We start from the raw sequence: 118,038 nt of genomic DNA, 5'->3' as shown, positions 1-118,038 counted from the left end.
ATTATTAACCTCTGTGGGTCTGAGAAGAAGGGAGCGCCCATCCTCATCCCCCATGAGGTCCTCACCACATTTCTCTAATTTAAACTCTCATTGGTGTGTTGAAATGACACATCGCAGTGAGGTTCAGAGGGCTACACTCAGCCCTTGGTGAGCTTCCTTGGGCATCCCTCCGCTCCCCTCCTCCTCCCTTAGGTGTCAGTGAGATGGGCAGTGGTACCTTCACGTAGGACATGGCGGGGTTTGAGCGGTTTCCTTCCTCAGGCCCCCTCCTCCCTCCCCACCTCCTCCCACAGTCCCCCTCGGTCCACTGCTCTCTCTCCTCAGTGATCTACAGGCCCCTGCGTTTATTTTCTCTCCAGCTTCTGGGAAAAGAGAGGATGTGACTTTCTGATGCCGGCTGGAATCACTTTACATAGTATTCTCGAATTCTATCCATTTCCCTCAAAATGACCCCGTTTTGTTCTTTCTGTCCGTGTATCTCCATGGTGTGCATCCACTATATTTTCTTATATCCGTCCATCTGTTGACAGACATCTGGATTGGTCCTACCGTTTGGCTCTGGTGCCTTGTGCCGTTATAACCATGGATCTGCATGCATCTCTATGTATCCATCTTGAATTCTTTTGGGGAGATATTGAGGAGTGGGATAGATGGGTTATACGGTGGTTTAAAGCCTTGTCTGTTTTGTTTTTTAAGTGCTAGAGATTGAGCCCAGGGCATTCTACCTCTGAGCTACACCCAGAGTCCTATTTTATTTTTTAAAAGTCTCACTGCATTGTGGAGCGCCTCACTAAATTGCTGAGGGTGGCCGTGAACCCACATCCTCCTGTGTCAGCCTCCCAAGTCAGTCCTAGGATCCCAAGGGCCCGCCATCACGCCCAGCCCCAGGCCTAATCTTCTGAGGAACCTCCATACCGACTGTGCCTATACTCCTATACAACCCCACAGTGCAGAACACGTCCCATATCCCTATGTCCTCGCCAGGGTTTGCTGTTTGTATTGGTGATTGCCTTTCTCACTGGTGTCAGATGACATCTCAGTGTAGTTTTTTTTTTGTGTGTGTGTGTGGTACTGGGGTTCCTGGAAGCCCTTCTACCTCTGGGATTCACTCCCACGGGCTACACTCCCAGACCTATTTTTTAACATTTTTATGTAGAATCAGAGTCTCTTAAGCCAGCGAGGCTGGCTCCGAATCAGCACGATTCTCCTGTCTCCGCCTCCCAAGCGCGGGGATTACAAGCGTGCGCCACCACACCTGGCTCTCAGTGTAGTTTTGATTCACGTTTCCCTGATTGCTAATGAATCTGAACATTTTTTTTATGTATTTGATGTATTTATTGGCCATCTGTTTTTCTTCTTTTGAGAAGTGTTTATTCGGTTCAATGCCCTTTTTTTTTAATTGGGTCTTTTTTTAGTGTTAAGTATTGAGTCCTTTGTATATTCTAGACCTGACCCTCTCTCTGAGGAGCAGCTGGCAAGGATTTCCTCACGTTCTGTAGACCCCTCCTCAGATCTTGCTTCCTCTGCTGCACAGGAGCTTTCCAATCAACGCCGTCCTGTCAATGGTTCTTAGTTTTATTTCCTGAGCTCTGGGGTCTGGCTGAGGACGTCTCCACCGGCACTGTACGCTGAAGACTTGCTCCAGTGTTTCCTCCTGGTAACTGCCCTACGGCGAAAGGCCTCTCACCACAGGGTCCCCTAAAGAACGCTGTGCGAGGCTGGCCCGCGAACCTTCAGCCTGCGATGCTTCCTTAGGCTCCAAATGAATCTCAGGATCATTGCTCGGGATCACCGAGGTGTTTTTGGAAAATATTTATTTTTTGTGGTGATGTGGATTGAATCCAGGGGCCCTCAATCTCCGATTTACACCCCAGCCCTATTTTTTTTTACATTATTTTTGAAATAGGGTCTCACTACATTGTCGAAACCGGCCTGGACCCTGTGGTCCTCTAGTCTCAGCCTCCTAAGTAATGAGATCACAGGCGTGGGCGCCACACCGGCTCACTGGGTCACCTTTGTGAGCCATTTTTAATCCTTATTTCCCAGCACCACCGCCTATAGAATATGAGTTCCCCATGGCCAGAATCAAGATCCTAGGGTGATTCTGGCGGATGGGAAATGCTGCGATGCCCTCTCTTCTGAGGCCCCGGAGGAGCAGCCAGAGGCCAGGGGGCAGTTGAGGATTTGATTCTATATCACTTTCTCCACCACTTTGCCCCACCCAGCCCGATGGGGCTCTGCAGCTGCTGGCTGCTGCAAGACAGAGGAGCCAGAGGCCTGCAGGAGCAGGGAGGCCGGCAGGGAGGCCGGCAGGGGAGCGTATTTGTGCTCTGAACACCCAAACCTGAAGGCATGGGCAATCCCATTGCGTGAAGAGCAGCTGGCAGGAAGGGAACGGGGTGGGCTCCCTAACCCTGAAATCGTATCTAAGTCTTTGTCTGCGTGTCCTCTCCCTGTCCTGCTCCTCCAGGTCCCAGCCGCAGCCCCTGGCTGGCCTTGCTCATCTGTGACCTTACTCATTAGCCGCCCTGGTCTCACCAAGTCGGCTCCGCCTCAGCTGCCATTTCTAATCTTTCAACATGATGTCCACCAGGTAAGCCCCGGTCAGAAATGAATAGCGCTTCCCCAGGGCCCCGAACCATCCTTTTGCAAGGCATGAGGTCCTTCAAAATATGGACCCTGCTGACCTTTCCCATTTGATGATGGGATTTATCGTGGCTGATTTATAAAAGTTGGTATCACCCCCCCCAAAAAAAAAAAAACTCTCGTGGATGTGGAGAATGGTAGGAAAACAATGCTTTATTTCATCTGTGAATACTGCAAAAGAATCAAGAGATTACATTGTGAATAAACATACTGTCCTGGGGTAGCCTGCTGGCAGCCGGGAACGCCTGTCTCTCAGAGATGCTGACTAACCGGGGAGCAGGAGGGCAGAATCGACACACCAAGTTGTGACCCCCCGAAGAGTTAGCAGATCTAGGTGCAAATACGGACACTCGGAACAGAGATCACCTGGAATTACATGCTTTTTCTCACCCTCAGACCTTTTAGTTTTTATTTTGAAACATGGTGTCTCTAAGTTGCCGAGGGGCTCAGGGGCTCCCTAAGTTGTTGAGCTCCTGGTTTGAGTGAAGGGCAACTCATTCACGTCCCTAGGCAGATTTTCCCGGCCACCTCTGTCCCGGTGAGGACATGGAGGCCCCGAGGAGCTGGGCAAAGCTGCCTGGCCGATGTCCCTCAGGACCAGGCCAGGATCCGGGAGGGCATCCTCACAGGGGAGCTGGCCAAGGGCCTGGCCTCTCCTCCTACTCTCTCTTAGCACTGTCCATCGAGGGCGGCAACAGCAACTAACAGTGCTACAAGACAGAACAACACTCACAGAATATACAACAAAATAACAACACAAGCACAACAACAACAACAAAGCCCCAAACCCAAACCAACAAATCCTACCCAAAGCCTCCCCACCGCCCAGCTGGTGCAGGAGACGCCCTCACAATGGCTCCTTGTGAGGGCAGAACCCTGGATGGCCAGGTGGCGGCTGGGCGTGGCCCTCTGTGGCCGTCTCCCCTTTGGGCCTCCGGGACCTTTTCCGGTTTATATATATATTTATTTATTTATTTATTTATTTATTTATTTATTTTGTGGTACTGGGGTGGAACCCAAGGTCTTTCTACCTCCAGGATATATTCCCAGACCTGGTTTACATTTTATTTGGAAACAGGGTCTCGCTAAGTTGCCGAGAGCCTCATTAAGTAGCTGAGGCTGGCTTCAAACCTATACAATCCTCCTGTCTCAGCCTCCCAGGTGCCGGGATTGCAAGCATGCGCCACCACGCCCAGCGTCTACAATGGTATGTACAGTCTTGTGCCTCACAATAAAGATAACTTCCCAGAATAAGGTAAGAAACTTCTGATAGTTTCCCTTAAAGAACTGAGTTGGCTGCCTACTAACCTCCTGTCTGGGCTTCTTCTGTAGGCTCCAAATGAGTCTCAGGATCAACCCTTAGGAGCCACTGGGGTCATTATGGGGTTTTTTGTTTGTTTGTTTGCTTGTTTTGTTTTATAGTGCTGGGATTGAATGCAAGGGCATCCTACCTCCGAGCTATACCCCCAGCCCTATTTCTTTTTTATTCTTTATTTTGATACATGTTCTGAGTTGCAGAGGACATCACTAAGTAGCGGAGGCTGTCCACGAACTGTGATCCTTTGGTCTCAGCCTCCCAAACCCTGGGATTATAGGTATGTGCAACCATGTCTGGCTACTGGAGAGAATATATACGCATATTCTCCAGTGTACACACACACACACACACACACACACACACACACACACAGAGTCATGGGGATTAAACCCAGGGGCCATCAACCTTCAGGTTAAACATCAGCCCTGGCCAGGCGTGGTGGCGCTCGCTTGTAATCCCCGCGCTTTGGAGGCGGAGACAGGAGGATCGTGCAGTTTCGAAGCCAGCCGCGCTGGCTTAAGAGACCCTGTTTCGCCGGGCGTGGTGGCGCACGCTTGTAATCCCCGCGCTTGGGAGGCAGAGACAGGAGGATCGCACAGGTTCGAAGCCAGCCGCGCGCACTGGCTTAGGAGACCCTGTTTCCAAATAAAAATGCAAAAATAGGTCTGGGAGTGTAGCCCGGAGGTAGAAGGGCTTCCAGGAACCCCAGTACCACCAAAAAAAAAAAAAAAAAAAAAAAAAAAAAGAGACCCTGTTTCCAAATAAAAAATATAAAATAGGTCTGGGAGTGTAGCCCAGAGGTAGAAGTGCTTCCAGAAACCCCAGTACCACAAAAATAAAATAAAATAAAATAAACATCAGCCCTATTTCTTATATTTTCATTTTGAAACATAGTCTGGCTAGTTGCTGAGACTGGCCTGGACCCTGTGATCCCCAGTCTCAGCCTCCCAAGTAATGGAATAAATGGTGGGTTCCATCACACCCAGCTCACTGGGGTCATTTTGAAGGCAGTTTTGCTCCTCGTTGGCCATCACCACCACCTTTATAATATGCTTCCCCCTTGCCCAGGCACCAGGACCCTAGGGTGTTTTGGCAGATGGGCCCACAGCAAGGCCCTCTCTTCTGAGGCCCAGAGGGGAGCAGCCCAGAGGTCATGGGGAGAGGGCGTTGCTGGGTGGTCACTGCGTCCACCGCCTCGCTACCTAAACCAGCCCCATGGAAGCTCCTCTGCCTCTGGCAGCTGAGACACAGTGAGCCCAGGAGGCCCACAGAGGAGGCTGGAGGTGGAGGGGTTATTTGTGATCTGAAACTGCCACTGCCTGCTGGCTGGAGAGTACCTGATGGGGGAGTGCAGGGAGAGCTTCCTAACCTGGAATTGTATCTAAGTCTTTCTCTGCGTGTCCTCTCCCCATTCTTCTCCTCCAGGTCCCAGCTGCAGCGCCTGGCCAGCCTTTCTCCTCTATGACCTTACTCATTACCCACCCTGGTCTCCCCTCGGCTGCCATTTCTAATCTTTCTACATGACGCTCAACAGGTAAGCCTCAGTCAGAAAGGAGTAGGCTCCCTAGAGCCACAAATGGCCCTTCCTCCAGGCTTTGAGGTCCTCCAGTGTCTGTACCTGGTGAACCTTCCCTACTTATCATGAGATTTGCAGTGGCTGCCTTATAGAAGTGTGGTATCACCCCCAAACAGCTCACGGACGTGGAGAGCGCTAGGGAACCCAACCATCATTTTTATAACTGTAAATAAGGTGAAGAGTTGACCATTATGTCTTGATTAAACATACTGTCCTCAGGGTCACCTAAGAGCAGCCTGAGGAACCTTCTCTACAGAGGACGCCAACTAAAGCCCATAGCAGAGATGGCAGGATCAAAACATCGCCCGGTGGTGCTGTAACCCCCAAGAATCAGCAGATCTAGGTAACAGATATGAGCACTGTGAACAGATAATCTGACCTGACATACATTTTTTTTGTGCTGGATATTGAACACAGGGGGATTCTACTTCAGAGCTATATACTTTCAGCTTTATTTTGAAACATGGTGTCTCTAAGTTGCCCAGGGTCTCAGGGGCTCCCTAAGTTGCTGAGGTCCTGGTGCCCCACAGTCCTGGCTGCATCTATTTGGATTGAACGAAGAGCAACTTATTCCCATCCCCAGGCAGGATTTTCCCGGCCACCTCTGTCCCGGTGAGGACATGGAGGCCCCGAGGTGCTGGGCAAAGCTGCCCTGGCCGATGTCCCTCAGGACCAGGCCAGGATCGGGGAGGGCATCCTCACAGGGGAGCTGGCCGAGGGCCTGGCCTCTCCTCCTACTCTCTCCTAGCACTGTCCATCAACAGAACAACAACACTCAAAGATATACAACAAAATAGCAAACCCAACACATCCACATACAACAACAAAGCCCAAAACCCAAACCAACAAATCCTATCCGAGACCTCCCCACCGCCCAGTGCTGTATCTGGCACAGGAGACGCCCTCACAATGGCTCCTTGTGAGGTCAGAACCCTGGGTGGCCAGGTGGCGGCTCGGCATGGCTGTCTCCTCTTTGGGCATCCGGGACCTTTCCCACTTTCATAATAAGAAAGGCTCTAGCAGCTTTCTTGCGTTAGTGGGTTATGGGGCTGATGTCTACTGCATTGCATTTAAAATTTGTAGGATGCTTCCTCTTTTATTCATTTTGAGTCTACGTTTTTTACGTTTAAAAATTTCATCCTATACACACTCAAGTTATTCAGTTTCTTTTCTACCAATGTGAAATGGTTGATGTCTAAAGAATGGTACTGGCCAGGCGTGGTGGCACAGGCGTGTAATCCCAGTATTTGGGGGCTGAGACAGGAAGCCCACCTCAACTTAGTGAGACCCTATATCAAAATAAAGAATAAAATAGGCTGGGAGTATAGCTCAGAGGTAGAGAGCCTGGGTTCAATCCCCAGTATCACACACACACACACACACACACACACACACACACACACACACACGGTAACATATAATGCACATCATAAAAACAAAACATTGTTCTCTAAGATACCAAAGGGCACTTCATTAACATCTAAGGGGCTGAGGGGAAGGGCGCTTTCATCCTAATGCCCCATAAGGTCCTCCTCACATGCATTGATTGTTAAACTTTATTGGTACATTGTAACTGTACATCAGAGTGAGGTTGGAAGTGCTACACAGCTCTTGGCGTGTTTCCCTGGGCATGCCTCCTGCTCCCTCTCCTCCTCCCTGTACATCAGTGAGATGGGCAGTGATACCTTCACGGAGGACATGGCACTATTTGAGCGGTTTCCTTCCTCACGCCGCCTCCTGCCCTCCCCACCTCTCCCCCACGTTCCCCACCGTCCACTGCTCTCTCCTGTGATCTAGAGTTCCCTGCGTTTCCTATTTTCTCTCTAGCTTCCACATGTGAGAGAAAAGAAAGGACCCCTCACTTTCTGTGACCGGATGATCTCAGCATAATATTCTCCAATTTCATCCATTTTCCTGAAAATGGCACGCTTTTGCTCTTCTGTATGGCTGAGTAAAGCTCCATCTAAGTAGACAATACATTTTCTTTATCCGTTCATCTGTTGATGGATACCTAGGTTGTTTCCATAATTTAGCAATTCTAAATTGTGCTGTTATCAACATGGGGTATGAGCTGGGCGTAGTGGTGCACACTTATAATACTGGTAGTTGGGAGGCTGAGACAGGAGGGTTGCGGGTTGGAGACCAGCCTCAGCAACTTAGTGAGACCCTGTTTCAAAATAAAAATAAAATTGGGTTGGAGGTGTATCTCAGAGATAGAAGCCCCAGAGTTCAATCCCTAGTATCACATAAGTAAAAAAAAATAATTAATTAAAACATGGGTATGCATATATCACTCTAGTGTTCTTCTTTTGGAAAGCTACCAAGGAGTGCTGGAGCTATGTCAGATGGTGGCTCCTTGCCTAGTCTTTCCATGCTGGTTGTGGTTGTACTAATTTACAGTCCCACCAAGAGTGTAGAGACTTCCCATTTCCCACATCCTTTACTCATTTGTTGTCTGTATTGATGATGGCCATCATATCTGGTATGAGATGGAGTCTCCGTATAGCCTTGATTTGCATTTTCCTGATTACTAATGAGATTGAGCATCTTTTCATACATTTTTTGGCCATTTGTTTTTCTTCTTTTGAGAAATATTTGTTCAGTTCAACTGCCTATTTTCTATTGGGTCATTTGTTTTTTTTTCTTAGTGTTATATTCTAGACATTGTTCCAGGGTCCCTCCTGGCCATACGCCGGGCATGGTCCAGTTGGTGGGTGTGGCTGAAAGCAATGCTTGGCCCGATGACCTTGGTGCCTGCATTTAAAATAGGTTCCTGGAGGTACTTGTCGCTGCTGTCCTCCACCCCTAGGTGGTGCGTGTTGTCCCGAGGGCTGAGCCTCCACCACCAGCCATAGAGCAGCTACCAGGGCTCAAACCTGCAAATCTGCCTTTTGGTGAAGTTGGAGTGTACGCTCCACCTCCGCCTGTTCCTCTCTGGAATTAAAGACTTAGCCAAATCTTGGATAGGGGTTTGAAAACCATCCTCAGCCTTTCTTATTTTGAATATCAGGGGCTGATTGCCTAATGAAATGGGTTGCCGACACCACAGATCATTTCTCTGTAGATGGATCTAAGCGGGTATAGAGGGTAAATGCGTCCTGAGTTGGTCCCTTAAGGGAGGAGGTGGTGTGGGGAAAGGAGCAGCTTAGAGTGGGAGGCTGTCCTGGGAGAGGTTGGTGGTCGGGGCAGTGAGGAAAGATCCTGTGGATCAGGGTCCTCAGAAAGCGACAACTGTAACCCAGCTGGGTCAGATGCTGGCAACCGCATGTCGCGACAAAATGGCTCCTGTGCCTATGACTCAGCAAAATCACAGGCTGGCGACTGTACCTGTAACTCAGAAAGACCACCAGATGGCGACTGCATGCCGCCACGAGGTGACCAAGATGGCAACTTGCAGTACTTGGGTGATAGACCAGGGGATGGGGGAGGGAAAGGCGGGAATACATAAAAAAGAAGGCCTGAATATAAAGTACTTCCGACCATTTACTGGACTGCTTACAAAAGTTGCTGAGATCCGTAAGGATACTGAAATCCAAAGGGCCACCGTTACCAATTATCCAACTTGTATTGAGGCCAGACCCCAGTGCAATAAAAATGTAGGTGCTTAGGGCATAAGTCCTCCGCTAGTGGCTTCCCATAATTGGTCCGTGGACAAAAACAAGGAAAAGCAAACAGGCCTCACTATTTCCTGATCAATCGTTCAGGAATGGGGGTTAAGAGATCGGAAAAGACATCTCAATCCCTTCTCAAAACCGGAGGACAACCTGGTTGTCTGGGGGTGACTTCAACGAAACTGCGCGTTTTGAGAATGTAGAAGCCGGAGGCAAGAAGCCACAAGGGGAGGGAGCTCACCCTGTCTGAAAGACCTCTGCAGGGTGAGCATCAGGGGGTGCGCCCCACCTGAACGAAGCGGTGGTGGTGGCAGGGCCCAAGCGGCACAGGAGCATGGAGTCGGATGGAGCAGTGGCTGCGGGGCTCGAGTGGCTGGTGGGTGCACCTGGTGGGTGCGTGCTGCCCAGTGAGCCTCGGGGACACACCTGGTCTAAAAGAAAGCAGTCAGTCCAATTGAGGGTTGGGTTGAAGAGTCGGGGCTGAAAAAGGGATTCAGCAACAACAAAAAAAAAGAGAGAGAGAAAGGGAAAAACTCTCCCAGGTTTCGTGCACCAGATGTAACATTGAAATTGAGTTGGGGGTCATGAAGGAGGTAAACATCAGCCAAGTTATTAAGGGTCTCTTCAATCAACCAGCACCTTTGGGCGAGATCTACCGACCATGGGGAAAGGAACCGATGATGAGCAGCAGAGCCACGCGGTCAGCAGAGTCACGCGGTCAGCAGAGTCACAGTCGGTCAGCAGTCACACGGTCAGAGAGAAAGTATGGATATTTATAACGGGGGGATGGGGGTGGAGCTAGCAAAGTGCAAATGCCAGTTCTCTCACGACATCCAGAGTCTCGTGGTACCTGAAGTCTGTCTCATGATGTCTGGAGTCTTGTGACACCTGGAGTCTTGTGACATCTCCACTTCTGGCTTCCGGCTCCTGTCCCCACTGCAGGGTCCCATTGGGGAAGGGAGGGACCCGACCTATCAATGAGTACCATCTAATATTCAGTTTGTGTTCATATATTCTCAAATTGTCCTCAGAATGATTCTTCAGGTTTTTCTTTATAAGTAGTTTCAATTTAAATGAATATAAGATTTTTTCTTTTTTTGTATTTTACATTTTTGTCTTTTTTTCTTAGAGTAAAAATTTTTTTTAAAAAATTTCTTTATTTTTGAAGCTGGGTTTCGCTGGGTTGCAAGGAGAATAAATAGCTGAAGCTGTCTGCTAACCGCGATCCTCTGGTCTCTGCCTCCCGAATGCTGGGATTACAAGCATGTGCCACTACACCCGGCTAGAGTGAAAATCTTCTTTCCTTGTCAGTATATTTATTTAGTTATTTGCATCCTTGAACCTATGTATTTGAAATAATATTTCCAATTATTTCCTTAATTCCTAGGAGCAGAGTCACTGAATCTAATGCTTTTGATGCAAATTTATAATCACATTAACCTCATAAAGGACTGTGTATGTTTCCAATTTCTCTGCTTCCCCTGCTAACCCCAGCCCCACATCTCTGCTAACTCCAGGGATCACCACTCTGATTCTCGACAGTTTTATGGATAAAGTGCATATTTATTGACACTTAATTTACTTTTCTGCCATTATAGGTGAGGAGTGAAGCTGAATCGCATGAATCTGCTGGTTATTTGTGGTTGTTCTATGAATAGTATTCAAATCTCTTGTCCTTTTTCTCTTGAGATGTGATTATGTTTCTATTTTAAGGACTTTCATATCTCAAAAATTTTAGTAATCCTTGGGTCTATTTCTCCACTTGTCCCTGATCTTGCTGGAGCCTTGCAGCAATCCCAGGAGAGAGACGAAGCAGGTAGAATTATCCCCACTTAACTGAGGGAAAACCAGGGCTCAGTGGGGAGCGCCTGCCAGGAAACCCCGCACGGGGGGACCTTGGCTTCCTTCCTCTGAGCTTTTTCTTATTTCCATATGGATCTGTAAACACTCCTTATTTATTGGGGTTAGTTGTGTGTGTGTGTGTGTGTGTGTGTTACTGGGGATTGAACCCAGGGACTTTCAACCTCTGTGCTATATCCCCAGCTCTTTATTTTATTATCGTATTATTTTATTTTGATCCAAGTCTCACTAAGTTACTGCTGCACTGGCTCGGAACCTGCAATCCTCCTGTCTCTGCCTCCCAAGTAACGGGACTGATTACAGGCGTGTAGCACTGTACCCAGCTGTGATCCTGACAGCTTCGATTAAAAATTTTTTAAATGGGGTGATAAAATAATGATTAGAAAATGGAACTTGCTTGAACAACCCTTCAAATTCCTTGATGGAAGCAAAGTTAATTAAGGAGCTTTCTGGTTGAGAGACGATTAATTATTTCTTTATTCTTTACTTTTTCCTGTCAAGGAAAAACGGGTAGGCTCAGCAATACTAGGAAGGAAATCAAGGTACATAAGAATTACTCAGGGCATCTTGCGACCGTCCACATTCTGAAGGAAGAGCTCCGCGTGGCGCCTGTGACTGGGCGTCCACTCCCAGTGGGCAAGGTCAGCGAGGAAGGAGCAGGATTCCCTTTGCCACAAACTAGCAGACGCATCCTACTTGGGCTCTTCCTCAGTTACAAAACAGGACGCCCCAGATGGCTGGGGACATGCCTGATTCTGTGCTGGCAGGACCCGCTCCAGGTTACCTTGTGACCCTGGGCTCTCCCCAGGAACCCTTCCTCCAGACTGGGAGGCTCTCGCCTGTGTCCTCTGAGCTCGGCCTCATACCCTCACCTTCAGGTCATTTTGAATGACTCCGGCCCCGCCCAGAAATACCGCAGATGGCCCAAGTGCAGGGAAGTGTGTCCCTGACCCACTCCACAAAAAAGGGACTCGCGGGCACAGTGCCGCCAGAGTGGCCCTGCAGTTTGACCACTGTTCACTGCAGCAGCCGAGTGGGCCTGCTCGATCCTTCAGTCTGTCCCTCCCTGCTGCGTGGCCTGGCTCCCTGGGGGCCCCCGAAGGCCTCAGAGCAGACTTTGCCGCCTGCCCCTCAGAGCCATGCCAGCAGCTGTCCTCCAGCATTTGGGTGGGGAGAGTAGGGGTTCCCTGGAGCTGTTGCCTTCCTGGACCTCCTGGGGGATGAGAAGGAAGACCTCCCCTGTACACAGGACATAGGCTTCACTCCCCAGCCCCTACTGCCCACATCACGCCCAGTCCCGCTTCTCTGCCAGTCCCGGTTTTGCTAAAGCTGGCTGAGTTCCACCTCCCTGCCCTCCTCCTCCAGGGCAGCCCTGGCGTCAGCCGGTGTCACTGCCCAAGCCACACAGGCTGCCGAGCGTTCCCCGTGGCGAGGGCACATCACTGACCTGTCGCCTTTTACAGGCGCTCTTCTTTCCCTCCACTTCTAGAGGCAGATTGTATACAGTGAGACCAAACATCTCAGTTGCTGACTGAAAATACTGTCCGTATGGAAGCCATCAGACAGATCTATCCAAGCACAACATGGCCATCATTCTGGAAATTTCTCTTATACCTCCCTCTTTTCTCCTCCCCTTCTTGTACTAGGGATTGAGCCCAGGAACATCCTACTTCTAAGACACATTCCCAGCCCTTTTATTTTGAAACAGAGTTGCTGAGGCTGGCCTGTGATCCACCTGTCAGCCTCCCCAGTACTGGGACTACAGGTGCCCACTCTTGTCCTCTGCAGTAACTGCTCATTTAAAGGCAATTTACATTGTCGGGCGTGGTGGCGCACGCTTGTAATCCCTGCACTTGGGAGGCAGAGACAGGAGGATCGCGCTGGTTCAGAGCCAGCCTCGCTGGCTTGAGACCCTGTTTGCAAATAAAAAAATATACATATATAAAATAGGTCTGAGAGTGTAGCCCGGAGGTAGAAGGGCTTCCGGGAACCCCACTACCACCAAAAAAATAAATAAAATAAATAAAGGCAATTTACACACACACAAACACACACACTTTAATTGTACTATATGTAAGAAAACAGCTTTTTGGGAGACTACGGTTAAGATTTTAGTTTTTGGGGGTTTTGTTTTTGCAGTACTGGGTTGAACCCAGGGGCATTCTACCTTCAAGCTACACCCCCAGCCCTATTTTTTTTATTCATTTTTGAAACAGGGTCTAAGTAGCCGAGGTTGGCCAGAACCTGCAATCTTCCTGTCTCAGCCTCCCATGTACTGGGATTACAAGTGTACATGTCCATGCCCAGCTTGATTTTAATTTTTTTTAAACCTTAAAAACACTGAGCTGGCCGGGAGTGGTGGTGCACGCTTGTAATCCCAGCATTTGGGAGGCTGAGACTGGAGCATCGCGGTTCGTAAACAGCCTCACCTACTTAGTGAGGCCCTCTGCAACTCAGTGAGACCCTGTTTCAAAATAAAGAATAAAAAATAAGGCAGGGGTGTAGCTCAAAGGTAGAATGCCAGCTGGGTATGGTGGCGCACGCCTGTAATCCCCACGCTTGGGAGGCTGAGACAAGAGGATCGCGCAGGTTCAAAGCCAGCCTCAGCTACTTAGTGAGGCTCTCAGCAACTTAGTGAGACCGTTTCAAAATAAATAAAAAATAGGACTAGGGGTGTAGCTCAAAGGTACAATGCCCCTGGACTCCATCCCCAGATCCGCAAAAAAAAAAACAACAAAAAAACAAAACACTGAGACATATTGAGGCATTTTATCCTGCTCCTATCTGCCTCCTGACATGCCCATGGGGGTGTTCCTGGCAAGGCCTCAGCGCTTACCTTCAGGCTGCCTCATGAACAGCCAGGCGGGTTAAGAACTTTCATGTCCATTTAATTGACCAGACAATCTTAAGCTTTCAAATAAACAACATACCTTAAAATATGAATTCCACTGAAAAGCTCCGTGAACTCACTCTAACCCCCTTGGATGATCTGGGAGACCCTGCTGGATGGCAGCCCTGACTCTGACTCCCCAAAATGCACAATGGAGAAGTTTCCTGTTGGCAAATGGGACCCCAGTTTGGATTGGATTCCTTTGGTGCCGTAGGCATGCCCAAGCGGCAGAACATGCAGGGACCAGAACAGACGCCGGACCCTAGTTTTACACCTCAGTATTTTTAACAGGAAGGTGCCTCATGAATCAAAAGATCATCTCCGAACCCCCTCCTCTACTCCTATCGCTCGGACTCCAAGCTTCAGGACTTGACAACCGGAATGAAGAGCAAGTCAAAGTTTTCTTCAAGCACTGCTGGTCCCTTTTGGGATCATTACACAACTCTAACCTGCGACAGCTGAGAATGAAGACCACGTTTATCTGAGCAAGCTTGCTGCAGAGCGATGCGCACAAGTGGCTGGTGGCTCAGAACAGACCACTCTTTTTAATGTTTGGTATTTCAGATGCTATCTTTTGTGTTACATGAGACTAATCCTTTAATAATTCCTCCTTTTCTGGATAAGGGTCCTGAGAAAGTCTGTCTAAACCAATACCCAGGAGGTGAAGTAATCCTTGCCACTCCTAATTAAGGAGTGGGCTGTTGCGTTGGCTTGCCAAGGTTGCCCAAAAATACCAGGCTGTGTGGTTTAAATATGAGACATTTCCCTGCTCACCACTCTGGAACTTGGAAGCCCAAGGTCAAGGCTCAGCTCAGTGGGTTCCTTCTGGAGACCCCTCCGAGCCTGCGCACACTGTCTTGCTTTCACGTGGTCTGTTCACTGTGACGTAACGAGGGCCTCGTTTTAATTTAGTGACCTCATTAAAGACTATCTCCAAATAGAGCAACAGTCTACAGTGCTGGGGTTAGGACTCTGAAGTACAAATGTTGGAGGGCACGACTCAGCTATAGTAGCTAGCTTTCTTATTTCATATACTTGGGTTTAACATAAATATTGAGAAGAGAATTTAAAAGCCAAAGAAATGGGCATCACATGCATGTAAAAGCATAACTGGTGTACAAAAAACCTGTTTTCTAATTAGGCATTATGCTTGTTGCATCTTAGACTTACAGAAAAGCTTGCAAGAGAATTTGGCCCTAAGGCGGCAGTTGCAAAGGGGAGACGGTGACAGCTAAGCCCAGGTATCAGGGAAACGACAGACACAAAAGGCAAGATCCGTCCCATCACTGAACAGTTACTTTCTCGTATCCACACCAAAGGATGGCTCAAATTACTTAATTATTTAATTAATTTATTTTGGTGGTACTGGGGATTGAACCCCGGGGCATTCTACCTCTGAGCCACACCCCAAGTCCTTTTTTATTTTTTGTTTTCAAACAGGGTCTTGCTAGGTTGCTGAGTTTGGTCTTGAACCTGTGATCCTTCTGTCTCAGCCTCCCAAGTACTGGGATCACAGTTGTGCACGACCACTCCGGGCTTCAAGATATTATTTTTCCATGAAACATCTTTTGAGGAACAGTCCCCAGATCCCCAGCCTGAGTCACCAAGGTGGTGTCGTGAATTGCATCCTACTCCACTCAGCGAGTCAGCTCTGGGCCAGGAATCTGCGTTCAGCGCCCACCTCCTCAGGAGCCTGGGTCTCTTCCCTGAGAGCTGTGTGCTAGCATCTCCACACTCTCTCTTTGCCCAGGAGAACAGCCATGCTTGTCCAAGCTGCAAAACTAAACATCTTTATTTTATGGGCAGTGCAACCTGGGACAACAGAAAAGCTGCCTTTATCACACAGATGATCTGTGGCTTCTGATTTCATTTGCTGTATCACTGAAAACCTGGTAAATTATTTAGCGCAAAAAAAAAAAATCACAAAAAAAGATGCGTAGAGGAAGAGAACTAAGGTTTATCCAAATGGCAGACCCCCCCCTCTTTAAGCGTCAGGTGACAGAAGAGGCGGCCACGCTTCTGCTTCCAGGTATGAAGACGAGCTCTGCGTGGCCAAGACACTACCAACCACCCAGAATCAAGGCGAGGAAGGCAGGGGAGACACTGTGCGCACCGCGCTTCTTCCTGTACAACGCAGCCCACAGTGGGCGAGTCCGCCATGCTGCGAGTCGGCTCTCTGTGGGCTTCTTTTGACTTGGTCCTCTGGACCCATGGCGCTGACTGGGGAGACTGGCTGGTTACGTTTCCAGCTCCCAGGCAGCACTCCACCTCGGACACACGCTCTCGTGTCTGAAGGCCATTCTGTGGGGCGTGGGTGTGCTTGTCTCGTGGCTCCCAGGGAGGCGAGGCTTCCTTCCTAGAATGGCGCATCCGGCGTGGCCGCTCCGGCTAGCTCTTTTTCAGGTGCGCCCTCATGTGCGCAGCAATGGAACCAGCTATTTCTATATTTTTCTTGTTCTGGCCAAAATAATCTAGAAACTCGCCATCTGGTCCAATCAAGTACATTATTATTGTATGATCCACCTGTAGAGAAGAAGGGCAGAGGGACTGTGACAAAAAGCTTAGCAAACAAACACTTATTTTACTAAAAAAATGCTGTAGGACAAGAGAACTTTATGTTAATGCTTAAATAGCCACTGCAGCCAACAGTATTTGTGGAAAGGGCTTAACCTTGTTATACACAGCCGGCTCACAGCCTCGGACTAACGCATATCCTTCCTGCCCAGGATCCTGCACTGGCTGCTGCTTACAACATCAACGAGAACTTGAAGTCCATTTGGTTCAATCCTTAACGCTGCCATCCACACCATCTCTGGGCAAAACCCACCTGGTAAGAAATGATTGCTGTGGCCTTCACAAGCTGTCTTGTGAAGGCCAATGTTTCTTTGGAAATAACTTACAATTTTGAGTAAAGTATCTCATCGAATCCCATAACCAGAGTGTAAGAGACGTCATGCAGAATGAGGTACTGGCAGAGTATGACTTCCCTTGGCAACTTCTTGTGTGTATTCCTTTATGGTTTAGGAAGAACTGGTTCTCAATCGTTACTGGCTAAATTCTACTTATATGAAAAGTCAGAAAACTACTATAAATAGTTAATACTGTAACCTATAAATCCTAACAGCATTTAGTCTTAATATCAGTAATTCATACAGAAACAGGAAGGCCTGTTTTCCTCCCCTCGGAAGAGTTCACATACCACACGAACAATCCTGTCTGAAAAAAAATCACCCAGAAAGCCCTTGGGGCCCTAACCACTACGCCCCAAGGAGTCTTCTCCAATCCACATCTACATTCCTGACAAAGTCCTGAAGATGTTTCCAGCTCCAACTTAAGTTTAGCCATCAATCTTTTTAGCTAGATGCTTCTACAAAATCCAATTTTAAAAACAAATCTGGCACTGTAAGTCCTTAAAATCACTGCAGCCGGGAAGAGAGACAGGAATTGCTCACACACATACCAAGCTGGAGACATCCTCAAATATACCCGACACACATTATCTGTCAGCGAGGTTATTTTTTGTATGCACACATTCACAAGGAGGCGGCAAGTGGAAAGGCCACCTGCCAACCCCATACGGAAAGAATGCTCAGCAGGGAGCGCGGCAGCCGCGAGCCGGGCTCTGGGAGGATCTGCTGCAGCGAGACGGGCCGATGCCACTCACACTTGACAAGAAAGCTCCCTGCAAACCTGACCCGCTTACCCCTCTTTCCCCATGCCTTCCTTTTTTCTATTTTCTTTTCTCTATTCTCTCTGACCCTTAAAAAACAAAATAGTAGTATGTTGGGCTTGTTCAGTGAGCGTTCCCAAAATATTTTCTGGCACAGAATGAAAACATTCTTGTGCCCATTTCTAGCACACCTGTGAGGTGTTATCCATCCCCATCACACCAGACTCCGCAAAACTCATTCGGGCTGCAGGCAGGGCAAAGCAACGCTGGTATTTAACAGACCTAGTTCTTCCTGGCTTGCCAAATCTGTATTAGTAGTTCCTGGCACAGAAGAATGAAATTAGCAATTACTGGCATGTTCTTTCAAATTCTGTCCCAATCCCCGGGACCAGCAGCCTCCATACCAACGGTAGTACCCAGGCTGCAGAGGGTGAGTTACAGGACCCGTGAGTGCCAACCCCGACTTAAAGCCCAGCGTGCGCCCGATTCCAAGGTCCACAACCCTTTCTTTTTGCACTACTGGGGATTGAATCCAGGGCCATTCTACCTCCAGGCTACACCTCCAGGCCCAAGTTTTAATGCTTTATTTTGAAAAGGGTCTTACTAAGTTGCAGAGGCTGACCTCGAACCTGTGACCCTCCTGTCTCAGCCTCCCAAATCCTGTGATTGGACACAGGCGCCACCACGCTCCACTTTATAACCTTATCGCCATGTTTCTATCATCTCTGATTCTACTGCAAACAGTGTATCGAAGTACTTCTAAATATCCATTTTTATTGTTTGAAGAGGTAAATACATGCACATAAAAAAATCCAGTAAATCTATAGAGTTTAAGTCTTCCTCTAATTCTAGGATCCCAAATCCCTCACTTCTCAGAAGGAATATGTACTCTTCCGGAAAATTCCTGCATGTACTACTCTGTGTGTATACATGTATACACACATACTATCACATATTTAACTTTAGGCAGAAACACGCTGCACTTGCTTTTTCATTTAATCATATACAAGTCACTGTCCTATGCCAGTACAGTGACAGCTTTTAAAAGAATGGCTGCTTGGTTTTCAGTCCTCTTTCTTTTGCAGTACTGGGATGGAGCCCAGGGGCGTTCTACCTCCGAGCCACACCCCCAGCCCTATTTTTTATTCTTTACTTTTGAACCAGAGTCTCACTGATTTGGGAGGGTTGTGCTCCTCCCGTCTCAGCCTCCCAAGCGCGGGGATTACAAGCGCGCACCACCACACCAAGCTCAGTCCTTTTTCTTTGCAAACAACGCTGTAGGATATATCTTTAGGATAAATCCCCAAAAGTAGAATTTCTAACCTAAAAATCATTTAACATTAAGCCGGGCATTGTGGCACATGACTGTAATTCAATAGTCTGGAGACTGAGATAGGAGGATTGCAGGTTGGAGACTACCCTCAGCAAACTATTGAGACCCTATTTCAAAACAAAAGATTAAAAAAAGAGAGAGAGAGAGAGAGAGAGAGAGAGAGAGAGAGAGAGACGGGGTTATCACATAGAGGTAAAAGGCCCCCGGGTTAAATCCATATCCCCCCCCCCAAAAAAAAATGGCATTTAACTTCTAGAGGTTGATAAATACTACCAAATCTCCTTCTCAGAAGTACACATCTGTTTTACTCCTATTAATAAAGCACAAAGTGCTTATGTTTCAAGTTCATTTCCTATTTTTCCAATTTTTGAACTCTCTGACCACTGCTTAATAGGTTAAAAAAAAAGGCATTTTATTTAAAAATTCACATTCTTTTTCATGAAATTGAGTATCTTTTCTTAGATTTGAAAGTCGTTTACAATCTCTTCCCCCCAATACTTTATACGTACTGTTTAATGACATGCAGACTTGACATTCTTGGGAACCCTGTGTTTAGCCTGCTGGCCACATATACTCTCAGTGTGAAGATTCCATTCAAAAGCCAGAGGTTTACCTTCTGTGGCTGTTTTATGAAGTTAGGGAAATCTCATCCCATTACTTCTCAAGGTTACTCTTTAGGGCACTACCCCACTCCTTGTGGGCCCTTAGATCTTTGTATTCTTTCCTGTGGTATGAGACTGAATTCAGAAGCGCTCCATCGCTGAGCTATACCCCCAGCCCTTTTTATTTTGAGACAGGGTTTTGCTACGTGGCCCAGGTTCCCTCAGATTTGCCATCCTCCTACCTCAGCCTCTCCAGAAGCTGGGATTAGGGCATGCATCACCACACCCTGCAAAGGCTCTTAATTTTTTGTGTGTATGTGTGGTGCCACTGGGGATTGAACCCAGGGGCATTCAACCTCTGAGCTACACCCCCAGACCTTTTTATTTTTTGTTTTGAAACAGAGTCTCACTAATTGCTGGGAGTCTTGCTTCACTGCCAAGGCTGTCCTCAAACTTGCAATCCTCCTGCCTCAGGGTCCCAAATACTGAGATTCCATGTGGTCACCACCATGCCCAACTGTCCTTAAATCCTAACAGAGGTTTCCCACACCATCTTGTGTATGAAAATCTGTGACCTCGACGCACAAGAGTCATATTAATGAAAACCCTAAGAAGCAGGACAGAGTCTCCCTCTACTGGCTGACTTAGCACACGTACAGCAAGAAACTTGCTGATTTTCTTTTGAAGGACGGTGGTACTAGAGATTGAACCTAGGGGCACTCCACATCTGGGCTACCCCCTTAGCCCTATTTTTATTTTTAAACAGAGTCCCCGTAAGTTGTCAAGGCTGGCCTGGAACCTGCTATCCTACTGTCTAAGCCTTCCAATACTGTGGATTACAGGCATGTACAACCAAGCCTATCAGAACTCACTAATTCTTATCAAAATTTCTTATGGCAGTCAACACTATCTCAAAATAGGATCTAGGATGTGTTCTAGAGGGCCAAGGACATCTCCATTAAGACTGAGCTATCTGCATTTAAATTTTATTATGAACCAGGCATGGTTGAAGTATTTTGGGGTTTTTGGGTGGTACCAAGAGGCAGGGGCATTTTACCTCTGAGCTACACGCCCCATCCCAGGCCTATTTTATTTTTTATTTTGAAAGAGGCTCTCATTAGGTTGATGAGAGTCTTACTACCTGCTGAGACTGTCCTCAAACCTGTGATCCTCCTGTCTCAGCCTCCCAAGTACTGGGATTACAGGTGTGCACCACCACACCTAGCTCTCAAAGTATTTTAAGTGGAAAATTGTCAAGGGGTAGGTGGTAATATAGTCTGACCCAAACTCCACTCCTATAGTGAGCACCACTTCGGTTTCAGCATGAAACCTTGCCATTTTAATTGAATGTTTCAAATTCAAGTTTCCTAAGTTGTTTGATTTTATTTGTAAAATTTCCTTTTGACTTTAGTTATAAATAATGAACACAAGACTAAAGAGAATCAGCTAGCTTAGGGCATTTAGGCAACTATTATTAATAAAACTCATTAAGTATACAAGTCAGTCTAATTAGCCCCGCCCTCTCCCATCATCAGCTAAACTCAAAACCAGTTAATATAACTATAAAAAAAGCAGAGAAACTTAAAAAGTCCTTTCCCACACCTCTCTGTTGGCCCGCTCCCCTCCGCTCCTCCTTCCTCTCACGCCACTTGTTAGCATGAGACCACGCAAGGTCCATCCGCCTGTCTTAAATGTGGTGCTTAAGGAGAATCCCTGATTTTTTTTATGACCTTTTCTTCCATGAACCCAAGAAGCTTCACCAGCCTTGCAAGGAACAATTGCTGTGTGGACTCATTAAGGCAGAAGGGTCAGAAGCTTACATTAATTTAGGCTACGGGGCGCACTCCAGGAACAGGCCAAGGGGACCCAGCAGACCAGTGGTCCAGGATCCTGGCCGCCTTTCTTTCCACAAAACCGCTCTGCAGCTAGAAAGTCTATTAAAATTATCTGCCAAATTAATCTTATGGAAAAAACAGTATGACAAAGAGAAAAAAAACGAAACCTGTAATAATGCTACAATTCAATGTCAGCTCTAATGTGAGGGAAAATCTCTGTACCGAGAGGCAAGCAATGTGCGTGGAGGGGTGTTCATGCCCTTTGTTCCTGCACCACCTTGAAACTGCTGAAAAAGGGCTGCGGGAGCCAGGCGCAGTGGCACACACCTGTAACCTGGGTTCCAGTAAAGTAGAATCAAGTGTAGTGGCACACATCTCCAAGCCCAGTACTTGGGAGGGTGGGACAGGAGGACTGCAGGCTCAAGACCAGCCTCAGAAACTTAGCAAGGCTTTCAGCAACCTAGCAAGACCTTGTTTCAAAACAAAAAATGAAAATAGGGCTGGGGAGTGTAGCTTGGAGACAGACTGTCCCTGGGTCCAATCCCAAACAAATAAGAGCTGGAGGTACAGCTCAGAGGCAGGATGCCCCGGTTCCAATCCCCAGTACCATAACAAAAATAAAAAATAAAGAAAAGAAAGGAAAGGGACACGGTAATTTGGGCATTAGCTAAAACATCTGCGAGCAGTGCCGATCAAAGTGAGGATCGCTCTTTAGAGAAAAGGCTATGGCAGTACAACTGCACAGAATTCCTGTTTCTCATCATTTAAAAGCATATATTAAAGAGCCGGGTGTGGTGGCACACGATTGTGATCCTAGTACTTGGGAGGCTGAGTACTTGGGAAGAGGACTGCAGGTTCTAGAGCGGCCTCAGCTACTTAGTGAGACCTTGTTTTTGTTTCAAAATAAAATGTAGGTCTGGGAGTGTAGCCCAGAGGTAGAAAGCCCCTGGGTTCCATCCCCAGTACCCCCCCCACACACACACCTGGGTTCCATCCCCAGTATCACACACACACACACACACACACACACACACACACACACACACACACACACACACTATATATATATATATATGTCAAAGTGTGTAATTATAAAGTTAATATACAAATAAACCTTACAAAAAGTCTCCTTCCATTGTGCGTGGTGGTGCACGTCTATAATCCCAGTCCTCGAGAGGCTACGCCAGGAGCATTGCAGACTGGAGGACAGCTTCAGCAACTTAGCAAGATCCCATTTCACAATAATAAATAAAATGAGCTGAGTAGCTGGTGAGCTTGAAGGTAGAACGCCCCTGGGTTTCCTCCCCAGGACCACACATGCAAACAAAGTTTACCTTCTGTTAACATTCACCTTTTACATTGCTTTCCAGATTCTCATACATGCTAACCCTGCAGTTCTCCACGGCCCAACACTGCCCCAGAAAGGAGCACATGTCTTACACCTCTCTACTCAGGACGCAGGGAGCAGCAATGCAGTTTCTAAAACTGAAACAAGCCTCGCCTCCACATGATGGTTCCTCTTTATTTCCAACAATGTACCCAGGTGTCTAACTGTACACTGCCTCATAATTGTATGTACCATTAGAAAAGAAAGCCAGGCAATTAAATTATGAGAACAGTGAATGTAGATGAAACGACCATCTTTTAAAACTATGCTTCTCTTCTTTCAAATACCACATTTCCCAAGCAATTTGCTAGAATCTGAGACTTTCTGCGACTCTGGAAGCCCGCCAGTCACTCGGCGCTGCCTGAGGGTCTGAGCGGGGCCGGCTGCAGGCTGGACGCTGAGCTTTTACTCACTATGTAGTCCTCGTCCTCATCCTTGGGGCCGGGGCTGTAATACACTCTGTACGCTCTGGCCACTTGATCGATCTCTTGTTTTGTGCCGGTCAGGCCAACCAATTTGGGAGAAAATTCTAAACAAAAAAATGAGAAACACAGCAGGAAATGAGAGGGAAGCAAAAAACCATCAATACTTCAAACAACGGTGTTGCCGCTTTTTCTCTTGAGTCTCCAAATAGCTCACGATTCAAAGGAAAATAAATTCACACAGAAGCCAGGCACTACGGTCGGTGCATGCCTATAATCCCAGTATTTGGGAGGCTGAGATAGGAGGATCGCAGGTTCAAGAAGGCCAGCCTCAGCTACTCAGTGATGCCTTGTATCAAAATAATAAAATGGGGCTGGAGTATGTGTAGCTCAGAGGTAGAGTGCCCCCGGGGTTCAGTCCCCAGTCCCACCAAAAAAAAAAAAAAAGAAAATTTACATACAAAATTCTCCTTTGAACTATATATATCAAATCTTTATGACTAGTAAGAGTCTAGAGAAATAAATCATATTTAAACATTTCTAGTTAATTTGGTTTAATTATAGAAAGTCAAAATACAATGAGATTTTGAACATCATGAATTAAGCACAATGGTTTTTCATTGTATCATATGAGAAAAGGTCGGCCCCCAAATTAAGATCACATCAAAATGTCAGCATCTCGTTGGGCTGGGCGGCACACACCTGTAACCTAGCAACTCAGAGGCTGAGGCGGGGGACTCACAGATTCAAGGACAGCATAGGAGCTGGTAAGACCCTGTCTTAAAGAGGCTGGTAATGGAAAGTTAAACGGCTGGCGATATAGCTCAGTGGCAGAGCACCTCTGGGTTCAATCCCTAGTACTGGAAAAGGAAAAGACATCTGCTTATTTTCCATCAATAATACATCAGGTTCGACTCTCCGATAAAGTGCTCAACAATGAACAACCCTCATTCCAAACAGGAACTGTACCACGGTGCAGAGCCTACGTTGCGCCATTTACAGCAGGTACGTGCTGTTCACCTGTAAGCGGGCTGGTGGGAGTCACCCGACGGGGCCATCACACTCCTGAGATGGCAGCCGCGTTTAACAGCAGCAGCTTCTTCCAAAGGTTATGGGCCCATCGCTGTTTGCTGGACTAATTCATTTTAAACTGGGGAAACTCAGCCCTGAAAGCGCAGATAGACTGTCTTTTTCCCACTCTCTGAGTAGAGAGTGGGAAAAGTAAGTAAAGCCTGAGTTATCTGGACAGAAAAACTTTCAGAAAATTCAACTGGTGAAACGGCAATATTTTTCTAAATACTAATTTATTCAACTCCTCCCCACAATGCAACTAGCAATGCGCGCATGAGCCACTAAAGAAAACTGCCAAAAGGTTTTGCCATTTCAGCTCGGGACAGCAATTCAGACGTCTGCTCCTTTGGGGATATTACGGTGTGGTTAGCATGTGATAGGAGCTGGCCATGGTGGTGCACGCCTGGAATCCAGTACTTGGCAGGAGAGACGGGAGGACCACGGGTTTGACCAGCCTCAGAAATACGCAAGCCTCATCAACCTCGCAGGACACTATTTCAAAACAAAAAATTAAAAAGACTGGGGTAGAATGCTCACAGGAAGAATGTCCCTGGGTTCAGTTTCCATGATAACACCCACAAAAAAGTGGTAAGAGTAACTGCCAGTATAACACATTTCAATTAGACAATGTGGCTGGGTACGGTGGCACATGCTTATGATCCCAGAACTTGGGAGGCTGAGACAGAAGGATCTCAGGTTCAAAGCCAGCCTCGGCAACTTAGCAAGGCTCTCAGCAACCCAGTGAGACTCTGCTTCCAAATAAACAAAATCAAAATCAGGCTGGGGGTGTAGCCTGGAGGCAGAATGCCTCTGGGTTCAATACCCAGTACAAAAAAAAAAATTAAACTAGAGACTGTGTATTGCCCAATGAATTAATTAATTTTTAAAAAACTGGATTTTATTGTTTTAAGAAAAGAACTAGCGGGCATGGTGGTGCATACCTGTAATCCCAGTACTTGGGAGGCTGAGAAAAGAGGAGCGCAGGTTCATGGCCAGCCTCACCAACTTAGTGAGGCCCTCTGAAACTCAGTGAGACCCTGTTTCCAAATTAAAAAAAAAAAAAAAATAGGGCCGAGGGTGTAACTCAAAAATAAAATGCCCCTAGGTTCAATCCCCAGTATCACACACACAAAATGGGACCACCTATATACTTTAATTATGCATGCTTTATTAGATGTCATTTATACCTCAAAAAGTATGTTAAAAATAAGAGGTATAACGGGTCCTTTACAAAATAAACTTTTAAATAACCTTGAAATTTTAGAAGATAAGCATCTGAAGACAGGTGTAATGGCACATGCCTGTATGTACTTGAGGGGCTGAAACAGGTTTAAGGACAGTCTCAACAAGTAATAAGACTTCCGTCAATCTAGTGAGGTACTATTTCAAAACAGAAAAAAAAGGTTGGGGATATAGCTCAGAAGGAGAACACTCCTGGGTTCAATCCCCATATCACACGCAAAAAATAAACTATATTAATAATAATAAATAAGCTATGCATATGGATATGTCATGTAGTATCATAAATGCACAACTACCTATAAGGATCTTCTGGCCAGTAATCAAATTCACAATACTTAAAAGTATAAATTCCTAAAATAATCTCATTAGTAAAGATTCTTCATGACTCTACCAAAAGTTGGTGTCTGTTTTTTTTTTTTGGGGGGAGGTGAGGAAGTGCTGGAGATTGAACTATGGTCCTCTGCCACTGAGCTATATTCCCGGCCCTTTTTATATTTACTTTACTTAATTATGATACTGGGTATTGAACCCAGGGGCTTTCCACCTCTGAGCTACACCCCCAGTCCTATTTTATTTTTATTTTGAAACAGGTCTCACTAGGTGATGAGATTCTTGTTACTCGCTGAGGCTGTCCTTGAATCTGAGAGCCTCCTGTCTCAGTCTCCCAAGTACTGAAATTAGAGGTGTGCCACCACACCTAGCCTTTTAAATTTTTGTCAGCCTTCTGGCCCAAACATGTACCACCAAGCCCAGCAACCTCAAGTCTCTTCTAAAAACTGGTGTATATGTGAAGGCCAAATTCAAATCCTCCACTATAATAGGGTTGTGCCAGGATTGAGAAATCTATTTCTCATTTATTTATTGACTAGCCACAGTTGTAACTCTGAGCATCTGTGTGTGTGTGTGTTGTGTGTGTGGTACTGGGGACTGAACCCAGCCTTCTACCTCTGAGACATACCCCCAGCCTCATTTTTAGAACTTATTTTGTGGTCCTGGGGATTGAGCCTGGGGCATTCTACCTTTAAGCTATACCTCCCAGGCCTATTTTTTATTTGATTTTTATTGTGAAACAAAGTCATACTTAAGTTGCTGAGGCTGGCTTCAAACCTGCAATCCTCCTATCTCAGCCTCACAAGTACTGGGATTAGAGGTATGTCCCACCATACCTGACCCCATATTATTTTTATTTTTATTTTTTTTTGGTGTGTGTGTGGTACTGGGGTTCCTGGAAGCCCTTCTACCTCCGGGCTACACTCCCATACCTATTTTTTTATATTTTTATTTGGAAATAGAGTCTCTTAAGCGAGCACGGCTGGCTTTGAACCTGCACGATCCTCCTGTCTCCGCCTCCCAAGCGCGGGGATTACAAGCGCGCGCCACCACGCCCGGCCCATATTATTTATTATTTTGAAACAGAGTCTCACTAAGTTGCTGAGGCTCGCCTCAAACCTGCAATCCTTCTGTATCAGCCTCCTAAGCCCTAGGATTATAAACACGTGCCACCACACCCAGGCGAGCTTCAGCCTTTTCTTTACCTGTAAAATTGGCATTAATATAATCTGTCCTATTTCACAAGGCACTGAAAGTTTCAAAGGAGTTGATATTTCAAAAACTGAAAGACCTCGTAGAAAAGTTACTATGAACAAATGCACCTTTCACGTAATGTGCGATGGCCTCTTTTGTGTCCCTCTCCGGGTCGATGGTGATGAAAAGTGGAGTCAGGTTTGGCAGAGATGGAATACCATCTGAAAGAAACCTCCAGTTAGCCTGTATCCACACGCGGGGAAAACCAGCAAGGACAGGGGAGGGTGGCAAGGGTCACAGCAGGTGCTGAGGAAACAGAGGGGCGTCTAGTGCTGAGTGCAGAGCACCGGGGAGGGGGAGGAAGGGCAGATCAACACTGCCTGTGGGGGGACCAGAGAAACATCGAGCAAATACGTGGGCTAGTATGTAAATGTTGTCACCTGGATACCTTATGTCCTAATCCAACCCAATATTTGCTATTTTGTCCCTGCTGTATCCAAAAGTAAGGTAAATATTAATAAAGGTAGAATATCCTGAAAGAATTCATTTCAAGAAACCAGGCGTGGTGGCGCACACCTGTAACCCCAGCATTCGGTAGGCTGAGACTGGAGGATCGCGGTTTGCGGACATCCTCAGCTACTTAGGCCCTCTGCAACTCAGTGAGACCCGGTTTCAAAATAAAGAAAAAAAATAGGGCAGGGGGTGCAGCTCAGGTCAAATGCCCCTAGGTTCCATCCCCAGACCCGCAAAAATAAATAAATAAATAAATAACAACAAAAAAAAAGAATTCATTTTAAGGAGGAGGCCCCTTTCAACTGCACTCACGTACAGTCCACTGATCTGACTACTGATCATTCCAGACTTCCTTAGCTAATCACCACGGGGGCACAGGCAGCTGGAGACTACGATGGGAGGTGGAACCCGGGAGCAGAGTGTGGGAGACTCGGCTGCTGACGCCCGAGTGATCTAACAGGCAGCATCAAAACCAAGTTCCCGAGGCAGAGAGTGAGGCGCAGGGATTAAAGCAAGAATCAAGGCGCAGGGCGAACAACTGCAGCACCCCACCCGACGTAACAGATGCAGCACACGGGAAGATGAAGCGAACGTCAGCGGCGCAGGGCTCGCGGCGGCTTTCTTACCTATTTCGTCCACGACTTGGATCATTTTTTCAAGTTCTTCTGGACAGATATCAGGGCAGTGAGTGAAGCCGAAATAAATCAACACCCACTGACCCAGGTAGTCCTTGTCCGTTTTGGGCTCTCCCGTATGAGTTGTGAGGGAAAACGGTCCCCCGAGTAAAGGCTTGCCGATGCTCCGGTGTCGTTCCTTCTCCAGCTCTTAAAGACAAAGACACACACACACACACACACACACACACCAAAAAGTCATTCTAACAGAATGAACTGAAATACTTTATATGTGGTCGACATTACATTAATTACTGGAAACAAAAAATTGAGGAAGTTTTCAAGAGGCTAAAAAAATCTTAAAACCAAATCAAACACTATGATAGTAAACACTGAAACAAAGTGGCAAAAATATTCCTTCCTCTTCTGAAGAATTCAGTCATCAGCCATTGGGACAAGCTGTTAGGTGCCAGGTGAGATGGCAGAGGGAGTCTGAAACTGAGTGGACCGAGAGGGCCCAGGGAGGGGAACCTTAGTGACACGCACGGACGGGAGGAATGATGCAGAAAGGCAGCCACACTATGGAAACGGAGAGCTTGAATGCACATTGCACTGGGACCAGAAGTACTGGTCTGAGCTTTAATAGATAGAGACTCTCCAGCTAGAAGGTAATAGTAAAAGCCTGGGAGGAATGGCTGGCATCGGAGTCGAGGCAAAGAAAGTCCAAGGTGAGCCTAGAAACTCTATGAAGGACGCTGGGTGTGAAACCTGAAGACTAAACGTGAGATTAAGATTGAACAGTAGTAGCCAGGCGTGGTGGTGCACGCTTGTAATCCCCGCGCTTGGGAGGCAGAGACAGGAGGATCGCGCAGGTTCGAAGCCAGCCGCGCACGCTGGCTTAGGAGACCCTGTTTCCAAATAAAAATGTAAAAATAAGTCTGGGAGTGTAGCCCGGAGGTAGAAGGGCTTCCAGGAACCCCAGTACCACCAAAAAAAAAAAAAAAGACTGAACAGTAATGATAATATGAATGTTCCTTTTCTGACTTTGATGGTTGTATTATTATTGTACTGGAGACAATTCTTGTTTGTAGGAAATACATAATAAAATATTTGAAAATGAGAAAGCATCATGTCAACAAACAGTCTCAAATAATTTAGCAACATTTTTAAGACTACCTCCTAATACATTTTCTAAATAAAACAAATGCTACTGTTATCAGTCCAAGCAGGCTCGCATCTTTTAGATCTGCATGTTTGGAATTGATCCTGTCAATTCTTCCCTAGTGTTTCAGTTTGCTTCTTTGGGTAAGTAAGAAAGCTTACTGTCAATTAAGATATGACTATTTTATCAATAAAAATACTGCATACTATACAAGAAAGTCACATGGATTAGCATCAGTACGGCACTTATATCTATATTAAGATTCTATATAGCCTATGAATTCTCACTCCCAGATTTAAGCATCAGTCTTTGCATAATGGAATCAAAAGATACTCCGAAGTTAAGGCCAATTTAGATTTAAGCAGTATTTTGAAGAACTACCTAAAACTTCCAAACCAAATCGTAAATGTCCTAGGATATGCACTAAAGTAGCAAGTTTTTCCTTCTCCCCAACATTTGGAGAAGCTGCTTCACCGCGTGCCTCTGGCCCGCTGGATCTGCTCACACTGCTCCCCACGCCGGAAGCCCTAGAAGCCTTCCACTTCCGAGGCTGGGCCTTTCCTGGGCCCGCACACCACTGAGTTTCAATCTGGCTGGGCAGAATCTCTCCTCGTGAAACCCCTTTACTCTGTGTCTGTTTCGGGTCATGCACCTCAAAGGTTGGGCTGCATTTTAGTGGACTATCTCTGTGTCCTTTGGACTTCACAATGCCCACGTTGAAATCTATTAGGGTAAGTCTTTGTGTGTGTGTGGGGGGGATGGTACTGGGGATTGAACCCAGGGGCGCCGCGCCTGAGGTACACCCCCAGCTTTTTTAAATGTTTGTTTTGCAAAATCGGGTGGCTGAGAGCCTCACTATATTGCTGAGGCTGGCCTTGAACCTGTAATCCTCCTGACAGTCTTAGTCTTCCGAGTACTGGGATTACAGGCGTTTGCCACCACGCCCAACTTATTACAGTACAGTCTTTAAATACTGTCAGACAGTGGTATCCTGGATTGGACCCTGGAAAATTAAGAATCTGATGGGATGTATGAAATCTGAAGAAACTCTGTGGTTTCAGTTAATTAGGCCACCTTTCTTAGTTTTGATATGTAAGATGTTCATATTAGGAGAACCTCCCACACCATCTTTGTAACACTTCTGTAAATCTAAGATTTCAATATAAAAGCCTAGAATCTACGATTTCAATATAAGAGCGTAAAGCCTTTTTAGAGTTAACAGCAAGAAGGACGCTAACCCACAACCAGGAAGGTCTGATTCAGACCTGAGCAGATACCATCTACTCACTCTCTGTCTTTTCTTTCTTAAAGTACTTCATTCCAGCCAACAAGGCTCCTCCAATCGCAAATGTGAACGCCAAAGACTTCCACGAAACAGGCTACTGGGGCAGAGATTTCAAAAATTAAAATATTAGTTAACATGCAACATTTAACTAAACTTATTACAGTTTTTTTTTTTTTCTTTTTTTTCTTTTTGGTGGTACTGGAGGTGGAAGCCAGAGGCTTTCTACCTCCGGGCTACACTCCCAGACCTATTTCATACTTTATTTGGAAACAGGGTCTCACTAAGCTGCTGAGAGCCTCACTAAGTAGCTGAGGCTGGCTTCGAACCCATGCGATCCTCCTGTCTCAGCCTCCCAAGCGTGGGGATTACAAGCGTGCGCCACCACGCCCGGCTTATTACAGTTTTTAATATACATATGCACAGGCCATGACCTTGTTAAATATGCAGCATGTTTCAGATTACTATGGGATAAGGAAATGCACTCATTTCCTGGAGAAAGCCCCCCAAGTCAGTTTCTTATTCTTGCAGAAAAAGGTAGTGGTGTACACTTGCAACCCCGGTACTTGAGAGACTGAGACACAAGATCATGTCTCAGGGTCAGCCTCAGCTACTTAGGCCCCTTGCAACTTAGTGAGAGCCTGTTTCAAAATAAAGAATAAAAAGTAGGGTTGGGAGTATAGCTTGGAGGTAAAATACCCCTGTGTTCCATTCCCAGTACTGCAACAAAACAAAACACCCAGAAAAACACAAGTTCAAGTAGCCTGTAACTACATATGACCCTGGCTCCAACTGTTGATTTAAAAAACAATTACCAGCTTGTGCTAATACTGAATGTAAAATAAACAAAATTGGAAAGTTAGCCTAACCTGGCTTCCAAAAGTTAGAGGCAATGTAGAAAAGACATCTAAAACCAGGGATTCTTGCAAACTGCACTGACTTCTTTGTCCTCTTTCAAGTCTCAGGAATACGTTGGTCTAACTCATTAACCTTTCCCCATCTCGGAAAACCCACACCTCTTACTAGAGGATGGTAGCTCTGAGTTCTTTTGAGGTCAGAACTACTGGCCTCAAAAAACTGAGGGGAAAGCTCATTCAGGAAAATGTATAGCACCTCACAACAAACACATTTTTGTTTCAATTTCAAGGTTCGTATGTAACTTCTGAAAGAATTCAAGCAACAAAAGTTATGAAAGTAATCTCTTTGGTGCTGTGTGTGTGGTGGGGGGTGGTTACTGGGATTGAGCCCCAAGGTATTCTATCCTCTGAGATAGACTTTAAGCTCCTTCTATTTTGTTTTATTATTAATTATTTATTATTATTATTATTTATTTATTATTATTATTATTATTTTGGTGGTACTGGGGTTCCTGGAAACCCTTCTACCTCCGGGCTACACTCCCAGACCTATCTTATACTTTTTATTTGGAAACAGGGTCTATTAAGACAGCATGGCTGGCTTCAATCCTGCGTGATCCTCCAGTCTCTGCCCCCCAAGCGCCGGGATTACAAGAGTGTGCCACCACACCCGGCCTAACTTCCTATTTTAATTTGAAGCAGGGTCTCACTAAGTTGCTAAGGCTGCCTTGAACCTGCAATCCTCCTATCTCATCCTTTCAAGTACTGGGATTGCAGGCTTGGACCACAGTGCTCAGCTTTGTCTGATTTGATTTTAACCATGGTAAACTTAAGGCTAAAATCCTTAAGGAAACCTGAAATGCGTTCATTTAAAACCCTGGCCCAAGCCAGGGTAGTGGTAATCCCAGCACATTTGTAATCCCAGCGCTTGGGAGGCTGAGACAGAGGGTTGCACAGGTTCAAAGCCAGCCCCAGCTACTTAATGAGGCTCTCAGCAACTTAGTGAGACCCTGTTTCCAAATAAATTATAAAAACTGGGCTGGGGATGTAGCCCGGAGGCAGAAAGCCCCTAGGTCCCATTCCCCAGTACCACAAAATAAGTAAATAAATAAATAAAACAGGCCCAAGCCGGGCGTGGTGGCCCACGCTTGTAATCCCAGCATTTGGTAGGCTTAGACAGGAGGATCACGGTTCGAAGAGAGCCTCAGCTAGTTGCCGAGGCCCTCTGCAACTCGGTGAGACCCTGCTTCAAAATGAATAATAAAAAATAAGGCTGGGGGTGTAGCTCGGAGGGAGAATGCCCTTGGGTTCCATCCCCAGTATCGCAAAATCAATCAATCAATCAATCAATCCATCCCAGGCCCGGGTATCTAACCACGTGAAGAGGGTGTTGGTTCCCAAGTCCTGCAGACCCGGGCTACCAGCAAACCGGGGGAGAGGTTAGGGCTAGGATTCCCCGACCCAGGTAAGCCGGCCGACTGGGGGACACTTTTAAGGCGGGGCCGAGGTCTGAGCCGGCGGGCCGGCCGGCCTCGGGGCTCGGGCCAGCAGGGCCCCGGGTGGACACTCACCCCGGGCTTGGAGGGGCGCGTGGGGTCCCCGCGGCCTTTGGCCTGGGGTCCCGGGGATCCGGGCGGCGGCGGCAGCGCGGAGCCGAAGCGCCGCACGCAGCACGGCCTCAGCCACACTGTCGCCGTCCCCTCGGCGCGGGCCCCCGGAGGGAGCAGGCGCCAAAGCTGGCCACCCGGAGGCCGCAGCAGGCGGCAGGAACCCAACACCAGCCTCGCCATCAGCGCGGGAGAGCGCGCCTCCTTGGCCCCGCCCCTCCACTTCCGGTGACACTTCCGCTTCCGCCGGAAGTCGGCGCGGCCGCTCTGTCCGCTCGGCTCGATGGTGGCGCCGTCGCCGGGCTGGTCGTCCGGGAACCCTGGCCTGGGAGCCGAGCCGGGTAAGTAGTTAGAGGCGGCGGCAGGAGGAGGGATGGGCGCGGAAGGGGACGGCCTCGGGGGCCAGGGCCTGGGCGATGGGGGCGCCCTGCTCTGGTGGGATCCTCGCCCCGGGCATCCCCAGTCAAGGCCGCCCCGCCAGCCTCGCCAGCTGCAGCTGCCCTCGGCACCTCCGCGGTGACAGCCGACCCGTTGGCGCTCGGAATAATCCTTGTCTGTAAAAAAATAAAAAAAGCCGGGCGTGGTGGCGCACGCTTGTAATCGCCGCGCTTGGGAGGCTGAGACAGGATGATCTCACGGGTTCGAAACCAGCCTCAGCTACTTAGTGAGGCTCTCAGCAACTTAGTGAGACCCTGTTTCCAAATAAAGTATAAAAGAAGTCTGGGAGTATAGCCTGGAGGTAGAAAGCTCCTGGGTTCCACCCCCAGTACCACCAAAATAAATAAATAAATAAATAAATAAATAAATAAATAAATAAATTGTTGGGGAGGGTACTGGGAATTGAACCTAAGAGCATTCTAACTCCGAGCTACACCCCCAGCCCTACTTTTTATCCTTTATTTCGAAACAGGGTCTCCCTAAGTTGCGGAGGGCCTAAGTAGTTGAGGCTGGCCGCGAACCTGCGATCCTCCTGTCTCAGCCTCCCAAGTACTGGGATGACAAGCGTGCGCCACCATCCCCGGCTTAAAGTTTTTATTATTATTTTTAGTTGCTGATAATAATTTGAGCAGTTTCGGTGGCAGAAGAGAGTTAAGTGTAACTAAAGTGCCCAGCAGTTCTCTTATTAGAATACAACGTGATTATAAAGCACAGCTCTGTGCAAAGTATGGCATAGCCCATCCTTAACTTTAGTCTCCTGGGGCCACAGATTCCTTCCTTCCTTCTTTCCTTCCTTTTTTCCTTTCTCTTTCTCTCTTCCCTTCTTCCATTTCTCTCTTTTTCTTTGTTTCCTTTTTCATCCATCCATTGGTACTGGGGACTGAACCCAGTGGGTCTCCACCTCTGAGCTACAACCCCAGCCCTATTTTAAGTTTTGAAACAGGGTCTTGCTAAGTTGTTGAACCTGCCCTGGAATTTGTGATCCTCTTGTCTCAGCCTCTCAAGTACTAGGATTACAGGAACAAGTCACCGTGTCCAGCCTCAGTTTCCTAAAAATGTCCTCACGACCTCCTGCTCCCTTCAATTTGCTGATTTAAGGTTTGTTTGGTGCTTATGTCATCTAGGGATGCTTCTGTTAGTGGGTTGGAAGGTGTAGTCTGGTGGTCTCAAGAAGTTTATGGTGATCTTGTCGTGGGGGAAGGACTGAGTTCTCAACTCAGAAGGGGTCTTTGGCGTAGGTAACGGGAAAGAATTTCAGCAAGCACCAGCCAGAGTTATTCATATTCTTTCAAGGAAGAATGCGGGCCACCCCAAAAGTGAGGGGGGCCCCTTTAGAAGTGCAGGGCTCTTATGGGGCCCTGGGGATAGACAGAGGAGGTATGTGAGGATGACCTTGGTACACTGGTCACAAGTTATCTTAGGGTGTTTTGATCTTTGTCCAGGCCATTGGCTCCTCGGTCTTATCAGCAGGTGTAACAGACTTTGCCACGGGCTTCATACAAAAGTTAGGTTTTCTTTGTTCTCTCTTTTCGTCTCCTTTCTATTTTTAATTTCCTCTACCCTCCCTCATAACCACCAGCATTTCCTGCCTGCACTTTCCTGTTATTGTAGTAGTATTTAACACAGCCAGGTTTCAAGAGTCTCTCCCTCTTCGTGTTTTCTAGATCTGCATGCAGAAGTGGGGTTCACTGGCCCCCTTCTTGAGATACTCTGGTGTAGGCTTTGAGCCTCTGTAATGATGTGTGTTGACCAAGTCTTCCTGACGTCCATCCTCCCGTGCCCCCCCCACCCTTCTCTTTTGCTTTGGCAATGGTGTGAGACTAACATTCTGTTCAGTGTAGGGTTGTTTCCTTTCACAAATTTCTTTTAGAAGCTCTGAGGACTTAGTACAATAAGCTTCATCCTTCTGCCAGTCTCACATATTACAGAAGTTTTTGTGTTTTGTTTTTCTTTCTTTTTTCTTGTGGTGCTGGAGATTGAACCCAGGGGCATTCTACCTCCAAGCTGCACCTCCTGCCCTACTTTATTTTTTATTTAGAAACAAGTTCTTTCTGAGTTGCTGACAGCCTCACTAAGTTGCTGAGGCAGGCTTTGAACCTATGATCCTCCTGTCTCAGTCTTCCAAGTACTGGCTGAAGTTTTTTTTTCTTTTTTTTTTTTCTTTTATTGGTGTCATTTTATAGCAGGTTTTCAGCAGGTAAACATATTTGGGTATTTCTTAGGTTTTTGAAAAATCCTTTATGCCCTGTTACTTTTTGCAAAATGCTGTCTGATCATCCTGCTTCACAACTTTTGCAGCCATTTTGAAAGAAAATAATATTTTCTACATTATTCTTGTCCTGATTCAGTTATCTTGAGGCTCACTAGGCAGATTTTTTTATCCCCGTGTTGTAGTGGGGATGGAACCCAGGGGCATTCTACCTCCGAGCTACACCCCCAGACTGATTTTTGATTCTTTATTTTGAAACAGGGTCTCATCAAGTTGCAAAGGGCTCATTAATAGCTGAAGCTGTCTGCGAACTGCTATTTTCCTGCCTAGCCTCCTGAGTGTGGGATTACAGTGTGCACCACCATGCCCAGCTCAGATATTTTTAGTTATATAAAAATCATTTTCTTACACCGGGCATGGTGGTGCACGCTTGTAATCCCCGCACTTGGGAGGCGGAGACGGGAGGATCGCGCAGGTTCGAAGCCAGCCTCGCTGGCTTAAGAGACCCTGTTTCCAAATTTTAAAAAATATATAAATGGGTCTGGGAGTGTAGCCCAGAGGTAGAAGGGTTTCCAGGAACCTCAGTACCACCAAAAATTTTATATATATATATATATATATATATATATATATATATATATACATACATACATACATATACATACACACACACACATATAATTTTCTTCTTGCATGTGGCTGGTGCTTTATGAGTCAGAGAGTTACAAAGCAGTTACAATACATTATAACATGGCTGAATCACTCAGCATCCTAAGGAGAGGTGCTGTTGCTATAGGGGAGGGGGAACCAGGACTGTACTTCAGTTCAAGGTCTTTCGTTTCAAAACCTTTATAAAAACTAATACAGGCACAACTTTCAGAACAAAATTTACTAAAAGCTTGCCATTCTCCTTTCCAGTCAAAAGCAAAATAGGGCCTTAATGTAACGGTTTGAGATGTCGCTGTGGGTTCTTGTTCTTATCTAGTTTAGAAAAAATAGCCAGAACTGCACTGCTGCAAGCTTAAGCAAAATTTTATTATTACAAAGATAGAAGAGACAGAAAAATCAAAGCACTGTGTCAGAGGGACACAGTGGAGTGCCTTGAAAAGTCAGACACTGAAGTCTCTGGACACGTAACTTTTTTTTTTTTTTTTTTTTTTTTTGGTGGTACTGGGGTTCCTGGAAACTCTTCTACCTCTGGGCTACACTCCCAGACCTATTTTATACTTTTTTATTTGGAAACAGGGTCTCTTAAGTCAGCGTGGCTGGCTTCAAACCTGCACGATCCTCCTGTCTCTGCCTCCCAAACGCCGGGATTTACAAGTGTGTGCCACCACGCCCGGCAACACGTAACATTTTTATAAGAATTTATTACCTCCCTTTCCCCCAGCCTGCATAGCCAATAGTCCTCTTTTCCTACCAAAAGCCAGGGTAGGCACACCAGTTATTTCTACCATGTAAGCCTTTTCTGTTAGATCACTGATCAAAATACGTTTCTTGGTTAACAGGGTCAGAGGCTACCCAGCCTATACCCAACTTTAAAGTTTAAGGCATATATTGTCCACCTGTGTCCTCGATGATTTCTCAGCCTTTCCCTATCTCTGTCTGCTAGAAGTTACTTATGTTGAAAACTTGTTTTATAATAAAAAAAAAAACAGACATAGGAATATAATTTTTTACAGTATGGAAGTTTGGGGCTATAACTATTTTGTGTAATTATTAATTAACATTGGGTTAATATAGCTTGCTTTTTTTCCCTTTAACTTTAGTCTACACTGTTGTGAGAGCCTCTATAATTCTTTTTCTAAGCGTAGGGGTCTGTGTTTTAACATTCAGTGTTGAGCTGGGTTAACAGCCAAATTTAGTTGACCAGGGTCAACCCCAGCTGCGGCCCTTGGCCGACAGCTTAGAGAAAGAGAAAGGGATTTTATTGTTTTGCTTAAATATAAAAATTTACTAGCAATTAATACAGCTCTTATAAATCAATACAGGCTCAATCCCCATCACTTATGTAATTCTTTTGGATTCTATGTCACTACATTTTAAAAGCTTTTTTAAAACTTGATATTATAGGTGTTTTAAAAACATACATAAAATACAGAGACTAAGCCTCCGGCACCCACTACTAGCTTCTTTATCCTCCTCTTCGCAGCCCTCCCTTTTTGGTCTTAGTATTGAGCCCAGGGGTATCCTGCCTCTGAGCTGTACCCCCAGCCCTTTCTATTTTTTATTTTGAAACAGAGTCTCTAAATTGCTGAGACTGGCCTCCAGTCTGGGATTACCAATGAGTGCTACCACACCCAGCTTTCACCCACTTTTCATATGTGTATTTAATTGGTATAAGAGAGGGGTATTTTAGAACACTTCTATGAAATTAGAATGTTTATTAACTTTAAATTTCCCCACTGGAGGTGACTTTTTTTTTTTTTTTTTTAATCTCTGTGTGCACCAGTCTTTCTTTCTTTTTTTTTCTTTTTTTTTTTTTTTTTTCCAGTACTGGGGATGGAACCCAGGGGCATTCTACCTCTGAGCTACACCCCCAGCCCGATTTTTTATTCTTTATTTGAAAGTCTTAACTGAGTTGCAAAGGGTCTCACTAAGTAGCTGAGACTGTCCTGGAACTGTAATCCTCCTGTCTCAGCCTCCCAAATACTGGGATTACAAGTATGCGCCACCACGCCCGGCGCACCATTTGTTCTGATTTCCTTGGCCTTTCCCTGAACCTTAAAACACTAAACTAGCCAGGAGTCATTTCTCTGCCTACTTGGCTGTTTTTTTGTTTCTTTGTTTGTTTGTTTTTGTACTAGAGATTAAACCCACGACATTCTGCCTCCAAGCTAATTTTGCACCCCTTTTTAAAATATTATTGTGTGTGTGTATGTGTGTGTGTGGTGCCAAGGATTGAACTCAGAGCCATTCTACCACCTAGCTACACCCTCCAGCCTCACTGACCTACCACTTAGCTACACCCCTACTCCTCCGGGTTTCACCAGGTTGCTTATGCTGGCCTTGAACCTGCAATCCTCCTTAATCACCCAATACTAGGATTATAAGTACGCACCACCATGCCTGACCTTTTTGTTATGTTTTTATTTTGAAAGGGTCTAGCTAGATTGCTGAGGATCCCACTAATATGCTGAGGCAAGCCTTTGATCCTCCTGTCTCAGCCTCCCAAATGCTGGGATTACAGGCCTGCGCCACCACGCCCTGCCCTTGGTTCATTTAATGAAAGCGTGTAGCCTCCTGACCCTTGACCCTCTTTTTAACATTGGTACGCACTCAGCATTTTGGTCTCTTGTAGCTCAGGTTATATTATCATTTCGCAGTGTGAGCCCTTTGCTGCTGCTTTCTACTTTGCTTGCCATCTTTTAAAAGGTTGGCAAATCTTAGTATAGCTTTTAGTTTCTGAAAATTGAAGCTGTAATTTCCAAGCATTTGGGTATTAAAATTAACAGCCTCGCAGAAGTAAGCGCAGTACCTTTGTATTACCCCAGCAAATGTCCCTGTCTGGTGCTTATTAATCCTGCCTGCAATATGTGCCTACCCCCAGCCGGTCAGGAGGAAAATGGGCTTTGATCAGCCAGGCTGGAGTCGTCTGCATGCCAGTCCCTTCTCCAGCCAGGGAGTAGTGGTCAAATAGCATGAACTGAGAACAGGGAATTAGGGAGATGCCTGTCTACTCAAGGAAAATTGGGGTGCTCTTGTCCAAAGAACAGAACATGATCGCTAGGTGGCAAAAATAACAGCTGTTTACTGGGGAGATCAAATTAGTCGGGATCTCTAAGGAGATCCACCGAAAATATTATCACCTTACAAGCTTTAAGTATAAATATAAAAACCAGTGTGCTCATTTAGCAGGGGATAAGAGCACTCCCAGAAAAAAACCCTCTTAAGCTCGAGTAATAATGTTCATGAATCATATTTTCTGAGTTGTCTTCTGGCGTGGTTCTCCTGGAATCGCGAATATTTGAAGCTAATAAGAGAAGAGATTTCCCCATGGCTTAGAGGAGTGAGTTTGGGATTGCTTGTAATTGTATCTGAGTCCTTCACCTTTCAAATCACATTCTCTCTTATTTATAGAAAGATAAATGGAGATCCCACCCTTGTCACCAGAGGAAGATTGACTCTTCAACTCAAGGTCAACAGAGGTCCTCGGCTTACGTGATGGAAAAGAATTTCAGCAGACGCCGGCAAGAGACATAGATTTACTTAGGAAAGTAAGGAGTGTTCATTCCTGGACGATGCAGGCCACCCTAAAGTTGAGAGGTGCCTTCGGGGACTGCAGGGCGCTTTTCTAGGAGTTTTGTGGGGGTGGGAAGACGTTATGTAAGGATGCTCTGGGTGTGGGAGTCACCTGATGTTGGCTCTTCAGGCATCTTCCAGGTCCTGCCCTCGCTGTCTTATCAGCTGCTGAGGCTGCCCTCAAACCTGTGATCCTCCCAAGTACTGGGGCTCCGGGTGTGCACGCCAGGTCACTGTCTTATCTATCAGAAGGTATCCATGTTGCTCGTGCCCCTGGGGTGACCTCTGTTGTCTGGTCAACAGCTTGGGCCCTGCGGATGTCAGCACTGCTCGGAGTGATGAGCAGATGCGTGGACACAGCCTTGCCCGGGCTTCATCTTAAAGTAACATTTCTCTGTTCTCCCTCTTTGTCTCCTTCCACCTTTCGCTTCGTTTCTTCCGTCCTCCTACCTCAGCTGCACGTACGTATTTGCCGAGTTGCTCTCTGGGGTTCTCAGATAGCGACTATAGGAAGAAATGAGCATATTAAGAGAGGGAAAAAAGGGCATGAGACCACTTAGCCATTTCTTCAGGATTTTTTTTTATAATGTGCTTTTATTGGTGTATTATAGTCTCATGTCATAGGTAAATCATGTTGACAGTGACATACAGGCACACAGCACTTGGTGCCCCCCCCCAGCCTCCCCACACTAAAAAAGAAAAATTAACCCAGTCAAGAAATGGGCAAATGACTTGAGTAGACACTTCACAGATGAAGAGATACAAATGGCCAATAGATACATGAAAAAGTGTTGTTCAACATCATTAGCAACAGGGAGATGCAAATCAAAACTACACTGAGATTCCATCTAACCCCAGTCAGAGTGGCAGTCATCAAGAAGTCAAATAACAAAAAGTGTTGGTGAGGATGTGGGGAAATAGGCACTCTTCCACATTGTTGGTGGGATTGCAAACCAGTTCAGCCCCTGTGGAGATGAGTGTGGAGATTCCTTAGAAAGCTGGGAATGGATCCACCATATGATCTTATGATCTGACCATACCACTCCTGCGTATCTTTCCAAAGGGGCCCAAACCAGAGAGCTACAGTAATATACGCACGTCCATGTTTATAGCAGCACAACTTACAATAGCCAAACTATGGAACCAACCCAGGTGTCCATCAACAGATGAATGAATCACAAAATTATGGGAAATGCACACAATGGAATTCTACTCAGCAATAAAGAATACCAAAATTTGACATTTGCAAGAAAATGAAGGACATGGAGAACATTATGTTAAGTGAGATTAGTCAGTCACAAAAAGTGAAGGGTCAGATGTTTTCTCTAATATGCACAAGCTAGGGGGTAACTGGGATCCCTGAGGGGCTCCCAGTAATGGAGGGGAAACCTCAGTGGAGCCAGGGAGGAGGTCTAGGGGAAGGAGAGGAGGAGGCTGAAGTTTTTCAGGATTTTCATTTTTTTTTTCTTTTCTGGGGCTGTCTTACCTGTTTTAAGGCTGCTCATACCCAATGAGGTTAAGGAAGAAAGGAAAGTAGCCTATGCTCCCAACTGGGTGCATTAGGTAGAGACTGTAGCATTAGTGACAACATATTTTATTTTTGATACTAGAGATTGAACCCAGAGGCATTCTACTTCTGAGCTCTACCTCCAGCCCTGTTTTATTTTTTATATTTTATTTTATTGTATTTTGGTGGTACTAAGGTTCCTGGAAACCCTCAACCTCTGGGCTACACTCCCAGACCTATTTTATCCTTTTTCTAAAATTTGGAAACAGTATCTCTTAAGGCAGTGCGGCTGGTTTCCAACCTGCACAATCCTCCTGTCTCTGCCTCCCAAGCACTGGGATTGATTACAAATGTGGGACACCACATCAGGCTGTATTTTGAAACAGTTTCTAGCTAAGTTGCAGAGGGTCTTGCTTAGTTGCTGAGACAGGCCTCCAACCTGTGACCCTCCTCTCTTAGCCTCCCAAGTCCTAGGATTACAGGCTTGCACCACCATACCTGACTGTGACAACACTTTTAGATAGAAAAAAAAAGCTAGGTGTGATGGCATACTCCTGTGATTGCAGTACTCCAGAGACTGTAACTGGAGGACAACAGGTTCAAGGCCAGCCTCTGCAACTTAGTGAGACCCTATTTCAAAATTAAAAATAAAACAGGGCTGGGGATATAGCTTGGAGATAGAATGCCCTTGAGCTCCATCTCCAGGACCATACACACACACACACACACACACACACACACACACTGAAGGAAGGGGAGCCCCTGAGTTCTCATAAGTAAGGCAAGGTAAAGTCACATCCCGATCTCTGTTAGCGCTCGCACAACTGGAATTCACGTGCCTGTAGAGGATTAAATAGGAAGCGTAGGTACGTTGGGTAAATGACTGGAGACCAGGAGTCTGAACATCAAATTAATTTTAGAAACAACTAGGTTCTAATAAACTCAGGCACCACCACAAGTTTATTACTGTCATCTTGATAACAAAAGTTGCTTGGCCGCTGATTTTTGTCTTAATCCTTAGTGTTCGTGGTTCTTTTAGAGATTATAAATTTAGATTGTAAACTGGTTCTCGATGGTGCCCACATCAGTGGCATAGTTTTTGTGCTAAATTCTTTTGCTATTGTTTAAAACTATTCCTCTTCTTTCATATCTTTACTGTTTTTCTCAGTTACATCAGATGAAAAATAAGCTTATTTCTGACCACCTACCCATCAACAAAGAGAAAAAAGAACCAGCCTGACACAAAATAACCCGTAGTGGAAATTTTATGTAAAAAGTACAAGGAATGTAATATATATCTTTCAAAAAGCCTTGGAGTTTTGTTGGAATTACTTGATGTCTATGGGAAAGAATCTAAGTTAATTCTGGCGTGGTGGCGCACGCTTGTAATCCCAGCATTCAGGAGGCTGAGACAGGAGGATCACGGTTTGCGGCCAGCCTCAGCTACTTAGTAAGGTCTCTGCAACTCAGAGAGACCCTGTTTCAAAATAAAGACTAACAATAGGGCAGGGGATGTAGCTCAGAGGTCGAATGCTCCTGGGTTCCATCCCCAGACCTGCAAAAAAAATAAATAGATAAAAGGAAAGAATCTAGGTTATGTATATTTTTTAAGTAAGTGCATATTTCTTATATATCAGAAATTATTCCACCTTTGAATTTAGATTTACTAGAATGAATAGAGTGCATTCTTCTGGGGATAGAAGTTATCTATTTGAGGTGAGAAGACTGAACCCATTTCAGCGGTTTAGTATTTTAGACCCAAGACCATCAAGTTCTAAAGCCCATGCACTTTTTCTGTGTCAAGCTGTCTAGGGAATTATTATGTTTAATATCCAATTTGTCATTTTCTGCGGTCCAAATAGAAAATTAAGATGTTTTTAACTAGTTATGTTTTTTACTTTTTTTAATTTAGAAACCCATCTAGAAGCCATGGCTGATAAACCCGGTCCTGGAACCCTAAGTGGCGATTCCCAGTGCCTCTTCTCCTTTGGACTTATAGCGGACATTCAGTATGCCGACTTGGAAGACGGATACAATTTCCAAAGAAGCAGGCGGCGGTTCTACAGACACAGTCTCCTTCACTTGCAGGGTGCCGTCGAAGACTGGAATCAAGACAGCAGCGCACCTTGCTGTGTCCTCCAGCTTGGAGATATCATCGATGGCTATAACGCGCAGTATAAATCATCAGAAAGGGCCCTAGAACTTGTTTTGAACGCCTTCAAAATGCTCAAAGTCCCAGCTCATCACACATGGGGAAATCATGAATTCTACAACTTCAGTAGAGACTTTTTATCAAACTCTCAACTTAACACAAAGTTCTTGGAAGACCGGATCCCGCAGCACCCTGAGACCATGCCCTCAGACAGTTACTATGCCTATCACTTTACGCCATTCCCTAAATTCCGGTTCATTTTACTCGATTCTTATGACCTGAGTGTCTTGGGCGTGGATCAGTCTTCTCCAAAATACCAGGAGTGTATGAAGATGCTGAAGGACCACAATCCAAATGTGGAATTGAATAGTCCTGAAGGTGAATTATTCCTTTGAGCTGAGAACATTGTCTTTAAATACATACATTGTCTTTAAATTCTTCAGCTACCTTTTATTCAGCAGGAAGATGGATGCTTAAGGTAAAAGTATATTGTCGCTGTTGTTCAGGGAAAGGATTTCTCACAGGCCTGGTATCGTGGATTGGTTTTCAATTGATTGAAGCTTTATTCACTAAATGGATATTTGAATTCCCATTCTAGACTGAGCACTTTATAATATCACTTTTTCTTTTATTATTGGCTGGAATGGAGGGAGCCAGAACAATAGGTAGGCAGGACAAATAATAGATGTATTCGTTTTTCGAGACTATGACAAAGTGCCTGAGATAATCAGCTTATCGGGAGGAAAGGTTCACTTGACTCCTGGTATCAGAGTGGTCAGCTCCGGGTTGCTTGGCCTTGTTGCCCTTGGGCCCGTGATGAGGCAGCACCTCGTGTTGAGAAGCATGTGATAGAGCAGGCTGGTCGCCTCGTGGCAGAAAGGAAGCAAAGAGAGAAAGAGGAAGGGCAGAGGTCCCAGTGTCCCCTCTGAGGCCACTCCCCCAATGGCCTAACTTCCTCCCATTATGCCCCACCTCCTAAAGGCTCCGCCACCTTCTAGGTGCTACAAGCTGGTGACCAAGCCTTTACCACGTGGACATGTCGAGGGTCATTTCATCTCCAAACTATAGCAATGATGAAACAGAAAAGATTATTTCCATCATATTATGTGCTACCAACAAAGTAAGGGTGGGATGTTACAGAAAAGGATCGTCAGAGAAAGCCAAATGTTTAAGCTGATACTTAGATGACAGGAAGGAGTTATGTTTAAGATTGTGGGTGGGGAGCTAGTGAACAGAGGGGGAAACTAATGCAGTGGACTAGATGGAAGCGACTCTGCCATCACTAATAACATGGCAAGGGCCAGCGAGGTAGAGCAGACGGTGTGGCTGTATGTAGTGAGGCAAAGTACGCAGGGTGCGGAGGCCGTAAAAGCCAGGCAGCAAGCGGGGGAATGCCGGGACGAGGAGCTGCTCCAGAGTCTTGTTTCCTCTTTGAAGTTGATTACGGCTAATCCAGTATTTCTAAAAAGAACAAGTGTCCTTGTAGTAACTAAACGTAAATGCCCAAGTAAGGGGGAAATGACATGTCATGGGTCTAACCTACTGAATTCATTCAGGACTTTCTGAGCCCCAGTTTGTCCAGTTTAACGGAGGATTCAGCCAAGAACAGCTGAAGTGGTTGAATGAAGTTCTTACCTTCTCCGACACAAACCAAGAAAAGGTGGTGATAGTGAGTAAGTATCTAAATTGTGTATTTACTTACATTTTAGAGGTTGGGAAAAGTTAGCCTTCAACGTGTGCTAATGACATTTATGTTTTGGTATCCTCTTTTTGTAAAATGGAGGCTTAGTTTAAAATTTTACCATTGATATACAACCTGAAACCAGGCGTGGTGGCACACGTTTGTAATCCCAGCATTTGGAAGGCTGACAGGAGAATCGAGGTAAGAGGACAGCCTCAGCTACTTAGTGAGGCCCTTTGCAACTCAGTGAGACCCTGTTTCAAAGTCAAGAATAAGAAAATAGGGCTGGGGGTGTAGCTCAGAAGTAGACTGCCCCAGGGTTCCATCCCCAGTACTACAAAAAAGAAAAAGAAATACAACCTGAAGCCTAATGTGGAATGTGGTGGTGCACACCCATAATCCCAGTACTGGGAAGACTGACACAGGGAAATTGCAGGTTCAAGGACAGGTGAGACTCTCACCAACACAGCGAGATCAATAAATAAAATAGGGCTGACAGTCTCCCTCCTCGGAGGTAGAATGACCCTGGCTTTAATCCCCAGTGCCACAAATAAACAAAAAAAAAGAAATACAACCTGACTCTAAGATTAACATTAAAGAATGAGTCAGGAACCGATTGTAAAATTACAAGAACAATGTGCCATAGATTAGAGCCTCCGGATTGCCCTTGTAGGTACTGAAGTAGAATTTCCCCAAGTGGGATTAATTTATGTAGTTTTAAAAATATTTATGAATTTATTTATTTTGGCGCCCCACTGTAGCCGTCTGTGTAGTAATTTTAAAATGAGAAATTCTGCTCAAGCCTCATTCCAAATCTCAGATTAGGCACCCTGGTCACCAGCAAGGAGTCCTCCAAGCAGGCCGCTGCCCCCAGAGAAAGCAGAGCACCGTGCGGGATGAAGCCGGCCGTGCCAGGCTGTTCACCACGGGCTCCAACAAGATCTGACTTGTTTTCATTTAGAGTCTTTTTGTATGTGTGATGCTGGGGATTGAACCATGGGGCATCCCACCTCAGTATACTCTGAGTAGAGCCATACCCCAGCTCTACTTTATATTTTATTTGGAAACAGGGTCTTGCTAATGTGATGTGAGCCTTGCTGAGATCCAACCCGTGATCCTCCTGTCTCAGCCTTTCAAGTCCTAGGATTGAAGGTGTGCGTCACCTCGCTGGGCATAGTCATTTTTGACAGGTCCACTGCCATCTAGAGATGACAGGAAATGGGAGGTGCTTAAGACCCCTACACAGGAGCCCGGTGTGGTGGCGCACACTTGTAATCACAGTACTTGGGAGGCTGAGACCCGGAGGATCGCAGGTTCAAAGCCAGCCTCAGCTACTTAGTGAGGCCTTCTGCAACTGAGTGAGACCTTTTTCAAAAATAAAGAATAAAAAATAGGGCTGGGGGTGTAGCCTGGAGGTAGAATGATCCTGAGTTCAATCCCTATCACTGCAAAAAATTTATTAAAAAAAAACTAAATTAGAATCAAATTTGGATTTGCAGTGTGGCTGGTGACTTGGTTTGTGGCTTGACATTGCAGCTCTTGTTTTTTTGGGTTTTTTTTTTGTTTTTTTTTTTTTTTGTTTTTGCGGATCTGGGGATAGAACCCAGAGGCATTTGACCTCCGAGCTACACCCCCTGCCCAATTTTTTTTTTTAATTTTTTATTTTAAAACTGGGTCTCACTGAGTTGCAGAGGGCCTCACTAAGTATCTGAGGCTGTCCGAGAACCGCAATCCTTCGGTCTCAGCCTCTGAATGCTGGGATTACAAGCGTGCGCCACCACGCCCGGCTTGCAGCCCTTGTTTTGAAATTGGTATCGTAACAGATAAGAAGGCTGGAAAGAGAGCCAGAGGACAGAGTGCCATGCTGGCTTCACTTACAGGAACTGTGTGGCCCTGGAAGAGGGGGATCTTACAAACCGTAGTTTTCTCAGTATTGCCCCAAATGAAATTATGCATTTGAAAATATTAGGCTATTCAAGTCAGGTGCGTGGTACACGCCTGTGATCCCAGGACTTGGGAGGCTGAGATGGGCAGATCACAGGTTGGAGCCAACTTCAGCAACTAAGTGAGGCTCTCAGCAACTTTGTATGACCCATTTCTCGATTAAAAAACAAAACAGGGGTGGTGGTGTAGCTCAAAAGTAGAATGCCCCTGAGTTCCATCCCCCACAGCACCAAAAAGAAAAAGAAAGGGAAAAAAATAGGCTACTCAGATAGTTGCTGTTGTGATAAAAATATGTGGTTGCAGCAGGAGTATTTCTGCTGCCATTTGACTACGTGGGTCAAAACTTGGAGAAGATAGATAAGGTGTCCTCAGGGGTTACTGGGCGTGACGTGACGTGACACCATGCAGCTCTCTAAGAAGTGCTCTCAGAAACTGGGGCACTTCTCTGTCTGCTCTTTTGCCTTTCCACTGCTTAGAGATCATGTAGCCAAACTATTTATTTATTTACTTACTTATTTATTTATTTGCGGTACCAGGGATGGAACCCAGGGGCATTCTACCTCCAAGCTATACCCCCAGCCCTATTTTTTTTTTCTTAATTTGGAAATAGGGTCTCACTAAGTTGCAGAGGGCCTCACTAAGCAGTTGAGGCTGGCTTTGAACCTGCACGATCCTTCTGTCTCAGCCGCCCAAGTACTGGGATTACAAACGTGCCGCTGTGCTCGGCCAAACCTTTTATCATTTTTTTGGTGGTGTTATTGGGGTTCCTGGAAGCCTTTCTACCTCTGGGCTACACTCCCACGGGCTACACTCCCAGACCTATTTTACACTTTTTTATGTAGAAACAGGGTCTCTTAAGCCAGCACGGCTGGCTTTGAACCTGCGCTCTCCTCCTGTCTCCGCCTCCCAAGCGCGGGGCGTGCGTCACCACGCCCGGCCAAACCTTTTAATTTAGAAGATAAACCAAGGCCCTGGAGATCCCGCGAGTCCCACGCTGCCGGCAGGTTGAGCCGGGGCCTCCGTCTTCTCCCCGGTCCATCTTGTACTGTTGCCCTGCCTCCCCTCCCCCGGGTTTCAGATGCCTGCTAGGGGTCACCTGCTCGTGTACGTTAGTGGGGACAGCAAGTGGGCAGTTCAGACATAAGAGGCTGAAACTCAGAGGTTTAAGCTAGAGGCACACCACGTGTAGGAGCTGAAAGCTCCAGCTTCAGAGATCACTAAGAGATCACTCAGGCATTAGGCGTAGGTCGAGAGGTCGGAAGCATCGGGCCTCCTGACAGGGATGCAGGAACTGGAGATGGCAGCGAAGGAGACCAAACGAGTGGCCGCGGAGCAAAGCTCGGGAGACCCCTCCAGGGCCGGCGTCCGGGAGCCACGCACCAGAGAAGGGAGCCGCCAGCCGCCTCGGTGGTCCCCCCTCCGCGCCGCCCCCTTGGGCTCTAGGCCGTACCACACCGGGGGGGGGGGGGGGGGGCTGCACAGAGGGATTTTTTCTTTTTTTCTGCTCTAGGGATCTGTTGCCCTCTCCTTTTTTACTTGTATTATAAACAAATTAGACATTAAACAAAAATGTGCCTAAATTTCATAATCAAAATGAATAGTCACAGAAGAAAGAAAAGCGACTTACTGGGAAGAAGCAGGGATCCGTGAGCCCGGTGCTTGGGCCTCAGATGGCAGCCGGCCTGCTGTGCGGGCAGGAGGATTCAGAATCCTCCCGGCTCGACTGCCCCGCGTAAGCTCCCTGCTGCGGTCGCTTTTCTGTCTGTCAAGTGACCTCACGGGAGTGTTTAAAGTTGCACGAGTCTGTTCCGTGGCGTTGAGTGTGTGTGTCAGTGACACAATCCATATGCAGTTCCTAAGCTGTTCTTTGACTCAGTACTCAGTACTCTATCCTTAGTACTCAGTACTCTATCTTTCTGTGTCTGTACCGCTCACACCTGAGGAAATGATGAGATCAGATTCCCTCATGGCACCTGCCTGGCCCCTGGCTCTTCGCAGACTGCCTTTACCGGGTGCCCTGGGCTTCCCGTGTTTGTGGAGCCTGAGACCCCTCCTGGGCCCCAGAGGTCCCAGGCTTTTGCCTCTGCAGTGGCTTCTCGCCCCCTTCCTACGCTCCCGAGACAGAGCTGCCAGTGGCCTCTCTCTTCCTGTATGTGGATTCTCTCTAGTCTCAGTCCATTTGGATAATGAGGTGTAGGAACACATTGTTTTCCTCTGAATACCAGCTTTTTGCAATTTATCTTGATGGAAAAGGAACATTTTTTAAAATCGGCTTCTTGAGCCGGGCGTGGTGGCGCAAGCTTGTAATCACAACATTTGGGAGGCTGGGACAGGAGGATCCAGGTTCGCAGACAGCCGCAGCTACTTAGTGAAGTTCTTTGCAACTCAGTGAGACCCTTTTACAAAGTAAAGAATAAAAACTAGGGCTGGGAAGTCGGGCGTGGTGGCGCATGCTTGTAATCCCTGTGCTTGGGAGGCTGATTCAGGAGGATCGCACAGGTTCAAGCCAGCCTCAGCTACTTAGTGAGGCTGTCAGCAACTTAGTGAGACCCTGTTTGCAAATAAAATATAAAATAGGTCTGGGAGTATAGCCCGGAGGTAGAAAGCCTTTGGGTTCCACACCCAGTACAACCAAAAAAAAAAAAAATAGGGCTGGGGGTATAGCTCAGAGATAGAATGCCCCTGGGTTCTAATCCCGGTACCACAAAATAATAATAATAATAATAATAATAATAATAATAATAATAATAAATAGGCCTTTATTTTCTTTAACAGGCCATCTTCCCATTTACCCAGAGGCTTCTGACAGCGTGTGCCTGGCCTGGAACTACACAGATGCCCTGGCAGTCATCTGGGCTCACAAGTGTGTGGTGTGCTTCTTTGCTGGGCACACCCACAACGGGGGCTACTCCCAGGACCCTTTTGGCGTGCACCACGTAAACATAGAAGGAGTGATTGAAACATCCCCGGACAGCCAAGCTTTTGCCACCGTTCATGTCCATGCTGACAAAATGGTGTTGAAAGGGAGGGGCAGAGTTCCAGACAGAATTTTGAGTTATATGAAGGAAGAAACTCAACTTTTACTCTGATTTGTCTCTGTAGAAAAAGAATGACTTTGCTCTATGCCTGTCCCCGCCATACAGGAAGGAAAGCAGAAATAAAACTCTCGATCTCATTGTCGAGCCATTTGCCTGCATAAAAAAATGAATTCAGTGCGTGATAAAATATTCAGAAATGACATTTTTATAATCTGTCTGGTGCTGAAACTTAGACACAGAATAAACCAGGGAGAGAAGGCCGGCGTGGTGGCGCACGCTTGTAATCCTAGCACCTGGGAAGCTGAGACCGAAGGATCATGGTTCGCGAACAGCCTCAGCTAGTGAGGCCCTTTGCAACTCAGTGAGACCCTGTTTCAAGATAAAGAATAAAAAATAGGGCTGGGGGTGTAGCTCGGAGGTAGAATACCCCTGGGTTCCATCCCTAGTACCAAAAAGAAGAAACTAGGGAGAGGAATGTGATGGGGTCCTATTACTCTGATAGGAACTTTATTTGGCCTTACCTGATTTTTTTTTTTTTTTGGCAAGAAGAATATAGTCCTATATTAGCTATATCTTAAAATTCATAATAAGTGAAGCTCAGGGAAGTTCATCTTGCGGTGCAAATGAGCATCTGATGGTTTCTGCTCAGAATATCCATATTTGGGCTTCATAGTTGTATTCCCATTTTGTAGGGGGAAAATTAGTAGTTATTTCACAGTTGACTGTATGGCACCCCATCTCTCTATGAGAATGGCCTCCATGGTCCATTCTCTGTGGTCCTCTTGTGGCTCTAACCAAAGTAGGACCGAGTGCCAGCACTGCTGTGTGCCTCCTGGCCTGGGCCGTGGGCCAGCAGCTAGTGCTATAGGAGACTGCACTAGATAAGTGGATTTTACCCTCGACTCTGTGTAGACAATCGGGACATGTTTAAATCAGCTCTAACACATGCCAAGGTATCTGCAGAAACGATAGATGGCAAATGGGGACTCTTCAAGTGGAGAGAAAGTTTGGTTCAGAGCCAAAAAGCAATAAAGGAAACCGGAAGGTGTGCCTGTGGAGTACCTAGGTGCCACGGGGATATAGTGTTATTCCCACACACTCGGTAGCTTACAACATCTACCTGTTCTCTGATCGTTCTGGACGTCAGAAGTCTGGAATCATTTTCATAGGCAGAAATCAAGGTGTTGTGCCAAGTGTGGCGGCACGCACTTGTAATCCCAGAATTTGGGAGATGGAGACCGGGGGATCACGGTTCACAGACAGACAGCCTCAGCTACTTAGCAAGATCCTGATTCAAAAATTAAAAGACTTAAAAATAGTGCTGGAGGTGTAGACCTTGGGTTCTGTGCCCGGTACTGCAAAAGAAAAATAAATAAAAGGAAATCAAAGTGTTAGCATGGCCACATGCCCGCGGGGCTCCAGCCAGAATCCCTCAACCTCTGGAGACACACGCTTTGGCATTTTGGTGCGTGGCCCCCTCCTGTATGTTCAAAGCCAGCAGTATTAAGTACCATCTTCAAATCTCTGTTATCACACTACCTATGTAGTCAGATCTCTTAGTAAGAACACTTGTGATACATTTAAGTCCCATCGAAGTAAGCGTCCCATCTCTTTTTTTTTTTTATCACCTTGACACAGTTTTGCAATAAGATAACGGGGCATGGTGGCACATGCTTATCATCCCAACACTTGGGAGGCTGAGACAGGAGGATCCCTGGTTCACAGCCAGCCTTAGCTACTTAGGTCCTCTGCAAATTAGTGAGACACTATAGCAAAATAAAGGGTGGAAAAATAGGGCCTTAGTGTAGATGGGAGGTAGAATGCCCCTGGATTCAATTCCTGGTACTTAAACAACAAAAATACTGCAGTAAGGAAGAGGTACCAGGGATTAGGACCTAGATATCTTTGAGGCCTGCTTTTGAGCTGTCACAGAGATGGTAATGATCTCTTGTATTCGCAGGCCTTGACCATGAGTGAAAAGGGCATCCAGAAATACAAATGTATGGAACTGGCTGTCTGGGAACGTGGAAGAGAAACCTCAGTTTTGCTCAAAGGAAATTAGACATGACACGAGTAAGGAAGAAAAGAGGTTTTAGATGCGTGGGGAACAGTTCACGTGTAAGAGAGCGAGCAGAGGTAGGAAAGGATCCGCTGAACCCACGTGAGGCCAGTGATGCTCTGCAGATCCACCCAGAGGTGCACAAGGACAGACGGCACCACAGCTGAAGAACCTTGAATGGTGAGTGGAACTCGCTGCAGGCTAGACTGAGGAACTCATAGGTCTCCGCACCGAGGAACACGCGCTTAGACCCGTGCCTGGGTAGCAGACGGCCGATGGCGAACAGGAGTCATGGGGAAAACAGATTGTGGGGTGGGGGAAACATATTGAAAGATGAAATATTAAATGTGTTAATAGCATTAAATTTAATAGGAAATGAAGTTTAAGAAGCTTTCATTAGTAAAGACTTCAGAAGACAGTACTCCACCAAAAGGTGGCGTGTACGTGTGTGTGCGCGTGTGTGTGTGACTGGGAGTTGAATCTAGGGCCATAGGCGTGCTAGACAAATGCTTTACCACTGAGCTAAACTCCTAGGGTTTTTGTGTTATTTTTCTGTTGTTTTTTGTTTCCATTTGATTTTGAGATGGTCTTTCTACATTGCCCATGCTGGCCTCAAACTTTTCATTCATCCTGGGGAAGAGAAATTAGTGTCTTTCATGCTGAACCTGGAGATGCAAAAGGTACCATGAATATTCACAGAATTCTTAGCGTGGTATGGGAGGTGCCAGTGCTATGAACGTCAGTCTAGCGCCGCTATCATTTAAGCACAGAGTCGAGCATACGTTGGAGAGCGGGGCCTACACAGATTTGCAAGTGGGCCCGTTCCTTTGAGTGTGTGACTTTAATATAGCCAACTAGGAAGGGAAGTCTAAACCCATAAATAACATGGAAGCAAAATGGACACTGCAGAACTCAAAATATTACATGTATTTTAAAGACCCTTAAATTTCACCTTAACTGCTTTAATATCAACTAGACTAATTTTTCCTCTATTGAGAATTTGTTTAGTGACCACTGAGTTAAAAACAAATATGCATACCTGCTTTACATAATGTTTATAGAATACCATTATATTTAAGGCTATAGAAATAGAGTAACAAATTTTCAGACTCATTTTTGTTCTCTTGGCCTGTGGTAGGTCCTAATATATATATATATATATATATATATATATATATATATATATATATATATGCTGAGGATGAACCCAGGGATATTATACCTCTGAGCTATACTTCCAGCCCTATTTTATTTTTTATTTGTTAACAAGGTCTCACTAAGTTGCTGAAGCTAGCTTTGAACTGCAATCCTCCTGTCTCAGCCTCCCAAGTACTGAGATTATGGGCATACACTACCACACCCTGCAACTAAATTTTTAAGGAAATTATTTCCTAAATCTCATGAAACTGAGTATCTGACTACTCACTCATCTGACTCTGTGCTAGCATAAGTAAAAACGCTGCCCTCCTGATGTTCTGAAAAGGATGTTCTGAAAGTTCATTTTAGTCCAATTGAAACGCAAGATGGCGCCACAAAAACATTCTGGCTGTCACATTTAGAAAACTAAATACAGCGAGGTGTGGTGATCAGAGACAGACATAGGAGGGTGTGGGAGACAGACATAGGAGGCTGCAGGTTCTCAAGACCAGCTTCGGCGGCAACAGAGTGAGATGACCCGCCACATACGTGAGACCCGATTTCAAAACCAAAAAGAAAGCCAGGGATGTAGCTCAGAGATAGAATGCCCCTGGGTTCAATCCCCAGTAGCCCCCCAACACACACACACACACACACACACACACACACACACACACACACTAAAACTAAATACATTTTATTATCTATATCTCAAAATACTATCTTTTCAACATGTTAGGATAAGCAGCCCAGTCATACCAAAGATGGCGGCTCTCCCGCTTCTCTTCCGGATTGTGCTGATGACCTCATAGCCAGCCAAAGGGGGCACGGGATGCCCAACAGCCAGTCCCCTGATAACACACCCACTGGGGTATGAACCACCCAATCAGTAAACGCCTCATACTTCCTGTGATCTTGCACTGTGAGCGAAAGCCCCCACCTTTCAAAAAATCTCCAGCTGCCTGATATAAAAGGGAGCTGGGCTGTCTTAATAAATGTTTTGCTTGCTTGCTTATCTCTGATGACTGGCCTTGGGTTTTTTTCTGCGCCGGACGTCCACTTTCACAACATATGGTCAATATAGAAATATTTTACATTCTTTTTGCATAGTATCTTTAAAATCTGGTGTGTATTTTACACTCACAGCCCACCCATTTGGACAGTAAATTTTTGTTAGAAATGCTTGATCTGTATTTGATCTGTATTTAGATACAGAAACTTGCCAGTGAAAAAGCTTTGCAAGCCCAAGTTGTCCCAGACACAGAAGTTTTAAGCTAAAATGGAAATGGAGTGCCGGGCGTGGTGGCGCACACTTGTAATCCCCGCGCTTGGGAGGCAGAGACAGGAGGATCGCGCACGTTCAAAGCCAGCCACGCTGGCTTAAGAGACCCTGTTTCCAAATAAAAAAAGTATAAAAATAGGTCTGGGAGTGTAGCCCAGAGGTAGAAGGGTTTCCAGGAATCCCAGTACCACCACCAAAAAAAAAAGAAAGAAACGGAAATTTACTTTCTTGGTTGTATTAGCCACAGTCCATACTCAGTAGCAGTTGTGGCTTGTGGCTGCCGTGCTGGGGAGTGCGGCTCTACACTGCTTCTGTCCTCTTTTAAAAAATGTGTAGAAGGCCCGGCATGGTGGCGCACGCTTGTAATCCCCGCGCTTGGGAGGCTGAGACAGGATCGCACGAGTTCAAAGCCAGCCTCCGCTACCTAGTGAGGCTTTCAGCAACTCAGTGAGACCCTGTTTCCAAATAAAATATTAAAAAGGTCTGGGAGTATAGCCTGGAGGTAAAAAGCTTCTGGGTTCCACCCCCAGTACCACCAAAAAAAAAAAAATAAAAAAAAATAAATAAATAAATAAATAAATAGTGTAGAGCCAGGCATGGTGGTGTACACTTGTAATCCCAGCATTTGGGAGGCTGAGACAGGAGGATCGTAGTTCACGGACAGCCTCAGCTACTCAGTGAGACCCTGTTTCAAAATAAAGAATAAAAAATAGGGCTGGGGGTGTAGCTCGGAGGTCAAATGCCCCTGGGTTCCATCACCAGTACCACAAAAAATAATAAAATAAAAATAAATGTGTAGAGATTTGGGGCTTTTTTTTCTCATTTAGAATGGAAAGTCAATTGTGAATAATTAATATTCCGTTCCCCTATTCTTGATTGTCCCAATTCCTTTTTTTTTCTTCTTTTCTTTTTTTTGGGTGGTACTGGGGGTGGAACCCAGGGGCTCTTCTACCTCTAGGCTACACTCCCAGACCTATTTTTATATTTTATTAGAAACAGAGTCTCAATAAATTGCCGAGAGCCTCACTCAGTGGCTGAGGCTGGCTTTGAACCCGTGCCATCCTCCTGTCTCAGCCTCCCAAGCGCGGGGATTACAAGCATGCGCCACCACGCCCGGCTCCTAACTTCCTAAGATACGCCTGTTCTTTGGGCTCATCTAGAGTCCTAATTAGTTAATAACACTGCACCTGTTCACGTAATGCAGTCAGTCCAGAGCTACTGGCCTCTCTTGGACCTACTTCTGTTTCACTGTGTTCCAAATTGTGCTTCCTGCCCTTTTACCCAGGTACCGCCCTTTATAATCTGCAAGTACCTTCTATCTTCAGAGTTACCTAGCTTGGTAATAGCAACTGTATATGGCCTGATATTCTATTTCATTACTGTGGAAATATATAGATAGGCAAATATATCATGAGGCAGTTGATACGTTTGCCCAAGTCACATAGGTAGTGAATTTTATTATTATTGTTCTTTGGATGTGGGGTCTTGCTGTGTTGCCCAGCCCGGCCTCAAGCAATCTTCTTGACTCAATTTTCTGAATAGATGGGGCTACAGGCATGTTCCGCCGTGTCTGGCCAAACTCAGATTTTTTTTTTTTTACTTTTATTTGAGTGCCTTTTTACTGTGACACAGTACCCATCCGAAGAGATGGCCACAGAATATCAGACCCCATTCTTACTTTCCCCATCCAATCTTAGATTATATTGTAGGCCATTTTTAAAAGTTCTTAAGACTTTTTTTAAAAAAAAAAAAAAACATCATCTCTAGTATTAGCTCAGATTGACTGGAATAAACTGGGAGACTGTCCTTTGATCCCAATGTTTAAGTTCTGGAGCCAAGTGTGGTGGCTTTAAGAAAACCCGATTCTTGAATTCTTGACTTCATTTCAATGTTTAAATCATTGTCTTGCAGTGAGGGGGCCAGGAAGACCGCGTCTCTTTGTCCATGTATATGTAGACCCAGGAGACAAATGGGAAAAGAGCGATTATGACGGCAAGGACCAGTTGAATTCTTCCACCAGCAGGATTCCTGTATAAAGTTATTATAGATGAAAATTCAGTAAAATTATCGATTGCTTGAAAACAAGTATAAAGATTGATTGGTAAAGCACGTAATTACATTTTAATGATTTCTCCATTTTTTTAAATTAAAATATAATTCATTGATGTGTAAAAATTCTTCATGCACACTGAATACAAGTCCTTATCGCTTACCTGGGTTGCAGGGATCTCGTCCCACTCAGTGATTTCTTTTGAGAAACATGAGCTAATTAGGCAATGTTAAAAAATTGATTTTTTGGGATGTACTCATTTCGAGTCACCCCTCCATGCCAGTCTGGTATGGAGCTGTATTTCTATTTTCTGTATTTCTATCTTTCTAATAAACTTCTTTAAATCTTAAAAAAAAAAATTGATTTTTTTTTCCTAAAGGACTTTTGTACCTTGTTTACGAAATCTATCCCTTCCCAAGGTCTTTTAACTTCCTGTATTGATCTTTGGTGCTGAGGTTGAACCCAGGGTCTCAGGCACGCTAGGCAAGCGCTCTGCCACCGAACCCGTATCCTCAGCCCCCCTCCCCAAGATCTTTAAGAGACTATTACCTTCTACAGAAAACAAATTCTTATTTAACTATTTTTTGTACTGGGGATTGAGCCTAGGGATGGTCTACCTCTGAGCTACACCCCCAGCCCTTTTGAAATTTTATTTTTTTTCTTTTGTTTTTCTTTTGTTTTCTTTGTTTGTTTGGTGGTACTGGGGTTCCTGGAAGCCCTTCTACCTCCGGGCTACACTCCCAGACCTATTTTATATTTTTATTTGGAAACAGGGTCTCCTAAGCCAGCGCGGCTGGCTTTGAACCTGCGCGATCCTCCTGCCTCCGCCTCCCAAGCGCGGGGATTACAAGCGTGGGCCACCACGCCCGGCGGAAGTTGATTATCTTGATGTTATAATAACCTTTTGATTTTCCTACTTTCTGTTTCTTGCTGATAGAAATGGAGTTTATTTTTGCATATTGACCTGGCAACCAGCCATCATGCTATGCTTATTAATTCTAGGAATTTCTTAGATTGTTTTTGGTTTTCTATATATGCAATTATGTCGCCAACAAATAATGAAAAATGTCTCTCCCTCTTTCCAGTTCTTGGCCTTCATTTGCTTGTCTTGCCTCACTGTACTGACTATAATACCTAGAGTTGTAGGTGGCAATAATAACCAACCTCATCTCACTCCTGATCAGGAGTCTTGACTCCAGTAACTATCATGTGTCAGTATAGATACCCTTTATCAAGCTAAATTCCCTTCCAAACATATATATTTAAGTATAATATAGTCACATTAATATAAAAAATATTTGTATGCTATGTTAATATATTATGATATAAAATGAATGATACATATTTTTTGGTGCCAGGGACTAAACCCAGGACCATTCTATCCCAGAGTTACATCCCAGCCCTTTTTATTTTTCAATTTTTTAAATTAAATTTTTTTATAGTATTGGGGGTGAAACCCAGGGGCTTTTCTACCTCCGGACTACACTCCCAGACCTTTTTTTATATTTTATTTGGAAACAGGGTCTCACTAAGTTGCTGAGAGCCTCACTAAGTAGCCGAGGCTGGCTTCGAACCTGCGCCATCCTCCTGTCTCAGCCTCCCAAGCGCGGGGATTACAAGCGTGCGCCACCACGCCAGCTTTTTATTTTTCATTTTTGAAACAAGGTCTCACTATGTTGCTGAGGCTAGCCTCAAATCTGCTGTTCTCCAGTCTCAGCCTCCCAAGTACTAGGATTATACCCATGTGCTACCATGCCCAGCTAGCTTCCCTTTGGAAAAGGAGAGATTTTTTTTTTAAATCCTGTTTTTATTGATCTGTCCAAAGTTTCATTTATTTATTACCTAATCTTATCAACCTTGGGGACATCTGGCTTTAACTAATGGGTTGAAAACTTACTTTGATGAAGTGTGACATAGGCTCATCCATGCTGTGACAATCAGCAGACCAGACAGCTCCCTATAAAACAGCAGACACTTTAAACTGGGGTGGGGGGTGCAGGTTAGAAACATCGCCCATCCTCGCCGGGCATGGTGGCGCACGCTTGTAATCCCAGCATTCGGGAGGCTGAGTCCTGAGAATCACAGCTCACGGCCAGCCTCAGCTACTTAGGCCCTTCGCAACTCAGTGAGACCCGGTTTCAAAATAAAGAATAAAAAATAGGGCAGGGGGTGTAGCTCGGAGGTCGAATGCCTCTGGGTTCCATCCCCAGACCTGCAAAAAAAAAAAAAAAAAAAAGAAAAAAGAAAAGAAAAGAAACATCACCCTCCTCTTGACCATGGGTGGTGCGTTCTGACTGGGTGACTTTCCCCGAGGTATATAACATCAATAGAACATTTTTGAGTCTGGTCATAATGAGTAATAAATTACTTTTTCAGACAATTTAAGGCCTTGTATGAAAATAAGCTAAAGAGGCAGACATTAAATCCATGACTGTTTCTCAAATCGTAAGTGGACCCACCCAAAACTAAATAAGTATTTAAAAAACAGAGACACATTGCTTACTTAAGGCCACTTAAAGGACGGTAAAACCAAGAAAACCATCTCAGACTTGATCACTCGCTCTTTGTTTATTTTATAGAGCTTTCCATGTAAGGCAGGATGGGCTCAAGTCCGGGCAAAATTGGAACACAATGTAGGAGAGTGGGGTGAAAAATAGTTTATAGTACGCATCAGACTAGTCGTTTCAGGGTGGGTATACGTTATCAGCACATATATTTCACATAGAATAAAAACTAACCATTCAGCCACTCTGTGCTTGAAGCCCCACCTCGAGCTCACCGTGTCTCCTGGGCTTCGATTTGAAGCTGACGCAACCCATTTGGTTACAGACCCAGCTGGATTGACCCCGTTTCCCCGAGCAAAACAGCACCTTATCGGAGATGCTGACTGACAGGTCTCTGAAACGGTGTTGGCGCTTGCCAACAGGGCGTGGAAAAGGTGGCAAAGGGGCCCTCGGTAAGACCAGGAGTCGCCAAGCATGATGTCACACACCTATAGTCCTAGTACTTGGGTGGCTGAGACAGGAAGATTGCAGGTTTGAGGCCAGCCTCGGCAAATTAGCGAGACCCTGATTCAAAATAAACTGTGTGAGCCGGGCGTGGTGGCGCACGCTTGTCATCCCCGCGCTTGGGAGGCGGAGACAGGAGGGTCGCGCAGGTTCAAAGCCAGTCGCGTGTGCTGACTTAGGAGACCGTTTCCAAATAAAAATATAAAATAGGTCTGGAAGTGGAGCCCGGAGGTAGAAGGGCTTCCGGGAACCCCAGTACCACCAAAAAAAAAAAAAAAAAAAATGTGTGTGTGTGTGTGTGTGTGGTACTGGAGGTAGAACCCAGGGGCTTTTCTACCTCTGGGTTGTACTGCCAGGCCTATTTTTTTATACTTTATTTGTAAACAGGGTCTCTCTAGGTTGCTGAGAACCTCAGTAAGTAGCTGAGGCTGGCTTCAAAACGGTGTGATCCTCCCGTCTCAGCCTCCCAAGCGCCAGGATTACAAGCGTGCGCCACCATGCCCGGCAGAATAAACCATTTTTAAAAAGGGCTGAGGGGCCCGGCGTAGTGGCGCACGCTTGTAATCCCCGCACTTGGTAGGCTGAGACAGGAGGATCACACAGGTTCAAAGGCAGCCTCAGCTACTTAGTGAGGCTCTCAGCAACTTAGTGAGACCCTGTTTCCAAAAATAGGTCTGGGAGTATAGCCCGGAGGTAGAAAGCCTCTGGGTTCCACCCCCAGTACCACAAAAAAATAAAAAATAAAAAGGGTTGAGGGTGTAGGTCAGAGGCAGAATGCCAGGGGTTCAATCTTGAGTACCAAAATTAATTAATTAAGGTCACTGATTAAGCTTAGCCTCGTTTCAAATACTGGCCTTGAGGTAGCTGATCATGGTTATAGATAGATACCAGGGACATTCAACCTCTGAGCTACTCCCCCCAGCCCTATTTTATTTTCTGAGCTACTCCCCCCCAGCCCTATTTTATTTTCTGAGCTACTCCCCACCAGCCCTATTTAATTCTTTAATTTTGTTGTTTGTTTGTTTGTTTGTTTTGGTGGTACTGGGGTTCCTGGAAGCCCTCCTACCTCCGGGCTACACTCCCAGACCTATTTTTACAACTTTATTTGGAAACAGGGTCTCCTAAGCCAGCGCGCACAGCTGGCTTCGAACCTGCGCAATTCTCCTGTCTCTGCCTCCCAAGCGCGGGGATGACAAGCGTGCGCCACCACGCCCAGCAGCCCGGCTTATTCTTTAATTTTGAAACCAGGGTCTCAGAAGCTGAGTTGCAGAGGACCTCACTAAGTCATTGAGACTGGCCATGATCCTGCGATCCTCCTGCCTCAGCCTCTCAAGTACCGGGGTTACAGTCGTGCACCACCACACCCGGCCTGTAGATGCGGTTTTGTCTTAACCAGAGCTGAATCGTCACAGCCTTACTAGATTAGACTACTGCCGTATAGTAAGTGCCCTTGCTAGTTAGGCCTAGGTCCGACTGCCAGTGGTAGTGGTAATGGCGTCTGGCAGGCAGGCCTGGGTTAGCATCCTGGCACCGTCGTTTCTTCAGTCTCGTTAGCACGCGGAGGATGTGACGTTTTCCCGCTGCTGACGGTAGGGCTGGGGGAATTAGATCATCATCGTGCACAGATCAGGTGGTGTTGTAAAGGAATAAAAGATTTCTCAATTCCGCCCCACCCCTCCAAAGAGCAAAAGTCACCTCCTTCCTCCGCTCACCTGACCTCCTCCTCCTGTAGGAAGTCCTGTTGTGTGTAAAACAAGAAGTGGTAGACCAAGCCGGCAGCCCACGCCATGCAAAGCATGCTGTGCATCCTGGAGACGGTCTTCCAAATCAGGTTACCTAAAAGCACGCATCCCCGAGATCTCTTTACACTCGCTTTGTTTTAAGACGCTTTGAGAAAGGGTATTCAGAAAAAAGCACTTTTTTTTTTTCTCTTTTTGATGCCGGAGGATTGAACCCAGGAGCATTCTACCTCTGAGCTCACACCCGACCTTTTTATCTTTGGTGTTGAAGCAGAGTCTCGCTAGGTTGCTGGGAGTCGCATTATGTTGCTGAGGCTGGCCACGAACCTACGATCCTCCTGCCTCAGCCTCACAAGTCCTGGGATCACAGGGGTGCACCAACATGCCCAGCTCACTTTTTCCCCTTAAGGGACAGTACAGAGGTCAGAGCGCTAATTATAAGCTTCAGTGAACGTGTCTTGCTTGGCTGCCTACCCTCTCCCCTGCCTACGATGACTGCACTTATTTTCTTGGGGAGCCACCTTTTCCACAACCCTAGTCCATGTGTGCCGGTGAACTGGACTTTGCTAGGTACTTACTCCCTTAGCCAGAGTGCTCAGGCTCAGTATAGACATATGGCAAATCACGGCCAATAGCTTGATTGTGAAACTGGGACAGAGTAAAGGGTCTCTGTCCTGTGGGACGTGGTGTCATGAAGATGTGAACTGGGAGCTACGGGTTACCAAGCAGAGCCCAGGGACAAAGTCGGGGCTGCGGGTGGCAGAACCGAGGGATGAGAGAAGCTTACGTTTTGAGTTCACTTGTGTGCGAGGCCAGCACCACCCACCCAGCAAACTCAACCAATACACTTTTTTCTTAATTTATGAGTATTTTTCTGGCTTGTAACTAAAGGAGTCCTAACTGGTCCACCCTAAAGACAGAAACAGATCTTAGGGGGATGTTTAAGGAGCCTGGGCACCAAGGAACTAGAATTTCTCCAATATGGAGATCATTCATTAGTCTTTGTTCTAAAGCTCCTGAGAATTTACCAGCCCCGCTAGTAGAAGCTGTTTTAAAGAAAATAAGAATCTGTCAGGATTAATAGTCTCTATTAATAAGAAAACATTAGTAACCAAAATAAAATATATTTTTCTGTCATAAGACACTGTTTTATAACATAAAACTGTCCAACTTAAAGTCTGTTGAGGCGTGCACACGCGCGTGCGTGCGTGTGTGTGTGTGTGTGTGTGTGTGTGTACATGGGACTGAACCCAGGGGCTTTCTACTTCTGAGCTACCCCCCAGCCCCACTTTATTTTTTACTTTGAAACAGGATCTCCCTAAGTTGTGGAGAGCCTCTCTCGGTTCCTTAGGGCCTCACTCAGTTACCGAGGCTGGCTGCACACCTGCAATCCTCCCGTCTCAGTACTCCCAAGTACTGCGATTACAGGCTTATGCCATCAGATCTGGCTTGTTGAGAGATATTTAAGGCCACAGAATGTGAAACAGCTACTTCTCACATAGCATTAACTTAGGGAGCCTGTAGGCAAATAATACAAACTAGTTATATTTGATGGTTTTTCATGTACAGACCCACAGGTAAGGAGGAAAGAAGCAGGTTACAGAATCAATATATGATAAAGTTCCTGTTCTTCAGGGATTCATTCATTCAACAGCAAGCGTCAGGTACCTTCCACATGCCTGGCCATACTCCTGTGGACGGAATGCTTGCATCTCCCACAGACTCCTACGCTGGAATCCTAACCCCATGAACAGCACCCAGAGGTGGGGCCTTCGAGAGGGAATCAACTCAGGAGCGTGGCACTTCATAATGGACCAGTGCCCTTATAGACTGTAGAGCGGTGGCTCACACCTCTAATCCCAGGATTTGCTAGGCTGAGACAGGAGGATCACAGGTTCAAGGCCTGCAGCAAGCAGTAACTTAGTGAGACTTTGTTTCAAAATAAAAATAAAACAGGGCTGGGGGGGGTGGGTAGCTCAGTGGTAGAATAGCCCTAGGTTCAACCCCCCAATACCAAACACACACACACACACACACACACACACACACACACACACACACACATCAGATGTGTTAAGAGACGTTACAATTTGTTTATAAGTGGCACTTTATATATGCAGATTTGATTCAATTCAAAGTAAGAAAAGTGGTTTCGGAAGTTTGCGCCTTCTCTGGGTTCTCCCCTGGGTCACTACGACTTCACTTAGGGTGCTCTGGATCTTGAGTCTGTGCTATCTCGGTCGAGAGTTAGGGAGAATTGGGTCATAGGAGGAACTCTAGATGAAAAAGGAAATCCTATAGAGGAGCAAACAAGACAACCTAAAGGAGGAGAAAGGAGGGGTGAAGAGGAAATTCTCTAAAACACACAATGTACTTAAACATATCGAAGTCAACCACTAAGCCGAGCAAGGGAAGGAGGGATGGGGAGGTAATGGGGTGGGAATTGGGTAGGAGTTAAATCGGTGATGTGCACATGTATGTACACACAAGTTCTTTACCCCAATATGATGTATGAATATAATGTACCAATAAAAATAAAAAAAAGTAAGAAAACAATGAAAGGGTCTAGTGTTACCCTAAGAACTTTTAAAAATAATGAGTTATGCCGGGCGTGGTGGTGCACGCTTGTAATCCCCACGCTTGGGAGGCGGAGACAGGAGGATCGCGCAGGTTCAAAGCCAGCCGCGCGCACTGGCTTAGGAGACCCTGTTTCCAAATAAAAATGTAAAAATAGGTCTGGGAGTGTAGCCCGGTGGTAGAAGGGCTTCCAGGAACCCCAGTACCACCAAAAAAAAAAAAATAATAATAATAATGAGTTTACAACTGGGTCATAAATAATAAATAGTTAATAGGTATTGATTGCCTCTCAGTATGAGAACACAAGATTCGCACTTAGATTGTTACAGATTCTATAGTAGTTTAGAGTGAGGTAACTGGACCCCTTCTCTCTTCTGGGTTAAACGATCTAACAACTGTTCCATACCAGCCTGAGAAACTGTGGGTCCGAGAAGACAGAGAGTGGATCAGTATGTCAAGTCCTTGTGAAGTTGTCCCCAAAGAAGGAGAAGGATGCTCTGGATCAGAATTAGCCCATCTTCACAACTGAATAAGTTGTATGAACAGGGATTTTAATATTAGGGGGTGAGCTAAAATCCCTAGTAGTCAATGGATAATGCAGAACAGAGGACTGATTTTGAAAAATTGCCTAAAATGTAGATTTTTCTTGAGTCAATTTCGATCAACAACGCATATATCTTTTAGTTAAAAATTATTTTTCTTTCCGTTCACCCCACCCCTAAACCAGACTAAGAGTACAACTCACATGGACACAAAGGAGTTTTCATACCCGACTGCTATTCAAGCAAACCTTTCTGTTCTAAGATTTTCACCCGGAAACAAACTTTGTTATGGTGCTGTTGTGAGATTTAATTTGAAGAATTCTGTCATTAAACTCTTTTTCATGTTAAAAGCAAAAGAATCAGCCCTGATTAATTAATGCTAATTAATTCTGAATTCTCATTCAGAAATGCTAAGAAATGCAGAAAGCGAGATATGACAGGTAGACTCTCATAAGAAAAAATCTGATTTGCTGAATCTCCATTCAGAATCCAGGGTTCATACCTGTGACGAGAGGGTTAACCCCCACAAGCAGGGTCAGGATTGCAGGTATAGTATACACCACCTGTTAGCAAACAAAGGAAATATATGCGTTAAGAAGTACGTCCAACTGGGCCTGAAGGCACAGGCCTGTAATCCCAGTGCTTGGAAGGCTGAGACAGGAAGATCTCCGGTTCCAGGACGGCCTCAGCAACTTAGCAAGACGCTCGGTAACTCAGAGAGACCTTGTTTCAAAAAATAAAAAATAAAATAGGGCTGGGGGTATAACTTGGAGGTTATACCCCTTGATTCAGCCTCCAGTATCAAAACCAAAACAACAAAAAGATGTCCAACAGATGAGATGCCCAGAGTCTTCAGGAAGTAAAAGATGAACTGGTGGCCATTCACCCCTGGGCCTCGGTTACCGCCGGGGAAGTGGTAGCCTCTGCGTGTATAACCTGATGACCACGTAGGGTTGTAATTTTACCTTCTTCTTAGACTGTCAGCGCTTCCAGATAGGGGCATCATCTTTGAGGCCTAGCATGGAGCAGAGAGTTTGGGCCTTAAAACACACTGACTTCTCAGTGTCTTCTAAGAAACTTCTATGCTCCAATGGCCTTCCTCACTTAAAAAAAAAAAAAAAAAGACAGTATTCTTTGAAAAGGGCAGGAGCGGTTGTAGTTAGCTAGAGAGCCCTGCTGGGTTTGACCCAATGCACTGTACAAACTAAGATTCCATAAGATTCCATTTCTGTAAAGGAAACCACAGAGTTTTATAACAGTGTCTGGACCACGTGTGTCCAAGACTAAGACTGAGCTCTTTTTTTGTTTTGTTTTTATTTTTATTTTTGGTGGTACTGGGTCTAGAACTCTTCTACCTCTGGGCTACACTCCCAGACCTATTTTATATTTTTATTTGGAAACAGGGTCTCCTAAGCCAGCACGGCTGGCTTCGAACCTGCGCGATCCTCCTGTCTCCGCCTCCCAAGTGCGGGGATGACAAGCGTGCGCCACCACGCCCGGCCTGAGCTCTTCATTTTAATAGACTGCTAAGTTGGTTTAGAAGTTGGGAGACTGGCCCAAAGAGACCCTATTCTCAAGCCTCATTTATAGGAAGCTGACTCTGGCCAGACTTATTGTGTATGTGTGTCTCAGGCAGAAGGCAAGAAGGGGAAGCCAGGCATGGTGGCACATGCCTGTGATCCCAGCATTCGGGAGGCTGAGACGGGAGGATCGCGGTTCATGGACAGCGTCAGCTACTTAGTGAGGCCCTTCGCAACTCAGTGAGACCCTGCTTCAAATAATAAAAAGACTAAAATAATAGGGCTTGTGTGTAGCTTGGAAGTCCAAAGCCCTTGGGTTCCATTCCCAGACCCACAAAACATAAAAAAATTTTAAAAAATTTTAAAAAGGGTAAAGTAGGTTTATAAGCATGGGAGCAGGGCATGGTGACACTCACCGATAATCCCCGTACTTGGGAGGCTGAGACAGGAGGATCACAGGTTTGAGGCCAGCCTTAGAAACTTAGGCCCTCAGCATGGTAGAAAGATCCTGTTTCAAAATAAAAAATAACATAGGGCTGGGGTATTGCTCAGAGGTAGAATGTCCCTGGGTTCAATCACTAGTACCTAACAAATAAACAAAACCAAATCAAATAGTCTCCATCAGCAAGGTATAGTAGAGACCACAGAAATGAGCTGGGAGCAGTTCCAGCTTCAAAGGTGCAATTACCTGGTATTCACCTGTGCATTTATGTAAGTATGTATGTAAGTATGTATGCATGTATGTATGTATTTTTTATTTTTTGGTACCAGAGATTGAACCCAGAGGCAGTCTACCCCCAAACTATACCCTCAAACCGATTTTATTTTTTATTTTGAAACAGGGGCTTGCTAAGTTGCTGAGGCTAGCCTCAAACCTGTGATCCTCCTGTCTCAGCCTCCCAAATACAGGCATACACCAACACTATCACTCGAGTGTGCCTTAGAAAGCTTGGAATTCACACACACACACACACACACACACACACACACACACACACACACACACTACATTATCACACTGATTCTCTCCCCTCCAAAAAAAAGTTAGGAAAAACAGCTTTTAAAAAGGTTTTGATTTGTAAGTTTTTAAGTAAATGAAGTAGGGAAACCAGGCAAGTAGATCATAAACCAGGTGTTTTGCGCACGCAGCTCTGCAGCAGGCGTGGAGGGAAAGTTTGAGAGCAGCAGACACTCACCACCCACAGCTCTGCGTCTGGGTCATTGACCTGGAATGCCAAGACATGGCGGGTTAGCAGGTGGACGGCCCGACCCACCCGGCTCTGGGCCGCTGCTTTATTAATTATATTCTTTCACTAAGAGCCAGAGACCCAGATGCCACAACCGGTCAGAAGGTACAAAATATGAGTAAGAGCATCCAGGAGGTCAGGGTGGCTGCTGGGACGAGCGGTCACACAACAGGTGTTCCTGACACACTGCCACCCATTTGGGGGAGGGAGGGTGTTACTGGGGGTTGCACTCAGGGCCATTCTACTTCTCAACCACACCCCCAGCTCTTTTCAATTTTTATATTGATTGATTGTAGTACTGGGGGTTGAACCCATGGGCATTCTACCTCCGAGTTACATCCCCGCCCCTATTTTTTATTATTATTATTTTATTTTTTTATTTTATTTTATTTTTTGGTACTGGGGTTCCTGGAAGCCCTTCTACCTCCGGGCTACTCTCCCAGACCTTTTTTTTTTTTTAAATATTTTTTTAATTTGGAAACAGGGTCTCTTAAGGCAGCGCGGCTGGCTTCGAACCTGCGCGATCCTCCTGTCTCCGCCTCCCGAGCGCGGGGATGACAAGCGTGCGCCACCACGCCCGGCTTTAATATTATTTTTGAAACAGGGTCTCGCCAGGTTAGTGAGAATCTCACTACTTGCTGAGGCTGTCCTCCAACCTGCGATCCTCCTGTTTCAGCCTCCCAAGTACTGGGATTATCCCCGCCTCCTTTTTAGTTTTTATTATGAAACAGGGTCTCGCTGAATTGCTGAGGCTGGCCTCAAACATCCATCCTGCCATTTCAGCCTCCCAAATACTGAGATTGCAGGCATGCGCCACCAGGCGTTACTTTAAAGGAACTGCAGGCGAGCGCTGCAGAGGAAGCCCAAGCCTTAGAAATGGGCGCTGGGACCCTCGGGCTCAGACCCCAGGGCGTCTTCGCAGGGGTCTGTCCCGCGCTCCTCCCGGCCCTGGCCCCTGCTCAGCCTCCCAGGCCGCGCCCTCGGGCCCAGCGCCTGCCAGCCTCCACCTGCCAGCCTCCACCCTGCCAGCCGGCCAGGTGAGCCCCAGGTGCGCGGCCTGCCTGTGTGAGCACACCTGCGTCTTTGGCGGGGCGATCCTGGGGCCCCCAAACTCCATCTCGGCGCCTGTCCTCCCATAAACCCAGCACCCCGCCTCTCTGCCGGCCGATCCGTCTACACTGCCCGGCGGGTCCCGCTCCCGGCCGCCCTGGGTCCCCCTGACCTGCACGACGGCCGCCAGCGCGAAGAAGACGGCCATCAGCCCATTGCAGGCCCTCCACACCGCGGGCCCGCAGGCAGCCGGCGCCATGCTCCGGAGCGCGAAAGGCGAGGCCCCGCCCTCTCCCCGCCTGGCCCCGCCCCGCCCCGCCCCGCTGGGCCACGCCCTCTCCTGCCTCTGCCGGGCCGCGCCTTCTCCCCGCCTGGCAACGCCCCGCACCGCTGGACCACGCCCTCTTCCCTCCCAGCCACGCCCTGCCTCCGCTGGGCCACACCCCTACCCGCCTGGCCACGCCCTGCCTCCGCTGGGCCACACCCCTACCCGCCTGGCCACGCCCTGCCTCCGCTGGGCCACGCCCTCTGCCGCCCCTGATTGGCTCCACCTTCCCCGCTGACCGCGTCCATCGCCTCCTGGCCCCGCCCTCGTCCTGCCTGGCCCCGCCCCTTGTCTCCAGGCAGGGAGGGGCGGGCTTAGCTGCGGAGCGCTTCCCACTCTGGCCTTACTCTTGGCCGGGCATCGCACATGGGGCAGCGTGAGCTCCAAAGACCCCGGGGACCCTCCAGGTCGCGCTGCTCCGGGGCGGTGGAAGGAAGCCCTACTGGAACAGGATAAAGAAAAGCCAGGCGTGGGAGTGCACGCCTGTAATTCCAGTATTTGGGAGGCTGAGACAGGAAGGCCGCAGGTTCGAGGACAGCCTTAGCGATGTAGTGGGACTCGCCAAAATAGGGGTACGGCTGAGAGGCAGAATGCCCCCGGGTTCCACCCCCAGTACCATGAAAAGAAAGAAAGAAAATGAAAATGAAAAAGGGAAAGACATAAAGGAAAAAGCTAGGCGTGGTGGCTCACACCAGTAATCCCAGTACTTGGGAGGTTGAGACAGGAGGACCTCAGTTTTGAGGACAGCCTCAGCAACTTAGACTCTGTTTCAAAATAAAAATAAAAACTAAAAAAGGGGTGGAAGTATAGCAAAGAGGTAGAAAGCCCTTGGGTTCAGTCCCCAGTAACACACACACACACACACACACACACACACACACACACACAACGTGCTTTCTGGTATTTAATCATTTCTTTCCAAAGCGCAGGCACCTTGAATGCGCTGTAAGCATTATGGTAATTTCTAGAGTGACAAGAGTTCTATTAACACCCTCTGCAGTGCACAGATTCACTTGCAGACAGCCTCGTTTATCTTCATGGGCTTTTATCATAAAAGATATTTACATATTATACATATTTACAATTCTCCCACCACCACCATGAATTTCTCCCGCAGGAAAGACATTGAAATCTCCCCGTATTCCCTCCTCACGCCTCAGTCTTTTTCTGTTTCGTCATTTATCCTTCTGATGAGTTCTTCCCGGGCTCATTTACATCCCTAGGCCTCATCACTGGGAGGTTCTAAAGGATCTTTATACCCTTTTCTTTTAGAAACTGTTTGGAAAGCTTTTTATTTATTTACTTTCTTGTTTATTCATTTTTTTTCCTTCTCGGTTTCATTCCTTTCAAAAACGGCTTCATTTCCAGCCCTGCTGTCTGCCGGGCGTCTGGCTCTGCGTGGGGTGCTGGGACTGGGATTTGCTGCCAGCTCTTCAGGAGGGGACAGGAAGAGACAGACGGTGGGACTCGCGTTAGCACAGCAGGGACAGGGATGACCTCTGCTTGGCTCCCGCAGCCTCTTAACCGAGTCCCTGTCCTGCTTCTTCCAGGAAAAGAATAAAAAGAGACCGTTAAACCTGGCGTGGTCGCGCATACCTGTTATCCCAGTTCCTGGGAGGCTGCTGAGACTGGAGGACTGCAGGTTCGAGGCCAGCCTCAGCAACTTGCGAGCCCCCTCGGCGACTTAGTGAGACGCTGTTTCAAAATTAAAAATAAAATCAGGCCGGGAGCGGGGGTAGCTCAGAGGTAGAACGCTCCTCGCTTTAAGCCCCAGCGCCACGGTGCCTGGCTGCGACTCTTCAGTTTTAGGGACTGAAAAAGCCTTTCTGTCCACAAGTCCCTGTGAACTGGGGTTTTGCCGATAGCTTCTTTGTTAAGACCAGAATGATTCACAAAGTCAAGGGCCAACGAGGTATCTGCTAATGAAAGGCCCCATTTAGAAGAAAAATCGCAAGCCCTAGCAGCCAGCTAATAGTTAAAACAGCCAGCTAATAGTTAAAAAGAAAAAGTGTATATTACTGCAGCTTGCAGCTTAAGAAGCATAGCGTAAGAATGAAAAATATGCAATAAACCCACCCTGTTCCAGGAACGTACCTAGCATCTTATCTATACTGACCGGGTCAGCGCGCCCTGTGCCGGGAACCTGCTGAGACTACACCTAGTGTCTTATCTAACACTTGACAACAGAATGTACTTTTTCAAATGATTTTGTAATATTTTGTAAACGCATGTAACTTGGCCCAAACCCCCCTAACTGATGGTCTTTTCCCTATAAATATCCACACTTTCAGTTGCTCGAGGTCGAACTCCTTTACGAGTCGGCCCCAGTGCACTGGCTCCTTAATAAACTCTTGCCTTTTGCTTTTGCATCAAGGGTTAAAATTTCTCGTGTGTTCTTGCTGTCCTTGCTTATCCCGAGGCTGATTGAGGGTCTCCCCTCTGCGGGGGTCTTACACTACCCTTTCATAAAGATCAGTACCCTCCTCTCATACTCTCGGGAATTCTTAGCTTCTTACTATATAGCATTTATGATGCAAACCTGTTTTTAGAATGTGAAAGCCCTAGGTCCCAACTCTCTATCCACTTGCTAATTACATTGTGGGTTTTTTTTTGTTTTTTGTTTTTTTGGTTTTTTTTTTTGGTGGTACTGGGGTTCCTGGAAGCCCTTCTACCTCCGGGCTACACTCCCAGACCTATTTTATATTTTTGAAACAGGGTCCCTTACACCAGCGCGCCTGGCTTTGAACCTGCGCGATCCTCCTGTCTCTGCCTCCCAAGCATGGGGATGACAAGCGTGCACCACCACGCCCGGCTAAAATTTTTACTTTTTAATTGATACAACCCCCCCACAAACTGTATCTATTAGCACTGGGTGTTTTGACACAGGTATCCTTCCTTCCTTCCTTCCTTTCTTTTTTTCTTCCTTTTCTTTCTTCTTCTTCTTCTTCTTCTTCTTCTTCTTCTTCTTCTTCTTCTTCTTCTTCTTCTTCTTCTTCTTCTTCTTCTTCTTCTTCTTCTTCTTCTTCTTTTTTTTTAGCAGTCCTGGGGTTGGAACTTAGGGTGTTAGGTCCGAGAGACGCCCTCACCCCGACAACAGAGAACTCACCAGAGGGTGTAAATCGCAGGCAGGGTTTATTGCTGGCATGCCAGGGTCAAATCCCCTTAACCAGCACACAGGCCAGTCAGAGAAGAGACCCCGACCACATCTCAAGGTCTACATTTATAGTCGCAGGAGGGGTATTCACGTGGGGCTCATATCTATTCAAGAAAGCTTGGGACGGGATGTTAGGATGTTACCTCCCTTGTACCGGGTGCGAGCCCAGCCTTGAGGCTTCACTGTGGGTAAGGGAGTGGCACAGGCCGGCTTTCAGTTTACTTCTACTTTTAAACTTAAAAGAAACAGCTCTTTTAACATGTCCTAGTAACCATGGAATAAGCAAACAGTTCTACAGAAGCAGGAACTCGTCAAAAACAACTTTTTGTTTTAACACTTAATAGCAAAGAACTCCCCTGCCCATCACTCCTCAAGCTGTTTATCATGCCAATAAGTCTCCTGAGAGATGTCTAAGTGGGGAAGGACCTCCAGCGAGAGGACCTCGAAGGCCATTTGGCAAGACCCATAGCTCCCCGATTAGAGGAAGTGTGCTCGCCTCCCAGCCCGGCATCCCAAGCTGCTTCTCAGGAGCCAGGGTTGCTTCCTTTAACCCTTTAAGCAGAAGCCTGCATCTCAGTACTCCCATAACGTATGATTACAATTCACCAATTAAAAGGGGAGGGGGCTGGTTCTCACAGACAGCACTCTTACAAGGGGCATCCTACCTCCAAGCTATGCCCCAGCCCTATTTTTTATTCTTTATTTTGATACAGGTTCTCACTGAGTTGCAGAGGGCCTCACTCAGTAGCTGAGGCTGGCCAGGAACCTGCATTCTCCTGTCTCAGCCTCCCAAGTACTGGGATCACAAGCGTGCGCCACCAAGCCTGGCTCCCGGATTATTTTTTATCTGCGCTCTTGATTTATTTTTCTGGCACTGGGGATTGAACCCAGGGGGGTATTGTGTCTTTGAGGAGCATCCCCAGCCCTTTTGATGTTTTATTTTGAAACAGGGTCTCACTAAGCTGCTGGGCTGCCCTCAAACCTGTGATCCTGTTGTAGGATAGAAGAAATGAGTAGGTAGAAAGGAGACAGACAGGAAGGAAAAGTAAAAATATAACTTTGATATAAGAACCTGGAGCTGAAGTGCTTCAGCCTCTAGTGCACAAACCAGTTCTCTTTTCCAGGCCTGACTCTACCATAAATTCTTGGGAAATCTGTATATCCTAGAGTTAACAATATTTCCAAGAAAACCTATAATTTAGGATATTCCAGCTTATCTGTCAATCAGCTAATGAGGACCCCAATCAACCCAAGATCATCCACCCTAAAGCTGACCAGACCACAGACCATCAGGAAGCGCCTCGGGACGACAGGACTGAGCTCATCCACCCTGGGGCTGCCAGACCACCTGCCCACCATAAACCGCCTTGGGACTACCGGACTGAGCCCATCCTCACATACCTTCTCTAGCCCACCCCTCACGAAAGTCCCCTATAAGAAGAGAACCCTGAACTCCCCAAAATGCCTTCCTCATCTTGAGGGGCCGCATTCTCTCCTGAATGTGTATTTCCTCCCCTTTTCCCCAATAAACCTCTGTCCATGTCTCTGACTGGCGCGTGCTCAAATTCTTTTCCGTCACGTTAGCCAAGGACCCCGCAGACCCCGAGTTCCTGAGCCGAGAACCCACTCCAACATCTTTGGTACCCCAACGATCCTCCTATCTCAGCCTCCCACACTTCCAAATCTGGGATTACAGGTCTGTGCCACCAGCCCTGTCTGCCACTGTTTTGGTGGTGTTGGTGTTGTTGGTGTGAAGAGTTCGAGATTCGCCCACCTACCCAAAGAACGAAGGACACACAAGAGATGTAATACCAAGCAGGGTTTATTGTGCTGCAGCTCTTTCCTGACTAGTCAGGGTCCGGGAACCTGACATCACTCACCAGTCGAGGGAGTTCAGTCGAAGGTCCCGGCCCCTTGCCTCCAGCTCACTCTGACTTTATAGCCGGAATAGGGAGCGGGCACTCATGTCAGAGCCCGCCAAAGAGAAGCCCGCGAAAGATACATCCAATCAAATAAACTGGTAAACAGGTCCAACCAATTATTTTAAAGCAATCACACGTACATTTGAATGACAGCAAATGGTTTCGCAGAGCTGCCTCCCCACGTCATTGCCCGCCAAGGGTCTCCTTTGTCTTCCCTATGGGGGATGTGTGCCCGTGCTTCAGGAGCCGCCCCTAGCTGGCAAATGTTTCCCGACAGATAAACTTTTACAGCTCCCAACATTCTCTACATACCACCCCTATCTAAGACAAACGGCTATCTCTAGACACTATCTCCATCTCTAGACACTATCTCCGGTGCCTAAGCCAGGATTTTAAGCAGATTATAACAAAGTAAGAAGTTTTCCCATTTACTTAATTCATTGCTTACACAAACTGCTACATTCTTATCCTAATCTTATATGCTGACATCCTATATTATGTTTTATTTTTATATAATATTCCCTTAACTCTAATATTGGAAAGGGCTTCCTTAACTAAAACCTCAGGCTGGGGAAGACTTTTCTTCCTGCATTCCTACAGGTGGTATTGGTGTTGGTGTTGGTGGTGTTGATGTTGGTGGTGTTGGTGGTGTTGGTGTTGATGGTGTTGGTGGTGTTGGTGTTGGTGGTGTTGATGTTGGTGTTGTTGGTGTTGGTCGTGTTGGTGTTGGTGTTGGTGGTGTTGGTGGTGTTGGTGTTGATGGTGTTGTTGTTGTTGTTGGTGGTGGTGGTGTTGATGGTGTTGTTGTTGTTGGTGGTGGTGGTGGTGTTGATGGTGGTGTTGGTGGTGTTGGTGTTGTTGGTGTTGGTGTTGGTGTTGGTGGTGTTGATGTTGGTGTTGTTGGTGTTGTTGGTGTTGGTGTTGGTGTTGTTGGTGTTGGTTGGTGTTGGTGTTGGTGGTGTTGGTGTTGTTGTTGTTGGTGTTGTTGGTGTTGTTGGTGTTGGTGTTGGTGGTGTTGGTGGTGTTAGTGGTGGTGGTGTTGTGTGTGTGTGTGTTTTAAGAACCAATTAGATGATGCTGTGTTCGGAGGCAGAAAAAAAATTAAGTGACTTTTTTAAGCCAATATCTCTCCAATCTTGACTTGCTGTTTTAAGGCCTGGCTGTTGGAATCATGTGTGTCCACAAGATGGCAGACTTCTGCTGTGGATCCAGCCGGGGGAGAAAGGCCAGAAGAGGGAAAAGTGGACTTCTTTGTAATGCAGACTTTGGAATCTAGACTTTTGGGGTGGATATGAAGTTGTTATTAGCCCTGAAGGGAAGAAGCACAAATAAAACTCTGTCCCAGGAGATCCTTTGCGTGCAAACAGAGGTGTTGCAGAGAACAGCTCTGAGCTTTGGTGTTGGCAGAATTTAGGACTTGGTTGCTGTCCCAGGATTCCCGGGAAAATCAGACATGTTTGTAAACTGAGTACTCATCATAAGCGCAGCTACTGCCCTTTATCTATTTGACATCCTGTTACATTTCTTTTTTATTTCCACTTTATATTTATTGGTGTATGTAATTATGCAAATAACGGGCTTTATTTTGACATATTTGTAATGTACATAACATAATTTGAGGCTGTGTGGATGTGCTACTAAGAATTGAACTCAGGGGTGTTCTGCCTCTGAGCTGCACCTCCAGCCATATTTTTATTTATTTATTTTTGTATTTGTTTGTTTACTTATTTATTTTTTGCGGGTCTAGGGATGGAACCCAGGGGCATTCGACCTCTGAGGTACACCCCCTGCCCTATATTTTAATTTTTTTTATTTTGAAATAGGATCTCACTAAGATACTGAGGGCCTCACTAAGTAGGTGAGGCTGTCCGTGAACCACAATCCTCTGGTCTCAGCCTCCCAAATGCTGGGATTACAAGCGTGCGCCACCACGCCTGGCTATTTTTATTTTTATTTTGGAGGTACTGGGGATGAAACTTAGGGGCATTTTATCTCCAAGCCCTATTTTTTATTCTTTATTTTGAAACAGGCCTCACTGAGTTGCAAAGGGCCTCACTATTGAGGCTGTCTGCAAACCATGATCCTCCTGTCTCAGCCTCCCAAATGCTGGGAGTACAAGCACACAGCTTTATTTATTTATTTATTTATTTATTTATATCTTTATTTATTTATTTATTTATTTATTTATTTATTTATTTATTTTGTGGGTCTGGGGATGGAACCCAGGGGCATTTGACCTCCGAGCTACACACCAGCCCTATTTTTTTTTTAATTCTTTATTTTGAAACAGGGTCTTAATGAGTTGAAAAAAACCTCATTAAGTAGCTGAGGCTGTCCACAAACTGCCAGCCTCCTGTCTTAGCCTCCCAAATGCTGGAATTACAAGTGTGTACCACCACACCTGGCTTCCAGTTTTATTTATTATTTGGAAACAGGGTCTCGGTAGATTGATAAGAGTCTCACTACTTGCTTAGGCTGCCCTTAAACTCGCGATCCTCCTTTCTCAGCTTCCCAAGTACTGTGATTACAGGCGTGCGCCACCACATCTGGTTGAAGAAAATTATTTTAAGTGTCTAGCAAGCTGGGTGCAGCAGTGTACATGTGTTATCTTAGTACTTAGGAGGCTGAGACAGGAGGACTGAAGGTCCGAGGCCAGCCTCAGAAACTTAGTGAGCCCCTGAGTAACTTAGCAAGCCCCATTTCAAGATAAACAAATAAACAAACAAATGTAGCCAGCATTCTGACGATGTTTAATTTATAAGCAAGGCACCGTAAGAGAGTAACAACTAATAATTAAAAAGAACACATCCGGGCGTGGCGGCACACATCTGTAATCCCAGTACTTGGAGGGCGGAGACAGAAAGATCACGGCCTTTGAGACCAGCCTTAACAAGACCCTATTTCAAAATGAAAAAGGGAGCCGGGCGCGGTGGGCACGCTTGTAATCCCCGCACTTGGGAGGCAGAGACAGGAGGATCGCGCAGGTTCGAAGCCAGCCTCAGCTGGCTTTTAAGAGACCCTGTTTCCAAATAAAATATAAATAAAATAGATCTGGGAGTGTAGCCCAGAGGTAGAAGGCTCCTGGGTTCCATCCCCAGTATCACACACAAAAAAAAAAAGGAAGAAAAAAGAAAGACCAAATCAAAAAGGGTCGCATGCCAGGTGCAGTGGCGCACGCCTGTAATCCCAGCATTTGGGAGGCTGAGACCGGAGGATAGTGGTTCACAGACAGCCTCGGCTACTTAGTGAGGCCCTCTGCAACTCAGTGAGACCCTGTTTCAAAAAAAAGGCTGAAGCTGTAGCTCAGAGTGTACTGGTATTGGGAAGAGAGTTTAAAAAGTATTAATGTATCAGTCCTGGGAAAGATGTCCAACCTTGAAACATATCGTCTTTACTAAGAAAGCCAGGGTTAGCCAACATGTCCTTGCATTCCTAAGAACAATTTAACACATTGTGGGGGAAAAGACGAAATGTAAAAGCCTGTGTTTGAAGACAGAGATGCCTCCCCCTCCGGCCATAAATCTGGGTCTGTGTTTGAAGATAGAGATGTTTCCCCGTTTCAGGCCATAAACCCAGCTGGAGAGATAACAGAAGCAGAGCCGGGGCTGGCGATAAGGTGTAACATGATCTCCAAAAATCAAAGGGACCTGCTGGACTTAGACAGGATAAAAATTCAGGAAACTGGAGTTCGTTGGCATTTTCGTTCGAATTGCCCCCCTGTGCCCCTCTCTGGCACAGGGCTGTAACTATCTCTATATTTCTATCTTTTTAATAAACTTCTTTAAATCTGCAGCAGCTGTCCAAGCGATGAATACTTATTCTTAGCTTAGGACAAGAATCCACAGTTTTTCTGTTTGTCTCCGTGTGTCTGGTGGTGGTGGGGGGGATTATTTCACCTCACACACCTTTCCCCCCCCACCTATCCCCTGCAACACAGAGGTAGAATGCTCCTGGGTTCTATCCCCAGTAGCACACACACAAAAAAATAAATTAATAAGATATATATATATATATATATATATATATATATATATATATATATGTATGTATGTATGTATTGTGCTGGGGGTGTAGCTCAGAGGTAGCATGGCCCTGGGTTCCATCCCCAGGAGCACACATACAAAAAGACAACAGTGTGGTTTAATGCCAGGCTTCTGTTCTGAACAGAACCAGGCTGCTCTTAGAAGGAATCTGTCTTGACATTTCTCACTGGGCGGGGTCATCAGGCCCGGGCCCTTGGGGCCTGTGGCAGTGACCTGCCCACCAGGCCTGGGTGTGGTACTTTGATGGTGGGTATTGCCAGGACCTTTCATCCACACCTTGTCCCCATACTCTCTGGTTACGTGGCCCTGGGCACAGCTCTGATCCTCTCCCAGCCTCAGCTTTCTTATCTGCAAAATGGAGACAATCCTAGTTAGCCAGTGGAGTTAGTATCAGGATTATAGGTTATGACTGTATCCTGCTGACTGTGTCTTATCAAACCCAAGGTCTACTGCTGGCCCATTTACCAGTGACTTTGGACATGACTTATCTGCCTTTCCACCTTAAAATAATAAGTGGCCCTCCCTGTCCACGGGATCTTTATCTGCTTATTCAATCAAGTGTAAATCAGAATTATTATTATTATTATTATTATTATTATTATTATTAGTGGTGGTAATGGGGATGGAACCCTTCTACCTCCGGGCTACACTCCCAGACCTATTTTTTAAATATATATTTTATTTGGAAACAGGGTCTCTTAAGCCAGTGAGGCTGGCTTCGAACCTGCGCGATCCTCCTGTCTCCACCTCCCAAGCGCGGGGATTACAAGCGTGCACTACCTACCACGCCCGGCTAAATCAGAATTATTTTTCAAAACGTGCATCTAGCTAGGTGTAGTGGTGTACATCTGTAATCCCGGTACTTAGGAGGCTGAGATAGGAGGATCAAAATTTTGTGGCCAGCCTCAGCAACCTCCTGATGCCCACTGCAACTTAGTGAGACACTGTTTAAAAAATAAAGTAAAATATGAAGCCGGGCGTGGTGGTGCATACTCGTAATCCCAGCATTCAGGAGGCTGAGACTGGAGGATCGTGGTTCGCGGACAGCCTCAGCTACTTAGTGAAGCTCTCTGCAACTCAGTGACACTCTTTCAAAATAAAGAATGCAAAGCCGGGCGCGGTGGCGCACGTTTGTAATCCCAGCATTTGGGAGGCTGAGACCAGAGGATCGCGGTTTCGTGGACAGCCTCAGCTGCTTAGTGAGGCCCTCCACAACTTAGTGAGACCCTGTCTCAAAATAAAGAATAAAAATAAAATAGGGCAGGAGGTGTAGCTCGGAGGTCGAATGCCCCTGGGTTCCATCCCCAGACCCGCAAAAAAAAAAAAAAAAAAAAAAAAGAATGCAGAAAAATGGGGCAGGGGTGTAGTTTGAAGGTCAAATGCCCCTGGGTTCCATCTCCAGACCCGAAAACACACACACACACACACAAAAAAAAAAAAAAAAAAAAAAAAACAAAAAAAACCAGCCAGGTGTGGTGGCACACGCTTGTAATCCTAGTACTTGGGAGGCTGAGACCGTAGGATTATAGGTTTGTGGACAGCCTCAGCTACTTAGTGAAGCCCTCTGAAACTTAGTGAGACTTGTTTCAAAATAAAGAATAAAAGCCGGGTGTGGTGGCGCACGCTTGTAATCCCAGCATTTTGGAGGCTGAGACTGGAGGATCACAGTTTGCAACCAGCCTCAGCTAATTAGTGAGGCCTGTTGTAACTCAGTGAGACCCTGTTTCAAAATATAGAATAAAAAATAGGGCTGGGGGTATCACTCAGAGGTAAAATGCCCCTGGGTTCCATCTCCAGTAACAATCAATCAATCAATCAATCAATAATACAAACAGGGATAAGGATATAGCTTGGAAGTAGAATGCCCCAGGCTTTTGTTTTGTTTTGTTTTGTTTTTGGTGGTACTGGGGATGGGACCCAGGGGCCTTCTACCTCTGGGCTACACTCCCAGAACTACTTTATATTTTATTTGGAAACAGGGTCTCTTAAGCCAGCTGAGGCTGGCTTCGAACCTGCGCGGTCCTCCTGTCTCCACCTCCCAAGCACAGGGATTACAGGTGTGCGCCACCATGCCCGGCGTCTGGCCCAGGTTTTTTTTTTTTTTTTTTTTTTTTTTTGGTGGTACTGGGGTTCCTGGAAGCCCTTCTACCTCCGGGCTACACTCCCAGACCTATTTTTATATTTTTATTTAGAAACAGGGTCTCCTAAGCCAGCGCGCGCGGCTGGCTTCGAACCTGCGCGATCCTCCTGTCTCTGCCTCCCAAGCGCGGGGATTATAAGCGTGCGCCACCACGCCTGGCTTAACTTTCTTTTTGTATGTGTGCTCCTGGGGATGGAACCCAGGGCCATGCTACCTCTGAGCTACACCCCCAGCACAATACATATATATACATATATATATCTTTTATTAATTTATTTTTGTGTGTGTGTGCTACTGGGGATGGAACCCAGGAGCATTCTACCTCTGAGCTACAGCTTCAGCCTTTATTTTGAAACAGGGTCTCACCAAGTTGCAAAGGGCCTCACTAAGTAGCCGAGGCTGTCTGCGAACCTAGCTCCATGCCTGGCTAGACAATGCACCCACAAACTGATTATGATTACCATAATAATAGTCCATTATGGAGAAAATGGAGCGAATTATTGGAATGGGCCTGCACCGTCTGGTAGGAAGGTTGGATCCTGAGTGGACAACATAATCTGCAGGCAGTTCCAGCCTGGGTGTGACTCACAGGCTGCTTATTCTCCCCACTTGCTGGTCAATAGTTCTGTTTTTCTGCCTAAACCCTTCTCCCTCTGCCTTCTGATTCCCTGTTTCTCTCTGCGGTGCATTTCTTCTTAATGGCCCTAAGTGGGCCACCACCCAAGCTGCGTTCCCTCAGAACAGACAAGACAGCTTTCTGGTGTTTGCAAGACAGCGCTCTGGGTATTTCAACAGAGTCCTGGAAAGGCCTTTTCCGGAAGTGGGCTGGGCGCCCGCGCAGTTAGTTCTGCTGGGGTATTGGCCCTTCTTATCTCTGCAGACAGGTAGATGCTGTCCGGTGAACCATTGACGGGTCTTTGATCTCTGTAGGGAGCCCTGTTTTATAGCCCTTAAAAAAATCGAATTACACTCTGTGTGGGTTTATTTTTAAAAACATCATCGTCTAAGGAAAGAAGCAGGATTCCTTTATCAGGAGACGGTACTTTCTCCAATTAATACAGGAAATACTGAGGGCCTGCTTGGCTGATAATGGAGTGACTTTATTTGAAAAGTTTAAGCATCTGATAGAAAGGAGTGAGTCAGAGAAGGAAAAAGAGCTCTGTGTGGCTGTGCATTTCTCACACTACTTACTGAAACTGTCCTCAAACCACAAACCACAGTCCTCCCAGTCTCAGCCTCCCAAGGACTGGGATTACAAGTGTGTGCCACCACAACTGGATAAGGTTCTTTGTTTTTTTTTTTTTTTGCGGTACTGAGGCTGGAACCCAGGGGCATTCTACCTCCGAGCTACACCCCTGCCCTATTTTTAATCCTTTATTTTGAAACAGGGTCTCACCAAGTTGCAAAGGGCCTCACTAAGTAGCCGAGGCTGTCTGCGAACCGCGATCCTACTGTCTCAGCCTCCCAAATGCTGGGATTACAAGCATACGCCACCACGCCTGGCTTTGGACTCCATTAAAAACAAAAACAAAAAACAAAAAACTATATTTAGTAGGGCATGGTGGCACACACCTGTAATCCCAGTACTTGGGAGGCTGAGACTGGAATATGGCAGATTCAAGGACAGCCTCAGCAAGTAGTGAGACTCTCATCTACCTAGTGAGATTCTGTTTCAAAATAAAAATAAAAGAGGCCTGGGGTATAGCTCAGAGGTACAGGTCCATTCCAATAATTCGCTCCATTTTCCCCATAATGGACTATTATTATGGTAATCATAATTATTTTGTGGGTGCATTGTCTAGGCCAGGCATGGAGCTAGGTTCCTTCCTTCCTTCCTTCCTTCCTTCCTTCCTTCCTTCCTTCCTTCCTTCCTTCCTTCCTCCCTCCCTCCCTCTCCCTTCTCTTCCTCCTCTTCTTTTTCTCCTCCTCCTCCTTCTTCTTTTCTTCTATAGCCCCCCCCCCCCACACACACACACATACACACACCCCGGTACCTATGTATCTTTAAGCGTACCTATGCAAAGGAAAATGTCAGGGAGCTGTGACCTCTGGGTGCCATTTCAATAGAATTCCTTCCTTCCTTTACACCTTACATCATTTCTGTAATGAACCTTAATGACTCTAAGGATCCAGAGGGAAAATGCTATTAAAACCAAAATGATAAGTACAATAAGTGCCCGAGGTACCCGATGCCCTTAGGAGCATCTGGAGGGCTGGGCGTGGGGGAGGAGGTTCCCGAGGCTCTGGGCATGCAGACCTCCGGGCCTCCACCTCCACAGCCCACTCCTGGAAGGCCCGGGGCCATGAGCAAGCAGGTCAGGGAGGCCAGCACGCACAGGGCAGGTGTGCCAGCCCTGTGAGCCCCTTCCCCGAACGGCGTGGGCACACGCTCCCTGACCCAGCGAGCGGTGAGATGCCCTTCCGGAGCTCGTTGGCGGGGAGCTGCTTACCGGAATCACAGGCCCTCTTCCTGAACATTAAGAAACCATCGCAAATAGTGTAATTGCTCAGAAGGAGCATTAACATCCTATTAAGAGGAGGCTGCTGCTGCGGCTGTAACCTCTAATTCAGCAGGCGTTTCCTGAGGAGCATGTTAATGGGATTTGAGCTCATTCCCGCCTAGCTGCCCGCAGGCCCAGAACAGAACCTGCCCTCCCTGCAGAGGCTGGAGACTCCGCTCTCCCTGCCTGGGGTGGGGCAGGGAGGGCGGCGCCATCAATCAAGCAGCAACCTGCTGCTGATTGGCCAGTCTCAGCCTGGGGGCGGGTTAATCTCAGAGACTTATTAAATCTAAGTGTCTTCGAGACAGTTGGCATTTGTCTGAGATGTCAAGACAATTGTGGCTGAGAAATGGAAGAATTGGATCAGCAGCATACAGAATGTCCTCTTCACTAATCACTAATGTATTTCTTTGGGAGATTGGGGCCGTGAGACAGCTCTGGTCTCCACCAGGATACTCAGATTGTGTGTGTGTGTGTGTGTGTGTGTGTGTGTGTGTGTGTGTGTGTGTGTGTGTTACTAGGGATTGAACTGGGGGCATTCTCTCTCCGAGCTATACCTCCATCCCTATTTTATTTTTATTTTAATTAATTTATTTATTTGCGGGTTTGGGGATGGAACCCAGGGGCATTCAACCTCCGAGATACAACCCCTGCCCTATTTTTTATTCTTTATTTTCAAACCGGGTCCCACTGAGTTGCAGAGGGCCTCACTAAGTAGCTAAGGCTGTCCGCGAACCACGATCCTTCAGTCTCAGCCTCCCCAATGCTGGGATTACAAGCGTGTGCCACCACGCCCGGCTCCTATTTTATTTTTATTTTATTTATTTATTTATTTATTTTTATTTTTTATTTTTTATTTTTTATTTTTTGGTGGTACTGGGGTTCCTGGAAGCCCTTCTACCTCTGGGCTACACTCCCAGACCTATTTTATACTTTGTATTTGGAAACAGGGTCTCTTAAGCCAGCGCGTCTGGCTTCGAACCTGTGCGATCCTCCTGTCTCAACCTCCCAAGCACGGGGATTACAAGTGTGCGCCACCACGCCCGGCTTATTTTATTTATTTATTTATTTATTTATTTATTTATTTATTTTGTGGTACTGGGGGTGAAACCCAGAGGCTTTCTACCTCTAGGCTATACGCCCAGACCTATTTTTGGAAATAGGGTCTCATTAAGTTACCGAGAGCCTCACTAAGTAGCTGAGGCTGACTTCGAACCTGTGTGATCCTCCTGTCTCATCCTCCCAAGTGCGGGGATTACAAGCGTGCGCCACCACGCCCGGCTTTATTTTTATTTTGAAACGGGGTCTCGCTAGGTTGATGAGAGTCTCACTACATGTAGAGGCTGTCCTCAACCCTGCGATCTTCCTGTCTCAGCCTCCTAAGTACTGGGATTATAAGCGTGCGCGCCACCAAGCCTGGCTGAATTTTTCTCATTCTTCTCGTAAGTATGCCGCTCCCTGAGTCTTGAGTTTCTGTGCTTCCTAATAAATTCATACTTTCCTCTGAGAGCAAAGGACAGAGGAATCGCGGAGGATTCAGGACACAGTTCCAGTTCTCAGGAGTGGCCGTGGTGTCTCTGATATGTTTTCTGATGAGTAGTAGGTGCACGACAAATATTCCTTCTCCCTCTCCAGCTGGTCCTCATCGCTGCCCCATAGCTGCGGTGTGATTTGTGTGTGTGCTGTGTGCACAGATAAAAAGATTCAGAGATACGGAATGATGCAAACGTTACAGACGTGTGCTTCTTTGTGTGTCCTGGGGCGTTAGCCGCGGGCACACACCTGTCCACCCTGGCCTTTTGGACTGGGTAACTGTGTGTGGTGTGTTGGGGGTTAGTGCCCTGTGCACCATAGGCTGTTCGAGCAGCGTCCCTGGTCTCTACTCGGTAGATGCAGGTAAGACAGTCCCTCCTCCTCCAGTCATGCCAATCAAGAATGTCTCCAGATGTGGCCAAATGTCCCCCAGGACCGAGGGAGCTGGGCACCACTGATTTCCGGGGTTCTGAAAAGAGAGATGGGAAGAGCTTTTCTCCACCTCTCTTGCCTAGTATATACCGAGGCAGAACCACCACCCACACCTCCTGGCTCCTCTGAGGCTGCAGCCACACCCGTATCACCACCACCATCCTTCCTCACTAGACAGGTCCAGACAGAGCACCCAGTGCGCTCTATCCTCAGAGGGAAGGGAGTGGCCACCATTGTTTCTTTCCAGGGGAGTCCTGGGCGGCCAGCTTCGAGTGATCCATAAACTGGACAGGGCTCAGGAGAAAATCCTCAGTTAATACATGAGCCAACCCTGGGAGGTCTTATCTAGCCCCCTTACCAATCTCAGCAGCCAGGAGCAGGCTAGGGCTCCTGACCTTGGTGACCACAGCTCTTTCTCCTGGGATGTTCCAGGAGGTGGTTGCCTAGCAACAGCACAGGCAGCCCCAGGGAGCCTGAACTGTGGACAAAGGGCAGAGGAAACACAGGCCCGTGTCCAGCTGCCCAGGCCTCTGCTGGCTCCTCCAAAGCCATTACCCAGAGCTCTGGGCCACAGCCTTGAGAAAGGACCCTGGGGGCCAGGCATCCTGAGCACTCTTCAGCAAGTGCTTTGAGGAGGCCACGTTCATTCATTCATTCATTCATTCATTCATTCATTTTCCCACTTACCCACTCATCCTATAGATACCTTTTTTAATTTTTAATTTTTTACTTTTTGTACTGGTTTATTGAAATTATACATCATAGTAAGGTTCAGTGACAGAAACATAACCTAGTATGTTTCCCTCCAGGTCCCACCTTCTCCCCTCCCCATAGATATAATTTGTATTGATCTAGATAACATATATATGAACAAAAGATTATTTTAAAAAAATTTTTATTGGTACACTGTACTCATACATCATAATGGGATAAAAACTTGTGTAGACATACAGGCACACATCGCCCAGTCAGCCCCTACCCAATCCCCGCACCTTTTATTCTCTTACTAGGTCTTTTTTTTTTTAATGGCCAAGTTCTCTGAACATTTAACTATGGGGATTTTAAAACCATGACCTTGACCTCCAGGTGTTTGATTGATTTATTTATTTTTGGTATTAACTTAGTTAGGGAAACCATACACTCACTGGAAAGCTAACAGATAATATAAATATCCCAGGAAGTACATTGCACCGGGGAAATGGCCAGGCCTCTGTGTTGGAGGAGCCAAAGCACTCGGGGTGGGGGAGCCCTTAGCAGGGGTAATGCTTATTTATTTATTTATTTATTTATTTATGTGGTACTGGGGATGGAACCCAGGGGCTTTTCTACCTCCGGGCTATACTCCCCCAGACCTATTTTATACTTTACTTGGAAACAGGGTCTCACTGAGTTGCTGAGCGCCTCACTCAGTAGCCGAGGCTGGCTTCGAACCTGTGCGAGCCTCCTGTCTCAGCCTCCCGAGCGAGCGCGGGGATTACAAGCGTGCGCCACCACGAGAACTGAAACTGTGTCCCGGATCCTCTGCAATTCCTCTGTCATTTGCTCTCAAAGGAAGGTATGAATTAATTAGAAAGCACAGAAATTCAAGCTTTAATGCTCCCATTTTAAAGATGAGGAATGTGGAGTACAGAGAAGTAAAAAATGTGCCCATATGTATTTCTACTGCTGAAGGCAAAGAGGGCTTGATGGATCAAGAACCTGGAACCCTCTTCTCCTCTCCCTCCTCCTCCTCCTCCTCCTCCTCCTCCTCCTCCTCCTTCTCCTCCTCCTCCTTCTCCTCCTCCTCCTTCTCCTCTTCCTCCTCTACCTCCTCCTTCTTTTTGTGGTACTGGGGATAGAACCTAAGGGCATTCAACCCCAAGGCCTTTTTGACACAAGCTTTCACTAAGTTGCCGAAGGTCTGGCTAAGTGCCTAAGGCTGGCCTTGTAGCTGAGATCCTTCTATCTTACCCTTTCAAGTACTGGGATTACAGATGTAACGTCAGGGTGTCAGGGTGCCCTGCTTCCTTCCTTCCTTCCTTCCTTCCTTCCTTCCTTCCTTCCTTCCTTCCTTCCTTTCTGTGTGGTGCTGGTGATTGAACCCAGGAGCATCCAACCTCCGCGCTACACTCCAGCCCCATTTTATTTTTTTGTACCAGTATTGGGAACAGGCTTCAAAATGTATAAATGTACCAGTGTTAGGAAATGGCCTAAAAAGATTTGAAAACGGAGTTTTGGTTATTAATATTTATCAAAAATCGATCTATAGAAAATGTAGTTCAGATCTGTTAAAAAGAAAAAGAAAAGAAAAGAAAAGCAGTTAGGGCCCGGTTACAGCCAGGCACTCAAGTAGCTGTTATAATACAAAGTACCCTCACTAAAAGTAATTAGCAAGTGGATAGAAGAGTTGGGACCTAGGACTTTCACATTCTAAAAACAGGTTTGCCTAATAAATGACATCTAGCAAGGAGCTAAGGATTCCCCAAGAGCATGGGAGGAGGGGACTGACCTTTGTGAAAGGGGAGCAGATGCCATGTGTAAATCATTCTGGTCTTAACAAAGAAATGTGCAGTTAGGCAGGAAGGTTTTTGCCAGGCCAGAAATCCCCATAAGTATAACAAAAGAGGTCTGCAAGGAGTTAAGGGGAGGATTTACACTTAGGTCATAGGGTTACCTTGTAGAGCAAGATGGGGGACTTTGTATCCATAAAAAGCTGTTTTATATTTTGAGCTCCAGTGACTTCATTTCGGGTCATCCCACGATGTCACTTTGTGGCTAGTGCTTTACTCTAAGCACTATCTTTCCCTCTTTCTAATGGCGCCGTAACAGTTACAACCTGTATTTCTATCTTCGTAATAATAAACTCATTTAAGTCTTCAGCAAGAGTTCGGACTAGTGTTATATCTATCCTAGGTCTGGACAAGAACCCGCGTTTACTGGGAACAGTTTCTGGGAACCTAACAGAGGGCCCCGGGAACAGCTCCCCCAAAACCATAACATTTACAAACAATTTTTATATTGAAACACACTCTTGCTAGGTTGATGAGAATCTCGCTACTTGCTGAGGCTGTCCTCGAACCTGCGACCCTCGGCTTTCCAAGTACTGAGATTGCAGGCGTGCACTCCATGCGTGGCTCTTGTTCCCCTTTTGTCCAAATACTCTGACGCAGGCCTCTCATGTTGGAGGTTCAGGAATCAAGTCCGAAGTGATCACTGTATTTGAACTTGGGGCTGAGAAGAACTGCTAGAGAGACAAATGGTGCCGCAGGCCCTTGGTGAATTCAGCCCCAAGGAGGGGCGTTGAACTGACATAGTTTGGCCAGTGGGGGGCGCTGGCGGCCACACTCTGCTCCACCCGGTTGGGCTGGGCTGCCTGGAGAGGGAGCCTTTAAAAGTCTGGGAATCCTTTCCCAGCTCCGGGAAAAGGCGTGACTGGTGCTGGAGCTTGTCTTTGTTAATCGGCTGAGCAAACACATTTTAATTAAATCACAAAGATTAAAAAAAAAAACCTTTGGTTTCCTCTCGAAATCAAATAGAAAGTTTGTCAGGGAGGCATATTTACACAGGACGAAAAATGGAGGTAAGAAGCAGTTTCTAGATCGGAATATCTGGGGAGCCAGGTAGGGAGAGGAAAGGGAGAAATTGTATATATATAATATATATATATAGTTATATATATATATTTTTTTTTCTTTTTCTTTTTCTTTATTTATATATTTTGTTGGTAGTACTGGGGGTGGAACCCAGAGGCTTTCTACCTCCAGGCCATACTCCAGACCTTTTTTATATTTTATTTAGAAACAGGGTCTCACTAAGTTGCTGAGAGCCTCACTAAGTAGCTGAGGCTGGCTTCCAACCTGTGCGATCCTCCTGTCTCAGCCTCCCAAGCGCGGGGATTACAAGCGTGCACCACCATGCCCGGCTATATATTTTTCTTTTTAAAAACTTGGGGGGTAGCCAAGTGTTGTGGCGCACGTTTGTAATCCCTGCTCTTCCGAGATGGAGACAGGAGGATCGCGCAGGTTCGAAGCCAGCCGCGCTGGCTTAAGAGAACCTGTTTCCAAATAAAAATATAAAATAGGTCTGGGAGTGTAGCCCGGAGGTAGAAGGGTTCCCAGGAAGCGCAGTACTACCTGCTTGTAATTTCAGTACTTGGGAAGCAGAGACAGGAGGATCACAGGTTCAAGGACAGCCTCATCAACCTAGGGAGACCCTGTTTCAAAAATAATAATAATTAAAAATAGAGCAAGAGGTGTAGCTGGAAGGTAGAATGGCCCTGGGCTCAATCCCCTGTAACACACACACACACACACACACACACACACATTCTCAAAATTGGGGATTGAATCCAGAGCCATCCTACCTTTGAGCTACACCCTAGGCCTTTGCAGGTTCAAAATCAACCTGAATAACTTACTAAGATCTTGTTTCAGAATTAAAATAAAACAGAGCTGGGAGTATAGCTCAGAGGTAGAATAGCCGTGGGTTCAATCCCCAGTACCATAAAAAATTAATTTTTAATTTTTCTGGGAATGGTAATTGAACCTAGGGGTATTCTACCTCTGAGCTACACCCCTAGTCCTTTTTTTTTTTTTTTTTTTTTTTTGGTGGTACTGGGGTTCCTGGAAGCCCTTCTACCTCTGGGCTACACTCCCAGACCTATTTTTATATTTTTGAAACAGAGTCTCTTACGCCAGCGCGGCTGGCTTCGAACCTGCACGATCCTCCTGTCTTCGCCTCCCAAGCGCGGGGATTAAAAGCGTGCGCCACCTCGCCCGGCCCCCCCTAGACCTTTTTAATTTTTTATTTGGAATCAGGGTTTTGCTAAGTTGCTGAGGGTCGCGCTAAATTGCTGAGTCTGGCTTTGAACCTGTGATCCTCCTACCTTAGCCTTCCAAGTACTGAAACTACAGGCCATGCCTAACACTTTAATTCTTTTGAAAAGATTGTAGGGAGTTATATAGCTGGATCATATGATAGTTGGTTTCATTTCTATAACTATGGAGGCCAGTATGAAGATTCCTCAGAAGACTAGAAATACCAGGTCCAGAAGCATATGCCTGTAATCCCAGTACTTGGGAGGCTGAGACAGGAAGATTGCAGGTTCGAGGACAGCCTCTGCAAGCAGTGAGACTCTCATCAACCTAGAGATATCCTGCTTCAAAATAAAAATAAAATGGGGCTAGGGGTGTAGTTTCGAAGTAGAATATTCCTGGTACCAAAACCCAGACCCAAACCAAACCAAGACAAAACACGCCCCCAAAACAAAACAAAACAAAACAAAACAAAACAAAAATACCTGAAACTGAAAGACCAATTCTTAGAAAGTGTCTCTTCAATTGCCAGCCATGGTGGCACATGATTGTAATCCTTGTACTTGGGAGGCTGAGACAGGAGGACTGTGGGTCTCAGCCTCCCGAATGCTGGGATTACAAGCATGCGCCACCATGCCCAGGTAAAATGCAACTTTAAACTGCAAGCCTCGTGCTAAATTTCCTCAAATTCCCCAAACCATTCTTCCTTCCTAGGCCCGTCACTCCCAAATTTCTGGGAAATTGACAAACCTTCCCTCATCATCTTGATGTTACTGGAAATTCAGTCACTTATGAAAATTGCCCTGGATGCCGTTAATTAGCCCGCTAATACATGTATTTTTAGAATAGATTGAGCAAAGAGAGATAAGAACCCTATAATATAGTGTAACTTCCCAGAAACCTCTGAATCAGAGTACTTTTCCAATATTACCTATTGATCAGATAATGGAGAAGACGTCAGCTTAAGGGTCCTGAGGATGATCAGACCACCATAAACCATCCTGTGATCGCCAGACTGAAATCATTTCATATCCCTTCCCAAACCTTTCCAAGAAGAGTCTCTTTCAAAGAAGAGTCCAAGACCCCCAAAAGTGTTCCTTACTCTCGAGATACCACTTATCCCCCCTTGAATGTGAACTCCTGCTTTCCTAAACAAATCCCCGTGCCTTAATATGTGATGCATGTTGAACTTTTCCCAGCATATGTCAAGGACCCTGTCATTCTGAATTGAGGTCCCCCTCTCGGGGACCTCCTGAATCTCCTCCAGTAACATTTGGCGGTGACAAATCTATATTTTTATTTAAACGCCGCAGCTGACTCTTTGGCACACAAACATTAATAGTTGGGCACGACTGGTCTTGAGACTTACCAGTTTCTCCAAGCCATGGTCTGTGTTATTCTGGCATGCAGACCCTGCTATAGCGGCTGTCTAGCATCTCAACCCCATCCTAGGTTTCTGGAATCCCCTGCCATACATCACAATGGGAGACAAAACCTTTCTCCACCCATAAGCTGAAAGATCAGGTATTGGTTTCTTAGACTCCTGGCTCTGGGCATGGGCATGTGACCTTGGGTCAGTCAAACAATTTGATATATCTAGGACTGTGTGTGTGTGTGTGTGTGTGTGTGTGTGTGTGTGTGTGAGAGAGAGAGAGAGAGAGAGAGAGAGAGAGAGAGAGAGAGAGAGAGAGATATTGGGGATTGAACCCAGAGGCATTCTCTATCTGTCAGGCATGGTGGTGCACATCTGTAATCTCAGTACTTGGGAAGCTGAGAAGGGAGGATCACAAGATTGAAGCCAGCCTCAGCAACTCAGTGAGGCCCTCCACAACTTAGTGAGACCCTGTTCCACCTAGGACTTTGAATCAGGAGTTAGTAACAAAAAATAAACAAACAACCCCCCCCCCCAAAAAAAAAAACAGCAGAAGCCAGGCATGCTGGCATATGCTTATAACCCCAGTACCTGGGAGGCTCTCGTTTGAGGCCAGCCTTGGTGATTTGGTGAGCCCCTCAGTGACTTAGCGAGACCCTGTTTCCAAATAAAATGGGGTGAGGGTGTAGTGCAGAGGTAGAACACCCCTGGGCTCAAACCCCAGTACCAAAAGCAAAACCAAAGGAAAAGCCAGGGCTGGGGGAGTCCTCGGCAGCAATGTCTGCAAAACATTGCTGGGTACTCGGGATCCATGTGGCAAGATCCTTGGCGTGGCTTCCTCAGTCCAATGTCAGCTTCCAGTTTTCACAAAGGGGCCGACTCAATACCTCTCCCCATTCATGACTTTTCTCCTTAAACCTACCAGAGTCAACTTCCTTTGCCGCTTGCAAGTGCAAACCCTCCCAAATATACCGGCACTTTGCAAAGAGTAAAGATCTGCTGACACGGTGGATCAATCTTTCTGAGACTCCAAACAGCTTCCAGCTTTTATCTTAGTCACCGTTAAGTTAGACCTCACCCCTCACTCCGCCCCACGCATCTACCAGCCAGCCGCTGACCTTGGGCATCTTTGCAGCCAGAGACCTGATATGGGAAGAGACAGGGCTGGCATTTCTTCCTTAGGGAGACAGTTGGTCCCCGCCGGCCACTCACAGTGATGGTGCGGTTAAGGGTAGGACATGGAGGGGGATGGTGGGGGAGGATGGCTCTCACTGGGCAGGAGAGAGCGATCCTGGCTTTCAGGAGGATTAAGGCTTTCTCAATACAAAATTACAATGTTCTCTGGCTTTGGCTGGCTAAAGACATGTGTCCCATTGTACACACAATGGGAAAGTCTTCCTTCCTTCCTTCCTTCCTTCCTCCCTTCCTTCCTTCCTTCCTTCCTCCCTCCCTCCCTTCCTTCCTTCTTTCCTTCATACAGAGGATTGAACCCAGGGGTATTCTATCTCTGAGCTACTCCCAACCCTTTTATTTATTTATTTACTTACTTTTTTATTTATTTTGTGGTACTAGCGATGGAACCCAGGGGATCCTACCTCCAAGCGACACCCCCAGCCCTGTTTTTTATTCTTTCTTTTTTTCTTTTTCTTTTTTTTTTTTTTTTTTTGCAGGTCTGGGGATGGAACCCAGGGGCATTTGACCTCTGAGCTACACCCCTTGCCCTATTTTTTATTCTTTATTTTGAAACAGGGTCTCACTGAGTTGCAGAGGGCCTCACTAAGTAGCTGAGGCTGTCCAAGAACCGCGATCCTCCAGTCTCAGCCTCCCGAATGTGGGATTACAAGCGTGCGCCACCACACCCGGCTTATTCTTTATCTTGAAACAGGGTCTTGCTAAGTTGAGGGTCTTGCTAAGTTTCCAAGGCTGGCCTTGAACCTAAGATCCTCCTGTCTCAGCCTCCCAAGGACTGGAATCACTGGTGTTTGGCACTGTACCTGGCTTTGAGCAGAAATTCTTATGGGGAAAACACATTTGCTTCTCAATGCTGATCAGCTTTCCACTTTTTTTTTTTCTTCTTTTGTGGTCCTGGGGGTGGAACCCAGGGGCTTTCTATCTCCAGGCTAAACTCCCAGACCTATTTTATATTTTATTTGAAAACAGTGTGCCACTAAGTTGCTGAGAGCCTCACTAAGTAGCTGAGGCTGGCTTCGAACCTGTGTGATCCTCCTGTCTCAGCCTCCCAAGGGCTGGGATTACAAGAGTGCACCACCACGCCCAGCTTTTTAGCTTTCCACTTCTAAAAGCCCCAGGCTAACCAGGTGAGTTCAGTGAATACAACTGAGGGATCTATCAAAAGAAGAGAGCCAAGCCAGGCGTGGTGGCTCACAACCCTGTAATCCCAGTACTTGGGAGGCTGAGACAGGAGGATCATGGGTTCAAGGACAGCTTCGGCAAGTAGTGAGATTCTCATCAATCTAGTGACATCCTTTTTCAAAATAAAAAATAAAATAAAATAAAATAGGAGTAGGGGTGTAGTTTGGAGGCAGAATGCCCCTGGGTTCAATCTCGAGAAGAAAGAAAGAAAGAGCAAGCCAATATACCCAAGAGAAACCTTTGAGGCTCATGCCCCCCTCCCCTGCTGTTTGGGTGCCGGTGAGGATGGGGATGGTGGTGGTCCGATACTGTGAATAAAAGCATGTGGCGCACACCTGTAATCCCAGTACTTGGGAGGCTGAGACAGGAGAATCGCAGGTTCAGGGCCAGCCTCAGCAATTTAGTGAGACCCTTAGCAACTTTAGTGAGACTCCGTTTTAATATAATAAGAAAAAAAGAAAGGTCTAGGGGTGTAGCATGGAGGCAGAATGCCCCAGGGTTCTTTTCCTAGTACCCAAACCAAAAACCAAAACCCAAACAAGCCTAAAGCAAGGTGAAAGCCGGGCGTGGTGGCACACACTTGTAATCCCAGCATTCCTGAGGCTGAGGCAGGAGGAATGCGGTTTGGGGACAGCCTCAGCTACTTAGTGAGATGGCCCTTTGCAACTCAGAGACCCTGTTTCAAAATATATCAGTTTGTATAAAATGGAGTGCGGACCTGTAAAAAGGAAGGGTTTGTAGGGTGTGAGTACTGCCAGGAGTCAGGTAGCTATTATAATGCAAAAGTAATTAGCAAGTAGATAGTGGAGTGTGGGACTTCAGACTTTCACATTCTAAAGACAGGTTTGCATAATAAAGGGTATCTAACTAAGGATGGAAGGAAGGGATTGGCCTTCAAGAAAGGGGAGCAGATACCTCAGGGTCCTTGACCTGGTGAATCATTCTGGTTTAAACAAAGAAACCTAGGTGTAGACTAACAGTTAAGTGGGAAATTAAGGGAGGGACTTAGACCTAAGTCATAGAATTACGTAGGAGAGCAAGAGGGAGGACTTCATATCTATAAAAGCTGTTGCGTATTTTGTATTCTGGTGACTTCATTTCGGTTCACCCCCTTTATTATTCTGAAATAATATAGGGTTGTACCTGTATTCTTTATTTCTTTTTTTTTTTTTATCAATAAACATCTCTTCTTTATTGCTTTTTAATAGAATAGTTGTAAAAACATCTTATACACAGTATAATTTTTTTTTTATATATAACAATTTTTTTATTGAACATAAATAGTATACATTTACACTATATTTGGTGCCCTCCCCCCCCCCGCCCACATTTCCCCCCACACACACCAATGGTTGTCCAGGTTAACCATGTCTTATTCATAATTTTACACATGTTCAAGTGTAGACCCTTATTAATCAAGACCGGCCTTCCTCCTCTCCTATCTTACCATCCAAACTTAGCTAGTATTTCCCCTTCAATATCTGGAGTCCCTCTGGTATTCTTTGTGTTTCCTAGTTTGGGCATATTAGAGGAAACATATGTATCTTCTTCTTCTGTGCTTGGCTGATCTCACTTAACATAATGTTCTCCAGGGCTTTCCATCTTCTTTCAAATGATATAATTTTGTTCTTCTTTATGGCTGAATAGAATTCCATTGTGTGTATTTCCCATAGTTTTGCTATCCATTCATCTGTTGATGGTGATCTGGGTTGGTTCCATATTTTGGCTATTACAAATTGTGCTGCTATGAACATAGGTATGCATATGTTGCTGTAGTTCTCTGAATTCAACTCCTTTGGAAAGATACCCAGGAGTGGTATAGCTGGGTCATATGGTGGATCTATTCCCACCTTTCTTAGGAATCTCCACACAGATCTCCATAGTGGTTGAACTAGTTTGCATTCCCACCAACAGTGTAAAAGAGTTCCTCTTTCCCCACATCCTCGCCAGCATTTGTTGTTATTTGATTTCTTTATGCTTGCTACTCTGACTGGGGTTAGATGGAATCTCAGTGTAGTTTTGATTTGCATCTCCCTGATGGCCAGTGATGAAGAACATCTTTTCATGTATCTATTAGCCCTTTGTGTCTCTTCTTTTGTGAAGTGTCTATTTAGTTCATTTGCCCATTTCTTGATTGGGTTGTTTGTTTTGCTAGTGTAGAGTCTTTTGAGCTCTTTGTATACTCTGGATATTAGCCCCCTATCAGAATGGTGGCTGGTAAAGATCCTTTCCCATTCTGTAGGCTTCCTCTTTAGGTTATTGATAGTTTCCTTTGATGAGAAGAAACTTTTTAGTTTGATGTTATCCCACTTGTTTATTCTTGCTTTAATTTCCTGAGCTTTGGAGGTTTTGTTGAGAAAGTTACTGCCTGTGCCAATATGTTGTAGTGTTGAACCTATGCTTTCCTCTACTAGCTTCACAGTCTCAGGTCTAATTTCTAAGTCTTTGATCCATCTTGAGTTGATTCCTGTGTTTGGTGAGATATAGGGGTTTAGATTCATCTTTTTACAAATGGTTAGCCAGTTCTCCCAGCACCACTTGTTGAAAAGGCTGTCTTTTCTCCAGCGTATGTGTTTGGCCCCTTTGTCAAAGATTAATTGACTAAAGATGTGTGGGTTTGTTTCTGTATCTTCTATTCTAATCCACTGGTCAGTATATCTGTTTTTGTGCCAGTACCATGCTGTTTTTACTACTATTGCTCTATAGTATAGTTTGAAGTCTGGGATTGTAATGCCTCCTGCGTGTTTCTTGTTATTGAGAATTGCTTTGGCTATTCTAGGTCTTTTCTTTCTCCATATGAAATTCATGATTGATTTTTCTAGGTCTCTGAAGAATGTCACTGGTATTTTAATGGGAATTGCATTGAACCTATAGATCAGTTTTGGCAGAATGGCCATTTTGATGATATTTATTCTGCCTATCCATGAGCACGGGAGATCTTTCCATCTTCCAAGGTCTTCTTCAATTTCTTTCTTTAATGTTTTATAGTTTTTGTTGTAGAGGTCTTTTACATCTTGGGTTAGGTTTATTCCTAGGTATTTTATTGGTTTTGAGGTTATAGTGAATGGAATTGTTGTTTTTATTTCTTTCATTGTGGATTTGTTGTTGGCATAAAGAAAAGCCACTGATTTCTTTAGGTTGATTTTGTAACCTGCGACTTTGCTGAATTTGTCAATCAGGTCCAGAAGTCTTTTGGTTGAGTTCTTTGGGTCTTCCAGATAAAGGATCATGTCATCTGCGAATAAGGATAATTTTAATTCCTCTCTTCCTATGTGAATTCCTTTGATTTCCTTCTCTTGTCTGATTGCTGCAGCAAGAGTCTCAAGGACTATATTGAAAAGGAGTGGTGATAGTGGGCATCCTTGTCTTGTTCCTGACTGTAGCGGAAATTCTTGCAGTTTTTCCCCATTCAATATAATGTTGGCTTTGGGTTTGCAGTATATTGCCTTAATGATGTTGAAGTACTTTCCTTCTATCCCAATTTTTTGCAGTGTTTTTAACATAAATGGGTGTTGGATTTTGTCGAATGCTTTTTCAGCATCTATTGCTATGATGATGTGGTTTTTGTTCTTGGTTCTATTTATGTGGTGAATAACATGTATTGATTTGCGTATGTTGAACCAGCCTTGTTTTTCTGGGATGAAACCGACTTGGTCATGATGTATTATTTTCTTGATATAGTTTTGAATGCGTATAGCTAGTATTTTGTTTAGAATTTTTGCGTCTATGTTCATTAAGGATATTGGTCTGTAGTTTTCCTTTCTTGAGGTATCTTTATTTGGTTTGGGGATTAATGTGATACTGGCCTCATAGAAGGAATTTGGAAGAGTTCCATCTCTTTCAATTTCCCGGAACATGTTATGCAGTATTGGTATTAGTTGTTCACTGAAGGTTTTGTAGAATTCAGCTGGGAACCCATCTGGGCCTGGGCTTTTCTTTGGTGGAAGAATTTTTATTGCCATTTCTATTTCTTTGGTTGTTATTGGTTGGTTTAAGCTTGCTATGTCCTCTTGGCTAAGTGTAGGAAGGTTAACTGTGCTTAGAAATCTATCAATTTCTTCCAGGTTTTCAAGTCTATTGGAGTATAAATTTTTAAAGTAGTTTCTAATAATATTTTGAATTTCTTCACTATCTGTGGTGATATCTCCTTTTTCATTTCTAATTTTGATAATTTGAGTTGATTCTCTTTTTCTTTTGGTTAGGTTGGCCAGGGGTTTATCAATTCTATTAATCTTTTCAAAGAACCAACTTTTTGTTTTATTGATTCTCTGAATTTTTTTTTGTTCTCTATTTCATTTATTTCTGCTCTAATTTTGATGATTTCTTGCCTTCTGCTGGCTTTGGGAATAGACTGTTGCAGAATTTCTAGATCCTTGAGCTGTGTCATTAGGATCTTTACTTGGTGGTTCTCCGTCCTTTTTATGTGGGCACTCAATGCAATAAACTTTCCTCTTAGTACTGCCTTCATGGTGTCCCATAGGTTTTGGTAGGTTGTGTCTCTGTTTTCGTTTGTTTCCATAAATTTCTTTATTTCTTCCCTAATTTCTGCTCTTACCCATTCGTCATTCAATAGTGTATCATTCATTCTCCATGAATTTGAATACTTTCTTTCGAGTTTCCTGTTGTTGATTTCTACTTTTATTCCGTTGTGGTCTGAAAAGATGCAAGGAATTATATTACATTTTTTGAATTTGCTGGTATTTTCTTTGTGTCCCAGGATGTGATCAATTTTGGAGAAGGTTCCATGGGCTGCTGAGAAGAAAGTGTATTCTGTAGTTCCTGGTTGAAATACTCTGAAAATGTCTATTAGGTCCATTTGGTTTATGGTTTCCCTTAGTTCTAAAACGTCTTTACTCATCTTTTGCCTTGAAGATCGATCCAGTGGTGTGAGAGGCGTATTAAAGTCTCCCAGAATTATTGTATTTGGGTCTACTTGGGATCTTATGTCCAGAAGGGTTTGTTTTACAAATGTGGTTGCACCCATATTTGGGGCATAAATATTTACTATCATTATATCTTCTTGGTATAGTGTTCCTTTTAGTAAAAGGAGGTGCCCTGATTTGTCTCTTTTGATGTGTTTTAGTTTAAAGTCTGTTTTGTCGGATATTAGGGTTGCTACCCCTGCTCTTTTTTGGTCACTGGTGGCATGGTATATCTTTTTCCATCCTTTCACCTTCAGCCTGTGAATGTCTTTGGCTGTGAGGTGTGTTTCTTGCAGACAGCATATATTTGGATTATGTTTCCTAATCCACATTGCCAATCTATGTCTTTTGATTGGTGAGTTAAGTCCTTTGACATTAAGAGATATTATTGATATATGATTTTTGTTTTCTGCCATTTTGTGTTCTGTCTACTCTTGGGTGGTGTGATCATTCTTCTTTACTTAAGTGGCCCACTTATTAACTTCCTCTCTTCTCTGATTCTGAAGTCTGCTTCTTTTTTCTTCCTTATGGTTTATTTCTTTAAGAATTTTCTCTAGTGTTGGCTTTGAATTCATGAATTTTTTGAGATTCTGTTTATCGTGAAAGACTTTGGATTCACCATTGATCTTGAATAGTAGTTTTGCTGGGTAGATGAGCCTTGGTTGGAAGTTATTTTCTTCCAGGGTCTGAATCACATCATACCAGTCTCTCCTAGCATTCATGACCTGGGTTGTATAGTCTGGGGTGATTCTTATTGTTTTGCCTCTATATGTCACCCGTCCTTTTGTTCTCGCTGCTTTTAAGATTCCTTCCTTGGCCTCTATATTGGTCATTTTGGTTATTATGTGGCGTGGAGTGGTCTTTCTTTGGTCCTGTCTCAGTGGAGTTCTGTATGCCTCCTGGACTTGAAGATCGAAGTCTCTTTCCAAATTTGGAAAATTCTCTGAGATTATTTCCTTGAAGATATTACAGATGCCCTTGGTCTGTACCTCTATCCCTTCCTCAATGCCTATTATCCGTAGATTAGGGCGCTTCATATTATCCCATAATTGCTGGATGTTTAGGTTTTGTTGCTGTAAAGATTTCTGTATATCGCTGACTGTGTTTTCGGTTTGGGATGTACTGTCTTCTAATATTGATATTCTGTTTTCCATTTCATCTAATCTTCCAGAGTTTCTTTCAATTGCTGTCTTCATTTCACTTATTGCCTCTTTCATTTCATTCCAGACCTCTTTCTGATTCTTTTTTAGTGTTTCTAATTCACCTTTAACCTCCTCTATACTTGTTTTGAATCCTTTCATCATATTGAACAACAAGATTCTGAACTCCCCTTCTTGCATTTCTAGTAGGTCAGTATTCGTGATTTCTGCTGTCTCTTCGTAATTCCTGGTTCTCATATTTGTAGAGTTCTCTGTCCTGTTTTTCTGGTTTCTACCCATCGTTCGTGAGTATTATGCTTAGTCAAATCTTAATATTAGGAGTTGGGGTATCGGCTAGTCAGCAGAGCCTTTCCAGTGTTGAGGGTGGGTGATGTGGGAGGAGCTGGGGTGATTAGTAAAGGAGTCAGATTAGGTAGAGGATATGTTTAGGTTGAGAAAGACTTTGAGTATCGTAAGGTGAAATCTTGCTAGGAATGAGAGAGAGTTAACTACTAGGACTCTTGTCGTTCGTGGAGTAATTATGAATGTAAGAGATACTTAGAGTATTAGACCAGGAGGTATATTATGTGGAAAAGTTTTGGGGGGGAAAAGTATGTAGGGTTAGTGTGGGAAGGTTTGTAAATAGGGGTGATGGAAGGAGCAGACAGACACAAAAAAAGAATAGAAAAAAAATCCACACAAGATACCAAGACTATTATGTAATCCTAGAAAAAGGGAGGAAGACCAATCAAAGGAGGAGAATGAAAATAAAGGAAGGAAAGAGGAAGAAAGAGGACAAAAGAACAAGAATAAAATAAAAGGAGCTAGCAGCTGTGTGAAATAAAAAAATAAGGCAAACTATCCAATATATATATATATAAAAAAACAACATGTGAAAGTAAGAGAAGTATGGGGTGAAAGAAAAAAAAAATAACACAGCAATAACCATACCAAAACAAAAGCACTGTAAAAGCAATATAAAACAAAACATCCACATTAAAAGTAAAATAAACAGTCCTCCTTATTTACGCATATGGGGTCAGGCCTATATAATATGTGCGTATGTGATTGCTTTAGTAACTTTCAGAATACCATCCAATGTCTCTTAGTTTTCTTTGTACTCTATTTTTTTATCTTCTTAGGTCACTCTGGGTGTTTGGACACCTTCTCTCCTTTAGCTGCTTTAGGTTTATGTGTCCGGATGTCTGGTTTCACTGTTATTTGATTCTATACAATTCACAGGTTCTGCGAAATTCTAACCTGTGGTCAGTACCTCTGCACTCACCACCCTAGACTCCAGCCTGTGCTTCCCTACGACACGGGTGGAGCATGACCAAGGTATAATTAGAACCTCCCCCTGAGGTCCTGTGCAGATATTGTGGCCCGATGGATTTTCCTGTGTCTCTGGAAATTCCAGCTGGGTTAGCCGGTGTGGTCCCAAGATGTACCCTGGGCAAATGGGTGCTGGTTCCTGGGTGCCCACGCTTGCTGCCAGAGCTCTGCCTATTCCAAGGGTGCAGGCTGGGTGTGCTGCTTTTACTGGAACCAGGAGTGAGTGGATGCAGCTGTCTGTTGCTGCTGGTATGCTCTTCCAAGGTGTATTGAGCTGAGTTCTCGTTCTCGCTTAGAATTAAGCCTCTGGCTAGCAGGAGGGTGGGAACACCCAGCGGTGGGCCAGGAGTGCAGGATAGGTGCTCAAGGATCCAGTGCGTGGTGCCCAGTAAAGGCCTCTGCCTCCCGCGGGACGTAGAAACTGGGGGTGCCCCAAGGAGATTTCCAGTTTACACAGGGCTTTCGCAGCCTTGAAGGCAGTCTCTGGCAAGGTGGCGGGGGGGGGGGAGCTAGACACCCAGGTAGGCTCCAATTTAGTGGAGAGAGTTGGACAGGCAATGACTGCTAGCAGGGAACCGGGGCGCCGACAAGGTGCGCAGAGGGGAGTGCTCGGGTCTGAGGCTTGGGCGTGCTGGGGGGTTGGAGTGCAGCGCACGCTAGGGTCCGCACTTCCCATTGCCCACAGGTACCTGTCTTTCTTGGTCCAGGATTCGTGGGAGTCTCTATGCTGTTGTGATCCAGTCGCTGGTGGGCACACAAAATTCTGACGTGGGAGCTGCTCGCTGTTTTCTGTCCCGGATTATCTTGCTGCGGGACTATCGGGGCTATCGGGCAGGCAGCTCCGCGGGCCCGCGAAAGCAGCCCGCGGCCGCCGATCAGCGTTTGCAGCTGGTCCGGTGTCCGGGTCTATGTTCTTCTTCTTCTTCAAGTTCAGAGTTCCCCTGAGGTACCAGGATTTGTTTTGGTTCCTGGTATGTATTTTTTTTTTTGTTGATTAAGACACAGCTTTCTAAGTATCTGAAGTTTTATTTGCTTCAGCTACTGAGGAGTACTGTGTCCCTCAGTCGCCATTTTGAAAAAAAAAAAAAAACTGTATTCTTTATTTCTATCTTTGTACTAATAAACTCATTTAAATCTTCAGCAAGAGTCCAGGCTATTGCATATTTATCCTTAGTCTGGACAAGGACCCGCGGTTACCGGAATAATCTCCGGAAACCTGACCGGGGTCCCCGGGGACAGTTCCCCAAACCATAACAGATCAAACTGTAACACAGACCAGCTGTGGTGGTGCACAGCTACATTCCCAGTACTTGGGAGACTCAGGTAGGAGGAATGCAGGTTCAATGACATCCTCAACAATTTAGCAAGACTCTTAGCAATCCAGTGAGACCCTGTTTCAAAACAAAAAATAAAAAATAAAAAAAAAGATGGAATATAGCGTCGTGGCAGAATGCTTCTGGGTCCATCCCCAGTACCATAAATAAATAAATTAAAATTAAAATTAAATAAAAAAAAAGAAAAGACAGCCAAGCATGGTGGTGCACGCTTGTAATCCCAGCATTTGGGAGGCTAAGACAGGAAGATCGCAGTTCATTTCAGCTACTTAGTGAGGCCCTCTGCAACTCAGTGAGACCCTGTTTCCAAACAAAGAATAAAAAATAGGGATGGGAGTGTAGATTAGAGGTAGTATGCCTACTCTAAGTACTGCAAAAAAAAAAAAAAAGAAAGAAAGATTAAAAGAAAAGAAAGCGCCAGCATGGTGGCACAAGCTTGTGATCCCAGTACTTGAGAGGCTGAGACAGCAGGATCGCAGGTTCAAAGCCAGTCTCAGCTAGTGAGACCCTCTGCAACTTAGTGAGATCCTTTAAAAAAAAAAAGAAATTAAAAAAAAAATAGGGCTAGGGTGTAGCACAGAGGTAGAATGCCACCAGAAAGAAAACAAAGCCAGGCATAAATAGCATATCTAATCTTTCTCCTGTCTTGAGGCAGGAGGAGGAGTGAGCCCTTCTTTAGCTAAGCTCCTATAGATTCTTGCTGGGAACTCAAAACCACCATCATTTAAAGGCAAAAATTCAAGCCAGGAAGCCCTGGGTTCAAATTCAACCTTGTCACTCACGGACTGTACCCATGACACCCTGGTTGAGGTCCTCACCTCCCAAGTCACTGAATCCCCACGTCACCGGACCCTGGATGACCCTGGATGTCATAAAGTACACACCAGACTCCAGACGTACAGTCGGCCCTCGGTATCCACCGGCTCTGCAGTTGTGAATCCAGCCCACAGCCGACCAGAAATATTCAAACAGCAAAGTGTATGAACACGCTCAGCCGGTTTCCGCTGGGGACCATTCATTTCCTAGACAATGCAGGATAACCACCATTTGCATTTTAGTGGACAGTCTAAGTCATCTCGAGATGCTGCAAAGCGTTTGGGGGGATGTGCACCGGTTATTTGCAAAGGCCACCACGTCTTGTGGTAGGGACTATAGCATCCATGGGTATCGGTGTTTGTAAGAAGTTCTGGAACCCAACCCCCATGGCTTCCGAGGAAGGATGGTCAGTACGTAGCTTAGTACAGGAATGCAGTAGGTCCTTATGACATCTGCCCCTGCAGATGCTGTTTTCTGTCTTTTTTCTCTTTTCTTTCTTTCTTTCTTTCTTTTTTTTTATGGCACTGAGGATTGAACTCAGGGGCATTTTATCTCTGAGCTATACCACCAGCCCTATTTTATTTATTTATTTATTTATTTATTTATTTGGGTGGTACTGGGAATGGAACCTTCTCCAGGCTATAGTCCCAGACCTAATATATATATATATATATGTGTGTGTGTGTGTGTGTATATATATATATATATATATATATATAAAACATATATATGTATATATATGTATATGTATATATATATGTATATATATGTATGTATGTATATATGTATATATGTATGTATATATGTATATATGTATATATGTCTATGTCTGTCTATGTATGTATATATGTATATATGTATATATGTCTATGTCTATATGTCTATATGTCTATATGTATATATACACATACATACATATATGACATATATATAATATTATATATAGTGTGTGTGTGTGTGTGTGTGTGTGTGTGTGTGTGTATGTGTGTTTGCAGGTCTGGGGATGGAACCCAGGGGCATTCTTCTACCTCCGAGTTACACTCCCTGCCCTATTTTTTATTCTTTATTTTGAAACCGGGACTCACTGAGTTGCCGAGGGCCTCACTAAGTAGCTGAGGCTGTCCGTGAACTGCGATCCTCAGGTCTCAGCCTCCCGAATGCTGGGATTACAAGCGTGCACCACCATAACCGGTTTATTTTATATTTTTTATTTGGAAACAGGGTCTCTTAAGCCAGAGAGTCTGGCTGCGAACCTGCGCGATCCTCCTGTCTCCGCCTCCCAAGCGCGGGGATTACAAGCGTGCGCCACCACGCCCGGCTTTATATTTATTTTAAAATAGTCTCGATGAGCCAGACGTGGTGGCACATGCTTGTAATCCCAGCATTTGGGAGGTTGAGACAGGAGGATCACAGTTTGTGGACAGCCTCAGCTACTTAATGAGGCCCTTTGCAAGTCAGTAAGACCCTGTTTCAAAATAAAGAATTAAAAAATAGGGCAGGGGAGGGGTTAGGCCGGTGCTGGGGCCAGTGAGGCCGGCATCGGAGCCTGCCTTGAGGCAAGGCCGGTACTGGGGCCTCCGAGGCCAGGATAAGAACCTGCCGAGGGGTTAGGCCGGTGCTGGGGCCAGCGAGGCTGGCATCGGAGCCTGCCGTGAGGCAAGGCCGATACTGGGGCCTCCTAGGCCAGGATAAGAGCCTGCCGAGGGGTTAAGCCGGTGCTGGAGCCAGTGAGGCCGGCATCGCAGCCTGCCATGAGGCATGGCCGGTGCTGGGACCTCCGAGGCCAGTATCGGAGCCGGCCGAGGGGTTAGGCCGGTGCTGGGGCCAGCGAGGCCGGCACCGGAGCCTGCCGTGAGGCAAGGCCAGTGCTGAGGCCTCCGAGGCCGGGATTGGAGCCTGCCTTGAGGCAAGGCCGGTACTGGGGCCTCCGAGGCCAGGATAAGAGCCTGCTGAGGGGTTAGGCCGGTGCTGGGGCCAGCGAGGCCGGCATCGGAGCCTGCCGTGAGGCAAGGCCGATACTGGGGCCTCCGAGGCCAGGATAAGAGCCTGCTGAGGGGTTAGGCCGGTGCTGGGGCCAGCGAGGCCGGCATCGGAGCCTGCCGTGAGGCAAGGCCGATACTGGGGCCTCCGAGGCCAGGATAAGAGCCTGCTGAGGGGTTAGGCCGGTTCTGGGGTCAGCAAGGCCGGCACCAGAGCCTGCCATGAGGCAAGGCTGGTACTGGGGCCTCCGAGGCCGGGATTGGAGCCTGCCGAGGGGTGAGGCCGATGCTGGGGCCAGCAAGGCCGGCATTGGAGCCTGCCATGAGGCAAGGCCGGTGCTGAGGCCTCCGAGGCCGGGATTGGAGCCTGCCTTGAGGCAAGGCCGGTACTGGGGCCTCCGAGGCCAGGATAAGGCCTGCCGAGGGGTTAGGCCGGTGCTGGGGCCAGTGAGGCCAGCATCGGAGCCTGCCGTGAGGCAAGGCCGGTACTGGGACCTCCGAGGCCGGGATAAGAGCCTGTCGAGGGGTTAGGCCGGTGCTGGGGCCAGCGAGGCCGGCATCGGAGCCTGCCGTGAGGCAAGGCCGGTACTGGGGCCTCTGAGACCAGGATAACAACCTGCCAAAGGGCTAGACCGGTGCTGGGGCCAGCAAGGCCGGCATCGGAGCCTGCCGTGAGGTGAGGCCAGCATCAGAGCCTGCCGTGAGAAATGGCCAGTGCTGGGGCCTCCTAACCGGGGAACGGAACCTGCCGAGGGGTTAGGCCGGTGCTGGGGCCTCCGAGGCCGGGATTGGAATCCTGCCAAGGGGTTAGGCCGGTGCAGGGGCCAATGGCCAGCATCGGAGCCTGGCGTGAGGCAAGTTCACTCCTGCGGCCTCCAAGGCTGGGACCAAAGCCAGCTTAGGGGTTAGACCGGTGCAGGGGCCAGCGAGACCAGAACTGGGGCCTCCCATGAGGCAAGGCCGCTGCTTGAGCCAGCGAGGTCTGGATCAGTCCACATGAGTAGCCAGGCCACTACTGGAACCATCAAGAGTGGGATCGGTACTTGCAACACAGCATGCACAGAGAAATATCGCAGAAAATATAAGTCAGACGCTTCTCTTAATCAGCAATAACTAGGAGGAAAAGGGCAACAGGAAGAGGTTGAGCTATAGAAAGGGCCCTATAGTGAAGCAACTAATGTGACCAATCAGAGGGTATGTAATACTGGAGGACAGAGCCTCTTTAAAAGGCAGGAGGTACATAAACAAATGTATCAAAGTCAATCACCAAAGAAGCATGGGATGGAGGGAGGGGGAGGGAATGGGATGGGGGCTGGAGGAGGGCTAATTGGATGATGTGTGCTTGTATATCCTCTCAAGTCTTGTACTCCAATGTGATTGATATATGACTACAATGCACCAATTTAAAAAATAAATTAATAAAAAAAATAGGGCAGGGGGTGCAGCTTGGAGGTAGAATGCCCTTGGATTCCATCCACAGTACCACAAAAAACAAAAAAACAGAGTCTCACTAGTTTGATGAGGCTGTCCTCAAATCCGGCACTAGGATTACAAGCGTGCACCACCACGCCTGGTTCTCCTGCTTACTTTTGAACATGGAAGCAACTTGGTGTCTTGTGGGCCGTTGCTTTTGTGCCGGTACTGGGAAATGGCTTCAAAATATATTTGAAGATAGCTTTGGTATTAATGTGCCAATATTGGAAATGACTTTGGTATTAATTGAAAGGTTCGAGCGGGCACACGGGGCTGGCGGTTGACTTCCCATGAATAAAGGCATCCATATCATCTATAATGGATCTCCGCATATATCTGTGCGCGATTGGGACTCGCAATATCTTTCATTAATGTATCAGGAATTAGTTTCAAAATGTAAAAAGTAGTCAGGGCCTGGTTGCTGCCAGGCACTCAGGCAGCTGTTATAATGCAGAGTTCCCTCACTAAAAGTAAATCCCAAACACTGGGATTACTGGTGTGAGCAACTACTTTTGTGTGTGTGTGTGTGTGGCACTGGGATTAACAAGTACACAGCAGAGTTGGGACCTAGGGCCTTCATATTTTAAAGACAGGTTTACATAATCAATAACTTCTAGCAGACAGGCTAGACTTCCCCAAGAATGCAGGAGGAGGGTTCAGGCCTCTGTCAAGAGGGGGCACAGACACCACATGACCCCTGACTTGTAAATCATTCTGGTCCTAAGACCTGGGCCTACACCTGCATCAGGGCAGGAAGGCTTTTGACCGAGCAAGAAATCCCCATAATCATAAAAAAAAAAAGGGGGGCCTGCAGAGAGTTAATGGGCAGGCTCACACGTAGGTCAGACAGGAGGATGGCAGTTCGTGGCCAGCCTCAGCAACCTAGCAAGACTGTCAACAATCTAGGGCGATGCTGTTTCCAAATAAAAAATAAAAAGGGCTGGGGCTGTAGCTTGGAGGTAGAATGCCCCGGGGTTCAAACACCAATAACACCACACACACACACACACACACACACACACACACACACACACACACACCAGAAGTAGCACTGTGTTCAACTGTCGTCATCTCCAAAGCAGCTGTCGTGTCTCAGCATCCCAGGAACTGTCCCCGAGGGGCTCAGATAGCAGCCTAACAGGGCCTGTGATCTGGAGAGATGTACTTAACTCCTCCACGGCTCAGCTGGCTCCTGGAGGAAATTTGATTACAGGGAATGATGCTGTGCCCTGCAGGGCCTGCAGGCAATCGCCCGCTGGAAATACAGGCAGCTAAGTGCAGAGTGTCTGGGCCAGGACCTTGTTACAGGGACCCTGCTCATCTCTGCAGCCACAGGGCTGCTGGAGAAGGGCATCTCGGGCAGAGGGACTTAAGGTCCAGGGAGGCTGCCTCTGGGTGAGCTGCTCCCTGACGCGGGCGTGACCTGGGCCTAGAGGGACTGGGCCCAAAGTGCTCAGGACTGCACCTAGCGAGGACCAGGGACACAGTCTCCTGCCCGGGGGTCTCAGCCTCCTTCTTTGCTAAGGAAATGGAGGTTCAAAGTAGTCAAGTAGCTTTCTCAAAGACACACGGCAGCAGAAACTGGATTTGAACCTCGTTGGGCTATTTCCAGAGTCTATAATTTTGGACTAGCTTGGGAGGTATCAGAATGTGTCTATAATACATTCCTGCAAAGAGCCCATTCTTCTGAAAATTTATAGCGTGTGTCAGGGGATTGCTAGAGATTGAAAGCTCCTCTCCCCATAGGCTAGAGAGGCCCATTATTATCAGTTATGATAATAATCACATCATTACATCATTATATTAGTAGTCACATTATTATAGTAACATTGGTAATATTATTAATAATATATAAAGCCTGGTGTGGGGGTGTACACTTATAATCCCTGTTAGATGAATTTGATTCTTATTTCAGATCCCCCCCCCCCATAAGCTAAGTCTCCAGAAAGGCCCTGGTCTGACCAGTTAAGCTACCATCCCCTTCTGACCGTACCTGGTCACTTACCTGGGAAACCTGCTCCCTCCTGGTGTCTTTGGCCAATCAGTGAAAGGGACATTCCCCGCTGACCCCAAGCCAATTACCTTGCCGCATGACCCCCTCCCATGGGACTCTAGCCAATTAGTTCAAAGGGCATTTCTCCTAGCCTACTGGCCCCCAATCTGTAACCCCAAGCCCCTATGTAACCCTGATCCCAGCACGCACTCCCTCTCTTCCTGGATTCTTCTTTCTCTCTCTCCCCCTCTGTCTCTCTCTTTCTCTCTCTCTTTCTTCCTTTCATACCGGCCCCTCCAATAAATCTCTTGGCTACAAGGTGGTCTCTGGTGTGGTCAAACTTTGTCCTTTCAATCCCACCATTTGGGAGTCTGAGACAGGAGGATCACGCAGGTTCAAAGCCAGCCTCAGCTACTTAGTGAGGCCCTTTGCAACTCAGTGAGACCTTGTTTCAAAATAAAGAATAAAACAATAGGGCTGGGGGGTATAGCTTGGAAGTAGAATGCCCCTGGGTTCCAACTCCACTACTGCAAAAAATTATAATATTATAAATAATATATAATATTATATTATAATAATTATCATTATTTTTGGTACTGAGGATTGAACCCAGGGGCAGTCTAACTCTGAGCTACACCCCCCAACCTTATTTTTATTTCTTAATTTGAAACAGGGTATCACTAAATTGCAGAGGGCCTCACTAGGTAGCTGAGGCTGTCCGCGAACCTGGAATCCTCCTGTCTCGGCCTCCCAAGTATTGGGATTACAAGTCTGCACCACCATGCCTGGTTTGTTTTATTCTTTATATTGAAACAGAGTCTCACTAAGTTGCAGAAGTCCTCACTAAGTAGCCGAGGCTGTCCAGGAACCTGTGGTCCTCCTATCTCAGCCTCCTAAGTACTGGAATCACAGTCCTGGGCCATTTCTGGACCAACTTTTCAGCAGAATGTGTCCCTTACAAAGTGAGACTTTGAGCCGGGCGTGGTGGCGCACGCTTGTAATCCCAGCATTCGGGAGGTTGAGACCGGAGGATCGCGGTTTGAGGACAGCCTCAGTACCTTAGTGAGGCCCTCTGCAACTTAGTGAGACCCTGTTTCAAAATAAAGAATAAAAAATAGGGCAGGATATGTAGCTCGGAGGTCGAATGTCCCTGGGTTCCATCCCCAGACCCGCAAAACAAACAAACAAACAAACAAACAAACAAACAAACAAACAAACAAACTGAGGCATTGTCCGGGGTGTGTGGCTGAGGCTGGGTCCTTGAGCCTATGTGCATCTCTGCATCCACCTGTGCGGATGCTCGTGCGTATCTCTGCATCATGTGTTGAGGAAGCGTGGACCACAGAGATTGTTCAGGTTCTTCCTCTGTGACATTCGAGACTGTCATCGGTGCGCATGGTGTTTCAGCGCCCATAAAGCTTCCCGTGGCATAAAATCTTCGCTTTCTCTCCTTCTATTTCGTTCCTGCAGCACTCACCTCAGCCTGAGCTGCAGTGTAGCCCCATTAGAGACTTGAGAAGCTGCTGGTTTGCAGGAATTTCGGATGCCGGGTTAACCAGAGTCTCCAGGAGAGGCTCCGGGCATCTCCGAAGCCCATTGCAGCTGGGGCTGTGCTTCCCGCTTTAATCCCCAGTGAGGGGTGCAGGAGATGCTCTCCAGGGATGAGGGGAAATGAGTCTGGGCCGTGAGCCTGGCTCCATCATGAAACCATCTGGCCTTGGGCAGATTGCTTTATCTGGCTGGTCCTAAGTTTACTCTTTGGTAACATGAGGATAGCGACACTTTCTTGCCTACCTCTTGCCCCTGGCTGGGAGGTCCCTCACATGTGTGCAAGAACTTTGTAAACTTTGAAAGGCTACAGAGTACAAGAAAATAAGGTTACGGTTAGTTGTGTTACTCCCTCTCTCTTTTTTTAGGTACTGGGGGTTGAACCCATGGGCATTGTACCTCTGAGTTACCCACTTCAGCCTAATTAATTAATTAATTAATTAATTTCTGGTACTGGAAAGTGAACCCAGGGGCATTCTACCCCTGAACTACACCCCCAGTTCTTTTTAATATTTATTTATTTATTTATTTATTTATTTATTTATTTATTTATTTATTTACAGGTCTGGGCATGGAACCCAGGGGCATTCGACCTCCAATCTCCAAGCTTCAACACCTGCCCTATTTTTTAATTCTTTTTTACTTTTATTTTTCTGGAACAGGGTCTCACTAAGTTGCACAGGGCCTCACTAAGTAGCTGAGGCTGCCCGCGAACCGCAATCCTCCGGTTTCAGCCTCCCGAATGCTGGGATTACAAGTGTGTGCCACCACACCTGGCTTTTATTTTTATTTTGAAACAGGGTCTTTCTAGGTAGATGAGAGTCTCACTACTTGCTGAGGCTGTCCTCAAACCTGCGACCCTCCTATCTCAGCCCCCCAAGTAGTGAGATTAGAAGCAAGTACTACTATGCCCGGCTATTTATTCTATTAAGTTGTTGGGATCTTGCTAAGTTGTTGAGGCTGGCCTGCAACCTGTGATCTTCCTGTCTCAGCCTCCCAAGTACTAGAATTACTTGTTAGCGTCCTCCTTTTTTGGGGTGGGGGTACTGGAGGCATTCTACTTTTAAGGTACACCTCCAGCCCTATTTTGTTTTATTTTTTATTTTGAAACAGGGTCTAGCCGGGCGTGGTGGCGCACGCTTGTAATCCCCGCGCTTGGGAGGCAGAGACAGGAGGATCGCGCAGGTTCGAAGCCAGCCGCGCGCGCTGGCTTAGGAGACCCTGTTTCCAAATAAAAATGTAAAAATAGGTCTGGGAGTGTAGCCCGGAGGTAGAAGGGCTTCCAGAAACCCCAGTACCACCAAAAAAAAAAAAAAAAAAAAAAAAAAAAACAGGGTCTAAGTTGCTGATGCTGGCCTTGAACGAATGATCCTCCTGTCTCAGCCTCCCAAATACTGGGATTACTGGTGTGAGCAACTACTTTTTTGTGTGTGTGGCACTGGGGATTGAACCCAGAAGCATTCTACCTCTGAATGCCTCTGGGTTCCAGCCCGGTTTTATTTCTTATTTGGAAACAGGGTCTCACTAAGTTGCAGAGGGCCTCGCTAAGTTGTTGAGGCTGGCTTCGAACCTGCGATCCTCCTGTCTCAGCCTCCCAAATACTGGGATTACAAGTGTGTGCCACCATACCTGGCTCAACTACTTTGGTTTTAAACCACCCTTTTTAAAGACTAAAGAATAGCTGGGCGTGGTGGTACATCCTTGTTGTAATCCCAGTACTTGGGAGGCCGAGACAGGAGGACCGCTGGTTCAGAGGCACTCTTGGCACCATAGTGGGGTTCTCAGCAACCTAATGAGATTCTGTTTCTAAAAAAGAAATAAAATCAGGCTGGGGGGTGTAGCTTGGAAGTAGAATGCCTCTGGGTTCAATCCCCAGTACCATAAATAATAAATAAATAAATAAATAAATACTGAATAAATGTGGCAGGAGCTGGGTGTTCAATTACAGAAAAACTTGTAGCGAAAGAAACGCTCAGGGTTGGCCATTGTTATCCTGATCTACCTGCAAGACAATCCAGTCAGTAACACCCGTGCTTGTAAATCCAGGATCTGACACTAGGTGGCGCCAGATCCAGGGCACGAACCAGGGCAGAGACCACTGGATGATCTTCTGTGCCCTTTGGTTAAAATACAATTATTTACCGAAAGAATCATCTCTTAAGGTTAGGGTTCAGACAGCCTTCTCACGTCACACCGTCCCTGTACAGCCAGGTGGTGAATTGCATTCTGTCCGAGGGCCCTGTTGGCCTCCCCTTCTCCTGACACTTTCGGCTCTAGCAAGACAAATTGCTCTGATTCTTGGGTCTGAAGTCGGCCTGCCGGCCCAGATTTCAACGCAACATCAAAAAGCTTTGTGGCGGGCAGCCAACCAAGGGGGAGGCCTGTTTTGGCCCCTCTGCAGACTTAATTAGCTCTGGAGCGGCTCTGTCAATCCCTGCTCCCGCCCTCCTCCCTCGCCTGGCTTCAAAGGGGGAGAATCGTCTTTTTTGGTTCCCAGGGGCCTCTTATCTGCAAGTCACTTTAGCTTCCTTGCTTTTCTGTGATGAGAGAGGGGGTGGGGGGAGATATCAGGGAGGGAAATGGCAAAGGCCGAATGCAACTTTTTCTTTTTGCAATTAAGGAAACAGACCTTGAGAGCTCAGATAAATAAATCACTGTCTCCGAATGCATGCGTGCACATGTGTGTGAGGGTGGGTTTTCCAGATGAGGGACCTGGATAAAAGTCAAAGAGTAAGGCCACTCAGCAAAGTGAAGAGGCTGAAGAGAAACAGGCCGACCTGAGGTGAGGTCCTCCCCGGCCCCAGAGGGAGGAAGAGCTTGCGTGGGGCGAAGGCGGGAGAGACGCTTGGTCTGACCGAAGCCGGCTCTGGAGTCAAGGCCCTGCCCTCTGGTCTTTTGTTGGGTTGTTCCCCTGCCCCAATAACACGTCCCCCCCATTTTGCACACATTCTCTGGAACATCACCCGCCTCCCTGCAAATCCCCTTCTACAACACTGACTCTCTCGCCTTCTTTCTAGAACCTTCTTTCCCACCTCCGAGAATTCCTTCCTTCTCCAGAGGCAGATCTTCTTTCCCCATAGAATTCCATGATCCATTAGACCTGATTCTTTATCAGACTTGGGGCTCCCTTCTTCCAGAATGGACCTGCCTTCATTCCTCAACCTTTATGGTGGGTCAAAAAGCAAACTCCGTTCAACTTTCACCTTATACAGGTCTGCGCACTGATAGCATCCCTCTCTGTGTTTAAACAAAAGCACATCTGGCCACAACAGAAGTTTTGGGGCCTTCTACCTCCGGGCTACACCCTCGGCACTATTTTATTTCGTTTTGGAAACAGGGTCTTGCTAAATTACTGTGAGTCTCACTAAGTAGCCGAGGCTGGCCGCGGATCTGCGATCATCCTGCCTCGGCCTCCCAAATCCTGGGATTGCAAGCATGTGTCACCACGCCAGGCTGTAACCAAAGTTTTAATTCGGGCATACTTTCTTTTTTTGGTTTGTTCTACCACAGAGAACAGCTTTCTGGAGCAGGCTTGGTTGCCCCACCTCTAGGTCTTTGAATAGTCTAGTTTCTCTGTACCTACCCCTCCTTTTATTTATTTATTTATTTACTTATTTATATTTTTTAATTTTTAGAAATTTTTTAGAAGATTTAAATTTATTTATTATTATTTTTTGTAATCATACATCACTTTGGAATACAAGACTTGAGAGGATATACAAGCACACATCATCCAATTAGCCCTCATTCAATCCCCACCCCGTTCCTTCCCCCTCCGTGGATCCCATGCTTAATTGGTGATTATCTTTGATATATTTGCTTACGCACCTCATGAGTTTTAAAGAGATTCCATCCTCCCCCATCCCCTCCCCTCTGATTGGTCACCTTAATTGCTTCTCAAAAGGGCCTTTTCTACTACCCCTTTCCTCCTAGTTCTTGCTAAATAGGGGAAGCATCTGGATTTTATTTTCTGTGCTATTTCTCTGTGCATGCCACGTTGCAAGTTCTGATCCCACTCTTGACGGCCCCAGTAGTGGCCTGGCTACCCAGGGGACTCTTATCCCAACCTTGCTGGCTCCAGCATCGGCTTTGCCTTATGGGAGGCCCTGATCCTGGCCTCCCTGGGCCCCGCACAGAACTAACCCCTTGGCTGGCTCCGCTCCTGCCCTCAGAGGCCCCAGCACTGGTCTTGCCTCACAGCAGGCTCCAATTCCGACCTTGCTGGCCCCGGCACCGGCCTAACCCCTCGGCTGGCGCCGATCCTTGCCTCGAAGGCCTCAGTAGCGGCCTTGACTCACGTCAGGCTCCGAACCCGGCCTCGTTGGCCCCGGCACTGATCTCACCCTTCGGCAGGCTCTAATCCCGGCCTTGGATGCCCCAGCACTGGCCATACCTCAAGGCAGGCTCTGATCCCAGCCTCGCGGGCCCCGGCACCGGTCTAACCCCTTGGTAGGCTCCTATCCAGGCCTCGGAGGCCCCAGCACCGGCCTTGCCTCACAGCAGGCTCTGATCCCAGTCTTGATGGCCCCAGCACTGGCCTTACTCCTCGGCAGGCTCCGATCCCAGCCTCGGAGGCCTCAGCACCGGCCTTGCCTCGTAGCAGGCTTCGATCCCGGCCTCGCTGGCTCCGGCACTGGCCTAACACATCAGCTGGCTCTGATCCCGACCTCGGAGGCCCCAGCACCAGCCTTGTCTCACAGCGGGCTCTGATCCCAGCCTTGCTGGCCCTGGCACGGGACTTGGCAGGCTCCAATCCTGGCCTCGGAGGCTCCACCACCGGCCTTGCCTCATAGCATGTTCCAATTCCGGCCTTGCTGGTCCTGGCACTGACCTAAACCCTCGGCAGGCTCCGATCCTGGCCTCGGAGTCCCCATCACCTGCCTTGCCTCGCAGCAGGCTCCGATCCGAGCCCCCTCCTCACCCAGCACTTTGTCCCATGTTCCCGAGGTGTGTGGTGGTAGTATTCCACCTCTGAGGTAATTTCTTCAAAAGTTCCAGGTGTAGTATGTCAGATCTCTGCCTCCCCTGAGTACTTGCCGCTGCCAATGCGACTGCCTCCACCATTTCAAATCTTTCCCAAGCTCTTTTCCCATACCGTATAATGTCCAGTGTTCCTAAGCATGCGCGATGGTAGCATTCGACCTTTGGGGTGATTTCTTCAGAGGACCAGGGTGGGTTGGATCAGATGTCTGCCTCTCCCAAAGACAAGTTTCCACTGCCATCTTGACCACTGCTGCTGCCACCGCCTTCCTCCTAGGTCTCCACTAGACTCTCTCCTTACAGGTGATGTCCAGAATTCTTAAAGATGTAGAGAAGCCTCAGTCCTCCTTCATGGGGAATTTTTTCCAAAAGTTCCAGTTCAGATGTATATGTTTTTTCTGCATCTCCAATATCTAGCTGCAGCCTTGGCCATCTTAACCCCTCTCGAATATTTTTCTTTTTTCTTTTCCCTTTTTTCTTTCTTTCTTTTTTTTTTCTAAAAAGAGAAGAGAGTATGTGTGGTTTGGAGAGGATGTGGGATCAGGCACTGGGTAACGATGAAAATATTTTTTCATTCTGGGTGTGTGGGGTGGGGGTCGCCTAAGGGTGCCCCGCCCATAGCCACCCACACACCCTGGGTCAGGTCCTGGCGGCTGGACCTCAGGGTCCTTCCGGGTGGGGATGTACCCCTCCTTTTCTGACCCCTCTTCTTTGACCGACTACTTGATCTATCTCTTTGACCTAGAAAAGTGTTCTCAAGGTAATTTATAAGCTCTTGCCAGACTTTTATTCAAGTGGAGAGTGGGGTGCAGTGAACTTTTATAGTGTAAGTAATCATCCCTAGTTTATCCATACCTCCCAGCATCTACACCTTCCTACCCTGCTTAGACAAGGAATTAGAGACCAGCAGAGTCTCAGAAAGCACTTGCCCACCGGGTGTGGTGCATGCCTGAAGTCCCAGTACTTGGAGGCTGACACAGGAGGATTGCAGGTTTGAGGACAGTTTTAGCAAGTTGTCAGACTCCTCTCATTAACCTAGCAAGACTTATTTCAAAATAAAATTAAAAGAGGGCTGGGGGTGTAGCTCAGAGGTAAAATGTTCCTGGGGTTGTAACACACACACACACACACACACACACACACACACACACACACGGCCTGTTTTTGCTTGGTGTTCTTGAAGCCCAGAAACTATCATGTTAAGAAGCTGGATTTGTAGGACATCAGCTTCAACAATCTAGCGCGACCGTGTTTCAAAATAATAATAATTAAAAAAAGGAGCTTGGGGTTGGGCTATAGTTCAGAGATAGAATGCCCCTGGGTTCAACTTCTAGTACCAAAAATAAATGAATAGCCGGGCATGGTGGTGGATGCTTGTAATCCCCGCATTTGGGAAGCTAAGACAGGAGGATTGTGGTTCAAGGACAGCTTCAACTACTTAGTGAGGCCTTTTGCAACTCAGTGAGACGCTGTTTCAAAATAAAGAATAAGCCGGGCATGGTGGCGCACGCTTGTAATCCCAACATTTGGGAGGCTGAGACTGGAGGATCGCAGTTCGTAGCCAGCCTCAGCTACTTAGTGAGACCCTCTGCTACTTACTTAGTGAGACCCTGTTTCAGAATAAAGAATAAAAAATAGGGCAGGGGGTGTACCTCGGTGGTCGAATGACCCTGGGTTCCATTCCTAACCCCCCCCCCCAAAAAAAAAAGAATAAAAAATAGGGCTGGGGATGTAGCTCAGAGGTAGAAAGCCCCTGGGTTCCATCCCCAGTACAACAAAAAATAAAAATATAAAAAAAAAGAAGAAAATAAAAACACAATGGGCATCTAGAGAAAGAACACAAGACAAAATAAACCACAACCACCACCACAAAAACCCTGCCAAGCCAGGTGTAGTGATGCACGCCTGTAATCCCAGTCCTTGGGAAGCTGAGATTACTTGGGAGGATCACAGGTTGGAAGCCAGCCTCAGCAACTTAGTGAGACCCTTTTCGAAATAAAAAATAAAATAGGTCTAGTCATATAGCCCAAAGGTAGAATAATTTGTTTATTTATTCTTTTTTTTTTTTTTTTGTCCTGGGAATTGATCTCAGGGGCATTCTACCTCCAAGCTTACACTCCCAAGCCTTTTTTACTTTACTTTTTTCAGTTTTAAAACAGAATCTTGCTAAATTGCTCAAGTAGGCCTCCAACCCACAGTCCTCCTTGTCTCAGCCTCCTAGGAGTTTTCTTTCTTTCTTTTTTTTTCTTCCTTTCTTCCTTTCTTCCTTCCTTCCTTCCTTCCTTCCTTCCTTTCTTTCTTTCTTTCTTTCTTTCTTTCTTTCTTTCTTTCTTTCTTTCTTTCTTTCTTTCTTTCTTTCTTTCTTTCTTTTCTTTTTGGTACTAGGAATTGAAGCCAGAGGTGCTCTTCCTCTGAGCTACACCCCCCAGCCCTTTTTATATTTTATTTTGAAACAGAGTCTCACTAAGTTGCCAAGGGCCTCCTCAAGTTGCGGACGCTGGCCTTCAATTTGTGATCCTCCAGTCTCGGGCTCTCAAGTATGAGATTACAAGCCTGATTACAAGGAATTACTAGCGTGCGCCACCATGCCCAGTGTGTGTGGAGTATTCTATAAATATCAATTAAATTCAGTTGTCAATCATGTTTTCCCATCTCTATCTCCTTATTGATTTTCTCTCTACTTGATCTATCAATTACCAAGAGAAAAGATGAAGGCTCCTAATGAATTGTGAACTTATCTATCTCTTTTTTTTCCTTCCTTCCTTCCTTCCTTCCTTCCTTCCTTCCTTCCTTCCTTCCTTCCTTCCTTCTTTCCTTCTTTTCTCTTTTTAATTTTTTGGTGCTGGGGATTGAACCCAGGGACATTCTACCTCTCATCTACTCCCCCATACCTATGTTATTTTTTGCACAGGGCCCCTCGAAGTTGCTGAGGCTGGCTGCAAACTTGTAATCCTCCTTTCTTAGCCTCCCAAGTACTGGGATTACAGGCATTTACCACCATGCTGGATGAATTCATCTATTTCTATTTCTTTTAGTTCTGCCAGTTTTCAGTTCTCATTTTTTTCTTTTCCTTTTGAAGCGGTGATTGGATGTCTCTGCTTTTATGGTTGCTTTGCTTTCTTGGAGAATTGACCCTTTTATCATTATGTAATTTCTCTCTCTAACCCTGTTCATTCACTTTGCCCTTGAATCATCCTTGTCTGATTTTGTTCCATGAAGCTTGCAGTTGGAGTTGCCCCGAAAGCTATGGGAGGAGAATCACTGAAGGGTATGCCCCACACCATCCTCAGATGGGGCTGCTGGGATTCTAAAAGGCGGACACACTAAGTGGGAGAGTGAACAGCTTAAAGCTTTTTTTTTTTTTTTTTCTTTTTGCGATACTGGGAATGGAACCCAGGGGCATTCTACCTCTGAGCTACACCCCCAGCCCTATTTTTTATTTTAAAACAGGGTCATAGTGAGTTGCAAAGGGCCTCATTAAGTAGCTGAG

At 46.2% G+C, this 118,038-nt stretch overlaps 3 protein-coding genes across 3 annotated transcripts; 1 reads left to right on the top strand and 2 right to left on the bottom strand.

The window, feature by feature from the left end:
• Positions 1 to 16,289: 16,289 nt before the first annotated feature.
• On the bottom strand, positions 16,290 to 33,205 carry SCO1 (synthesis of cytochrome C oxidase 1; the record flags this gene model as incomplete). Its single annotated transcript, XM_080714202.1, has 6 exons — positions 16,290 to 16,424; positions 23,142 to 23,257; positions 27,116 to 27,208; positions 28,127 to 28,324; positions 30,565 to 30,655; positions 32,987 to 33,205. 6 exons carry the CDS (start codon positions 33,203 to 33,205, stop codon positions 16,290 to 16,292), a joined length of 852 nt encoding a protein of 283 aa, XP_080570328.1.
• A 10,142-nt stretch (positions 33,206 to 43,347) lies between these two features.
• On the top strand, positions 43,348 to 50,284 carry ADPRM (ADP-ribose/CDP-alcohol diphosphatase, manganese dependent; the record flags this gene model as incomplete). The annotated part of the gene is made up of 3 exons (XM_080713943.1): positions 43,348 to 43,948; positions 45,127 to 45,243; positions 49,971 to 50,284. The coding sequence occupies 3 exons, from the start codon at positions 43,348 to 43,350 to the stop codon at positions 50,282 to 50,284; spliced, it is 1,032 nt and encodes a 343-aa protein (XP_080570069.1).
• A 6,121-nt stretch (positions 50,285 to 56,405) lies between these two features.
• TMEM220 (transmembrane protein 220) lies at positions 56,406 to 68,703 on the bottom strand (the record flags this gene model as incomplete). Its single annotated transcript, XM_080713942.1, has 6 exons — positions 56,406 to 56,739; positions 58,659 to 58,718; positions 61,482 to 61,605; positions 65,130 to 65,190; positions 67,344 to 67,373; positions 68,617 to 68,703. 6 exons carry the CDS (start codon positions 68,701 to 68,703, stop codon positions 56,604 to 56,606), a joined length of 498 nt encoding a protein of 165 aa, XP_080570068.1. The 3' UTR covers positions 56,406 to 56,603.
• Between the last annotated feature and the right edge of the window lie 49,335 nt (positions 68,704 to 118,038).

This window comes from Muscardinus avellanarius, assembly GCF_963383645.1.
Source record: "Muscardinus avellanarius genome assembly, chromosome: 16".
Classification (NCBI taxonomy): Eukaryota; Metazoa; Chordata; class Mammalia; order Rodentia; family Gliridae; genus Muscardinus; species Muscardinus avellanarius.
The sequence above is the reverse complement of the archived record's forward strand: the minus strand, read 5'-3'. Positions and strand labels throughout refer to the sequence as shown.